Source organism: Dama dama, chromosome 33 (assembly GCF_033118175.1).
Source record: "Dama dama isolate Ldn47 chromosome 33, ASM3311817v1, whole genome shotgun sequence".
NCBI lineage: Eukaryota > Metazoa > Chordata > Mammalia > Artiodactyla > Cervidae > Dama > Dama dama.
The window spans coordinates 59,569,165-59,713,343 of record NC_083713.1 but is presented as its reverse complement, the minus strand read 5'-3'; the positions used below and the strand labels follow the sequence as shown (position 1 = coordinate 59,713,343).

The 144,179-nt window shown below is 39.8% G+C and overlaps 1 protein-coding gene across 1 annotated transcript; it reads right to left on the bottom strand.

Moving 5' to 3' along the window:
* Nucleotides 1–23,142: 23,142 nt before the first annotated feature.
* On the bottom strand, nt 23,143–142,139 carry NXPH2 (neurexophilin 2). The gene is made up of 2 exons (XM_061135182.1): nt 142,006–142,139; nt 23,143–25,546 (listed from the first exon to the last, which is right to left on the bottom strand). Exons 1-2 carry the CDS (start codon nt 142,054–142,056, stop codon nt 24,803–24,805), a joined length of 795 nt encoding a protein of 264 aa, XP_060991165.1. The 5' UTR covers nt 142,057–142,139; the 3' UTR covers nt 23,143–24,802.
* Between the last annotated feature and the right edge of the window lie 2,040 nt (nt 142,140–144,179).

The following is a 144,179-nucleotide window of genomic DNA, read 5'->3' as shown; positions in this document are numbered from 1 at the left end:
GTCGCATAGAGTCGACACGACACTTTCACTTTCACACATGTAAACACCTTACCTGATACAATTAAGTGAAAATAGCAATAAATGAACCTGCAAACACACACAATTAATTTGCTATTTTTGTACCTAGTGTGTTCCTCAACATGTTTTTAGAAGTCAAGTAATAGGAGGAGATGACATTTAAATGGATGCAGGAAGTTTTGATGTGAGTTGAAAAAGCAAAGGAGAAAAGGAAAGATATACCACCCATTTGAATGCAGAGTTCCAAAGAATAGCAAGGAGAGATAAGAAAGCCTTCCTCAGTGATCAATGCAAAGAAATAGAGAAAACAATAGAATGGGAAAGACTAGAGATCTCTTCAAGAAAATTAGAGATACCAAGGGAATATTTCATGCAAAGATGGGCTCAAAAAGGACAGAAATGGTATGGACCTAACAGAAGCAGAAGATATTAAGAAAAGGTGGCAAGAATACACAGAAGAACGGTACAAAAAAGATCTTCATGACCCAGATAATCACGAAGGTGTGATCACTCACACTCACCTAGAGCCAGACATCCTGGAATGTGAAGTCAGGTGGGCCTTAGGAAGCATCACTACGAACAAAGCTAGTGGAGGCGATGGAATTCCAGTTGAGCTATTTCAAATCCTAAAAGATGATGCTGTGAAAGTGCTGCACTCAATATGTCAGCAAATTTGGAGAACTCAGTGGTGGGCACAGGACTGGAAAAGGTCAGTTTTCATTCCAATCCCAAAGAAAGGCAATGCCAAAGAATGCTCAAACTACTGCACAATTGCACTCATCTCACATGCTAGTAAAGTAATGCTCAAAATTCTCCAAGCCAGGCTTCAGCAATATGTGAACTGTGAACTTCCAGATGTTCAAGGTGGATTTAGAAAAGGCAGAGGAACCAGAGGTCAAATTGCCAACATCCACTGGATCATTGAAAAAGCAAGAGAATTCCAGAAAAATGTCTATTTCTGCCTTATTGACTATGCCAAAGCCTTTGGCTGTGTGGATCACAATAAACTGTGGAAAATTCTTCAAGAGATGGGAATACCAGACCACCTGATCTGCCTCTTGAGAAACCTGTATACAGGTCAGGAAGCAACAGTTAGAACTGGACATAGAACAACAGACTAGTTCCAAATACGAAAAGGAGTACATCAAGGCTGTATATTGTCACCCTGCTTATTTAACTTATATGCAGAGTACATCATGAGAAATGCAGGGCTGGAGGAAGCACAGGCTGGAATCAAGATTGCTGGGAGAAATATCAATAAACTCAGATATGCAGATAACACCACCCTTATGGCAGAAAGTGAAGAACTAAAAAGCCTCTTGATGAAAGTGAAAGAGGAGAGCGAAAAAGTTGGCTTAAAGCTCAACATTCAGAAAACTGAGATCATGGCATCCGGTCCCATCACTTCATGGCAAACAGATGAGGAAACAGTGGAAACAGTGATTGACTTTATTTTTCTGGGCTCCCAAATCACTGCAGATGGTGATTGCAACCATGAAATTAAAAGACTCTTACTCCTTGGAAGGAAAGTTATGACCAACCTAGACAACATATTAAAAAACAGAGACATTACTTTGTCAACAAAGGTCTGTCTAGTCAAGACTATGGTTTTTCCATTGGTCATGTATGGATGTGAGAGTTGGACTATAAAAAAAGCTGAGGGCCGAATAATCGATGCTTTTCAACTGTGGTGTTAGAGAAGACTCTTGAGAGTCCCTTGGACTGCAAGGAGATCCAACCAGTCCATCCTAAAGGAGATCAGTCCTGGGTGTTCATTGGAGGGACTGATGTTGAAGCTGAAACTCCAATACTTTGGCCACCTCATGCGGAGAGTGACTCATTTGAAAAGACCCTGATGCTGGGAAAGATTGAGGGCAGGAGGAGAAGGGGATGACAGAGAATGAGATGGTTGGAGGGCATCACTGACACAATGGACGTGAGTTTGGGTGGACTCCGGGAGTTTGTGATGGACAGGGAGGCCTGGCGTGCTGCGGTTCATGGGGTCGTAAAGTGTAGTTCACAACTGAGTGACTGAACTGAACTGATGGAGGGAAGTGCAGAGAGGGAGTGTGTGGACAGATGTGGGTTAGAGACCACGGATGGGAAATAGGTGGAGCACAGGAGTGAAGTACAACCAGTGTGGATGAGGGGATCGGGTACCAAGGTGGCCTGGAAGGCTGGGAGGTCAGATCAAGCCAAAATTATCCTTTAAGTCAGGAGGAGTATCAATTCTCAGAGCAAATGCCAAGCCAGCAGAGGTTTTAAAGGAAGTTTGGGGAGCAAAGACTAAGTGGATCTTGAGAGAGGATCCAGTTTAGATTTTGAAGTGGAAAGAAGATTCTCTCTGTAGAGTAGAGAATAAATTCAAGCGGGGAGGTCAAGAAGGAATGAAGTGATTATTTAGTGCCCAGGTCAGTGCACACAGCAGTGGGTGATGGCTGTGTCATGGCATGGTGGGTGGATGATTTGGGAGTAAAATCAAAGAAACTTTCTCATCAAAGGAACATGGGGAGGTAAGAAGACTCAGTCTGGTGTGTACAATATTTAGTACTTACTATCGATACAGGCATACTGTTTTATTATGCTTCATAAAAATTGAGCTTTTTACAAATCTTTAGTTTGTGGCAACCCTACTTTGAACATGTCTATGAGCCTTTTCTAAAAGCATCTGCTCACTTTCCATCTCTGTGTCACATTTTGATAATTGTCACAATATTTCAAATGTTTTCATAACTATATCTGCTTTGATGGTCTCTGATCAGTGATCTTTGCTCTTACCGTTACTGTTGAAATCTATCGATTTCAGCTTGCTGAAGGCTCCAGTGATGGTTAACATTTTTTAACAATAAAGTTTATTTTTTACGGCTCAGTGGTAAACAATCTACCTGCAATGCAGGAGATGTGGGTTTGATCCCTGGGTGGGAACACCCCCTGGAGAAGGAAATGGCAACCCACTCTAGTATTCTTCCCTGGGAAACCCCACGGACAGAGGAACCTGGCAGGTTATAGTCCATGGGTCACAAAAGGGTTGGACACCACTTAGGGAAAAAGATACAAAACATGAAACTACATGGCAGGATATATTAGCAAAATTAATACACAGACTAGGGACAACACTGAAGCTGGAATGGAATAGGAGCTGGAAGGGTGCTATAGGCTTTAATGACCAGAGGGGTCTAGGGAGGAGGAGGGCCCTGAAGGAATAAGATAGTTCAGACAGGTGATGCAGCTATGTGTTTAAAATGCTGAACTCTACTCAATGCTCTATGGTGATCTAAATGGGAAAGAAATCCAAGGAAGAGGGGATATACATTGTAAACCAAACATAATTAAGTTAAATTTCAAAATAAATTATTTAAGCAATTGAAATTTAATTTTTAAAATTAATTAAAATGCTATTATACAACAGTAAAATAAAAACTTTTTCATGCTTAAATTAAAAAAAAAAGTAATGAACTTTTTGCTGTCTCAAAGGGTTCAGAGAATGACTGAATATGAGACTGACTGAAAAAGCTATAGAATCAGTCTGAAATTTCATCCAGGGTTGAGAAAAGAAAACAGTTTGTAGAGCAGACTGGAAGGCAGTGAGGGCAAGCATGAAGTTGGTTTCTGCTCAGATTCTACTGTTGAGCATATTCAAACACTGATAGCTTTTGGCAGAGGTAGTGACTTGTGGTAATCTATATCCCAGGATTAGTAACAAATCTGTTGGGGTTTCATCTACAGCAGGGGTTGACAAACTGCAGCCCAAGAACCAAATCTGATTCACAGCTGCTTTTGTAAATAGATTCTCAATGGCTTCCAGCCATACACTTCTGTTTAGTATTGTACCCAGCGCAGATTTAGCAATACAGTGGGAGGGTTGAGTACTTGTGACAGAGACCCTTTGGCCTGCAAAGCTAAACATACTTGCTACTTGACCTTAAAGAAAAAAAGTGCTGATCTTCAATCTAGAGAAACTGAGAAATGAGAAGGTCACTTCCTAATGCAGCGTAATTTTAGACAGAGATAGATATACTGATTTAAATGAAAAACAATTTCAAACAATTTTTTATTGAAAACTGTGAGAAGTCAAATAAGACATTTAGAAAAAAAGAAGTGAGGTTTTATCCGTATCACTACTATAGTCTTATTTTACTATTCATTCCATCTTTCATTCATCTAATAATTGCTTATCAAATATATACCATGTGCCAGGCACACACAGCTAGCTGGGAAAAACCCCAGTCACATCAAAGCTTTATTCTTAGGAGTGGGTACAGAGGTGATGGAAAGATAAAATAAAAATGAAAGTAAAAATATGTAGAATGTTGATGTTGATGCATACTATGAAGACTAATAGAGCAGGAAAGGAGAAAAGTGAGGGTGGATGGGTATTTAAAATAGTGTGATTAGGGAAAGCCTCATTAAAATTTTTTTTAAAAATTGATGTATAGTTGATTTACAGTGTTGTGTTCATTTCAGGTGTATAGCAGAGTAAATCAGTTATACACATACATATACCCACTCTTTTTAAGATTCTTTTCCCATATAAGCCATTACAGAGTACTGTATATAATTCCCTGTGCTATACAGTAGGTCCTTATTATTTATCTATTTTATAAGAGTAGTGTGTATATGTCAATTCAGATTGCATAATTTATCCCTCATCTCTCCTCTGTTTTACCCTCAAGTAACTGTTTTTTTTTCCTTTACATCTGTGACTCTATTTCTGTTTTGTAATTAAGTTCATTTGTGCCATTTTTTTAGATTCCACATATAAACAATATCATATATTTATCTTTTTCTGTCTGACTATCTTCACTTGGTACGACAATCTTTAGGCCCATCCATGTTGCTGCAAATGACATTATTTCATTCTTTTCTATGGCTGAGTAATATTCCATTGTATAAATGCACAATGCCACATCTTCTTTATCCATTAATCTGTCAATGGACATTTAGGTTGCTTCCATGTCTTGGCTATTGCAAATAGTGCTGCAATGAACACTGGGCTACATGAATGCTTTAAAATTCTTCCCAGGTGGTACTAGTGGTAAAGAACCTGCCTGCTAATGCAGGAGACATAAGAGACATGGGTTCGATCCCTGGGTTGGGAAGATCTCCTGGAGAAGGACATGGCAACCCACTCCAGTATTCTTGCCTAGAGAATCCCATGGACAGAGGAGCCTGGTGGGTTACAGTCCATAGGGTCACAAAGAGTTGGATACAACTGAAGTGATTTAGCATGGCACAGCATGTTTTCAAATTATATGCCCAGGAGTGGGGTTGCAGGATCATATGGTAGTTCTATTTTTAGTTTTTAAAGGAACTTCCACACTGTTCTCCTTAGTGATTGTACTAACTTACATTCCCACTAACACGTAGGAGAATTCCCTCTTCTCCATACCATCTCCAGCCTTTATTGTTTGTAGATGTTTTGATGACGGCCATTCTAAACTGTGTGAGGTGATACCTCATTGTAGTTTTGATTTGTATTTCTCTAATAATTGGAAGGACTGATGCTGAAGCTGAAACTCCAGTACTTTGGCCACCTCATGCGAAGAGATGACTCATTGGAAAAAGCCCTGATGCTGGGAGGGATTGGGGGCAGGAGGAGAAGGGGACGACAGAGGATGAGATGGTTGAATGGCATCACCAACTCGATGGACATGGGTTTGAGTAAACTCCGGGAGTTGGTGATGGACAGAGAGACCTGGTGTGCTGCGATTCACAGGGTCGCAAAGAGTTGGACACGACTGAGTGACTGAACTGAACTTAAATAAATAATTAGTGATGTTGAACATCTTTTCTTGTGCTTTTTGGCCATCTGTATGGCTTCTTTTCATATGGGATTTTCATCCTGGAAAATCCCATGGACGGAGAAGCGTGGTAGTCCATGGGGTTGCAAAGAGTCGGACACGACTGAGCCACTTCACTTTATGGCTTCTTTGGAGAAATATCTATTTAGATCTTCTGCCCACTTTTTTGATTGGGTTGTTTATTTTTTCATATTGAGCTGGATGATCTGTTTGTATATTAATCCCTTGTCAGGGGCTTCATTTGCAAATATTCTTTTCCCATAGGAAAAGCCTCACTTGATAAGGAGACATTTGAATCGAGACCTGATGGAGGTGGAGGAAGATTGTGGTGTGGCTCTGAGGCTGAAGCCCCCAAGGAGGGAGCCAGAGGGCAAATGAACATGCCCGCTGAGTTAGCAGAACCTGAGTAAGCAAGTGTTCCTGCTGTGGGGTGAAGCTAAAGGAAATAAGGTGAGAGGAGAAATGGCAAAGTCAGATGATGAGAGACCATTGTAGAGACTTTGGTTTTTCTTTGAATGACAAGGTGGGACTTGCAAAAGAGTAGTATGACCTGATTTAACGTTTTAAAGGCTTTTTCTGCCTGCTACTTGAGAACAGACCGTCAAAGCCTGGATAGATGGAGGAGAGCCAGGTAGGAGGCAATAATCCAGGCCAGAGGTGATGTGATTTAGAACAGGGTGGGCAGTTGAATGGGCAACTCTAATAGGATTTGCAATTGGGTTGGATATGAAGTATGAGAAAAACGCACAGCACAAGTATGACTTCAAGGTTTTGGGGATGAGTGATGGGAAAGATGATGGAAGTCTGTGGGAGAAACCAATTTGGGTTGAAGATTAGGAGACTGAATTTGGATTTATTAAGATTGAGATGCCTATGGCATCCACATGGAGATGTCAAATAGATAGAGGGGTGCATGTGTCTGGAGTTCAGGGGAGAGGTCCCTTTTGTTTTAGTCCTGGATATAGCTGTTCCCAAAATTTAGGGAGACCACAGGTCTGAGAAGGGCAAGATGCTATTGAATATGATGAATTCAAAGACTTTCAGACTTAAGGTTAAATAAAATTTGACTTTAGACACCTAGAGGTAGAGATTTCTTTCTTTTAAAGGAACCGAATATTGAAAATCATTTAAAACTGATTTTACCCAACTACTCTGTCTCAATAAATATGATTTCAATATCCTATTGCTTGACTTTTCCTAAGAGAATTTGTAGCTAAAAAGTTAAAGCAAAACAAACAAACAAGCAAACAAAAAACAAACCAATTGATGGCATTCAGGGCAGGCCATTCCCAAGTATACCACTTTGACATTTTGATTATTTTGAATTAAAGTCATTTAAGAAATAGCTGGTGCAAGGACACTCTGAAGCTCCTTTGTCCCCTTGAAAGTAGGAGATAAATCTCTCATGTGAAGTGCACACTCCTGTACCAGGGGAGAGGAGTCATCCTTATCACCAGGGACAGGGAATTCAGGTCCTGGAAGACTCCATAAACAAACTTTGTTACCTTCTCACTAATTTATTACCCTAAGGTCAAACTTTTCTGCTTACCAATTCTTCACAAGTTTATTGTTCCTTTGTCTAAAAAGTATTGAAAACCTGCCTGCTTTGTCACTTCTTTGAGTCTCATATCTTTAATGTACATACAACATTAAATTAAATTTGTTTTCTCTTGTTAATCTTTCTTTCATTATGGGGAGGGGGCAGTCTTCAGCCAAAAACCTAGAAGTCAGAGGGGAAGTCATTTTTTCTCTCCTACACACCCAAGCAAAAACAAAAACAAAGTGCAGCTTTTAAAAATTAGTCTAAAGGGTTTTTGCAAAACTTAAATCATGTTATAAATTTCTCTTTAAAATGCAGAGTAACAACTTGCAGAGAACCCAAGTTTAGTAGTCCTTTTTTAAGTGAAAAAAGAGATGGTAAAGCATGGTCTGGTGAGTAATGTTTAGAAAACCATACAACATTGCAGTTCACCTGAAACTCATACCTTCCTCCCACCCTCTGTCTTGAATTAACTTCCTTCTTTCCTGCCTTCTGCCTGCCTCCCTCCTTCCTTCTTCTGAATTGCAAGTTCATGTTCATGGCAGATGCTGTATCTGGCTTTCCCCAGTCCCATTCTCCCCTTCATTTGTAGTGAAGCAACTTCAATTTTATTCAGGGCTCAAATTTTATTCATTTTATTCAACTTCAATGTTATTCATCTGCCAAGTTAAACTATAACGACAACAGTATCAACAGTGGTTTTCTCAGCCCATCGTGCAGCTGCGTATGTGCGGTCCTAGCTAAGGAGATGTGGACGTCACAGGGAGGGGCTTCGAGGAAAGCCCTTTAAAATGGGGTAGATAAGCCAGCTTGTTACACTTTTCTTCTGGCTTTGCCCTGTCTTTTCTCTTCATCCTCCCTGATGTAAGAGTGCATTGCTGCAAGCCTTTTCACTGTGTGGTGAGGAGAGGAAGGTCACCTGCAAAGGAAGGCCCAGCAGAGAGTCTGGTCCCTATTGGTGAGATTACATCGTGATGCTTCCACAGCAGCTCCAGATTTCCGTACTTACCTCCAGACTAGTTTTACATGAAAACAACATGTTTGCTTAAGCCATTCTAAGCCAGGTATTTTTTTTTTAGGTGCAGCTGATGTGTTCTCTGTCTCTAATGATGAAGACTATATTTTGGCTTTAATGTAGAGGAGCTCTTTCGAGTTAAGAGGGTATAAATACCTTATTTAGTGAGTACTGGGAAATATTTTCTAGTTTCTCATTTCTTTAAATGTATTTTTGTGTAGTCTGTTTTGATATTTTAAAAAATTCAATTATCAAATTTATCAGTTTTTTGTTTTATAGTTTCTGCCTTAGTGTTATATTTGGGGAAACTTTCTCCAGTACATGATTTATTTATTTACTTACGTTTTCATTTAAAACTTAGATTTCATTTTTTCATGTAAAAAAATCTATGATCGTATATCTGTTTTCCCCTGACACATTCATGACAAACATTGCTAATTGATTGTGTCACTCATTCTTAGTCAGCAGCAAGGCAGGCTGCAAATCCTTTTTAACACCATTTCCTGGGCCTCCACTACCAAACAATAAAGTTTCATGTAGCATAAAAGTCATCTGTCATCTCTGATTTATAGCATTTTGTATTAAAACAAATCTTTCCCTCTAAGACACTTTAAATAATTTTTTGGACAAGATGAAACATGAGTAAATAGAAAGACTGATCTACTAGTACTTTTAATAATATTGGTCAAGCATCACTGAGGGCAGATGACCAGCTATTAATATTTCATAGACTAGAAAAGAAGCAGAGAAGAAACATTAAGAAAAGTTATGTAGCTTCCAGTCTCAAAAGAAGTTAGTGCAACTCAAATGATGATATCCTTCAAATGACAAAATCACTGATCTATCTAAAGAAATCAACAATTATTTAGATAGATTTTTTTTTTTTTTTTTTGCCTCTCACTTCTAAAATATAGGCTAGTGTTTGGGTATTCTAAGCATTTGTGGGGGAGTCTAGGTTTCTGGGGTGTTTAGAACGATGCCAGTTTAATGGGAAGACTTAAGAGAAAGATGAACATCTTTGCACAATAGCTCCGAAATAGGGAGAAGTAACTCAAGAATTAGAAACAATAAATACACATCTTTAGGGAGCAAAAAGTTCTTCAGCAAGACTGAAGGAGCTAAAAGTAAGGGGGACATTGTGAGTGGACCCTAAAAATAAATTGTCAGAGGCCTTTGGGAGTCATGGTGATTTTTCTTTGACCTTCAGCTAGGCCCATTCCCTTCACGTTCTCTTGGAACCTGCCTGCCTCCTAACTAACAGAGAAGGTGTTGATACCTATTATGACTTTCCTTCTTGCTCTGCCTGCCGAATGCAAACCAAGGGGCACTGCGGATGTAGATGCATGTAACATTGAAAGGAAATAATTCTTTAAAATATGCTTTCTGTAGTTCCTTTCAGGGTTTAATTTATATTATTAGATGCTGAAAGGAAATGCCTAGACAGCCTCTAAAATCCTCCCTCTAGCTAGTGTCTGCCACAGAGCTACTAACTGAAGATGAGTGGCTGGCCGCTCTGAGGTTATCGATGGTGATACCACAGCATAAAGTAGGAAGAAATAAATGGGACCGGGCTTCATTGGTTTAACCTCTAGAAGAATCATGGAGCTAAGAAGAGAGGTTGTGGGAGGGGATCAATAGTTGACAAATGAAAAGAGTCTCAGTCAGTTGGAAAGAGCATTTATTTTCCCATGATGTAGCAGAATAAATCACTTGTAGAATCCCACAACTCAGGATTGTCTTTTGCAAAATAACACTATTTTTTGTTACCTAAAATCTTTGAGAACCACAGTACAAAGGTTCTTTTTACTCTACATTAAGTAATAGGGAAAATAGAAATACAGCTCTCTAAATTCATGCTGGAGGAGAAGCAAATCTATCATTGCTGTCATTGTCCTGATCCAGTACTTATGTAATGTATAAATTATGGGTAACAACCTTAGGTACCATGGAATCAGCTTAGATAAAATATGACTCCTCCTCCTATCAAGTTATTTCCTTTCAATAAAGTAACTTACAGCTTACTAGTAACCTATGGTCTCTAAGTTCTTTTCTATTGAGAGAATGATCTCAAATCTTCATGTATCTCTCATTAATTCTTTGTGTAAGTAAAATTTATGTTTCACATTTGTAGGACTCTTGGCTATGTGACACATAAATATGTTTGAGTTATTTTGGAGTTAATCTATATTCTTTTTTCCATCCTTTCACTGCCATTATGGCTAATGGCTAGTTTCTGCCTTCTCATGTCGCTTTATGCTCTGGGGTGCTGAGCCTTCTGGACTTCTTTTCATGGGTCCTCTCACTGATTGACTTCTGGTTGACTTTGACAGTGGGAGATGCTGTCAAATACGAACAAGGATAAGAGGAGGGAGAGACCTGGATATTCATTTCTTTCCTCTGCTCTTCTTTGAGCAGTGGCTACCTGTCTTGGACTGCAGCTTTTCCTCATTCCTGCAGCTTTCATTGGCTCTCAATATACTACTTCTTCCTTTATTTCTTAACCTAAGGTACTGAAAGCCTCTAGCTATTATCCCTCACTGTATTTATTAGTTTTTACTGTGGCAACAAACAGCTGCAAAGTTTCAGTAGCTTAAAACAATTTGTTGTTGTTCCAGTTGCTCAGTTGTGTCTGACTCTCTGCAACCCCATGGACTGCAGCACGCCAAACTTCTGTGTCCTTCACCATCTCCTGGAGCTTGCTTAAACTCATGTCCATTGAATCAGTGAAGCTTAAAACCATAGACACTTGTTTATGGCTCATGTTAATGGGAGGTATGAGTCAGCTGTGGCTCAAATTCCAAGTGTCTTCTCATTTTAAATTCCAGATTGAAAGGGTATGACACTTTCATGACAGAGGGTAGAAACTCCAAAGATAGCCAACAGAGCCCCCACAATTACATGGAAATGTTCTGCTTGGATAGGACAGAGGTCAAGTCTATCCACATTCAAGTGGCCAAAGCATGTAACATGGCCAAGCCTAAAGTCAAATAAGTCAGGACATTTACTTCTTCCCTAGGATTCTCAGATGATCTGAGTGACCTTTATATCTTGCTTTGACTCTGGATAATAGAGTTATCTATAGGGGGAAAAAAGAATATTTATTAAAATGATACATAGTCTCTCTGAACTCAAAGGCAAGGATTGCAGGTAGCCCCTGGAATGAGCTGGAATTAGAGACTGGCGTGCTGGCTATTTCTCATCTCTGCTTCTTTCTGTTTGCTTCCCTCTTTCTGTTTCTATAGGACAGTTTCATTTGCTTCTTTACCTGCATGATGGAAACATCATGGCCAGCAGTCCCTAAGTGAAACTAGGTCCTACCTTGTAAAGATAGGACTTCTGACTGGCTTAGAGTGCAAGAGGTGCTCATTTCCAGCACTATCAAAAGACTCCAACTGGCAGGACCATGTTGCACAAAATAGCTTCTGGGATTCAGCAATGAAATTACATTGATTATAGCAAAGTAAAATTGATAGGAGATGGTGGGGGTGGCAAGACCATCCACTAGGTGCTCAGTATACAAATAATGTTTTGGTCATAGGCTTTCCTTTAGTCATCAGTATTTTGTTAAACAGCATTTATAAATAAATAAAAATCAGTTTATTTTTGCTTTATCTTTTATTTAGTGAAATACCTATTCCCTACTTAAGAAATCTGGACTTTAAGAATTTAGCTGTAGTTGTTTTTAAAATTGACTTTCTCCATGCAAGGCACCATGTCTAAATATTCAACTTCTCCCAAAGAAAGAAAGGAAATGTCTTGAGTAGATATTTCTCCGAAGATGCCCGAGAAGTCCAACTACCTGTTTCCTGCATATATTGCTTTAAACCTGGTATTAAGGACATTTTCACTGATATACCAAGTACTTTAGAGGCAGAGATTTTGAATAAAAACAATGAAATATAATTATTTACACAGGCTTTGTTATGACGGCATTTTATAAAAGTAATAGTAACAAGAAAATAATAAAAAAGAATGTTGTGCTTTAGGGTTCTTATTGTTCCTTATGTTTCATAATCTATGTGAAATTTACTTTCACCTCAACACTGCTGTGAGCCAGGTATTCTAACTCCATTCTGAAGATGAGAAAACTCAGAGAAGTTCCGCAAATGACTCAAGGTCATGCATGCATGCGTTTATGCTGCACTAAGTTGCTTCGATCACGTCTGACTCTTTGCAACACTATGGACTGTAGTCCCCCAGGCTCCTCTGTCCATGGGATTCTCCAGGTGACAATACTAGAGTGGGTTGCCATGCCCTCCTCCAGGGGATCTTTCCGACCCAGGGACTGAACCTGTGCATTGGTAGGCAGGTTCTTTACCACTAGCGCCCACCAGGTCACACAGCTATTCAATAGCAGGCCCAAGACACAAACCTAGGTTGAACTGACTTCAAAGTTGGTACTTATTTGAAAAGTATCTAGGATGGTGTCAAAGCCATGTGTCAAGTTGCATTAGTCATGTCTGACTCTTTGTGATCCCATGTACTGTAGCCAGCCAGGCTCCTCTGTCCATGGGATTTCCCAGGCAAGAATACCAGGCCCATAGTAAACATCAATAAACATTAGCTCTCCTTTCCTGTAAAGACTCTTTGACTTTGTTATACTGTGATTTGAATGGTTCTTTCAAGAAACTAGTGGAGTGGGACTATGCTAGTGATAGACTGCATTTGCCTCATTAGTGCTAGTGGGGATCCGAGATTGAGCTTGCTTCCCAGAAGCCATTGAGCTTAACTCTCTTAATTAGGGTTTGTAATTTCTCTTTGGCCAAGTTCTGCAAAATTGTTTTATGTTTTTGGTACTAGAATAATTCCATGGGACCTCTGTTACAGTGTGGATGACAAGAAAGAGAAAGTAGAGATGGTCCCATTACTCATACAATCCTGGGGTTATTCCATTTCTAAGGACATATTGAGCCATACAGCATTTCTCATATGATTTACTGAGGAAATGTATTTAGTGTCTTTATATTCCAGTCAAAAATTTTGTATATAAGATATAATGGCATATTTATCATGTTACCATACTGTACCTATTGCAACTACATAAAAACTGTGTGTATATGCATGTATACACACATATCCCTATATATGGGGTACAGACAAGAAAAATATATTTAATTTATTGGTGATGAGATTCTTATTATTTTAAGAATATTTTAAAATTAATAATACTTTTGCATTAACAGTATTTAATGTTTTTAAATTATATGGAATCTAGAAAGATGGTACTGATGACCCTATCTGCAGGGCTGCAAAGGACGTAGATGTAAAGGACAGAATTTTGGACACAGTATGGGATGATTTGAGAGAGTAACACTGAAACATATACATGACCATAAGTAAAATAGATAGCCAGTGGGAATTTGCTGTTTAAGGCAGGGAACCCAAAGCTGGTGCTCTGTGACAACTTACAGGGGTGGGGTGTGGAGGGAGGTTCAAGAGGGAGGGGACATACGTGTATGGATCACTGATTCATGTTGATGTATGGCAGAAACCATCACAATATTGTAAAGCAATTATCCTCCAATTAAAAATAAAATAAAATGAAAAGTAAATTGATTTTTTAAATTAAAATACTTGATATCTGAAAGTGATTTGTTAAATTAAAAAAGGAAACAATAACAAATAAACATCATAAAGCTTCAACTAAACAAATACACACAAAAGGGAGAATCTGGGGAAACTGAAGAAAACATTTTGAATCATTTAAAACACTTCTGAACATATTCATTCATCTCTGCCAGGATACACATGGTTTTTATACAATAGTTTTCCTCTGGAGAGGAAGCAGAGTGGTGGGAGTGAGGGCTTCATTGTGTATCATGTTGATATCTTTGGAATTATGAATCTATGTAAGCGTGTCACTGACAAAAAACAAAGACAAGAAAGAAAAATATACTCTTCTTTCTTGTTTTATTAGGTGAAGTAGAATTAGCATGATTCTTAAAATGCTGTTTTTATTATCTTTTAAGAATTCTCCATCTTTATTTTTTTAATGAGTCATTAGAGCCAATGCTTTAAGTACATAATTTCCTATGTTAATTTATTATTTATTATTTTTATTTTTGTTTTTTAGATTTGCTTTGAAAAATCTTTTATTTATCTATTTTTTGCTGCTTATTTTTTTAAGAAATTAATTAATTTATTTATTTTACTTTACAACTTTGTGTTGGTTTTGCCATTCATTGATTTGAACCTGCGATGGGTGTACATGTGTTCCCCATCCTGAACCCCCCTCCCACCTCCCTACCCATCCCATCCCTCTGGGTCATCCCAGTGCACCAGCCCTGAGCATCCTGTATCATGCATAGGACCAAAGCAGTATAACATCAGATAGAAATCACTTAAAGGGCAACAACTTTATTTGGGCATTGTGGGACATTCCAAAAAAGTATAAAACGTGATCTCGGGCTTTGGTGAACTTACTTTTTCTTCTTTGATGATGGAACACATGAAATATAAACAGTAAGGCAAGACAAAAGTTGTGTGTATGAAATTATTACTGTAAAGCCTAAGAGACTGAAATAATTCAAACAAAGATCCAAGTGAGCACACAGATAGAGATCTCATGCACCATTTGTATTACTGTTACTGAAGAGAGTGTTATGTGTGGGTTCACACTGCTTTGCTGCTCAAAAGCCAATAAATATTCATTGATTAGCTCTAGTAATTTTCTAGTGGAGTCTTTAGGGTTTTGTATGTAGAGGATCATGTCATCTGCAAACAGTGAGAGTTTTACTTCTTCATTTCCAATCTGGATTCCTTTTGTTTCTTTTTCTTCTCTGATTGCTGTGGCTAAAATTTCAAAAACTATGTTGAATAGTAGTGGTGAGAGTGGGCACCTTTGTCTTGTTCCTGACTTTCGGGGAAATGCTTTCAATTTTTCACCATTGAGGATAATGTTTGCTGTGGGTTTGTCACATATAGCTTTTACTATGTTGAGGTATGTTCCTTCTATTCCTGCTTTCTGGAGGGTTTTTATCATAAATGGATGTTGAATTTTGTCAAAGGCTTTCTCTGCATCTATTGAGATAATCATATGGTTTTTATCTTTCAATTTGTTAATGTGGTGTATTACATTGATTGATTGATTTGTGAATATTGAAGAATTCTTGCATCCCTGGGATAAAGATCACTTGGTCATGATGTATGATCTTTTTAATATGTTGTTGGATTCTGTTTGCTAGGATTTTGTTAAGGACTTTTGTATTGATGTTCATCAGTGATATTGGCCTGTAGTTTCCTTTTATTTGGTGGCATCTTTGTCTGGTTTTGGTATTAGGGTGATGGTGGCCTCATAGAATGAGTTTGGAAGTTAACCTTCCTCTGCAATTTTCTGGAAGAGTTTGAGTAGGATAGGTGTTAGCTCTTTTCAAAATTTTTGGTAAAATTCAGCTATGAAGCTGTCTGGTCCTGGGCTTTTGTTTGCTGGAAGATTTCTGATTACAGTTTTGATTTCCAGGCTTGTGATGGGTCTGTTAAGATTTCCTGTTTCTTCCTGGTTCAGTTTTGGAAAGTTATACTTTTCTAAGAATTTGTCCATTTCTTCTGAGTTGTCCATTTTATTGGCATATAGTTGCTGATACTAGTCTCTTATGATCCTTTGTATTTCTGTGTTTTCTGTTGTGATTTCTCCATTTTCATTTCTAATTTTGTTGATTTGATTCTTCTCTCTTTGTTTCTTGATGAGTCTGGCTAATGGTTTGTCTATTTTGTTTATCTTCTCAAAGAACCAGCTTTTGGCTTTGTTGATTTTTGCTATACTCTCTTTTGTGTCTTTTGCATTTGTTTCTGCCCTAATTTTTATGATTTCTTTCCTACTAACCCTGGGGTTCTTCATTTCTTCCTTTTCTAGTTGTAGGATATAAAATTAATACACAGAAATCCCTTGCATTCCTATACACTAACAATGAGAAAACAGAAAGAGAAATTAAGGAAACAATTCCATTCACCATTGCAATGAAAAGAATAAAATACTTAGGAATAAATCTACCTAAAGGAACAAAAGACCTATATATAGAAAACTATAAAACATTGATGAAAGAAATCAAAGATGACACAAATAGATGGAGAAATATACCATGTTTATGGATAGGAAGAATCAATATAGTGAAAATGAGTATATCACCCAAAGCAATCTATAGATTCAGTGCAATCCCTATCAAGCTACCAACAGTATTTTTCACAGAACTAGAATAAATAATTTCACAACTTGTATGGAAATACAAAAAAACCTTGAATAGCCAAAGCAATCTTGAGAAAGAAGAATGGAACTGGAGGAATCAACCTGCCTGACTTCAGGCTACACTACAAAGCTACAGTCATCAATACAATATGGTACAGGCACAAAGACTGAAAGATAGATAAATGGAACAAAATAGAAAGCCCAGAGATAAATCCACGCACCTATGGACACCTTATCTTTGTAAAGGAGGCAAGAATATACAATGGAGAAAAGACAATCTCTTTAACAAGTGGTGCTGGGAACACTGGTCAACCACTTGTAAAAGAATGAAACTAGAACACTTTCTAACACCATACACAAAAATAAACTCAAAATGGATTAAAGATCTAAACATAAGACCAGAAACTATAAAACTCCTAGAGGAAAACATAGGCAAAACACTCTCTGACATAAATCACAGCAAGATCCTCTATGACCCACCTCCCAGAGTAATGGAGAAACAAAACAAAACAAAACAAATGGGACCTAATTAAACTTAAAAGCTTTTGCACAACGAAGGAAACTATAAACAAGGTGAAAAGACAGCCTTCAGGATGGGAGAAAATAATAACAAATGAAGCAATCGAAAAAGAACTAATCTCAAATATATACAAGCACCTCCTGCTCAATTCCAGAAAAATAAGTGATCCAACTGGAAAATAGACCAAAGAACTAAACAGATATTTTCCCAAAGATGAAATACAGATGGCTAACACACACATGAAAAGATGCTCAACATCACTCATTATTAGAGAAATGCAAATCAAAACCACAATGAGGTATACCATCTCACGCTGGTCAGAATGCTGCTATCCAAAAGTCTACAAACAATAAATGCTGGAGAGGGTGTGGAGTAAAAGGAACACTCTTACACTGTTGGTGGGAATGCAAACTAGCACAGCCACTATGGAGAACAGTGTGGAGATTCCTTAAAAAACTGGAAATAGAGCTGCCATATGACCCAGCAGTCCCACTGCTGGGCATACACACTGAGGAAACCAGAATTGAAAGAGACACGTGTACCCCAATGTTCATTGCAGCACTGTTTATAATAGCCAGGACATGAAAGCAACCTAGATGCCCATCAGCAGACGAATGGATAAGGAAGCTATGGTACATATACACCATGGAATATTACTCAGCCGTTAAAAAGAATTCATTTGAATCAATTCTAATGAGATGGATGAAACTGGAGCCCATTATACAGAGTGAAGTAAGCCAGAAAGATAAAGATCATTACAGCATACTAACACATATATATGGAATTTAGAAAGATGGTAACGATAACCCTATATGCAAAACAGAAAAAGAAACACTGATGTACAGTACAGACTTTTGGACTCTGTGGGAGAAGGCGAGGGTGGGATGTTTCGAGAGAACAGCATGTATATTATCTATAATGAAACAGATCACCAGCCCAGGTGGGATGCATGAGACAAGTGCTCGGGCCTGGTGCACTGGGAAGACCCAGAGGAATCGGGTGGAGAGGGAGGTGGGAGGGGGGATCGGGATGGGGAATACATGTAACTCCATGGCTGATTCATGTCAATGAATGACAAAACCCACGGCAATGTTGTGAAGTAATTAGCCTCCAACTAATAAAAAAAAAAAAAAAAAAAGAAAGCTGTGGTACATATACACAATGGAATATTACTCAGCCATTAAAAAGAATTCATTTGAATCAGTTCTAATAAGGTGGATGAAACTGGAGCCTATTATACAGAGTGAAGTAAGTCAGAAAGAAAAACACCAATACAGTATACTAAAGCATATATATGGAAGTTAGAAAGATGGTAATGATGACCCTATATGGGAGACAACAAAAGAGACACAGATGTGTAGAACAGTCTTTTAGACTCTGTGGGAGAAGGCGAGGGTGGGATGATTTGAAAGAATAGCATTGAAACGTATATTATCATATGTGAAACAGATCGCCAATCCAGGTTCGATGCATGAAACAGGGTGCTCAGGGCTGGTGCACTGGGATGACCCTGAGGGATGGGATGGGGAGGGAGGTGGGAGGGGGGGTTCAGGATGGGGAACACATGTACACCCATGGCTGATTTTCATGTCAATGTATGGCAAAAACCACTACAATATTGTAAAGTAATTAGTCTCCAATTAAAAGAAATAAATTAAAAATTAAAAAAAAAGCCAGTTATTAAAATAAACAGGCCAGGTTGATGGAAAGGAAAGTTTGTTTTATTTCAGATGCTGGGAACGTGAGGGGGAGGGTGGTGGACATTTGTCCACCTGACTCTAACCCCTGCCCACAAAAAAGTGGTGAAGGACATCGTGTGGAGCAGGGGCTACATGAAGAAACAGTACAATCATCTAACAGTCATCTTCAAATTGGTCATTAGTGGTCTGACCAGCATCATCTTGAATGTTTCAGGTTAATCTTCAGTTCCAGGGTCCATTTGTTCCCATTTCTTTGCGGTCACTTCTCAGAATTGTGGCTGCTCAAGTCCTCAAGTCTGGTCATCGTGTAGTTAACTTCTTCACCTGAGGCTTTCGTATCTGTAAGACAGCTCACAGGATATGGCTCAGAATATTATCTACAGCCCTTGAGAAGGAACTAAAGGTCTTTGACAATGCTTAATGACTACATTATTATTTAGTCTCCTTTGGCTGTTTTCCTTTGCTTCAGCATTTCTCACTTCTCAGATTAAACTTGTTCTTTGAAGTTTTCCACAGGCAAAAGGCAGACAGAAGACATGGGGTGTGTGTGGGCGGGGGGGGGGGGGGGGGGGGGGAGCGGCATGGTGCAAGGACCATACAGTCCTGCTCCATTTCGTTAGTTAACTCACGCTAAGATGCAGTAACAAATCCATCCCAGTAATTCAATGGCTTAAAGAATAACATACATGTTTATTTCTCCTGTAGAAGTCCAGGGTGGGCTTTTGGTTAGCTGGGTGGCTCTCCTTCATGGTTGGAAAGACACTCAGATGGACAGTTGCTTTGCCCCCTTTACTGGGCAGCATTTCAGGTCCTTTTAGTCATCTATCTGAAACAGTAGAAGGGAAAATAGCACGGACAGGCCTGATGTACTTTTACATAAGTTGACACATCCCTTGCTCTCATATCCTACCAGCTCCAGCTCAGCAACCAGACCATACACCTCACTGCTTGAGAGGTAGGGGCATGCAGTCTAGCAGGCCTGCCATACCGTTGACCCTCCCACTTCAACAGAAGAAGGCAGAGGTTCCATGCTGGTGGCCAGCTGACAATCTTTTAACACAAATATAGAACATCAGTGATTTGGAATAATAAAGAAGAGAAAGAATGGCTTTATCCAGGCAGGAAGAACAATTTAAATAACCAGGGTGTTAAACCTCACCAGGTCCCCAATTCTTTCCTTTCCTTCTTTTTTGATCCTCTGTTTACTCTCTTTTTAAGAAAATGCTAATTAATTAATTAATTAATTTGGCTACACTGCATGGCATGCAAGATAGATCTGAACAGGGATTGAACCCATGCCCCCTGCAGTGGAAGCACAGAGTCTCAATCACTGGACTGCCAGGGAAGTCTCTCCAATTATCTGATAAACAAAACCTATTCTAAATCACTTCCAAACATGTTTCCATCTTTTACATTTCAGTGGTTCTGGGAGCTAGCATTCAATGGGTATCACATGATGCTGGAGCAGTTTCTTCATCTTGGAAATGGTGCAAGAAAATTCATGTTAGGTGGGTAAAGCGAGTCTTGAAAAATCACTGTTTTTTGTTGGAGATTTAAAAAAAATCAATCGACAAATAATGATCAAGTATGTACTACATACCAGATACTTTGTCCCATGCTGTAGAGGGCACAGTCAACTCATTCCTTCTGAGAAGAGATTATAGACTATTTATGGGGGAGCTGAGTGGGATGATGAAAAGGGAAGATTACAAATGAAGCAGAATGGGATACGTTCCCAGGGTTCTAGACCTTGCAGTAGTGGGTAAGACATGAGGTGAATATTAAATGACCCCTGAATATATTTTACAGATTTTTAAGAAGGAAAAAAAACTCTAGCAAAAGTTTGTTTGCCTGTAATTTGTCACTGACAATGGGAGACATGAAATTTCCATTCATTGAAAGTTCTGATTAATTAACATGAGGTTAACTATAGTTTTAACTGCAAATAAAAATGCATGATGCCACCCTCTATTTTATAGGCAATGAATTAACTTAAGATTCTTTATGAAGTAAAGTTGGACCTTTAGGCTATGAAGGCATTCCACCCCCTTTACCTATTTCTATGAAAATATATTCTCAGGTGTTAAAATCTGTTGAAAATTCTGTCAACTCCCATGCTCTACTGCTGTTAATTCTTAGCCAGTCATACCTCTAATATATCCCAGGATGCTCATCTTTGGACAAAATGGCCTTATTCTGACTTTACTTTTGTGTAGTTTAAGCTTTAAAAAATTTGTTTTCATAGACATATCACAATCCTGAGGATTTTGCAGAGAGAGTGTTTCCAGCCATTTTCATGTTTAGTTTTGGCTTCTGAGTCATGTCTTCTTATAAACTCACTGCAGTTATTTTTTGTTTTGTTTTGAATATCTGCTTCAAGTTACCTTTCTACTGTAACACAAGACCTGAGACAAGGAGGCAGGAGACTTACATTTCAGTTGACTTTGTCGCTTACTAAGTGGGCATGTCCTTGACTCTGATGGGGCCCTGGTTTTGCTTATCTGTCAAATGAGAAGTCTGAGCCAGAAGAGGCTGTCCTCTCTTTGAAACACTATTCTTCTATACATTAATATTGGTTTATTTTTCTTTATTTTGTTGTTAATCCACTCGATTAATTTTCATTTTTAAAAGGGTTTCTTCCTTCAGCCATTTTCAAAAGTATTGTCAGAAGCCCATTTGAACCACTATAACCAAAGGTTCTTAAGATGCAGATTTTTAATTCCTAATTTACTAACTCCATTTACTAAATCAGTTTCTAAGGAAGTACCTCTCAGTCTTTAATGTAAATATAAGTCATGTGGTAATCTTGTTAAAATGAAAACTCCAATTCAGTGTCGGAGGCAGGACCTGAGAGTCTGTATTTCCAACAAGTTTACAGGTAATACTGCTAATGTGACAACTTCACTTTGAATGTTTAAGTGTGGAATCCCTAAGTCATAATGGCAGCTCTCACCCAGCAGAACCATGTCTCTAATGGAGATAGGATTAGCCAGTTGTGGAATGTTTAGGATGTAGCAGTTGTGCCTAAAATGTAGCATGTAGCATCTGGGTCATATAAAGTAAAGAAGAAGGTGTTGCAGAATAACAGTGTTGGAGAATAAAGATTACAGGATATAATATGCTATGAATCAGGTTCTTTTGTGAACAGTCATGTTGGAGAACGACACTCATTACTGCTGGGGTATTTTAGATCAGGAAAATGTGTTGAAATTCCAAGTATCAAGTAGAAGGAAGAAGGAAAATTGTTTTCTTTTCATTGATTACTGCTGTACTACATGGTGTCCAAAAGTTTTGTCTTTTTTATTTCCCTTCCCCAGATTTTACAGCAGCTATGGCTGGTATGATCACCTTGTTCATAGTCATGAAAATACAGCCTCTTTCCTGATTCTGTGTGGTGATGAGTAATAAGATTGTTTCTGTGGAGGGGTGAAAAGGTCTTAAAACTAGTTTGCTTTCTCATAAATAGAGAGATCCTGAGACGATGCCTAACATCTCCCTGAAGATTAAACTTCTGCTAGTGTTTTTTAAAAATTTTTTAAATTAATTGACACACAACATCATATTGTTTTCAGGTGTTCACTCTATTAGTTTAAATCTCATTTTAAAAGGGTCTGTTTCTTTACATTTTGAACAATTTGTGATTGGGCATAAAATTAGCTTACATGAATGTCCTTTTCCTCAACTGCAGTACTCTAGGGCAAAAATGGTTTTGTAGAAATGTGTGCATTTGCATGTTTAAATGGGATCTGATTTATACTGTGCCAAGCACCATTACTGACAATTATGTAGGCTCTGAAATGAAATTATGTCTAAAAAATACATGTGGCATATGTTCTACGCCAATTAAAAAACATCCTGAGGAACTTTCTTTCTTTATTTTTTAATTCCACAAATCCTGCTAAAATCTAAGAATTGTGCAAACCGATTTAGTGTTTTTTTCTTTATATAGATATAGTGTTTATACCACTCAACTTTTGAACATTAGACAATTTAAAATCCCCTTTCATTTGTAATAATAAATCTTAAAGGAAGCTCACAGAATTCTTACTAGACACCAAGCTATGTGCCAAGTGGTTTGTATGGATTATTATTTTCCTCTGCTTTATAAGCTCCATGGCCTAATTGCTCTGTTTAATATGAACATATGGAAGATCTGAATGCTCAGTTGATAATGCATATACACATGAGCACACACACACTAAACCATTGTGAGGAAAAGAAACCAGAACAATCTTTAAAAAAACAAAAACTTAAAGTCATGTGACAGATTTAGGAAATTCTTTTTATTTACATAGAAATGTGTACACATACTTTTTCTCTGTACACAGAAAACCTAAGTGTATATACACATATGGTTCCCACATATTTTACAGTAAATAGTAGTTTAATCTTGTTCCTAGGTCAAAATAAAATGATGTCTCAAAGTATTTCACACCAACCACAAAATTACAAAAGCACCCGATGAACTTAGAGCAAAAATTTCAAGCCTGTACTACCACACACTAAGCCTAGTACAATTTTTACAAAAGACAAAAAACACTGTGCAGGCATCACCAGCCAAAGGAAAGGACTAGAGATGCAAAATGGAGACGGGAGCTGTTGGCTTTTTGAACAACATAGTAAGAGCATTTTATAGTAAGAGCATTTTGTTCTTCCTTCAGCTGTCAGTTCCATGTTTTACTTTGATATTTTACAGATAAGAAGGGGGAAAAAAGTTAACGGCTATCGTAAAAGGAGTAACCATTCCATGAATCTTCCAGGTTCTACAAACATTTCTTTTTACTGGTCAGCCAGATTCTCCCTCTATGCTAATTCAAAGATCATCCAGTTCTATGAAACAGATGACATCTGACCCCCTCAGAGAAGATGAAGAGGATGTTGTTATGAGACAACATTCATTAGGAAGTTGTCCCAAAAGCCTAGGAAGTCATGTGTCTTGGTTATTAGCACGATGATAATTAGCATTGTTTAAATATACTCTTTATTTCCACAATCTGATCCCTCATTTAAATAGCTAAATGCAAGGAGAACTTAATCTAATAGGCTAGAAATAATAAATACATCATCCTGGAATTTCCTCCTTCCAATTCCAATCTCTCTCCCATTCTAGCTAGCCTAGGAAACAATTGCTTTCTCTCAATTTCAAAGTTGTTTTACACAGGTATACAAAAATCATACCATCAAATGAATAGAATTAGGTTACAGGGGGAAAACAGAGTTGTGATATTTTTGACAACCTCACATCATTGAATCTGGCAAAATAATCTAAAAGCATCCTGATTGTCATCATTGTTGAACTGACTTACAATACACCCAGATTTGCTTTTTTAATATGCCAATATTACTACTCAGATGAGAATCCTAAGGATGGTGACCAACCCAAGGGTAAGTGTTTAAATCCCACTCCACTCAACTCTAGCTCAGATAATAATGTGTTTCATTCTACTGTGGCATTGTAACTTCACACATGAGTTTTGAAGCACATTTTACCCCTTCATCTCTCATATCACTAACAGCACAGACATGGGGAAAAAGACAGCAATAAAAAAGAATTCAATGTCAGAAATGTGATTCATCTATCAAATACAATCTTTTCAGTTACTTTACTGGATCTGCTATTTTTAAGGTAACTTTCCAAAACATACTTCAAAGGTAGGTTCATTTCAAGAGCAATGTTTATCACATGCATTATTTGGTTCTTTCCTGTTCCATGTTGCTACCATCGACTCAGAGAAACAAGAATAGCTGAAGGAGTCAGCCTCAGGAGAAAGAGATCTTATGAGAGAGTGGTGGTTTCATACACAGTTTGACTGTTTAGATTAAGGTACTTATGATCATAACAAACACATTTCAACTTTTAAGATGTTTCTTTTTCTTTTCTAAATTTGAAAACCTTATAGGGAATGAAGGTTCATTGCCAGAAACAAAAGGGATCCTTTGCCATGGAGAGCTGAGCTTGGTTCTTGGTGGTTCTATTAATAATTGAGTATATATTTATCCTTCCTTTTTATTGGCCATGGGAAGATTCAGCCAGAAGATAAGTAGGGAGTCTCACTATGGTAATTGTAGTCAGGACAGACCTTTTGCACAAGTTTATAATCAACACTGTAAAAGGCAATGTAGATGCAAATGACCTTGAAGGGCTTGGAACACAACCAGGATACATGGCTCTGAGTCTGCTCCTGGTAGCAGATCTTGGATGGGTCAAAATTGCACAGGGCGGTCTTCTTGGCCCGATCTGTTTTTTCATACTCAATGCGACAGTTGAAAGATTTGGATTCCTTGGTCTCCAAGGTAGACTGTGGGGAAACTTCAAACTCCACCACTTTGGAGGGGGGTACCAAACTCACTGAAACATTGCCCAGGCCGGTGGAATTATGTCGAAAATAAACACTGAAGGTTCCATTTCCATGGTCAACGATTTTCCCCGTGATGAGGAGGTTGAGTTTCACAGTTTTAATGTTGGAATGGAAGTCACCCCATCCAAACATTTTCTTAAATTTTCCTGTTTTCACTATTGGCCTCCTTTTAGTTCTTGCCAATGGCTCCTGAACCTCCGTGATGTTGGCCAGCCAATCCCAAAAGTTCTCCATGCTGTCCGCATAGGCCAAGTGTCCAGGCTTGGGGACTGGAGACTGTTTAACAAACAGGCGCAGAGGGTTGATGATCCTTGAGTGCACCACATTACCCACCAGGGTCCCCGCGGCATCTTTGTCTTCCCAATCCAGTCCCTCCGTGGCATGTACCACCTTCTCACTGTCACAAAACAGCTGTTCAAAAGGAAGAAAGAAAAATATACTTTAGGTTGGGCTGTGAGTCCACACATACCAAAGCCAAAGCACTGGGGCAATTCTTGTAGTATTATTTCACTTCCTGCTAAATACCATTTCACATACACAGTTGGGCTCTGCAGTATAACAAAATGACCATGTCATTCGAGCAGTATAAATCTGTGAGTACAAACATGGAAATGATGAGATTAGGAAGAGAGGACAGTTGGTTCTTTGTATACGCAGGTTCTGAATCTACTGGATTCAGCCAACACTGAATTGAAATTAAAACTAAACAGAAAATCCCAACTGCCCCCAACTGAAACACAGAAATTTCCAAAAAGCAAAACTTGAATTTGTCACATTCTGGCAATTATTTACATAGTATTAGGCATTATAAATAATCTAGAGAAGTTTTAAAATATACAGAAGTATGTGCCTAGGTAATATGCAAATACTAAACTATCTTATATAAGGAGTTTAAACATCCCTGGATTTTGGTATCCAAGGGGATCTTGAAACCAATCCCCCATGGATACCAAGGGATGACTGCATTTCATTTTAATGGGTTGATGTGGCTTTAGTCTCTGTCTCCTAATCTTTACAATTCTATCTTCCCAGACCAGGGGATATAGTATTTTTTGGTCTCTTATTGGATAAAAACATTCAATTTGTAAGGTCTTTTATTTTTAGGTAGAAAATAACTCTAGTAAGCTGAGATTTCTACCATGGAGCTAGAAACCATCTGAATATAAGATATTGATAAGATTCTTAAAATATATTTGTAGATAGCAAGCATATTATTGTATTCAAAAGCTTATGTCATATAATTTCATAACTTGATATAATTCAATTTTAAATTCTGTAATTAAAAGTAGCATAAATAATAATATGAAGTTCCATAAAAGATTTAGTTGAAAAAATATAATTTCAAATTATCTGCCTTTATAGAAGCAGAAATAAATTGGAAATGTATATTTTGAATTAAGTAATTATTGATAAATAAATTTTATTACAACTGAATAATACCCTGAAAGATAGGATTGCTAAGAAAGAATCATGTGCCTGTGTTTTATGGATTCCACAGTATTTTGATTCAAATCATTCCCCCTGAAACACAGTACTTTATTTGCATTTGATTTTCTTTTAACTCTCTTTGCAGTGTAAGAGTCCTCATGATTTCTAAAAATCATTTAGTTAAGTCAATATGAATTTTGAGAGACAGATTCATAATATATGAAACTGCTGCTTGGAGTGGATATTTATAGATGAATTATAAAGTCTGGAAAATAGAGGTTTCTCGTGGAAACACAGATAGCCTCTTATCTCTAATGGCACAAACCACTCTGGTAATGATTCTCTGGAAAACTGTCAGTGTGATGAAAAGGATGAGAAGGAAGTGGGGCTGTTTTTATGTACTGTTTCCCCAACCCTTTCAAACTTGGCGAAGTACCTGGTAAAACCAGTCTCAGATTATTACAAGGATTATTGCTTTCAATTCAGTTTTGAGAAAAAAAAAAAAAAAAACTGGCATAGCTTGGATTGTAAATACTGCACTTGACTATATGGTAGAGTTCAATAATATGAGGTTATATTTTATACATTCATAAAAGTTTAAGTTCTAATAGAGTTTCACGAGAAGTGTTTTCACCTATAACTTGTCCCTGAATACTTTAGAGGAGGAATGCAAGGACTTAAATGTATGTGTGTATTTTTCTTTTTTTGTTTTTTGCTTTGGTGGGGAGGGGGCACATAATATATATTGATCCCTTTGATTAATTCTTGAAGGCTTTTCCCACTCATGTCTAGTAATTTCAAAAATTCTCTTCTCTACTTAAATTACTGAGGTTTGGCAGAAGGGCAAACTGATATTCTGCACATTCTTATTGTTTTGAGAACCTGAATTCATACTCTTTGTTCCTAGGGTCTCGCACATCCTGAGTCGATACTTCTTTCTCTCTCCTGGTGTTGAAGGACTGGCATAGTCACCAGAAAAAGAAGGATCATTACTCAGCATTTCTGGCTCAAAATATTCTGGGTATTTCTGATACTGTCACTAGTTTTCTGACTTTGAACATTCTTCATTACAACCTGCACAGAGCCTTATTGAGATCAACTGGTCAGACAGCCATGGAAGTCAGTACTGGCTACAGATAGGACTTGAGGTTGCTAAGAACTAATGCAACCTGGTCCAAGTGACTTGTCCTGTCCTCTCTCCAAGGAGACAGTTAAGGACACATGGACAGATAAGAAACCCCTTGCTGATCAAGGTCCAGTTTCTCTTCTCTGTGATTATGATTCTTGCTATTATTATTTTTCACCTTTTCCCAATATTTCATGAGATGTGCCTTGCTTGGTCAATGTTGACGGCCACACCTATCAATCCTGAGAATGGCCAGTACTAAAGAACTTAATTTCCTGATCTCTATTCCCCAATTTGTCCAATTTCCTAACCTCTTCCTTCACTCCTGTCTTTCTTCCTATCGTTCACAAGATAAATCCCTGCTAGCTTGCTTAAAAAAAAAAAAAAAAAACACCTCAATTCTTACTCATACACAATATGCTTGTGCTCAAGTGCTTAGTTGTGTCCAACTCTTTGGGACTCCATGGATTAACATATACACACTAGAGACAGTGACTCTCACTCAGTCATATCCGACTTTTTGTGATCCCGTGGACTGCAGCCTGCCAGGCTCCTCTGTCCATGGGATTTTCCAGGCAAGAATACTGGAGCAGGTTGCCATTTTCTACTCCAGGGGATCTTCCTGACTCAGGAATTGAACCCCTGTCTCTTGGGTCTCCTGCATTGGCAGGTGGATTCTTTACCACATGCTTTACCTCTGGGCAGTGCTCCCAATTAGTACTGTGTTAGTAGAATAAAGATCTATTTTCCATTCAAAAACACTTTTTTTTTTGGCACAAGTATGACAACACTCTGTACTACCAGCACCAATATGCTCTTTTTATCTTAAAATGCTTGTTTCACATTGCACATTTTTCTGAGTTTTCTCTGCTTGGGTCATTTTTCTTGATGCTTTGCCTGATTTTCTCCTTTTTCTGTTATTGAAAACCTATCAACGTTAAACTTATTGTACAGTGACAAGTTTTCAATCATGTAGAGTCTCAGGCTAACTGATATTGGTGCATTTTAAAATACATGATGAGTTCTATCGTGAGATGGACATTATGAGATCCTTGGGCTTCCCTGGTAGTTCAGATGGTAAAGCGTCTGCCTGCAATGAGGGAGACCTGGGTTCAGTCCCTGGGTCGGGAAGATCCCCTGGAGAAGGAAATGGCAACCCACTCCAGTATTCTTGCCTGGAAAATCCCATGGACTGAGGATCCTGGAAGGCTACAGCCCATGGGGTCTCAAAGAGTCGACACCACTGAGCGACTTCACTTTCACTTTCTCTTATCTCTAGAACTTCTGATGTGATAGTTCTAAGATGACTCGATAATAATTACTGAAAAAGTCACTTGTTAATTTTCAAAAATACTACAGAGTTTCATTGTAGTAACTGATGTAACAATTTGACCCAAATAAAGGTAACTCACCCTAAGAAAGTGAAAAAAAAAAAAAAAAAAGAAAACAAAACTTACCAAACAGATAAATTAGATGTAATTATTTGCTTTTATAAACACTCCTCTATTCTTCAGGAAAGATTCTACAGACGACAATTGAAAATGAAATTTGATTCTTAAAAAGTATATTTAACACAATACTCTTTATTTTCAAATCTGCTCAAGTTGCCTTTGATTTTAAGGTTTGCCTATGTAAAAATAATGCAATTTAACTCTTAAGCACAGATCTATGATTGTTCTCTGTTTCAGTGAAAACTGTCATTGAGGATTCCTTAGATAAAATGTTCCCTGGTGGCTCAGAGGTTAAAGTGTCTGCCTGGAATGTGGGAGACCCCAGTTCGATCCCTGAGTTGGGAAGATCCCCTGGAGGAGGAAATGGCAACCCACTCCAGTACTCTTGCCTGGAGAATCCCATGGAGGGAGGAGCCTGGTAGGCTACAGTCCATGGGGTCACAAAGAGTCGGACACGACTGAGCGACTTCACTTTCACTTTCTTAGATAAAAAGTAGATGTATGCATCTTTTAATTTTTTTGCTTTGCCCTAGACTCTACTTTGACAACATTAAACAAATTGAGAAAAGCTGGGTGATGGCAACCCGCTCCAATATTCTTGCCTGGAAGATCCCATGGATGGAGAAACTTGGTAGGCTACAGTCCATGGGGTTGCAAAGAGTAGGACATGACCGAGCAACTTCACTTCACTTCTTCAACTTATTTATTACTCTAAAATGTATGGACAGTTCTTACAAGTACTGTTTTCCAAATCTAAACTCAAATTTCAAAAAGTTATTGGATGATGATGTATATAGGTAGAAGAGTGTAATTAAAAAAACAAATATATTTCTAATTGTCTTAAAAAGCTGCTAGTTGTACCTCTTCTCCCAACTTCCTCTCCCTGGGGTATAACTTGTTCAGCCTTCTCCCTAGAATGCTGCTTAAACGCGTGCATCACTACTGAGAAGATATCCTCTCCTAAACAGGTCTACATAGATAGTTGTGTGACCAAGTTCCCAAGGCTCATGCTTAACCTCAAAAGACCTACTGAGGGATGACTGTGATTTGAATGAACCACAACCCCATCCACACTCATCCAATATACTCCCAATATGGAAGCAGCATGGTGGAAAAAGGATAGGACTTGCTGCCTGATGACCTCATTGTCCCTTGACATAAACCCCAATTTTCTCACCTATACCTCCTTTGTTGGTTGATTGTAAGGACTAAATTTAAAAAATGGATGGAAATTACTGAGCCCAACCTCTGGCAAAAGACACTCAGAGACTGATGGGTCTTACATTATCCAATGGATAGTTCCATGCCTCCTACTCAAAAATTATCTTCAAAAGATGATATGGATTCTCAGGTCTCCAGGGAACTGATTAGTGATCAGTCAAGCAACTTGTTCAGTGCCATAGGATAAATTAATGAGTAGAAATCAACCCTAGAGCATCAATCAAATGCTTCTTCGTGCTTCCAGTCTCACTGACATCTGAGTCATACCCAGATCACAGGGACAGGTGAGCATTCTTAGCTAACAAAATGTGTTTGTGGATCTTTGATTTCAGCCTACCAAATGAGTCAGCGAAGGATCTGAAAGTGCCAAGTGTCTGGCAGGACGCTCATTCCTCTGTAGACAATTTCAGTGATACAACGTGCTGGGAGAGGACTGAGGTGGATCTGAACCTGTTGGCAAACCAGTCTGTCCAAGGCAAGGTTGTTAGATGTTATCTGCAAAACACAAGGCTGTATCCCCCACTGCTTTTGTACTTGCTGGGGTTCTCTATGCTACTATCAATATCATGGCTGTCTTTTGTCCCATCATATTACAATAATAATGCAAAAACATTTAACTGCTTGCACGAAATGGAGTTTAAAAAAGGGAGAAAAAGAGGAATTGCTGTGCTTTATCTGTTTGAACATTCCCTGATTTCAACACATTTATCAAAGCTTAAGTAATTTATGTCTTGGCAGGGTGTATCAATTTCACAAAGCACACACATTAGCCAGATACAATGATATCATATTAGCTTTTTCTGCATCTTACAGCGGAGCTCAAAAAGATTAATAAAAGCTCAAACCTTCATCAATTAAATGAAGCAGGTGGAAGGAAGGAAGTAAAGGAGGAAGACTCTCTTTCATTTCATTTCTTTTGTTTTTAGGGAGAAAAAAAAGTTGACAGGTTCAAATCATTCATCATAACAAGCTGGAGTTGAATTTCACTGATAATTAAATGCATTTTTTCCCAAGAGGCAGAGAAGCTGCAATGAATTTTATAGTAGCAGATGTGAGAACTGTCACAAATTATGGAAATAATTTATAAACTAAAAAGCATCTTTCTCTGCAAATACTATATCAGAAGATCTTTTAAAAATATATCTGTTATGTATTTTTCAGGAAAACATTTTATATTAGAATAGTTTTAGTTTACTGGACAGTTGTGTGGTACAGAGTTATAATACCCTGCCCCTAGTTTCCTATATTATTAACATCTTATATATCTTACACTTGTTACAACTAAAGATCCAACACACGCTTGCATGCTCGTTCACTTCAGTCATGTCTGACTCTGTGACCCTATGGATGGTAGCCTGCCAGACTCTTCATTCCATGGGATTTTCCAGGCAAGAAGGCTGGAGTGGGCTGCCTGGCTCTCCTCCAGGGGATCTTCTGACCCAGGGATCAAACCTGTGTCTCTTATGTCTCTTGCTTTGGCAGGCAGGTTCTTTACCACTAGTGCGACCTGAGAAGCCCAAAGATCCAATACTTATACCTTATTGCTAACTAAAGTCCATGCTTTATTCAGATTTCCTTCATTTTTCCTTAATGTCCTTTATATGTTCCAAGATCCCATCTAGGATCCCACATTATATTTGGTCATCATGAATTGTTAAGCTTGTTTTGGCTGTGACCATTTTTCAGTTGTTCCTTGTTTTTGGTGACCTTGAACATGTCAAGGAGCCCTGGCTAGGCCTTTCAGTTTGAGTTTGTCTGATGTCTTTCTTATGATTAGAGTAGGCTTTGAGGAGGAAGAACACAGAAGTAAGGTGCCATTTTCATCCCTTCAAGGGTACTCTCTAGCAACAAGACTTAATCACTGTTCATGTTAATCTCTGATTCAGGCAGAGAAGATCTTTTTAAGTTTCGCTTTCAGAATTCTCACAAGGCTTGTACATTTTTGTTATCGAAAGCTTAGTCTAATTTACATTTAATTCAGTGGGACTTGGTTTAGGATTGATTTTTTGTTTTTAAAGTCAGGAATTCAAGCATTTCAATTTATAATTCTTTACTGCATCACTGAATTCTCTCAAGTAACCTCAGAGTTGCTTAGGGATTCTTATACTACTTATACATTATTCTGGCACTATTATGTGCTATGTCTGTCATCAATTATTATTGTTGTTATTTCACATTCATTTAGTATTTATTTCTTAAAAATGGTGCTCATTTAGATAATTGATAATTCAATAAGGAAGAGCTTAGTCTATAAATATCTCACATGGAGTTGGAATAACCTGCTTAATGTATTAGATTCAGATATTCTCCTCAGTTTTGGATCAGGTCTATTGTCCTTGACTGTATACATCCAACGAGTCAGGATCAGCATTTATGTGGGGCTTTCTTTGCAGGTGGGTGATGAGGATGAAGCTAAGCAAAGCCTCACAAAGCAGTGTTCTTCACAGTAAGCTGGGTGCTGTGGGGCCATGACCATTACTAGGGTTCCCTTGGGATCTGAGACAGTCAGACCTTTGCCATAATTATGGGATAATCATCTTCTACATGGGCTTCCCAGGTGGTGCAGTGGTAAAATCCGCCTGCCAATGCAGGAGATACAAGAGAAACAGGTTCAATTCCTGGATTGGGAAGATCCCCTAGAGTAGGAAATGGCAATCCATTCCAGTATTCTTGCTGGGATAATCCCATGGTCAGAGGAGGCTGGTGGGCTACAGTCCATGGGGTCACAAAGAGTCAGACATGACTGAGCATGCACGCTACGCTACATCTATATATCCATCATTGTGATAGCTTTGCTTCTTCTCTGTCACTGCATGTGGGGATGGGTCCTAAACTGCACGTGACGGGGTATGGGGGTGGGGAGAAGAGGAGGAGGAGATGACTTGTCTACACCCATGAGTAATACCAAGGAAGTGAAACGCATTTAAAATGTGAGCTTATGGGGTTCAAATTCCATTCAATGTACACGATGCCATTATCAGTTCAGGATACCCTATCCTACTGCAGTCCCAACAGGGGGTGTTTTTATTATTTGAAGGAATACCTGTGGATGAAATAAGAAAACCAGGCTTGCTGTTCTACTCCAGTGTTTATCAGTTCTAACTGACACATTTTATTTAGCCCCATTGACTCTTCACTTGGAGGTTGGAGTTGCACTTTACGGAGACAAAGGAGGCTTTGAGGTAGAAAGTGAGCTAGAGTGAAGTGATCCATGCACAGGAACATCTGTAACAAACACTGTAATCCAGGGGAGAAGTGAGGGGGTCAGGAACTTTGGTCACAAATTCATGTGTTCTCTTTTTTTGTTAAATTGAATTATAGCTGATTTACAATATTGTGTGGTTTCAAGTATTATAAAGTGATTCAGTTTTATATAATCTATACATAATAAATGTAATATATAATTTTTCAGATTCTTTTCCATTATAGATTTATTGCATGCATGTGTGCATGCTCAGTTGCTTTAGTTATGTCTGACTCTTGGCAACTCTATGGACTGTAGGCTTCCAGGCTCCTTTGTCCCTGGGATTCTCCAGGCAAGCATACTGGAGTGGGTTGCCATGCAGTCCCCCAGGGGATCCTCCCAATCAAGGGACTCAACCTGTGTCTCCTGCATCTCCTGCACTACAGTTGGATTCTTTTACCATTGAGCTGCCTGGGAAGCCCCATAGGTTTATTACAATATATCAAATACAGTTCCCTGTACTATACAGCAGGACCTTGTTATTTATTTCTTTTAAATATAGCAGTGTGTATCTGTTAACCCCTCCCAACCTTTCACTTTGATAACCATAATGTTGTTTAGTTCATCTGTGCCATATTTTAGATTCCACTTGTAACTGATATGGTATTTGTTTTCTTCTGACTTACTTCACTATGATAATCTCTAGATCCATCCATGTTGCTGAAAATGGTAGTATTTATTCTTTTTTATGGCTGAGTAATATGCCATTATGTATGTATGTTTGTATATATACATACATACATATATATACGTATTTTATATATATACACCATATCTTCTTTATCCATTCATCTGTTGATGGAAATTTAGGTTGTTTTCATGCCTTGGCTACTGTGAATAGTGTTGCTATGAACATTAGGGTGTGCATATCTTTTGAATGCATTCATCTTTAATCACTGATTTAAGACGTATCTATCACATGCCTTTTAGGTACAGCATCTGTGCTCTGGGCACTGGGAACATACCGCTGAACAAGGTAGATAAAGTGCCTACCTTAATGTGATTTACAGGAAATTAAGGAAAAGAACATCAAGACAGTCAGGTCATGGTGGAGAGGCCTGACAAAATGCGGTCCCCTGGAGAAGGGAATGGCAAACCACTTCAGTATTCTTGGGTTAAGAACCCCATGAACAGTATGGAAAGGCAAAAAGATAGGACAGTGAAAGGAACTCCACAGGTTGGTAGATGCCCAATATGCTACTGGAGATCAGTGGAGAAATAACTCCAGAAAGAATGAAGAGACGGAGCCAAAGCAAAAACAATACCCAGTTGTGGATGTGACTGGTGATGGGAGCAAAGTCCGATGCTGTAAAGAGCAATATTGCATAGGAACCTGTAATGTTAGGTCCATGAGTCAAGGCAAATTGGAAGAGGTCAAACAGGGGATGGCAAGAGTGAATATCGACATTTTAGGAATCAGCAAGCTAAAATGGTCTGGAATGGGTGAATTTAACTCAGATGACCATTATATCTACTACTGTGGGCAAGAATCCCTTAGAAGAAATGGCGTAGCCATCAGAGTTAACAAAAGAGTCCGAAATGCAGTACTTGGATGCAATCTCAAAAACAACAGAATGATCGCTGTTTGTTTCCAGGCAAGCCACTCAATATCACAGTAATCCAAGTCTATGTCCTGACCACTAATGTTGAAGAAGCTGAAGTTGAATGGTTTTGTGAAGACCTACAAGACCTTCTAAAACCAACACCCAAAAAAGATGTCCTTTTCATTATAGGGGACTGGAATGCAAATGTAGGAAGTCAAGAAAAACCTGGAATACCAGGCAAATTTGGCCTTGGAGTACAGAAGGAAGCAGGACAAAGGCTAATAGAGTTTTGCCAAGAGAACGCACTGGTCATAGCAAACACCCTCTTCCAACAACACAAGAGAAGATTCTACACATGGACATCACCAGATGGTCAATACCAAAATCAGATTGATTATATTCTTTGCAGCTAAAGATGGAGAAGCTCTACAGAGCCAGAAAAACAAGACTGGGAGCGGACTGTGGCTCAGATCATGAACTCCTTATTGCCAAATTCAGACTGAAATTGAAGAAAGTAGGGAAAGTCACTAGACCATTGAGGTATGACCTAAATCAAATCCCTTACGATTATACAGTGGAAGTGAGAAATAGATTCAAGGGATTAGATCTGATAGAGTGCCTGAAGAACTATGGACAGAGGTTCATGACATTGAACAGGAGACAGTGATCAAGACTATCCCCAATAAAGAGAAATGCAAAAAAGCAAAATGACTGTCTGAAGAGGCCTTACAAATAGCTTTGAAAAGAAGAGAAGCAAAAACCAAAGGAGAAAAGGAAAGATATACCCATTTGAATTCAGAGTTCCAAAGAATTAGCAAGGAGAGATAAGAAAGTCTTCCTCAGCAATCAAAGCAAAGAAATAGAGGAAAACAATAGAATGGGAAATACTAGAGATCTCTTCAAGAACAACAGCAATACCAAGGGAATATTTCATGCAAACATGGGCACAATAAAGGACAGAAATGGTATGGACCTCACAGAAGCAGAAGATATTAAGAAGAGGTGGCAAGAAAACACAGAAGAACTATACAAAAAGAACTTCATGACCCAGATAATCACGATGGTGTGATCACTCACCTAGAGCCAGACATCCTGGAATGTTAAGTCAAGTGGGCCTTAGGAAGCATCACTATGAACAAAGCTAGTGGAGGTCATGGAATTCCAGCTGAGCTATTTCAAATCCTAAAGATGATGCTGTGAAAGTGCTGCACTCAATATGTCAGCAAATTTGGGAAACTCAGCGGTGGCCACAGGCCCGGAAAAGATCAGTTTTCATTCAAATCCCAAAGAAAGACAATGAATGTCAAAGAATGCTCAAACTACTGCACAATTGCACTCATCTCACACACTAGTAAAGTAATGCTCAAAATTCTCCAAGCCAGGCTTCAGCAATATGTGAACCATGAACTTCCAGATGTTCAAGCTGGTTTTAGAAAAGGCAGAGGAACCAGAGATCAAACTGCCAACATCTGTTGGATCATCGAAAAAGCAAGAATTCCAGAAAAATATCTACTTCTGCTTTATTGACTATGCCAAAGCCTTTGACTGTGTGGATCACTACAGACTCTGGAAAATTCTGAAAGAGATGGGAATATAAGACCACCCGACCTGCCTTTTGAGAAATCTGTATGCAGGTCAGGAAGCAACAGCTAAAACTGGACATGGAACAACAGACTGGTTCCAAATTGGGAAAGGAGTACGTCAAGGCTGTATATTGTCACCCTGCTTATTTAACCTATATGCAGAGTACATCATGAGAAAGGCTGGCCTGGATGAAGCACAAGCTGGAATCAAGATTGTCAGGAGAAATACCTATAACATCAGATATGCAGTTGACACCACCCTTATGGCAGAAAGCGAAGAAGAACCTCTTGATGAAAGTGAAAGAGAAGAGTGAAAAAATTGGTTTAAATCTCAACATTCAGAAGACTAAATCATGGCATCTGGTCCCATCACTTCATGGCAAATAGATGGGGAAACAGTGACAGACTTATTTTCTTGGGCTCCAAAATCACTGCAGATGGTGATTGCAGCCATGAAATTAGATGCTTAATCCTTAGAAGAAAAGTTATGACCAACTTAGACAGCATATTAAAAAGTAGAGACATTACTTTGCCAACAAAGTTTGGTGTAGTCAAATCTACTTTTTTTCCAATAGTCATGTATGGATGTGAGAGTTGGACTCTAAAGAAAGCTGAGCACAGAAGAATTGATGCTTTTGAACTGTGGTGTTGGAGAAGACTCTTGAGAGTCCCTTCGATTGCAAGGAGATCCATCCAGTTCACCCTAAAGGAAATCAGTCCTGAATATTCATTGGAAGGATGGATGCTGAAGCTGAAACTTCAATACTTTGGCCACCTGATGCAAAGAACTGCCTAATTTGGAAAGACCCAGAGGATGAGATGGTTGGATGGCATCACCGACTCAATGGACATGAGTTTGAGTAAACTCTGGGAGTTGGTGGTGAATATGGAGGCCTGGTGTGCTGCAGTCCATGGGGTGCAGAGTCAGACATGACTGAGCAACTGAACTTAACTGAAGGAAAACAAACTTTACATAAATAATCATAAATAATATCCCACTGACATAGTTGTCATAAGCGTCTGAAATGTGTGTATATATAATATGTATATATACAGATAGATATAGATACATCGAGCAGGTGGCACTAGTCCTAAACAGGGAGGCAACAGAGCAGAGCGTGAGCAGAATTGAGTTTTATTTTGATGAGAAAAATTAAACCCAGGATGTACTCACTGATCATTGAAAATGAATGAATTCATGACAAGGAAATGAATCGATCTTGGTATTTATATTCTTCTTTACCTAGTTCCAAATTGTATATTGATTTGTTTATAATTACTAATGAGTGTGATAGCATTATAAGACAATAGTTATATTTTTCCTAGTAGAAGACTCATTTTTTCTTTTCTTTTCCAGCTTTATTGAGGTATAATTGACAAATAAAATTGTAATTTATTTCAACTGTACAACATGTTTCCATTGTGAAAGGATTCCTATCATCAAGTAATTAAATTAACACACCCATCCCCTCACTGGTTACCCCCTCCTTTTCTGAGAGTGAGAACCCTTAAGAAAGGGTTCTTAGTAAATTTCAATCAGGACTTATTCATCTTATAACTGAAAGTACATGTACACTTCTCCTAATGATAAATAGGGTCCAAGGATCAGTCAGTGCTAAATTTCTGACTTGGAGGTCTTGTGCTCAGGGTGGCAGCCCGAGTAGCCTTGTGTTTCACCCTTAAATCTCCTAAGAGCTGTTGAAGGTTATAATAGATATTTTTGGGCTCTGAGACAGCCAAACCTTTGCCATAATTGTGGTATAACCCTTTTCTATTATCTTATATAATTATTACAATGTATATTAGTATTTCTTGATAATGAACCACATAGGTTCTAGATAAATAACATTTTGAATAATGTAGCTTGTCTGCATGTTTATGGATGTGTTATGATATGTTAATAGACAACAAATCTGGCTTATGTCTATGATTTTCACAAGAACTGATGAATACTCTAAATGAAAGGTAAAATACAACAACTGAATTTTTTTTTTTCCCCCGGTAATCAGAGCACTGAAGAGGCATCTATACCTCAAGTGGATGTTTTCAGTTTTTGGTGTTATACTGAATATAAGGTATTTATAGCCCATACTAGTTTTCTGTGACATGCTTGCCATAATAGAAATAACTTACCAAGGATAGATTGAAAAGATCACCTACCATTAACAAGAAGGCCACACCCTTAACTATTCTATAGTACATCAAAAATACATAGTCCTCTGTCTGTCAAAGAAAAAAAATGTATGGTTTTCCAGGATCAAGCAGAATAAACTGAATGCTCCAAACTTGTGAATTTATATCAAGCTGGGAGGGTTCGCTTTTCCTTGATAACATGACTGGCAGATGTTACTAGAGATAAATTGATACAGATATGTACAAATATTTTTAAAGACGGCTGTCTTGCTCCACTTGGATATCCTGAAAGGATTTATTAACTTTTTTTTTCCACAGAGACAATCATCGCTTAGTGCCAGTTAGGAAGAATAACTGGTTTGTTTAATGGATCTGTTTATCACATTCTTCCTGATGCACTCTGGATAGCTAGCTAGTAATTATTTCACTGGGGGTATCAGTTCATGCTAAGAACCCCCAAAGTGACCAGTGTTATACAGTGTGGAGGTGGCCGGCAGATCCCATGCTAGCTGAACAACTGTAGAACAAGTAATGAAAAGCGATCTAAGGCTTCCTTTATGTTGTGTATGTATATATATATAGCTTATATAATTGGACTGCTTTAACAATTCTGTCCCACATCCTGTAGTTAAAATAAAACAACGATCTGCTCAGCAGGAAGGAAAAAAAAAAAACTCTGTTATGATCAAACTTAGCTTCCCATTAAATTTTCTCCTTGTAAACAAATCTTGGAAAGCATTTTCTCTGGGTAGAAATTTTGCAGACTATCATCCCTGCTGACAAAAGAACACGTATTTCTGGACAACATAGAACGCTGTATTGATGATTAGTAATATGGCTTGCCCTCAAATCATATTTCTGGGGCTCCATTACAGAACTGTCACAGCAGATTAAAAGAAGAATGACATAAAGGGGATGAAGAATGACAGAATCAAACATGTATCAATGTATTAATTGTATCTATTAATATTTTGTGTCATAATGTGGCAGTGTTTCAAAATTCATTTTGCAAGTTGAAAAACAAATGATTGCTTAGGAGAACAAAGCTAAACAATGGACAACCTTAGTGCTGAGAGTAGCAAATTCATTTTACCTTCCAGATATCTTTTAATAGCTGCCCTTTACATTTTTCTAAATTGATACAGGAACTAACAGGAAACATACATGTGAAGACAGAAATCTTAGCAGTAAGAGCCAAAAAGCTAGATTGCAATGCTTGGCAGTAGTTTTATTGCTAAGGTTAAATATGGCAATTCTTATTTTATCTTGAAGACAGTAATCTGGAAAATCAATGACATAACCTCTGCAAAAAATCTTACGTACAAGCACACATCCTGACATGCAGAACTATCGTGTAAAAATGCATATGTGCATGCATGTACCATAATTTTTGTAAACATTTCAAAGAAATGGTGTGATACTAAGTGATGGAAGCTAGAATGAGAAAGACAAATATAATATCACTTATATGTAGAATCCTAAAAAGTTGATACAAATGAACTTAAATCCAGAACAGAAACAGACCTACAGACATAGAAAACAAAGTTTTCTAGGGTTACCAAAGTGGAGAGGAGGGGAGGAACGAATTAGGAGTTTGGGATTAACAGATGTATACTATTATATATAAAATAGATAACCAACAAGGACCTACTGTATATACAGAGCTATACTCAACACTTTGTAACAACTTATAATGAAAAAGAATCTGAAAAAGAATACATATTATATACATATTAATATATATAAGTGAATCACTTTGCTGTATATCTGAAACTAACACAAAATTGTAAATCAACTATATTGCAATAAAATAATTGAAAAAAGAAATGATGTGGAAGAAAAAGATTTCATTTTGTATTTGCAAGCTGCATAAGAAGGGCTCTTTAACAAATTACAAACAGATTAGAAGTGAATGGTAAAATACCCTGTGGTAGGGGGCTGCTAAATACTAGGCTACAGCCACAGGTCCCAAGTAAAACAGAGTCAGAGTGCAATCTCATTTAACTCAAGTTTTGCAAAGTCAAAAAAGGTACTCTTTTGACCATCTAATAGAAACAATCCTTTCTCTGTTTAGGAATAAATGGCTCAGCATGGTAAATGGCACTGTCTTTTTTCACCCCTTTGTTTTTGGACGCCCTGTCCAAGTATTCAGTGAGAGAGAAGGGCTTTCCAAGATAGGAACACAAAAATGACCCTAAAATATAATGGTCTGGGAGAGACAACATGCGCCTGTTTCTTGACCCCTAAAAGTTGGCATTTGAAAAAGAAAGTTGCAACAGAAGAAAGAGCAGTGAACGGAGAAGTGGAAATGGCAGATACTATACTTTTAAGACAGCTTAAGCAGCTTCAATGCAGGATGAGGAAACGTGGACAGATGGGAGGGTGGGTGGCGCAGGGCTTCGGAGAGGTGCAGTATATATGACTTTGTACTTTACCATAATATCCATTTGATATTTCTATCTTCAGCTACCAATAACCTAGCAATTAGCACATACTGCCTGTGATGGGCAGTTTTAATTTCCAATTTGGAACGCTAGTACTCCGTGTTCAAACACTAGGTGCAAATTCCAGGTGCTGTGATGAAGATATTTTGTAGATATGGTAAACATTGCCAATCAGTTGATTTTTTTTTTCAGTTCAAAATATCAGCACTTATTGATTACATCTTGCATCTAACATGACATTAAGTTTAAATATTTTTCAAATTGTCTTAGATATAGAGTGTGATATTTTAATTAAATGTAAACAATCATAGTCTGTTGGAGATTTTTACAGGCTCCTACATAAATGTGGTGCTTTATGATGACCCAATATAACTATGTTTTGTAAGATCAATATCAGTTTTCCACACTATAAAACACTTACTTAATAAAAAAGCCAATGTATATTGCTTGTGTATATGAAGCAGGTAATTGTGACAAAATTATGTTTTGCAATAATCATTCCTGACATTTATACTGAGAATTATAGAGTCCCTGTAGCCTTAGAGAATTTAAGAGACTTGTCCAAAGTCCAAACATTGAGAGGCAGCAATAAGTTTAGAAATCAGGTCTTTCGTATCAAGTAACTGCTCTTTCCACACTAATACTGTAATATATTTGACACATAAGAAAGCTTGATCAATGTAATATAAATAATAATACAATAAAAATAAAATAATAGAAATACAATTTTTTTATCATTAAAAGAGGAAGATTACTTTAGAAAATGAAGCTAAGAAAACTGAGGAAAACTAAAGTCAGCAATTGCTAATATTTTAATATTTATTCATATTTTCTCTCTATGTAATATAAATAATATATGTCATATATTATCTTTATTTCTGAGGAAAATACTATATTGTATTTTGTATTGTATTTTGCTTGATGGCAGCTTCTGTATTTTCCTCAGCTTTATGTCTCCAACACTCATAGTGCTTGTTTCACACTAAGTGTCTAGTAGAAACTGAATACATAAATATGACTGGTACAAATACACAGAGTCAGAAAGTACGCTGGTAGATGACAGGGGCCGGGGGTAGGGGTGGATGGGGAGGGGTATGGAGAGTTACTGTTTCATGGGGACAGAGTTTCAGTTTAAGAAGGTGACAAATTAGGGAGACAGATGATGGTGAGAGTGGCACAACAATGTGAATGTACTTAGGGCCACCGAGATGCATAGTTAAAAATATGGTTAAAATAGAATGTTTTCTATTATGTGACTTTTACCATAATTTAAAAAAAACCTTAAAAAATCTGACTGGCAGTGTAGAGTATCCTGGACTTTTCACATCTTTTTATATCTTTAGGCTTCAAACAGGCCACTTGGGAAAATGCTTTACATCTCAAATAAAATGTGGTCAGTAAAGAAGTCAAGTAGGAAAGACAATGGAAATGGAGAAAAAAGGGTTACAAGTTGGGGGGATGGAACTAAATAATAAGTAATGATAATTGGATAAAAGAAAATGAACCTAAATCAAAACATTAAAAAATAATATTTGAAAAAGTAGCAATTATTAAAAGAATTAATGTATACAATGTTATAAAAAAAGACAGAATTGTCTTATTTTCAAGAGGTCCTCATTCCTATGACCTCAATCTAATACCTATAAGCTGATAAAAATTCACAGGACCCCACCTTTAGCCCAGACTCTCTGAAGTTCACTATTCGTACATCTAGTTTCTTAACAGACAGGCTGACTTTAATTGAACCATGAAAATTATACAGCACCAGTTCTGCATTTTGTAAAACATGAGGTGATGCCTTCATGAGTGTGGCGGTAGCAGTTAACAACGAGGCTGGAAGAGGAGTCAGAAGACTTGAGTTCTTTGTTAGAACTCAACTGACCACGACGCTTCCTCATCCAACCTCCGGGCTCACCTTCCGTCTGCACAGCCCCCGGAACTGTACCTCGTTGACAACTGGCACAGCCAGGCATACATACTGGGGTCTCTTTTTCAGTCGTCTGATACTTGGCTAGGATCAACTGTGGCTTCTTTCTTGGCATCTACCAGCATTTGCAAACAAGATCAAAATCAAAGTCTCCTCTGTCCCTCTTCCTTCAGCGCCTCTGGGCACACTTGGTCCAGAAGTCCTGGGAAAGGTCGAACAGGACAGTCGTGGGATGAGGAGCTGGTTCCAGACCACAGGCAGTGGGCCAGGCTCTGCCTTGCAATCATTTCTTGTCAGACCACATCCATCAGGTATCTGGCCTGGTGAATTTTGTAAGATCTGACTTGTGAGTCTTTAAATAGCTTCTGATTACTCAGAGCTGTGTTTTCACACTTTCAGAGATATGGAACCCTTTCTCCTTAAGGTAAGCCTTTGTAGAATCTCAACACGTGCAAGAGACAATTATGCTATTTACATGCATTCTACAATTATACATGAGTTCACATGTGTAACCATTATTATTAAAAGCTTCATGAGTGAGTGTAATATGGATCTGAAGACAAACATGAAATCAGTGGTAACAGATGATTGTTGCAGTCTTATCAGCCTCAAAATAGCTCATGGTAGCATCTCCTCCATAAAGTATCTGTGATAATCTAATGGACTTGGGTGTTCTCCTTTTGGGCCCCCCACCATTATACTCCTATAATAGCACCCAGAGTCGTTGGCCTCCCTTCATTAGGCTGAATTCTTTAAAGACAGCGACATTTTCTTATCCTCTGTTGTATACACAAGGCTCACCATGGTGTCTAAAATGAAGTGCACATACTTGGTAAACATATGTTGCTAAAAATGTGCAACCCTCCCCGTAAAGCACTATCATTTCAGTGGGCTTCCCCGGTGGCTCAGTGGTAAAGAACCCACTGCCAGTGCAGGAGATGCGGGTTCAATCCTTGGCTTGGGAAGATTCCCTGGAGAAGGAAATATTAATCACTCCAGTATTTTTGCTTGGGACATCCCATGGACAGAGGAGCCTGGTGGGCTACAGTCCATGGGGTTGCAAAAGAATTAGTCACATTTTAGCAACTAAACCACAACACAACATAAATTTCAATACTGACTAAACGTCTTGGTTAAACTTCCCTTGAGATTTTTTTTTTTTTTTTTTTGATGTGGACCATTCTTTTAAGTCTTTATTGAATTTGTTACATTATTGTTTCTGCTCTATGTTTTGTTTTTTGGCGGAGAGGCATGTGGGAATCTTAGCTCCCTGACTAGGAATGAACCTGCAACTCCTGCATTGGAAGGCAGTCTTAATCACTGGTCCACAAGAGAAGCCCCCCTCCCTCCTGAGATTTTTATATATTGCAAAGTCATTCCTGGCTTGTACCCAAATACCCATACAATATTTTAAAATTATTGGGAATCAAATACATCAAGTTTAATTGACTGTGGTTTCTGTAGACAGCCTGGCTAGAAAAACTATGTTTGAGGAAGGAAAATATGGGCTGCTATAAGCAATTCCTGAGGCGTCCAGGCCACTCTGGCCCTTGGAGACTCAAGCATAATCCCAGCCTCTGGGATCCAGAGGAGAGGGGACTTGGTTGGGGAGCATGGTCAGATTCAGGAAGGGACCTGGAAAGCGGTGCTGTGGCTTACCCTATTTAAATAGGAAAAGGGAGAAGAAGATTCCTATAAAGGGTATCTTCCTGGGCATTGGGGAAGAATTAGTAGAAGATCCACTGATGTATCAAGGAGCTTGTATATGAACTCAGTAGTGTCTGACTCTGTGACCCCATGGAATGTAGCCGCCAGCCTCCTCTTGCCAGGAGGGGTTCTCCAGGCAAGAATACTGGAGAGTGTTGCCATTTCCTTCTCCAGCAGATCTTCCCCACCCAGGGATTGAACCCGGGTCTCCTGTGTATCCTGCATTGACAGGTGATTCTTTACCACTAGTGCCACCAGGAAGCACCCACTGAAGTAACAAGGAGAGAGGACGCTTTTTCAGGAGCAACCAGGTCAAAGTAAAGAACTAAGGAAGATGTTATTCAGGTAAGTTACAGTGTTGTGGAAAGATCTGGTGCTTTCAGACTGAAAGTGATCTGAGCCTCATTCATATATATTCCTTTGCTCACTGTATTGTGCTTGGCTTTTGCAGACATATTTAACAACCCATTAAGTAAGGCAGAATACTTAATAACTCATGAAAACCTTTTTAATGTGTTACTAGGGAAGGAGGATCAATCAGGATTCACTAGATCTTTATGGGCAAAAACCTGTTGAGAACTTTTCAGTCTGTTGAGTAACTTCGGTTCAGTTTGGTGCTTACTGAGCGTCTAGGATGTGCAGACCATGTGGGTTACAGCCCCTCCTCATGAACTTGCAGTGGAATCAGTGGAGATGCTCATGTGGGAAGGAGCTTGTAGAGTGGCAGAGGGAGAAAGTGGTCAGAGAGCAAAGTTATCCAGAGGCTGAGAAACTCAATCCTCAACAATGTAAACTTATCCTGTAAACTTATCCTCAACAATGCCTATAACAGGGCCAGTTACACTTATTTCCTTTTTGATTTTCCTCCCGCAAACGTATTTCCTCCCTTTGCCACCAAATATCTTCATCTAGTTCTTCTCCATCCACTAGTCACTCATCCCAGCTCAGTTATTCTGAGCCCTTCCTTGTTCTCACCCTCCCACAGCTAATTCACCACTCATTCCTATAGTTTATTCCTAAATCTATTTTAAGTTTGTCTACCTGTCTCCATTTCCACTGTCTCCTCCATCAACAATGAGATCTCTCTCCTGGACATCTTAGGAACCTCGTGTCCAACCTTGCCCCTTCCATGGCTCTCTGTGTAGCATCAAGAATGACCTTTAGGCAACCAGGCCATGCTCAAACTTGTCAGAGAATTTCACTGCACTGAGAATAAAATTCAGACTCCTTAGATGGTGACCAAGGTCCTCTGGCTCTTCTCCGCCTGCCTTTCCAACAGCACTCCACTCACTCCCATGCAGTAAGTGACCTCTGTTACCTTCTTTCAATTCCTCTTGAAAACCACCAGACAACTTCACTTACAGTTTTCTAAGGGCACACCAACATTCTGCCTTCTTTTACCTCCTCTCCCTGGATTACAGGTGACTTTGGGTCTCCTATCACCTCCACTGTGTACATATTTTGGGGGTACTCCTGTGTTCCAGGCACTGGGATGCAGTGGTAGAAAAGAGTGACAACTCCCTCTTCCTGGAGTGTACAGTGGAGTGGAGGAGATGGACAGAACATGAGTAAACAAACACATTTACCAAATAAACACAAACTGTGGGGAGTGCAGAGAGGAAAACCAGAAGATTAACCAGAGGAGAGGGTGAGTCACTTGAAAGTGGGTAGCACGAGGGGGTGGCATTTAAGCTCACACAGAGAGAATGAGCTGAGCTCACTGTAGGGACAGTGCAGAAGGGTGGTGTGGCAGAGGGCCAGCATGTGAAAGACCAGAGAAAGCTCAGGGAAGGCCAAGAATCAGATGAAGACAGTTGGTGGGGGTGGGGGTGGGGTGCTGGATACAAGGTGAGAAGTAGGCAGGGGTCAGATCACATGGGCATCAAGTTGAGCATCTCCCTTGTGGGAAGTGTTGAATAAATACTTGTTGAGTTTGTGAGATGAATATACTCCAGCTGCAAACTTATGCAAGTTAGGAAATTGAAGGCATTAAAATTTAAAAAAATCTAGTACTGAGGTCTCCACACATTTTCCAGTTGAGCGTTCTTTCTAGTATCACTTGTTGTTCAGCCAATAACTGAAACATGAAGAACCTGTGCAACTCTGTGAGGTGTCAGAGTAGCATCCATGATGTGCAGATGCTAAAGAGACAATCATAACTTTGCCCAGGAGATGAGGTTGCATGTGGAGTGACTTGCAGAATCAACCTAGATGGTTCAGTCTTGAGCTGTTCTAATTTATGGATCCCACCTGAAGCCCTGGCTTCCCTGGTGGCTCAGTGGGTAAAGAATCCACCTACAATGCAGGAGGACACAGGTTTGATCCCTGGGTTGAGAAGATCCCCTGGAGGAGGGAATGGCAACCCACTTCAGTATTTTTGCCTGGAAAACCCTGTGGATGGTGACTGCAGTCATGAAATTAAAAGACACTTGCTCTTTGTAAAGAAAGCTATGAAAAACCTAGACAGCATATTAACAAAAGAGACATCACTTTGCCAACAAAGGTCTGTATAGTCAAAGCTATGGTTTTTCCAGTAGTCATGTATGGATATTAGCATTGGACCATAAAGAAGGCTGAGTATGAAAGAATTGATACTTTTGAATTGTGGTAGTGGAGAAGACTCTTGAGAGTCCATTGGACTGCAAAGAGATCAAGTCAGTCAATCCTAAATTAATTCAATATTATAGGAAGGATTGATGCTAAAGCTTCCATACATTGGCCATCTGATGTGGAGAGTCAATTCACTGGAAAAGACTCTGATGCTAGGAAAGATTGAAGGCAAAAGGAGAAGGGGGTGGCAGAGGATGGGATGGTTAGATAGCATCACTGACTCAACGGACATGAATTTGAGGAAACTCAGGGAGATAGTGAAGGACAGGAAGCCACGAGTGCAGTAGTCCATGAGGTTGCAAAGAGCGGGACATGACTTGGTGACTGAACAAGAACACAAAGCCCTGGGGTCTGTCTAACCTTTGCCTCCAGGATTTCATGGTCCTTGTTAACGAAGGTTTTAAAAAGTCCAGACCCAATACCTGGGCTCTCCTGAACACAATGTCTGGAGTCCAGACTGCTGGTATGACTGCCACAAGATTCTAAGGTCATGGAACCAATGTTAGATCTTCAGCGGCTACTGGTCATTTTGTAGATCTCAATAAGATTCAAGATATGTGAAAGAGAAGCTTTTGTAACTATCCTCCAATGCTAAGTAACCATCTCTCTGTTTTGCTTTGCCTAATATTTCCTATGTTTTGGATCTTAACTGGGACTTTTTTGCCCTGAAGAAAATTCTTAAAGGTTAATTCTGAATTGACAGAAAAAGAGAGAGAAAAAAAAAAGACCAAGAAAGTACTGTTAAGCTAACAGAAAGCAGATGAAATTCATGATTGTTTGTTTCTATTTACTCATTAGTAAACTCACAACCCTGGAGAAGGAAATGGCAACCCACTCCAGTATTCTTGCCTGGAGAATTCCATGGACAGAGGAGCCTGCCAGGCCACAGTCCTTGGGGTCGCAAGAGTTGGACACAACTTAGCAACTAAACCACCACCACCATACTCACAACCAACATCATTTTTTACACACAGCTTATATGATCATTAGCTATATCTCACTTCTCATCTTGATATGACCTAATTCTAAAGAGTGGATGCCTCAGAATACTTGGAGATCCGTAATCTTTTATAAAGGAATCATTTCAAGGACAACAGAGGAGAAAACAATTAGAAGCGGTCTGATTTCTTAAGTTAGTTGTCAGAACTACACGGCCTTTTTTTGAATAGATTAAAATTTTTTCCTTATTACACAGTGCATATAAGTTATATTTCCATTTCATGAATATTCTTTTCATAAGAAATTTCCAACAAGGAATTAATTATTAATAATACTTAACACCTTGCTTGCCTCTTTTCCATATTACCTCCTTTTTAATAACTTTGGTTGATTTGCTTTCATGCTTTGCCTCATAAATGCACTTAAGCTTCTCAGGCTCTGTCTCTCATCACGGCTGAAACACTTAAGAGAGACCATCTGTTCTGGCCACCATGGTCAATTAAAAGAAGGATAAAAAATAGAAATGCTGATCACCCATTTCCTCACCAACTATGCACCTGTAGGAGAAAACTCACTGTTACAAAGTGTGACAGTTTATTACTAGGCTTTGCTCAAGCTAAAAGTGTAAGGTAAGGTCCATGCCTTTGAGTTGCCACATACTTTATAGATCCTTACTTGTGGCCATTTCTTGATTTTTTTTTTTTTCAGCGAAATGTGACTGTCTCTAAACAGTGATCTGTGAGAACTGTTTATATCTGAAGGGTTGTCCAACAGAAGCCAGGTAAGATTTGTAGTAGTTTGTCCTGGGTATAAGTACGGAGACAAAAGGTAAGCAGACTGGGGGACTTCCCTGGTGGTCCAGTGGTTAAGAGTCTGGCTTCCACTGTATGGGACATGAGTTTGATCCCTGGTCAGGGAACTAAAATCCCACACACCACAGGGTAACTAATTTGCTCCCTGCGTGCTGTAATGAAGACCCAGTGAAGTTGAAGGAAGGGGAAAAAAAAAGGTTCGCAAACTATGGTTGGTATGATTTCCAACCATGAAGACTGCCCATCATTAGAACAGCCTACTCCTATATAGTGTTATAAGTTGAGTTGTGTCCTCCTAAAAAGATATTCTGAAGTCCTAACCCCTGGTACCTGGGACTATAACTGTTTAGAAAGAGTCTTTACAGATGTAATCAAATTATGGTGATCTCATTAGAGTGGGTCCTAATCCAAAATGTCTGGGGTCTTTACAAGAAGAGAAGAAAAAACACACAGGTAAAACACCATGTGAAGACAGAGATACACAGATGATCTCTGAAGATGGATGCAGAATTGGAGTTCTGCTGCCACTGGCCAAGGAACATCCGAGGTGACCAGAAGCTGGAAGGGGCAAGGAAGCCTCCTTGCTTAGAAGCTTCCAAGGGAGCATGTTCTCAACCAACAGCTTGATCATGGACTTGAAGCATAGACTGTTACAGAACAAACGTCTGCTGTTCTAAGCCTCCCAGTTTGTTGTACTTTGATATGGCAGCACTAGAAAACTAACACCGATGGTCAAATTCCTTGTTTTCATCACTTGAGATGTTAAAACAGAGTATCTGAGGTTATAAGGGAAATTCAACTAAATAATAATAAATACTAAATACATAATAAGTCAACTAAGTATTCACCTAGACAATCTTTATGTTTCTTCCAGTCTCAGATTGCCTTCATTTTTAATATACTTTTATATGGTCTGTAAATGATATTTGAGACTTAAATAAGATCATGTATCTACTATAACTATTATTATTTAATCCTATTGCTAGTGGTTGCTGTTGCTAGTGGTTGCTAGTGTAGCTGTTGCTAGCTTTAATCCCAAAGCTAGTGGAGGTGATGGAATTCCAGTTGGGCTATTTCAAATCCTAAAACATGATGCTGTGAAAGTGCTGGACTCTATATGCCAGCAAATTTGGAAAACTCAGCAGTAGCCACAGGACTGGAAAAGGTCAGTTTTCATTCCAATCCCAAAGAAAGGCAATGCCAGAGAATGCTCAAACTACTGCACAATTGCACTCATCTCACAAGCTAGAAAAGTAATGCTGAAAATTCTCCAAGCCAGGCTTCTACAATACATAAACCGTGAACTTCCAGATGTTCAAGGTGGATTTAGAAAAGGCAGAGGAACCAGAGATCAAATTGCCAACATCCGCTGGATTACTGATAAAGCAAGAGAGCTCCAGAAAAACATCTATTTCTGCTTTATTGACTATGCCAAAACCTTTGACTGTGTGGACCACAAAAAACTCTGGAAAATTCTTAAAGAGATGGGAATACCAGACCACCTCACCTGCCTCTTGAGAAATCTGTATGCAGGTCAGGAAGCAACAGTTAGAACTGGACATGGAACAATAGACTGGTTCCAAATAGGAAAAGGAGTACGTCAAGGCTGTATATTGTCACCCTGCTTATTTAACTTATATGCAGAGTCCATCACGAGAAACGCTGGGCTGGATGAAGAACAAGGTAGAATCAAGATTGCCGGGAGAAATAACAATAACCTCAGATATGCAGATGACACCACCCTTATGGCAGAAAGCAAAGAAGAACTAAAGAGCCTCTTGATGAAAGTGAAAGAGGAGAGTGAAAAAGCTGGCTTAAAACTCAACATTCAGAAAACTAGGATCAGGGCATCTCATCCCATCACTTCATGGCAAAAAGATGGGGAAACAATGACAAACTTTATTTTCTTGGGCTCCAAAATAACTGCAGATGGTGACTGCAGCCATGAAATTAGAAGATGCTTACTCCTTGGAAGAAAAGTTATGACCAACCTAGACAGCATATTAAAAAGCAGAGCCATTCTTTGCCAACAAGGGTCCATCTAGTCAAAGCTATGGTTTTTCCAGTAGTCATGTATGGAATGAGAGTCAGACTGTTAAGAAAGCTGAGTGCTGAAGAATTGATGCTTTTGAACTGTGGTGTTGGAGAAGACTCTTGAGAGTCCCTTGGACTGCAAGGAGATCCAACTAGTTCATCCTAAAGGAAATCAGTTCTGAATATTCATTGGAAGAACTGATACTGAAGCTGAAACTCCAATACTTTGGCCACCTGATACGAAGAACTGACTCATTTGATAAGACCCTCATGCTGGGAAAGATTGAAGGTGAAAGGAGAAGGAGGATGAGATGGTTGGTTGGCATCAGTGACTCAATGGACATGAGTTTGAGTAAACTCTGGGAATTGCTGATGGACAGGGAGGACTGGCGTGCTGCAGTCCGTGGAGTCACAGAGTCAGACACGATTGAGCGACTGAACTGAACTGAAATGAATTCCGTTGCAGAAGTTCTGACCAATTCAATAAGGCACAAAGCAAAATAATCAGAAAAACTCCTGGCAATGAAATGACTAAATTATTATTACCTGCTAAGAAAAATATCTTGGATAAACAAGAAATCCAAGGAAATTAAATGAAAAAGATTCCAAATTGATACCAGTGCAGCAAAATGACTAGATAAGAGATAAATAAGCAAAAATAAGTAGGTTTCTATATTTTAATACTAATAATATTAGAATGTAATTTGAAGAGGGTGCTGTTCATGGTAACAACATAAAGTTTCACATATGTAGCGGTTGCCTCAGACTTCTTTGAGTAAATTTACAGCACTCTACCAAGAGAAAAAAAGGAAGTCTACATTAAATGGAGATGTACCATGTGCTTGATTGGGAAGAATGGACAGTGTGAAGGTATTGCTCTACTCAAATAAACATATATATTTCATGTATTTGATCTAAGAATTCAAACAAGATTTTTTGGAGAACATAAAAAATTATTCTAAAGTCCATTCATAAATAAAATAATAAATGTTATACATCTCTCGATATTGGAATTCTGACTAATGAAATTAAAATGCAAACACAAACTGATAAACTATTAGGAATAAATACAAAGTAGAAAAAAGCTTCACAACATTATTATGTAGGCTTCCCAGGTGGAGCTAGTGGTTAAGAACCTGCCTGTCAGTCCAGAAGATACAAAAGACGTGGGTTCGATCCCTGGGTCGGAAAGATCCCCTGGAGGAGAACATGGCAACCTACTCCAGTATTCTTGCCTGGAGAATCCCATGGGCAGAGGAGCCTGGAGGGTTACCAACTGATAGGGTTGCAAAGAGTTGGACACCACTGAGGCAACTTAGCATGCATGCACAACAATATTACATACAGAGATTTTACATATCACTAAGAAAAAGGTAAAAATCACAATGAAAACATACACAAAAGATAAAAACATATAATTCACAGGACAAGACATACAAATAGGCAATAAATATTGTGATAAATACACAAATATTGATATACATATAAAAATGTAAATGCAGAGTTAAAATGATGACATAATATTTTCCAAAAGTTAGGTTGGATTTTTTTTTAAGGGAAACGACCAGGGTTGAAGTTTGGGAAAGTGCCTGGAAAAATAAACAGATGCAATCTTTCTAGAGAGAAATTTAGGCACATGACTCATAACCTTAAAAACTGTGATAATCTCAGTTTATCACAGCTCAAACCCAACATTCCATGTTTTTTAATTTACCCTAAGGTAAAAGAATGCCCCTCCCTGAAACCTAGGATGCCCTAATTTTCTGACATATAGAAAGATAAACAGAGCAATAGAACAGAATAGAATTCCTAGAAAAAAAAACTCACAAATATATGGTCAATTGATTTTTGATCAAAGTGCCAAACTAATTAATTAGGGAAACAGTAGTGTTTTCAACAAATAGTGCTAAAGTAGCTCAATAGCCACCTGGAACAAATGAACCTCTTACACCATACATGAGAATTAGTACATTTAACTGCTGGATCCAATGGATCTTAGACCTAAATGTAAACTTTTAAACTATAAGACTTCTTTTTACAAAACAAAATAATTTTCAAGACCTTGGCATAAATAAGAATTTCTTAGATATGACTTAAAGTACAGGAACCATAAAAGATAAAAAGGTAAAATTGTATGTCATTAAAATGAACAATATCTGTGCTTTGAAATATGCTTTTGAGAAAATGAAAGACACAGACTGGGAAGACATATTCCCAATACATTTATCTTACAAGGGTTGTAGCCAGATTATGGTAAAAATCTCATTCAATTCAATGATAAGAAGACATAATTTCTTAAAAGAAGAAAAATAGTTGAGCAAAAGAAGATATATTTCACCAAAGGTATACAAATGTCCAATATACTCACTATAAAATACTTGTTAGTCATTAGGAAGATTAAAATGAAATCCACATGAGATAGCACTACATACCCATTAGAATGGGGATTCCCAGATAGTGCTAGTGGTAAAGAATATGCCTGCCAATGCAGGAGACTTAAGACACATGGGTTCAATTTCTGGGTCAGGAAGATCCCCTGGAGGAGGGCATGGCAACCCATTCCAGTATTCTTGCCTGGAGAATTCCATGGACAGAGGAACCTGGTGGGCTATAGTCCATGGGGTTGCAAATAGTGGGACACAACTGAAATGACTTAGCACACGCCCATGTACCCACTAGAATGGCTAAAATGAAAAAGACTGACAGTACCAAATGGTGGCGAAGATGTGGATTCGCTAAAACTCTTAAACACTGCTGATGGAAAAGTAAATCATAAAAGAGTGGTGAGAACAGATGAATAGGATTCAAGGTTTAAATAGGTTCAGGGAGCTAGCCCAAAGACGGGTGAGAATGAAGGGAGATCTTGCCACGCCCAGTTTCCAAGAGGGATAAATGCTATCAAGAGGGGTATTTTATGCTGGGATTAGATTGAGTCAGAGCTTTAACTGAGCAAGCATCCTACCTGATCCCAACCCCTCTCCTGTACTATGTTCTTATTAACAGTAACCTTTAATTCAAAATCCTGCAGGAGGTCAAAATATATTGATACACATTAAGGCTTGTGTGCTAATATGTGCACCCTTGTGTAATAAATGTAATGCTGTTCCATTCATGTGCGGGGTGTGTCCTTGCAGTGGCCGTGCATTTTGAGGACATCAATGAATTCTCTTTTCGCTATTTTCCAGTAAGCCAAGTAAGGGAAATAGTAATAATCTCATTTTGCAGATGAGACATCAGAGTACAGAGAGTTTACGCAACTAATCCAATGTCCCCAAGCAAGTGAGCCCTGGAAAATAAACATAGACCAGCTCCCTTAATTACCCCTACAGGGATGCCTTTAATCATCCATTTTAATCCAGCACTCAGATGATTTTTTAACATAATCTAAGCCTTTTCTTTTAGTTGTGTAAGTTGTATAGTGACCAAGCCCATAGTAAATTATATGGTTAGCATTGTAAGGTAACCAGGCCTTCCCTGGTGGCTCGGTCAGTAAAGATTCCGCCTGCAAAGCAAGAGACCTGAGTTTGATCCATGAATTCGGAAGATCTCCCGGAGGAAGGCATGGCAACCCACTCCAGTATCCTTGCCTGGAGAATCCCATGGACAGAGGAGCCTGGTGGGCTACAATCTATGGAATCACAAGAGTCTGACACAACTTAGTGACTAAATCACCACCACGATAAATGGTAACAACTCAACAAGCTTTCCCCCAACTCACATCTGGTCTCTAACATTTCTATTTTGCTGAAACAGTTTATGGTATTGCTAACAATTACTGTTGGGTATCAGACCACATAAATATTTAATGATGCCATTAATTTCTGAAAGGAAAAAGCAAAACTTTGACATCAGGTTTAAATGAATGAGGAATTTATTTTCCTATATTTTGCGCTGATATTTAATTTGAGGTGCTGGGTTTGAAGCTTCAGATCTATAATTGATTAGAATTTGACACGGCCCTTTAGGTGTTTCTGTTCACCTTCAGACATGGACTTATCCCTGCCTGGTGCAGCACATAAAAACTGGACCACTCAGCTCTCCATCACATCAGTACCTGCTGACCATCCGTTCGCTGGATTTCTTAGTTAATGTCCTCTCTACTGCTCATTTCTTGAATGCCTGGGAGATTGCACTTTACATTTGCTAAGACTGGTTCATTAAAATACTAATTTTAAACTGTAATTATCTGTTGGTTCATATCGGTGGTTGAACCACAGTGGCGCTGATATCTTTAAACTGCAGGAGAATTTCACATCTGTTCTCATCCCCTGGAGCCTTCAGCAAGAGTTACCTTGGCATTCGAAAGAAAGCAGTTTGAAAGACAGGGAGAGAGCTATGTTTCAAGAAAAGCAGCATAGGCAGGCAGGAAGAATTGTAAATATGGTTAATAGACTTGATTGTAAAACTATTCATGATAATACCTTCTGGGGAAAAACAAAAGCAATCAAATTGGAATCGTAGCAGGTAATAGCCCAGTTCAGGCTGGGAGGGTTTTAACTGTGCAACAGCAAATCTAATTCCTAGAGGGTCTGCAATCTGCTGGCCCAATAGGTGGGAGCCAGGTGGGGGTAGGATGGGTTATTCTGTCTTTTTGGATAAAGGTCAATGATATCTTTAGCCTGGAACAGCATCAACCAGACAAGGGAATGCCCTTCGGTTGGCAGAATTGAGCACAATTCTCAGACTTAAGGTATAAACATGTGCGTGCGTGCTAAATTGGGATTAGCACTCTGTCCATCATGATTCTCCAGGCAAGAATACTGGAGTGGGTTACCAAGCCCTCCTCCAGGGGATCTTCCTAACCCAGGGATTGAAACCATATCTCCTGCTCCTGCATTGACAGGCAGGTTCTTTACCACTAGCATCACCTGGGAAGCCCATAAACATGTGAGAAATGTGGGGAAAAGGCAAACTAAGTAAAATAGAAAGTGTTTTAAAAAGAAGACTAGGAATAAAAAGATGGATGGATAAAGTAAAGAGCAAGAGGAACATCCTAGAGAGCTGCTGCAGTAATTTTTGGGCATGAACTGCACATAAGGAGACAGGTTAAAGAGGACCATTCACTGAAGGTTTGTGATATGCTTGGAGCTTTGGGCCTTTGGGTCAGATGGATATTATCTACATTATACAGATGAAGAAGCTAGGAGAGATCGGAATCTGGGTTTGAGACCCTGCTTATCTAACTCTGTATCTTTTCCATGGTGAGACACTGTTCGTCAATATTTCAGAGAGGTACAGAAATGAATAAGACAGGAATCATTCCTTCACAGAGCTCATGGCCTATGAGGTGTGCACGTGTGTTAAGTTGCTGTCATGTCCAACTCTTTGTGACCCTGCAGACGGTAGCCCGCCAGGCTCCTCTGTCTAGGGGATTCTCCAGGCAAAAATACCAGAGTGGGTTGCCATGCCCTCCTCCAGGGGATCTTCCTGACCCAGGGATCAAACCTGTATCTCTTACGTCTCCTGCATTTGCAGGTGGGTTCTTTGCCACTATCCACCTGGGAAGCCCGCAGCCTGTGATACACCCTGTAAATCCAGTGTCATTCATATACTACAGAAACTCGCCTCATTTAACTGAGGGCTCTGGCCTGCTTACCTAGGATCTGTCCTAGGCTCTAGGGGAGATTCACCTGATAGCCTTTCATTTCCATATGAATGTCACCCCCACACATGGGCAGTTTTTGTAAGGAGCAGGTCTCTGGCTGTCCATGATAGGAGAGGAGAAGAGAGGCAAGGTCTCTTACTCTGATGTAGGGCAAGACAGGTATGGAGGATTATTGGGAGAAATTTCCACAACATGGAAGCTCCTTTGTCATTTTCTAGAGGCTGTTTCTTTATCTTTTAATATACCCAGACGCAGGTCCTGATGAACGAAACTATAAAGTCGGCCCATAGAATCATATTACCTTCTGGTTCCCACCCACAACATCCACCAGTAGAATTACAAGAGATTCAAAATTTTTCTTGAGCTACCTTCCAACTCTACCGCCTGTACCCCCACATCCTCTGAATAAATTAACCTGAGAAAAAATGAATAATGCTGGAAGCATAGCAATAATGCAGCTGGAGGAGCAGGCACCTTTGGCCGGGAACACCCAGTGCTTCAAATCCAGTGCAAAATCCTGCTGCCTTTGTCTACAAATGAGAAGTCTCCAGGTGCTAAGAACAAAACAAGTGAAAGATCTTTTAAAACTCTGAGCAGACAAATAAGAGCTGCAACAACGGCCAACCAGAGGGAAGATGCAGATGTTTAGGAGAACCAAAAAAAGAAACCTCTCCTTTGTTCTGAGTGTAGGAGGAGGTAAGGCAAGTGAGAGTTAAATCAAGGGATGCTCTATTGACAAATTAATCTGGAAATCATTTAAGAGAAATTGTGCTTCAGCTCTTATTTATATCTGCTGGAGAGAATGGGCTATGATCTCTCCCCTGTGTTAAATAACAAGCATTTAACCCAGGAACTCACAGTCCATTTTTCTTTTATATCTCTAGGACCCAGGGACTGTATTGTTAATAATTTAGCTAATTGAGTAAAACCTAATGCTTCAAATCTTGAAGCAGGGAAATAAAAATTCAAGATTTCCTGTAGATATGGGATGCATAATATTTAATGCTTCAGAGATCATTAGTAAAAGAAAATATTACAGCCATACACACCCTCTGAGAGTCTAATGAACATCTCCCAGCTGCTGTTGAAAAATCATCAGCAGCATCGGTACCAATTTCAAGACAAAGCACAGCTGACAGATGTTTGAAGGGATAAATCAGGCTATACAAGGATTAAAATAATAAGTCCCCAGTGCCTTCTAAAGGCAGAGGTGCCTCAGCAGACTATTTTCAGCCACTTGAGTATGACTGAAAGATCCTAGGGGTCATTAGCTAGCAGTCCAGTAGGTGTCTGAGTGGTTTATTACTAAAACCCAGCACAGGTTCTAAGCACACATGATTTAAGTAAGAAAGCTTTTACTGTTACCTCTGTTTTAAGGGAGTCTCAAGGATTCTATTTCAGTTACAATGCTTAGGATTGAATGTGAATCGTCAGCCAATATAATAAAACACAGGGAATTCCCTGATGGTCCAGTAGTTAGGATTCCGTGCTTTTACTGCCAAGGGGCAGAGTTGGGTCCCTGGTCAGGGAACTAAGATCACGTCAGGTGCGTGGCATGGTCAAAATGTAAAGAATAAAATAAAATAAAAAATATATAATAAAACACAACTGACGGTGATTCTTTGTGTACATTGTTAATGATGTTTATCATGGTTATACAGCTATCATTAAAAAAAAGGATGGTAAATATGTACTCTTAATTGAGAAATGTGCACTTGTTGGGAATCTATTGTATGTGTATTCCTATTTAGTGTTTATAAGGTGGGTTAGTGAGACTTTATAACAAATATAAACCATTAGGGCTTCATTCCAAACTATGGAACACTTTAGAACTCCAGGCTTCTACAACTCCCAGGATATGACGTTATTACACCATTTACTAAGCTGCACTGTAATGGTTTAAATGCAGGCTAGCTACATCCCCCTTGCCAGATTTGAGCCCCTTGAGGGCAAAACCTGGATCCCAGTCACCTTCTGTCCCTCAGAGTCTTACTTAGACAATGCCTGTAATACAACATATCTGGTAAAAGTCTTAGTTTCCTATGTGTCATTGTGTGATGGTTAATTTTCTGTTCTATTTGACTAACTCATGGACTGCTTGGACAATTCATCAAATATTAATCTGGGTGTTTCTGTGCGAGTTTTTTGGGATGAGTTTAACATTTAAATCAGTAGACTGAGTAAAGCAGATAGATCTCCCTGAGGTGGGTGGGCCTTATCCAATCAGTCGATGGCCTGAATAGAATAAGAAAATTGACCTTCCCTGAAAGTGAAAGTCACTCCATTGTGTCGAACTCTTTGCGACCCCATGGACTATACAGTCCATGGAATTCTCCAAGCAAGAATACTGGAGTGGGTAGCCTTTCCCTTCTCCAGGGTCCCTGAGTAAGAAAGAATTTTTCCTGCCTGACAGCCTTCAAACTGGAACAATAGCTTTCTTCTTTGCCTTCAAACTTGAACTGAAATACTGGCTCTTCCTGAGTCTTGAGCCTGCTGGTCTTTGGACTGAAACCATATCATCGTCTCCTCTCCTGGATCTCTAGTTTGCCAACTCACCCTGCAGACCTTGGAACTTGCCAGCCTCCATAATCATGTGGCCCATTCATTGTAAGGATACAATAAATGATCCTGGCTAAAAAAATGTCTTCAGGCTATTAAAGTATAAAATCTGAATAGTTACAAGGAAGGCAATGACCGACAGACAGTCCAGGCTCTCTAAGTCTGTGGTTCGTTACTCTGGCCTGGTATTAGAATCAGCACTCCTCAGAGTATGATCCACAAACTGTCGCCAGTCCAAGATAAATACTTCTGTGTTTAGACACTTTTCCAGCAATTTGCCACTTGCAACAACGTCCAATCATGTGGTTTTTTATTTTACCAAAATATCAGATTGGAACTTAAAACAAGCAACAACAGTAACAACTGCTTATTTACACAGATGGTTTGAGAAACACTGACCTAGAAAGCTTCTGCCACCTCAGACCAATTAAGTCAGAATGAGGGTGTTATGGAGATTGAGCATCTCCTGGGCATTAACCTCCTCAGGGGATTCTAATCGGGTGACGGCCGCTGGGTCAGGTGCTCTGTTGCATCTGACTCTCTGTGACCCCATGGACTGTAGAGTCCCAGGCTTCTCTGTCCGTAGGATTTCCCAGGCAAGAATACTGGACTGTGTTGCCATTTCCTTCTCCAGGAGATCTTCCTGACCCAGAGATTGAATCCAGGTCTCCTGCATTGCAGGCAGATTCTTTACCATCTGAGCTATCATAAACAGAACTAACTGGTTCAGCACAGGTGCTAACCAATCAGAATGGTGGCCAATTAGTGTCCACCAATCAGAACAGACACAAGCTATAACCAATCAGCCCTATAATACCAGCTGAAGAGCAGCCTTTCATGTTAAAGGGTCCAAATGGGCTGAATCCCTTGATGAAGAAGTCTGGATTAATCTGGATTGATTCACAGTCACATGTGAAGGGAAGATATTTTTCTTATCCATATAGATGTGCTTTAAAGGGATTAAAATTGGAAATTTATGGGTACACACTGGCTGTGAAGTAGAGTAAAACTCCATGATGGAATGGAGCTAAGGTACAGCAGGGCTCAAATTATGTCCCTCAAAATGTGACAGCTCTTGAGTTAAAGACTACCATAATGCGGTGTCTTATCTCCTAACAAGAAAATAAGGAGATATCTATGCTATTAGATTGCTATCCTCTGACAGCTATAACCATGTCAAGTGGATTTTATTCAACAGGGTAGAATATAGCACCATATATTTCAAAGTAAGCACTATTGAGCATAATCAACCTAATGTGCTTCTTTTCTGATTTATGTCATTTTAAATTCACATAACAAATTTTTGTAGAGATGCAAAATAATCCTATCCCAGAAGATATTATTATTAATAATATTAGTAAGATCTATGTTTCTTTCTCCTTGATTTGAGATGTGGAATTCTCATCCTGTAACAGCCTCTCTCTCCATATATATACATATATGTGTGTGTGTGTGTGTGTGTGTGTGTATATATATATATATGTTAATACATATATATGGGCTTCCCTGGTGGCTCAGCAGTGAAGAATCCACCTGTGATGCAGGAGCCGCAGAATAAATGGGTTCTGTTTCGGGGTCAGGAAGATTCCTCTGGAGAAGGGCATGGCAACCCACTCCAGTATTCTTTCCTGGAGAATCCCAAGAACAGAGGAGCCTGGAGGGCTACAGTCCATGGGGTTGGAAAGAGTTGGACACAACTGAAGTGACTTAACATGCATGTATCAGTCAGTCAGTTCATTCGCTCAGTCGTGTCCGAATCTTTGCGACCCCGTGAATCGCAGCACGCCAGGCCTCCCTGTCCATCACCAATTCCCGGAGTTTACTCAAACTCATGCTCATCAAGTCGGTGATGTCATTCAGCCATCTCATCCTCTGTCGTCCCCTTCTCCTCCTGCCCCCAATCCCTCCCAGCATCAGGGTCTTTTCCAACGAGTCAACTCTTCACAACAGGTGGCCAAAGTATTGGAGTTTCAGCTTCAACAACCTTCCAATGAACACCCAGGACTGATCTCCTTTAGGATGGACTGGTTGGATCTCCTTGCAGTCCAAGGGACTCTCAAGAGTCTTCTCCAACACCACAGTTCAAAAGCATCAATTCTTTGGCACTCAGCTTTCTTCACAGTCCAACTCTCACATCCATACATGACCACTGGAAAAACCATAGCCTTGACTAGACGGACCTTTGTTGGCAAAGTAATGTCTCTGCTTTTTAATATACTATCTAGGTTGGTCATAACTTTCCTTCCAAGGAGTAAGCGTCTTTTAATTTCATGGCTGCAGTCACCATCTGCAGTGATTTTGGAGCCCCAAAAAATAAAGTCTGACACTGTTTCCACTGCCTCCCCATCTATTTTCCATGAGGTAATGGGTCCAGATGCCATGATATTAGTTTTCTGAATGTTGAGCTTTAAGCCAACTTTTTCACTCTCCTCTTTCACTTTCATCAAGAGGCTTTTTAGTTCCTCTTCACTTTCTGCCATAAGGGTGGTATCATCTGCATATCTGAGGTTACTGATATTTCTCCCAGGAATCTTGATTCCAGTTTGTGCTTCTTCCAGCCCAGCGTTTCTCATGATGTACTCTGCATAGAAGTTAAATAAGCCGGGTGACAATACACAGGCTTGACTTAGCATGCATGCATACATATAAATGTTATTGTTGCTGTTCAGTCGCCAACATACATGTTCCCTGTCTCTCACATATATGTCAAACATTAGATGTCAGATGTTAGATATCAGACACCTTAATAATCATTATTCTAAAAAGAAAATGTGTTTTATTAAAGTCAAAATGAAGGAATGACACTTTAGACTGCCCTCATTTTGGCAATCTGATAGTCCAAGAAATGTCTTGGACATTTTAGTAGATTTTCCTCAGTTACTGATTCCCCTGCATTGTCATTACAACTTGAGAAGTTACTATTATCTAATTGAATTCCCCACTTTATTCCGAATGTGCTCTATACCATCACTGCCAAGTTGGTCATCCTGCCTGTGTTCAAACATGTCCAGTGACAGCTATCTCCCAAGAAAGTCCAGGTCATATTTAAATTCTCTATTTAAATTCATACTGATATGAGCTGAACATTGCCTGCCTATAATGTTATTCAGTGGTCTGTGTTCTCTCTCTTTCTCTCGCATCTCTCTGTGGAGTCCTAGAGAGGAAGTTGGTGAATCTATATAATAAATCTATTAACAACATCAGCAGACATCCATATCACTGAAGCAACCCCTCTTAAGACTAAATGCCTCCACTGGCCTCAATCATAAGCCACCCTTCAGTTCCCATAATCATCCTGGTGATTTTGTCTTTATTGATCCTGTTTCACATCACACTGACTGTTCACCACCAGTGGGCTCTTCTCCTGAGTTGTATATGAGATAGCTGTTTGTCCTCATCCTGTTGATGTCTCTCATGTTGGTCATTTTAATTATATAATTTAATACAATATTACATAAGCTGATGAAATATGAATGAGAAAAGAGTTATCATTTATATGAAAATCAACTCGAATGCTTGGAGAAACTTGTTGCAGAAGAGTCTCTTAAAATATTTCTCCTGAAATAAGTGAGAGCAAGAAAACTGTAAAAGGAAAAAAATGTAAAAATTCTGGGAAGATTTGAATTGATTGAGAGTTGTCTTTAGGTAATTGCTCCATTAAAAAGAAAGAAAGGTGGGAGGGGATATATGTATACATAGAGCTGATCCACATTGTTTAACAGCAGAAACTAACACAACATTATAAAGCAATTATACTCCATTTCTTTTTTAAAAGAAGCATCTAGAAATCTTAGATAATTAAGGATGGGGTTTGTTTAAATGAGAAAATGAAAAACTCCAGTCAGGGGACCCAAACGCAGGGGGATGATATTCCAAATATTATTATAAACAATTCGAGCACACATCTAGCAAAAGAGAATGGAGACAAGCCACAAACCACAGATGTGGCCATACGAGGGCATTCTGATGGAAGGTTGGCTCCACCAGCAAAGGAAAAGGCGTGACCCTACACCAAAAATTTTGTAAAGAATGAATATTCACAGCTGACGTTAAAAGGTTTACTCTACTTTTGATAGTTTTAGGAATCACTTATTAAGAGTTGCTATGATAAGCTGGAAATGGGATCTGATAAATGGTTGTCTGGCCCCAAAGACCATTTGTTTGACATCTGTGTATATTGCCTGCAAATGCTTTATGCTATCACTTTTCTCTTACTAAATACCATGCTCTATTAATACAATCTAAGGTTGTATAAGCATTCTGGAAAACTTATGCACATTTGGAAAGCTGTCGCCATATTGATGTCTCACAACTTTATTTCAACCAAAACTTTTCCGTACTTGCTCATCATATATCCTTTATCCTCTGGTGGTGCTGTTCTTTTGTGTCCAAGTGCCAGACCTCAAAATGATGTCTTTGAACTTTCTTCTTTGTAGCTTTGGCCCATCATTCTAGCCTGCTGAGATCCTTTTGAATCCTGTCAACCAACATAGCCCGCCCCGTCTCTCTGAGCCTCATGTCATCAGCTAATTTAATAAGTAAGACTTGTGTCTGCCCTTTTAGAATCTGACCTTGTCAGAAGGCTCCCTGGGCAGTCAAGCTGATGTCTATAGATACTTCTTCCATTTCTTTCTCACTGGAATCATTTGTGATTGCAGTCACTACTCTGGCTGTCCCAAGATGCCAGGGCTGTCTGTCAGCAAAGCCTCATATGCATTGCTTTCCCTTTCTTGTCCACAATTGCATTTAGTCTAATACACAGAGCATTTAACTTATTTAGATCAGAGAATTTCATTCTATTTCTCTGGCACAGGATGATAAGGAAAGCCTGGCTGGAAAAATAAAAAACAAAAACAGCTGCTACTTTCTCTGTCCATCATATACACAAACTGCTCCAAAGTGATCCCCAAAACCATGAAGCTAAACTTGGGAGAAGAATAAGCATCGACAAATTAAGATGTTTTAGAAACTCTCCGAACATAGAGTTGAGCCAGCACTATTTCTTACATCAGGATCTGAATATTGCAAAAGACTGTATTGATGGCTGAAATCTAAAAATAATTTCATTAATGGAGGCAGATGTAATGTGATTTAATATGCAAATGATGCTGCATTCACTGAAAAATATTAAATAACCCCATTTAGCAATTTGATGGAAAATTACAAATAAAATTCAAGACAGCTTTGATTTCTCCCTTCACAATTTTACTGAAAACTCTTCAAAGACAATAAATGTGTTCTGAATATTTCACACAGAGGTCTAGAAATAGGCCCGAACTAATGTGAGGTAGAGCGCTTATTATTCTTTGACTGTTGTTCTAAATTAAGGAGACAAGCTGCAGAAAAGTTAACCACTATGAACTGGAAAACCTCCAATTAAGTGGTTGGATTCCAACCTCTCCTTGACTCAAAGGCTGGAGGGCATTATCAATGTGTAGGGAAATCAAGACAGAAAATAAGGGCTGGTTTAGACAACAGAAAACTCTGATTCACTCTCTCCATGTTGACAAAATTCTTTATGCACACAAACCTAGGCTGTGTCCACATACACACATACCAATTAGAAACAAAAACAAGTGGAAGTGTTTAAATTTAGCCCAATTATGACAGTAAAAGCTGTGTTTGCTGGCATGCTACCAAACCCAAAGCTGCAGAAACCAGCACGGGTCCCTGTGTGTGTTCTAGCAGCAGGACTGGCGGTAGAGCTAGTTCCAATCAACGACAAAGCTACTCAGATCCCAGAGGACTGACTCCGAGAGTCACTGGGGAAGCTGGGATGTGGGCTGGCAGTTCCACTTGTGGTCCTGCAGCATCTCAGGATGATAGTGCCAGCCGCGGGGCCCAGCATCCCTGAAGAAGAAGAGAGGGAGGGTCCCTTAGGAACTGCCTTTTACTCTCACTCTTAAGTCCTACAAGCAGCCTTTGCAGCTTCTCTCTTTTTTAAAATAAATTTATTTATTCATTTATTTATGGTTGCACTGGGTCTTTGTCGCTTTGCATGGGCTTTCTCTAGTTGGGGCGAGTGGGGCTGCTCTTCGTTGAGGGCTTCTCATTGAGGAGGCTTCTCTTGTGGTGCACAGGCTCTAGGCCCGTGGGCTTCAGTAGTTGTGGCTCCTGGGCTCTAGAGTACAGCCTCAGTACTTGTGGTGCACGGGCTTAGCTGTGCCTCAGCATGCGGAATCTTCCTGGACCAGGGATCGAACCCGTGTCCCCTGAATTGGCAAGTGGATTCTTCTCCACCGTGCCACCAGGGGAGTCCACAGCTTCTCTTTTTAAAAAATATTTTTAAACTGTGGTAAAATATACATAATAAAATTTACCAGTTTAATGATTTTTCAGTGTACAGTTCAGCAGCATTGAGTACATTCCCATTGCTGTCCAACCAATACCATTATCTATTTCCAAACCTTTTTCACTGCCGCAAACGGAAATTCTGAGGCCATTAGGCAATGACTCCCTATTTACTCCAAGGCCCTGGTAACTTACTTTCTGGCTCTATGGATTTGCTTCTTCTAAATATTGTGTATAAGCAGACTTAGAAAATATTTGTTCTTTCGTGTCTGATTTATTTTACTTAGTATAATGCTTTCAAGATTCATCCATCTTGTAGCATATATCTGAAATTCATTCTTTTTTATGGCTGAATAACATTCTATCGTATGTATGTAACATACTTTGCTCATTCATTCATCTGGTGATGGACACTTGGTTTATTTTCACCTTTGGTTATTGTGAATAGATTCTTCAATGAACACTGGTAGATAAGTATCTGTTTGAGACTCTATTTTCAATTCTTTTCAACTTTGTTTTTCAATATCTAGAAGTGGGATTGCTGGATCATATGATAATTCTATGTTTAGCTTTCTGAGGAACTGCCAGACTGATTTCCACAGTGAATCCATCATTTTACACTCCAACCAGCAGTGCACAAAAGTTCCAATTTGCAGCTTATCTTGAGACCCAAGCAGAGTGGTTAGTTCAGCTAATGATTACCTTGAGATTACCTGGCATCCTGATTTTTACCTAAGAGTCTAAGATAAATTATACTGCAAGCTACTATAGTTTACCCGTCCCAGACCTATGGCTGCCCTCTCGAGCTTCCTTCACCAACATGTTTTTTTCCTATGCTTTAGTCTAATTACTCTCCCATTAACATAGCCTTCATTCACTCCCTCTCTGTCTCCCTCTCTGCTAAAACAGTCCAAACTATCTCTGACTCGACCTCATCTAAACCACCCAAGACTTACCCAAGTTGGCATCCCCACCACCCATTCCTTAGCCTCTGCCTGACCCCACTTGGGTCCTTAGTGCTTCCTGTTGATATCCTCCTTCTTTAGTGGACGTTCCTCTTGCTGCCATCTTCCGAGGGCTGAGTCTCTACTGATTAAGAAGAGGTGAGATGCTGCTTTTAATTTCATGGAGTCTTATGACTGGCAGGCTGACTAATTAATGGACACTCCTATAGGAATTTGCTCCACTTTTTTCTAGCATTTACACTTTCCTTTCAGTCACCCATCTGCCTCCATCCCACTTGAGGCCAAAGTTATCTCATGACAACAGCTTCCACACTCGTCTAAACTTGTCTTGCTGCCTCTCAATTGCACCTCAGTTGAATCCATCTTGTCAACTGCAATCACAGTACAGTTCTAAAAACACAGCTTCTTTTACTCAAATCCTTTGATTGTTCCTTTGTTCCTACTCCAGATGATTCAAACACCCGATTCCAGCAGGTCAGGCCTCCCACGATGGCCCAACCCACCTTTCCCACACCATCTCCCACTGTTTCCTAGTAGCTCTTGTCTGTGCACCTTCCTCTGCCTTTGGCTTAGGACTTGGCCTCTGGGTTCTCATTCACCAAGGCCCTTTGCCTAATAAACCTCTGTATATGTTCAAGGATAGTTTCCATGATGACTCCAGCTAGGTGTGAAATGTATATGCCCTGCTGGGTATTGTGTAGTTTATGGCATTTGGTTTCTATTTTAGTTTGGTCTGAGAAAGTATTCAGTGAGCTTGGGGTGTCACTAAAAGAAGGCAGATCACTCAATCAGGTCACCTTGGTTCAGGCTCTAATCCTCAGGCTGGTAGTGGGGAACCTGACTTGGAACAGAGTATGCTGGGCAGAATTTTTTCTAGGAATGGACACACATGACCTAAGCTCATGGAACTAGTGTGTGTGTGTATGTGTGCGTGCACACATGCGCATTGTAGGATGCCATGACATTAATTAATTTGCAATGATGACTATAACCTACATGGATAGAAGAATGTATGTCACACGAGTAGAAGCCTCTCTCCCTGATGGATAGACTGAAACTAGAAGCTAATTGCTAACCAGAATATTAAATGACTGTAGAATCAAAACAAATGGCTGGTTAATGACTCAAAATGGAGATTCCTTTGTCTCAGGGTCTGAAATGTTCATCTCCTTAGGCCAATAAGCACTTACTCCTCTCTGGCCTGATGACCTTCTATTGATTCAGCTTTACTTCAAACAGCCTGAATACAATTCACCGCAATTTCACCTCCCCCAGCCCTAGCATGTTCCATGAGACATTCAGGCAGCTGTGAGTGGAGTTTTACTTTTCCCCAAATGTGCAGCAGCTTGGCGTCTGTGGTTTAGACCAAGTTCAACTGCTGTGAATCTAAGTGTACCTTCCTAGTTTAACTCTTAGAAGGCAAATCACCCCCCACCCCCAACACAACTTTTTCTAAGTTCTTAGGAGGGACTTCGCTGTTCTGCCCTGCACTGGTTATTTTGTGGCAATGAGGACTAATTTAATCCATAAGCACTACAAGTACTTGGACTCATCCTTTAATTCCACATCTGGATGGAAGATTCTTCGAGGACTAGTCCAGTGTCTTGTAGGTCTGTCTATGCCTTCCATGGCTTAACCACACAGCAAGTATTCTGCTAATATTACTGAGAAAAAGAGGGCTTCCCAGGTTGCACTAGTGGTAAAGAACCCGCCTGCCAATGCAGGAGACGTAAGAGACACAGCTTCGATCCTTGGGTCGGGAAGAGCCTTTGGAGAGGGCATGGCAACCCAGTCCAATAGTCTTACCTGGAGAATCCCATGGACAGAGGAGCCTAGCAGGCTACAGTCCATAGGCTTGCAGAATTGGACACGACTGAAGATACTTGGTATGCATGCATGCATTGAGAAAAGGAACAAATACTCTGTGATAAATTCCCTGCAACTCTTCCTTCTCTCAGCTGTGTCAACTATTTGTGATTGTCTTGAGACAATTTTATTTTTAAGAAAATTTACTTATTTTTTAATTGGAAGATAATTGCTTTACAATATTGTGTTGGTTTCTGCTGTATGAGATGAGTTTAAATGTTGGTTCTTCCAAAAATGCTCTGAATGGAAAAAAAAAAATTATCCAATGTTTCCAGGTCTTCAATAGTTAACCATAGAGGAACAGTCTCTGCTAAGTTTAAAGGGCTTCCCTTGGGGAGAAAATTGGATTTGGAAGTTACTCAGGACCTGCTTCTGTAACCAAAAGTGGGGTCCAGCTGCTTGTTGCTCAAAAGTCATTAAAGAGGCCAGGTTGGTGGAAAGGAAAGTTTGCTTTACTTTAAATGCTGGTGACTAGAGAGGGGGCAGATAGCTGTCTAAAGGCTGACTCCTCCCCATTCCCAACGATCAGGGGGCAAGAGCTTTTCTAGGCTGAAGGAGAGGGCAACGTGCAGAAACAGCACAGTCAGCTCTGACAGTCATCTTGAAATTGGTTATTGGTGGACTAACCAGCATCGTTTTGACTCTTTTAAGTACAGTTAATCTTCAGTTCCAGTGGCAGTTTGTTCCAATTTCCTCAAGGCCAATTCTTGGAATTGTCAAGCTTATGTCATGGCTGCAATCTGGGAATCATGTAGTTAACCTCTCTACCTGGTGAGGGTTTTCGTATCTATAAGACAGTTCGCAGGAAGTGCAGCAGGATACGGCTCAGGATATTATCTATAGCCCTTGAGGAGGAACTGAAGGTCCTTGATTATGCTTAATGACTAAACTATTATTATTCTGTCTGCTTTATTTTCCTTTGCTTCTGCATTTTCTCACTTCTCTAAATCTTTTTCACAGGCAAAAGGCAGGATGAGGACATGGGAGGCAAGGACCATAGGGTCCTGCTCCATTTCACTTCCATCCTCACAGGTGGCTCTTACTTGGAGCTGGGACTAGGCCCTTGACGGCTGTTGTGAGAATCTGACCTCTGTCTGCAAGTCTCAGAGCTACAGGAGAACGTGACGAATTTCTGTGGCTGTGTTGCTGACCCTAGCCGACTGAGAAGGAACACCTCTTCATTGGGAGTAACGGGTATTTTTACCCCCTGCCATCTTTAGATGCTTCAAAGGCAGGGAAGCAGAATGCAAACAGATTGAACGTGGCTCCCAGCTTTGCTGCCCGGTGCTGGGTGATCTGGGGTGCCAGTGCTCATCTGCTGATGTCCATGAGGGAAAGGGGATGAATAGGAAGGGAGAACATGGGAAACAGTCCTTTCTAAAGGCTGGGTTTCCCTGGACTTAAACTCAACTATAGAAACCTTTAAAAAAAAAAAAAAAAAGGCTGCAAAATTGCTGCAAGTAAAATCTCCACTTGCCCATCTCCCAAGAGAAATGCTATCTGGTAGCACATTCCATGATGAGGCGGTGGGCCAGACAATGGGCCTGGGACTGAACAGTGGCCACAGGAATGCTTGCCAGTCTTTTGTTTCACACAGAGGCACAATGGACCCATCAGGGGAACCCAATGTGTTCCTTATCGGGTCTTTCTGTTTGCAGTGTGAATTACCGAACAACCCTCCAGATACTGATTTTTATCTCCTCACAAGATAAATTTCAGCTTCTACTGACACATTCCTATTCAGTGTGCTGTTCTCAAATTATGTTTTTTTTTTTTTTAAAAAAAAAAAGCACAAAAAAAACCCTACAGTTAGTGGAACAAAATAGGCCAGAAAAGTCAGTGAGAAGAGCTTCTTTCCTTTTTATTCTTGTTAGAAACTGTAAGAGCTTAAACATATGTCCTAAAGTAAGAGATCACTCCTTTGGATTATAATTACTGGTTATTTCTGGCTTCAAAATCATACTGGAATAAATTAAATTTATTTTCTATTCCTGCTTCTTTCTCTTTTGTGTATATATATGTGATGGGGGGAGCATATTAAATGAAAAAGCAAATAAAATCTCATCATTAGCTCACTTCTAGGATGGTAGTTTGATATTATTGGTTCCTTATTTTTAAAAGTATAGCCATTCATTTTTTTCATTTAGTCAACAAATATTTATCGAGTGCCTGTCATGCATATACCTCACTTGATGCTGTGTATACCCTCATTTGGCTGATCTTCCTATCCTTAATTTTTCTGAATTCTTAGAAATGAAGTAACCCTTCTCACATAAATATAAGACTTCCTTATTCCGAGCATGATAGGAAGTATGTTGGAGTCTTTTTGAAGATGATGTGCAAGGTGAATGCTAGATTCTTCTAAACTTGTGTTCACTTCCCCACAGAAGAATCACTTGTGTTCACTTCCCCACAATCTGAAAATAACACACCTTGCTGTCAGTGAAAGTTGCTCAGTTGTGTCCGACTCTTTGTGACTCCCTTTCATGGAATTCTCCAGGCCAGAATACTGGAGTGGGTAGCTGTTCCCTTCTCCAGGGGATCTTCCCGACCCAGGAATCTAACCAGGGTCTCCTGCGTTGCAGGCGGATTCTTGACCAGGTGAGCTACCAGGGAATGCTGCCAATGGTCAGATTAAAAAATTTGAGATGAGATAGGGAAGAACTAGGTCCACCTCTGAGATACCGGTGTTAAGACATGAGAATTACTTTATTTATGTCATGTTTTCTCCCACCACAGTATCTAATTTGTTTCAATGCTGTTGATGCTGCTGCTGCTGCTGCTAAGTCGCTTCAGTCGTGTCTGACCCTGTGCGACCCCATAGACGGCAGCCCACCAGGCTCCCCTGTCCCTGGGATTCTCCAGGCAAGAACACTGGAGTGGGCTGTCATTTCCTTCTCCAATGCATGAAAGAGAAAAGTGAAAGTGAAGTTGCTCAGTCGTGTCCGACTCTCAGTGACCCCATGGACTGCAGCCTACCAGGCTCCTCTGTCCATGGGATTTGCCAGGCAAGAGTATACAAAATAGCATAAGAACAAGGTCTAGAACCTGAAAGAAATTAGACCACATGCTAAAGCAAACTACGTTATGCCAAATATTATAACCTCTAAAAGCAAATACATATACAAGACAAATAGATAGATGCTGATACTTTTTTTGAGTTGTTGCTGTTCATTAACATTAGCTCTGTGATTCCTTTATCCAGAAAAATAAAGAAAATCAGAGAAAGCTTACATATGTGCAACAGAGCCAGCAAAGTTACTTGCAAAGTTAGTTAAAGGCTTATTAACACATTTTCCTCACACTTTTTAATGAAAATCCATAAAACACTGTGGCTAAGAAAATTAATTTAGGATTTAATTAGAGATGTTAGAAAATAGATTCTGGACTAATACAAAGATATCAGAAAGAAACTTATTTTCACTGTATTAATATGATAACCAGCTGATTACAGGTTATCTGGACTAACCAAACAGACTATTTCATCCTCTGCTCATTTACTTTTGATATAATCACTAATGGCCTCCCACAACATTGCTAAAGCTATTTCATAATGATAACTGAACCAGTGTTGTTGTGAGGGACCCTTCTGTTGTAGAAAAGAACCTTGTGGGGGCATGCTTTCTGATTATAATAAAAACCCAAACCATGAGATGCTCAGAATTAAGAGTAGAGGGAGGGTACAGGTTTGCCCTGAGGTCTGATGCCTACAGAGGTGCAGTAAGTTTGATATTGAACAGTGGGCCAACAACAACACTGACAGGCTGAGCCTGAGAATCCTATCTTGAATTGTGACTCTTAGAAGGATCAAATTGTCCTGACTGGTGCAGACTCTTACTTTACAGAAGAAGCAGAAACAAACACTCTTCTGAAGAAAGCATCCCCTTAGGATTCCACTGACGAAGAATAAATAAGATTCTCCAATTAAAGATGGAAAGCAGGGACTTTCCTGGCAGTCTAGTGGTTAAGATTTATGCTTCCAGTGGAGGAGGTGTGGGTTTGGTCCCTGGTTGGGGAACTCAGATCCCACAGGCCACAAGGTGCAGCCAAGAAAAGAAAGAAAAAAAGAAAAAATCCAAAAACCTTATTCAAAAGTAAAAAGAAAAAATCCACAAGCACAAGAGAAGGCCAGTTCCATGAGTGAGAGTCAGAGAAATGACAAGGAATAGATCTGGACCTTCAAGGATGCAGACACTGATACTGTCAGATATAAAATTAAAAGTTACCTGTAAACAATTCAAAGAAATAATATAGAAACTAAAAATGCAAGCAGGAAACAAATCATTATCAGGAATGACCACATCAGTATGTAAAAAATAAGCTTTCTATATAAAATCAGATATAAACTCTAAAAATGGAAAATTTGGTGTTCAGTTCAGTTCAGTTCAGTCGCTTAGTCGTGTCTGACTCTTTGAGACCCCATGAATCGCAGCATGCCAGGCCTCCCTGTCCATCACCAACTCCCGGAGTTTACTCAAACTCATGCCCATCGAGTTGGTGATGCCATCCAGCCATCTCATCCTCTGTCATCCCCTCCTCCTTCTGCCCCCAATCCCTCCCAGCATCAGGGACTTTTCCAATGAGTCAGCTCTTCGCATCAGGTGGCCAAAGTATTGGAGTTTCAGCTTCAGCATCAGTCCTTCCAATGAACACCCAGGACTGATCTCCTTTAGGATGGACTGGTTGGATGTTGGGGGGACATAAAAGGCAAAAGTGCTGCTTGGGTAAAGCTAAAGAGGGCATTAATGGACAGAAAGATCTGACGAAAATATCACAGATAGATAAGAAGATGGAAACATGAAAGTTTCAAAATATGAAGCGAGTGAAAGCTCTAGCATTTGTTTAATTAGAATCTCAGAAATAGAGTAGAGAGAAGATGGAGAAGAAATTTTTGAAAAAGTAATGCCTGAGAATTTTCCAGAAATGATAAATGACATCAATCTACAAATACTAATCCAAAGAGGACAAGTAAAACAATTCCATAAGTAGACACATTGAAATTCCTCAACACCAGTGACAAACAGCAGATGTGAAATTTGAAGCAAAATACAGATTATTCACTGATTACATCAGTGATGGAGATACTGGTGTTCTGTAGACGCTGGATACCCTCATCCAAAGATGCTGAAAAGGATTCCATCGCATTGTAGGTCTGCTACAGGCACTCTGTTTTTTCACTGGAGTCCCTGTACATTTATTATAATTGACTATAAGCTAATAGCTTTCTTGGGACAAAAGTTGTTATTAATCAGGTTGATGTAGAATTTGATTTTTCATTCTAAACTCAATTTTAAAAGAGCAGCGATAATTTTATACTGTGCTGTGCTTAGTTGATTACTTGTATCCAACTCTTTGTGACCCCATGGACTGTAGCCCGCCAGCCTCCTCTGTCCATGGAGATTCTCCAGGCAAGAACACTGGAGTGGGCTGCCATGCCCTCCTCCAGGGGATCTTCCCAACCCCGGATCAAGCCCAGGTCTCCCGCATTGCAGGTGGATTCTTTACCGTCTAAGCCACCAGGGAAGCCCAACAATACTGGAGTGGGTAGCCTAACCCTTCTCCAGGGGATCTTCCCTACCCAGGAATTTAACCGGAGTCTCCTGCATTGCAGGTGGATTCTTTTTTACCAGCTGAACTACACAACTATTCAATTTAGTTGTTCAGAGCACGGTTTCTCAATCCTGGCTGCAAATTAGAATTACTTAGTGAGTTTTTTTTTTTTAACATTTATTTGGCTGTATCAAGTCTTGGCCACAGTGTGAGGGCTTCTCTAGTTGCAGCACAAGGGCTCCAGAGTGCAAGGTCTCAGCAGTTTCGGTGTGCGAGCTTAGTTACCCCACTGCAGGTGGGATCCCAGTCCCCTGACCAGGGATCAAGCCTGTATCCCTGCCCTGGAGGGCAAATTCTTAACCACTGGACCACAGGGAAATACCCACTTGGTAAGTTTTTTGATGTATATAATATTGCACAAATTTTACATGCATAGATGGGTGAATTATAACAAAGTGACACACTTGGGGTGCAGGCTGGTTTTACCAAATGCTTTTTCTCCCAAACTAGAGGGCAGAATTAATCAGTGACAGTGCTCTGGTCTGTTTACAGTTCCATGCTGGTTTGGAGCAGACAGGATGCTGGGAAACCACAGCGGTCAAGGGAAGAAGTCCTTACTCTGGTGGTAGAGGGCTTTCCTGTTTTTATCCCTGGACAGAGCGGTCTCTTATATTTCCCCTCACTCTCTGAAGTAGAGGTCTGCATGAGTGCATGCTGAGTCACTTCAGTCGTGTCCAACTCTGTGTGACCCTATGGACTGTAGCCCTCCAGGCTCCTCTGTCCATGGGATTCTTCAGGCAAGAATACTGGAGTGGGCTGCCATGCCCTCCTCCAGGGGATTTTCCTGATCCACAGATCGAACCCACATCTCTTAAGTCTCCTGCAATGGCAGCTGGGTTCTTTACCACTAGCGCCACTTGGGAAGTAGAGGTCTAGGATTATCTTAACTTTTTATATCTTTTACTCTGCAGGTCCAGTACATTTTCTGGGACCCTTTCCCTATCTCATTAGCCATCTAGTCATCAGAGAACTGGTCTTCAGGACTAAGGGCAAAATATTCCCCAGCTAGCCTGTGGACTGGCTCCTCTAAATTGAGTTATCAACTTAAAAAATACTGGTGTTAATGTTACTCCGCTACTGTGTCCCACCTTCCCCTTCTTCACTTGTGTCCACTAGTTAGTTCTCTACATCTGTGTCTCTACTGAAACCATTCTGTGAAAAATAGCTAGTTAATGGAACGCTGCAGTAGAGTTGCTCAGCGCAGTGCTCTGGGATGACCTAGATGGGTAGGATGGAGAGGTGGGAGTAAGGCTCAGTAGGGAGCGGATATACGTATACATGGGCTTCCCTGGTAGCTCAGGTGGTAAAGAACCCACCTGCAATGAAGGAGATCCTGGTTTGGTTCCTGAGTTGGGAAGATCCCCTGGAGCAGGGTTAGGTTACCCACTCTAGTCTTCTTGGGCTTCCCTGTGGCTCTGATGGTAAAAAATGCTCCTGCAGTGAGGGAAACCTGGGTTCAATCCCTGGGTTGGGAAGGTCTGCTAGAGGAGGGCATGGCAACCCACTGCAGTATTCTTACCTGGAGAATCCCCATGTGCTGAGGAGCCTGGTTGGCTACAATCCATGAGGTCACAAAGAGCCGGACACGACTGGGCGTCTAAGCACAGCATAGACGTACACATACAGCTGGCTCCCTTTGTTGTAGAGCAGAAGCAATACAACATTGTAAAGCGATTATGCTGGCGCTGGTCGTGGCTTCATTGCTCAGTGATGTCCAACTCTTTGCAACCCCACGGACTGTAGCTCACCGGGCTCCTCTGTCCATGGGATTTCCCAGGCAAGAATAGTGGAGTAGATTGCCATTTCCTTCTCTAGGGGATCTTCCTGATCCCGGGATCAAACCCGGGTCTCCAGCATTGCAGGTGGTTTCCTGCATTGCAGATGAATTCTTTACTGACTGAGCCACCAGGGAAGTATGAAGCAATTATACTGCAATTAAAAAAAATCTAAAGAAAATCTTGATGTGTGCCTGATGATCTACTCTTTCTTTTGTCCTAACTGTACTTGTAGTTTCTTTGGACACCGTCTGGAGAACTGCTTATTTCTGGTATTTCTGGCTGTCTTTCTCCAAAATTTCCTTAAATATTCTGGGCCACCACTAACTTCATTTTTATTTTGTTTTGCTTTATTTTCATATCATCGTTGCATTGTCTCTGTAAGTATATATCTTTTTAAATTGTTTCATGAGTCCATGGAAAATGGGAGGTAGCTCTTTAGTCTTCTAGATACCAACTCATGATATCATGAATAATCTCTGATAATCAGTTTCACCAAATCACCAGACATAGCTGTAGTGCTTGTTCATTGGACACAGGGAAAGAAGTGTCATATGGTAGAAAAAATTCAGGAGTGAGTGACACAAAGCACAAAGTTCCATTTCACATACTGGCATAAACTTTTAGGTGGCTATGATCAAGTCATCTCACCTCTCTAGGGCTGTTTCCTCCTGTTTAAAATGGAGCAACAATTTGTCAATATTTATAAAAATTGAAAATACATTTAACTTTTCAGCCAGGATTCCATATTTAGAGAATTTATTTTGTAGGTATATAAAGTGATAGATAAGATTATTCATTGCAGCATTACAGGAAAAATTCTTCACCCTGATATCTGAAAAATTGCAAGAGTTTCACATCAATAGGGAAGTAATTAAATAGCTATGGTACATCTACACAATAGAATACTGTGAAGCCCTAACAAAGGAAATAGTTTTTTACACACTGATAAGGATCTACAGGACATGTTATTTGTCTGAAGAAGACTAGGTGAAGAAGCCCGTGCATAATCATTACCTCCATTACCTGGTAGAAATACTTCTGTGTCTTTATTCCACATGAGAATCATCCACAGAAATTTTAACAATACTGATAGCATGGCACTTCAGGTCAGCCTACACATTTCACAAATATGAACAAATAGCAGAATATCAACAGAAAAGTGAGGAAACAAAAAGGATCCCAAATGACCTTAAAAATTCTAAATATTATCTGTAGAAAAATTAGAGAGGTTATTACACCTACCAAACAAAAGAGAATTTTAAAACATGATTACTGAGATAAAAAAAACTCAATGGCTCACTACACATTATATAATAGAGTTTAAAACTAATCATTGATTTGGAAGCTCAAGAAAAGAAATTTCTAGCAGCCCAAAACAACAAACAAAAATGACATGAGAAATAAAAGACAAGATTTAAAAATACAGAGAATGAGTCCAAGAAACTCAATTGTTGACAAAAATAAGCTCCAAGAGAAAAAAAACAGATATGAAGCCCAGGGGAATAATAAAAGAAACAGTGGAATAAAAACATTCCAGACTGAAGAAACAAGATCCTTCATATTGAAAGTCTCATTGAGACTAAGTGAAGTAGATGGGAAAAAAGATCTATACTGAAACCTTCTCTGTTGAAATTTCCGGAAAGACAATTTAAATAATGTCCAAAAAGAGAAAAAAAAATGAGGTCATCTATAAAGGAAGGAGAATCAGATTAATGGCATTTTTTCCATTAGCAACACAGAACACTAAAACTCAAAGGAATAAAAACTGTCAGAAACATTTGCTAGGATAATGATTCTGGATTTAGAATTCCATATTTAAACTATTATTTTATGTAACATCTTCAGTCATACCAGTTCTCTGAAAGTTTATCAACCTCACAAGCTGTCCATAGCGTTACTCAGTAAGGCTCTCCAGCAGATCAAACAAAAAAAGATAAATTTAAAAGACCTAATTAAACTTAAAAGTTCTTGTACAGCAAAGGAAACCATAAACAAAATGGGAGAAAAAACTTGCAAATGAGTGGCTAACAAAGGATTAATCTCCAAAATATACAAATAGCTCATACAGATTTATGTCAAACAAACAACCCAATCAACAAATGAGCAGAAGATCTAAATGGGCATTTCCAAAGAATACATACAGATGGCTAAAAAGAACATGGAAAGGTGCTCAACATCACTAATTATCAGAGAAATGCAAATCAAAATTATAATGAAGTATTACCTTATATAGGTTAGAATGGTCATCATAAAAAAATCTATAAACAATAAACGCTGGACAGGGTGTGGAGAAAAGGGAACCCTCCTATCATGTTGGTGGTAATGTAAATTGGCACAAACACTATGGAGAACAATATGGAGGTTCCTTAAAAAACAGAGATACAGTATGATCCAGGGCAATTCCACTCCTGGGCATATATCCTGAGAAAACCATAATTCAGAAATAGACAAGCACCACGGTGTTCACTATAGCACTATTTACAATAGCCAAGACATGCAAACAACCAAAATGTCCCCTGATAGAAGAACGGATAAAGAAGATATGGTACAATATACAATGGAATATTACTCAGCCATAAAAATGCTGTTTGCCGCAACATGGATGGCCTTGGGAGATTTTCAGACTAAAGGAAAGCCAGAAAGAGAAAGACAAATATCATGTAGAATCACTCATCAGTTCAGTTCAGTCACTCAGTCATGCCTGACTCTTTGCGACCCCATGGACTGCAGCATGCCAGGCCTCCTTGTCCATCACTAACACCCGGAGCTTGCTCAAACTCATGTCCGTCAAGTCTGTGATGCCATCCAACCATCTCATCCTCTGTTGTCCCCTTCTCCTCCCGCCTTCAATCTCTCCCAACATCAGGGTCTTTTCAAACGAGTCAGCTCTTCGCATCAGGTGGCCAAAGTGCTGGAATTTCAGCTTCAGCAACAGTCCTTCCAATGAATATTCAGGACTAATTTCCTTTAGGATGGACTGGTTGGATCTCCTTGCAGTCCAAGGAACTCTCAAGAATCTTCTCCAACACCACAGTTCAAAAGCATCAATTCTTTGGCTCTCAGCTTTCTTTATAGTCCAACTCTCAGGTCCATACATGACTACTGGAAAAACCATAGCTTTGACTAGATGGACCTTTGTTGGCAAAGAAATGTCACTCGTATATGGAAGTAGTATCACTCATATGTGGAAAAGTAATATCACTCATATGTGGAATCAAAGTAGTCAAAGTAATATCACTCATATGTGGAATCGAATTTTTTAAATGACACGAATGAACTTATTTACAAAACAGAAACAGACTTACAGATTTCAAAAACTTATGGTTACTAAAGATGAAGTGTGGAAAGGGGGAGGAATAAATTAGGAGTTTGGGATTAACATACACACACAACTATATATAAAATAGATAACCAACAAGGGCCTAATGTAAAAGCACAGGGAACTCCACTCAAATATTCTCTAATAACCTATATGGGAAAAAAATCTGAAAGAGAATGAAAATTTTATATGTATAAATGAACCATTTTGCTGTACATCTAAAACTACCACAACATTGTAAATCAACTACATGCCAAGAAATTAAAGAAAAAAAAAGTATACCATGAGCCTCAGGAATACCAGCTGAAATGACTTAAAAGAAAAGAAGAAAACTCAAAAGAAATTAGAAGAGAAACCACTACTGTCAGGCTTGAAGTATCATCCTTTGAGTGGTTGGAGATTAGTGTCTTAACACTATATTTCTTTCTGTCTAAATCCAATAACATAACTGGGTTGTGCAGTGAATATTTATAAGAGCAAAATCTTATTAAATCCTCTTAAATTGGGGTTAAAAGTTTTGCATTAACCTATGGACTAAACATGCAATACATAGTTATAGACACAGAACAGTAGATGTAGGGAACTAGAGGAGATAAGAGACACACTCTCATCAATTATACAATCTAACAAGTGTATAATTTCCATACCAGGAGGTCAACAGCTACTCTATAAAACTGATCCCCTCCTCCAAAAAAAAAAAGAGAAAAATTTTACGTATTTATTCCTAGAGAAGAATATTTGAAATCTAGTAGGAAATATCCTGACTTTTCATTTTTGACCTTCTGTATGATTTGACTTTTAAAAATACATTAAATATCTCCTTTATCAGAAAGGATTACTTAAAGAATTTGAAGTGGAATCATCTAGAGAAATACTGGATGGCATTTGGAAAGAATGAGATTTGTCAGTATATGTTTTTATGCAAGGTTGTCCACAATTGCATGTTTTATGTAAAAAAAAGAAAGGAATTTTCAAAATAATATCATGTCACCCCCACTCAAGTGAAAAAAGAAAGTCAGTGAGCATGTATATATGTAAATGTCAGGGAGGAGAGTCTATAGACTACTACTACTAGGGGAAGGAGGGAATCTTTCAGTGTTCACTGTTAAAACTTTTGGACTGTTTTAATGTTAGGAATATGTAATCTATAATATGGAATATTAAATATTACTTATTACAAAGGTAATATGTGTTAGAACAAGCAAAATGTAAATTTATAAATGTATAGTGTTCTTAACTTTCTTCATCTAAAACCGAATTGTTTAAATATATTATAACATTCAAACTGTTTTTTTGCTTTGATAGCCAAATACTGCCAATATTATTTATTAGATAAATTCTGATTCCCATGACATAGAAACACCCTCATTATCATACAGTAACATTCTACATTTACTTATATGTTTCTCAATTTGATTCTATTCCCTGCTATGTTTGCTTTTTCTTGTGCAAAGAGCATTTTTTTTATTACATTAGCTTTAAAGTAAATTCCAATACCTCATACTACTGTACCACCTCATTATTCTTTCTCCCTCTTACATTCTTGAGAATTCTTGCATTTCTTTTTCCATATGAACTTTTAAATCGTTCAGTTCAGTACAAAAAATAAATCTGTTGAATTTGGGGGAGATTACATAAAACATGCATTGTAAGTGTAGTAAGAAAAAGTTTTTAATAAAAAAAGCAGCATGGTTAAGTCAATGGAAGTCATTTCCACCACAGGGCAGACAACGTAAAGCAGGTCTCCTACTGACTGTATGAACAGTGTAAGGAGTGATGGTAGAGGACCCATCTTCACCCGTAAAATCCAGGCTAATAGAAAAGATAAGTATGACTGTAAACGTCCTTACTGGCAGAGAGTAACAAAACAGAAGTGCATGTGGATGGCCATAGTTATCTGAACTGAATGAGTAAGCCTCAGTGAAGGACGCAGCTTTTCTTAGCCAGCTTTGAATGAGTGGTGAGGGACAAGAGCACGTGGTTAGAGTAAGGGCTAACTGGTCTAAGACTGCAGACATAATTCTCAGGGTCTTTTACACAGACAATGAATCCTATTTATGTAACTGTTAAATAGATGACCCAGGTCACGGAGGTGCTATAGCTGCCAAAAGGAAAAAAAAAAAAAGCTGTCACTGGAAAAGAAAAAACAACAACAACCCTGTCACTGGGGGGCTTGCCATCTCTTAGGGGAAGATACTGTCACAAGGGTGGATGAGTGGTGCCCAGGACAGTGGGAAAATGATGGTCAAGGGAGCCATGACAATGACTCAGATGTCTGCTCTCCCGCTGCGTAGTCATGGGGTCTTGGACTCTGTTAGTTTCAGTTTCTTTATCTGAAAAGGTGGACAGAAATGCTTGTGAGCAGGACTGTTGTGAGCATTAAAAAATATATTAGGTTGGCAAAAAGTTCGTTTGGATTTTTCCATAAGATGGTTTGGAAAAAAGATGAATGAACTTTTTTGGCCAACCCAATATAAAGCACCTTGAACAATACCCAACATGTGGGCTCTCAGTAGATGCTCGATCTAAAGGACAAGCAGAAATGTACAAGCGGCAAAAACCGGGCAGAAATGGCAATATTTCAGAGTGTCTGGAGCAGCAAAAAGTATTTAAATGTGAAGCTGAATAATGTATGTGAGGCATTATTAAATACTTCCGCATTGTGAAATTAAAAGTTGCCAGAGGGGAGCATAGGAATTCAGTTAGAAAGGGCCTCGTAGGCTTGCATGCCAGGTTGAGAAATCATGATTATGCCGTATAACATAGCAGTTTGTTTTTTTCAAAATGGAGTGAAATAATAAGATTCATGTTTTATAAAGACCTTCCTGATAATAGTACAGAGGATGTGCTAGAGGAATTTAGAAGCAGTGCTGGCAGTAACACTAAGGCCAGGAGGATCACATTATTTCAACAGAAGCACTGGACTTATTTTTTAAGTTGCAATGGGCGAGATATGATGTGAGCAGAAAAGAGCTAAAAAAAAAAAAATTCGTTGAATAGCTAGAGAAGTGACCCAAACTCCGGGAGTTAAGGAACCCCTTGTTAAGCTCCATCTTTCTCTCTTACCTTTTTTCCCTCTCCTGCAAACCTAGGAGTGACAGAGGCTTAAATTTCCCGACGCTGAGCAACCTTGTCAGCAAGCGGATAATGCCTGTAAGTTTGCAGGATTTAGATGCAGCAGGTAGATAGGAGAGTGTAACTGCGCTTTGAGCATTCTGTCTTTATTGATGTGCAGACCTGCAATAGCAATGGATGGAGCTCGACTCTTTTTGCTCCACTCCCTGGTTGATTTAGCAGAGACAGCAGGGGCAGCAGACAGTCTGACTGGAGGTTGTGGTCTAGTTACTCATTTACAGCATGGGTAAGTGAGTTAATTTCACCCAGAGACTCAGGCTCATCTGTGAGTGTGTCTCTCATGAAATCTGTGTACTAGTGGAAGCAGAGGTGACATCGATAAGCAAATACATTCCAAAGATGGTATGGGTAGTAAAGAAGAACACAGCAGCGCCAGAGCATAAGAGAGTAACTTAAGCTTTTTTTCTTAAGATGAGCAATGAAGGCGTCCATGATAAATAAGGTTTTGAGCACACACCTGCAGGAAGTGAGGGAGTAGCTTTGAAGATCTTTGAGGAAAAGAGAATTCTAGGCTTAGAATGCAGCATGTACAATTGCTCTGATGCAGAGATAAGCTGGGCAAGGGGAAGGCATGTCAAGGAGGCAGGTGTGGTGGGAGTAGAAGAGCAGTGGAGATGAGACCAGGGAGGTGATGCAGGTCAGACCACAGTGGGATCTGCAGGCGGCATGGAGACTCAGCCAGGAAACACAGGTAGGCATCCAGACCAGCGTCTCCTCTGAGTGCTCAGAGATGGGAAGGCAACCTGGGCGGAAGAGAGGCACCATCTGACTTGCTTGAGCCTCACAGGGCTTGCAGTGTTCAGTACAGACTGTAGGGGGCGTCAGGAGCAAGACCAGTCCCACAGTGAGGAGATAGAGTAAGGACCGTAGAGAAATGCAGAGGGTCTAGATTGGGCTAGGAGGTAGAGGAGTTGTGGAGTGGTTATACTCTGGATTTTTTAAGAGGGTGGTGCTTACAGGATTTGCTGATGGACGGCCAAAGTGTGATCTTTGGCTCAAGAATTTTTGGCTGGTATTATAAGAATGTGCTGTGTGTGCTATATGGCTTCAGTTCATGTATGACTCTATGTGATCCTGCCAGGCCCCTCTGTCCATGAGATTCTCCAGGCAAGAATATCGGAGTGGGTTGCCATGCCCTCCTCATTATAAGAATAAAGCAAAGTAAATACAATGCCTAGATTGTGATAGAGGCTCAGAAACGTGAGTTCCCTTCCACCTTCCTTTGAGGTTCTTTAACCTCTCCAGCTGCTGGGCCTTTGAAGAACACAGTCATGAGTGGCATGGGGAGAAATGGATAAAAGAACAGTATGAAAATCTGTACCAACCAGATCTGGGTTAAGATTTTTCATCAGAAGTTCGCTCCTCATCAGTAAATCCCCAAATCATAAGTGACATGGGAGAGAAGAATAAAATAAAGAGGGGCAAAAGGTGTTTCTCAGCTATTATCTACTGCTTCTGTGCCCTTGATTACTTGTTTTTTTTGGTGAACAAAAGAAAAGGTTAAGTGCCACATTATTTTATAGCTATCGCCAGGGCAAGCAGAGACAAGAACTCCTTGAAACGAGATATTTTCTTTCTCAGAACAGCTCTGAGGAGATTCATTGTGGGTTTTCACATTAAAGCAGAGCCAAGCAACAGAAATAAACACACAAACTGTGTTTCTCAAGACTCAATGCTTTACTCCAAGTTGTTTTAATGAAGCCTTGAAAAGCAACAATCAACTGTGGCAGAGAATTTAGGTGCAGAAGGAGCAAAGAAAAAAAAAATTCATTGAGCATCATAAATACTGAAAAATGGAAAAAAAAAATGGATGGAAAAAACTATGGTTAAGTGTACTTACCAGAATACCTGGCATTTGAGGAGAAACCAACCCTTTTGGCCCAAACCTGTCCTGGAAATCTAGTTTTCAGTGATGCAGCTTTTTTTTTCAAGTGAGGTTTTCATGTTAGGCCAAGTGTTAAGGAAGTAGCCTTGGTTTTTTTAGTATCCTGCTTTTTCTAGCTGACTCTGCACATAAAACACTGTACCTTGCCCATTCATTTCCTAGGGTCATGCATATAAAAGACTTAGGTTTTCTATCATGAAGGGAAACCAACTTTTATTGGGCCTTGGAACTCAGTTTAACTCTCTCAGTATTGCTCTGGGTTGATTGTTATTTCTAATTTTCACAGGTGGAACTTGAGACTAAGAGAGGCCAGGTCACTCACCCCAAGCCCACAGGTGTGTGACATTATGAAGCTGCTGTCTTACTGAGCTGAAACAGACCACCAGGCTTCAGATGTCCTTTTCTCTCACTGGCTAGCATTTACAGCTCCTGGATTATTTCATCACTACTCCTAAACCATTCATTACATGGCTTATTAACACTTTTATCAGGAACAACATTAGGTAGATAGAAAATTTTTATTATCTTTAGGGAATATGGCAAGTTCCCTACATACAAATCTGTTCTGATCTGAGAGCATGTTCGTAAGTTCAATTTGTTCCTAAGCCCAACAAAGTTAGCCTAGGTACCCAACTGACACAATCGGCTATATAGTACTGTATTGTAGTAAGTTTATAATACTTTTCACAGAAATAACACATTACAAAAACAACAAATGAAGAAATGTATTTAATCTTATGGTATAGTACCTTGAAAAGTACAGTGGTACAGTACAAAAGCTGGCATACAGGGGCTAGTATGGAGTGAACAGACAAGAAGAGTTACTGCCTGGAGGAGGGAGAGAGGGCAGGATATGGTAGAGCTGAAGGACTGTCAGCAATAGGAGGTGGAGGGCAAGCTGCAATTTCAGTCACATCTGATGTGATTGAATATGTGAAGGTACGTTCTCATCTTTGAAAATTCACAACTTGAAGGTTCTTATGTAGGAGACTTACTGGACGGCATCACACGGCATGATGGTTTTCCTCCATGTCTTCAGAGTTGACATAAGTGATGAGGCTATAGCAAGGAATGAACTCAAGTCAGACCTAATTTTACCAAACTCCTGCTATGCAATGGGCTGACTGTGTGTGTACCTACAAACATTGTATGAAGCTTTCTATACAGCTGGGTGGGCAGAGTTCAGATCATTGCTTACTGTTGGATACTTCTGCCTTTCATCCTAACCATTTCCCCTCTCATATTATTTATTGTTATTTTTGCCTTTAAGGAAAGCATATCCTCACCAAGAAGAAACATGGAGTAGCCATAATATATGACTGCTTCAGTACTTAGATAACTTGATGAAATAGTACAATTCTACCAGATAATTTTGTGTGTGTGTGAGTGCTGTGTGTTTTGTCCAACCTAGTCTGTTAACGCCTTGAGAAGAGGAATATCATAATTGATGAATTAAACAAACAGCAACAGATTGCTTATTACACAGAAGACACTATGCTACACGCTTCCTCCGGAACTATACTGTCTTAACACAACAGGATTACACAGGGTTGAGAATTAGTCTATGAGCGGAAGACACACAATGACCGCAGTCACTGGGGTTCCCACTGTTATTATAATAGAGCCCTTCTTCTGGAGTTCCATACATGGACAGCTCACTGTGTGTTGTGTTAGCAAATGGCAGTGGTGAAAAAGGTGAGCTAAGGCACAGCATGATTAAAATACGATTTGCATTTGCTTTGAAAATGTAGTCTGAAATATAAACATGGATTATGTCAAGCCCATAACAAAAGACTGAAGAGGCCAGTTCATTATTGGAATATTTTATCCCGCTACTTCAAACCTCTGTAAGTTTTAAAATGTGCAGGCATTTGAGGTAATGCACTACAAATATTTACTAAGTGGTTGATTTCTAAATTTTTCATCTGATGCTCTGCTAAAGGACTCTGCATCCTCAAATAGATAAGACAGGCTTGCATATTTACCCACCCTCTGAACTCAGATTTTACCTATTTACTAGTGGCCCAATCATTGATAAATATCAGGTCCTTGGGGAGGATGGAGAAGAGATGGATCCACAAAGCTATGATTTCTGATGTGATAAGACTGTCTGATTCAGTAAACGCTTGTTCACTGAACACTTTTTTTCAAAGCATTTCCATTTTTTTTATTTTTTAAATTTATTTTTATGTATTTTTAATTGAAGTGTAGTCACTTTACAATATTGTGTTAGTTCCAGGTGCACAGAAAAATGATTCAGTTATATATCAATAATTTTTCAGATTATTTTTCATGGGCTTCCCTCATAACTCAGTCAGTCAAGAATCTGCTTGCAATGCAGGGGACCCAGGTTCGATTCCTGGGTCGGGAAGATCCCCTGGAGAAGGAAATGGCAACCCACTCCAGGATTCTTGCCTGGAGAATCCCATGGACAAAGGAGCCTAGCAGGCTACAGTCCATGGGTTCACAAGAGTCAGACACAACTTAGCGACTAAACCAACCATAGTTCCGTGTGTGTGTGTGTGTGTGTGTGTGTGCGCGCGCGTGCGCGCGCATGGGCACGCACTCATTTGGTGCCGTTGTGTTCAATTCTTTGTGACCTTATGGTCTGTAGCCCACCAGGCTCCTCTGTCCATGGGGTTTTCCAGGCAAGAATACTGGAGTGGGATGCCATGCCCTCCTCCAGGGGATCTTATTGACCCAGGGATTGAACCCAAGTCTCCTGCAGCTTCTGCATTGCAGGCGGATTCTTTACTGATGAGCCAAGCCCATAGCTCCCTGGCTATATAGTAAATCCTTGTTTATTATCTATCTTATGTATAGTAGTTTGTATCTGTTACTCCCATACGCCTAATTTATCCTTCCTCCCCTCTCTTTCCCCTTTGGTAACCATAAATTTATTTTCTACACTATTTACAATAGCCAAGACAGATGAACACTTGTTTATTGAAGGCAAATAATTAATAAACACCTAATTGTGACTTCATTTTAGGTAAATTTCATGCAAGTTTTCTTTCACAGATATTTTTAATTCATGATTGTGACAACAGGATGTTACAGATATAACTTATGTTCTGTAATATTTGGCATTATAAACAAACTGCTTCTGATTCTTGAGTTTAACCCACATTTGTCCCACCAAACTATGTATATAGTTGTTCTTTGTATTTCAAAATAGTCTTCTGACAATGAGTTGTATTTTCTAGCTTCAGTGATCAGTGGCTTTCTCTGACTGTCTGTGCCTTTTTTATTTTCTTGCATTAAAAAATCCATTTACTCTGTGTAGAGAGTTTTCCAAAGCACAGGTAAGAAGTATTATCATTGTTCCAGGATGCCTGCTTCTAGTATTTACTGCCATTCACATTATCTCCATTTATATTCTTTCATAGATGTATGAGTTTGTCTCATCTGGGCTACAATTTCCTGACTATATCTTGATATTGTAACTATTTGCATATTGACTTTTCCTCCTCAGCACCATTCATAATATCTCTCTTGGTACCGCAAACTTAGAGTTTAATTAACATAATGCTGATATAGTTCCCCCTAGATTATTAACCAAGATGTAGAAATCTCATTGCTGAAATGAACTATTATTATTACTGCAATACTTTCCTTAGGATTTCTAGAGATTAAAAATATTCAATCCAAACTGAAGTAAGCTGCTTAATTTGTATCAATTTGAAATAAAGAAGAATCAGACATGCATAAAATATCTCTAACACAGCACCAAGACCAAATTTTATTGGTTGTGTATATGAGGCATGGTTTTATATTACTTGACCTAGATAAATTTCTGCCAACTGTATTTACTCGTAATTGTTGTGTACCCTGCCAAGGTTTCCAAAAGACAGAAACAGATGTTACTACCATAAGGCTAAGTGAGTGAAAATATAAGAGTAGTTGGAAACCCAAGGCTCTGTAGTCAGGCTGCCTGGGTTCCAAACTTAGCTGGAGTATTTCCTGGGTATGAGACCCTGGTAAGTCCCTTCATATGTCCATTATGCCCCGCATTCCCCCAGAATTCTAGGTTGAAGCTCTCACTCCACAATGTGACTGCATATGTAGAAAGTGAAAGTGAAAGTTGTTCAATCATGTTTGATTCTTTGTGACCCCATGGACTATACAGTCCATGGAATTCTCCAGGCCAGAATACTGGAGTGGGTAGCCATTCCCACCTCCAGGGGATCTTCCAGACCCAGAAATCAAACTGGGGTCTACCTGTATTGCAGGTGGATTCTTTACCAGCTGAGCTGCCAGGGAAGTTGTTGAAGCTACCCAGTCTATGATATTCCTTCTACTGGGGATGAGGTGAGAAAGTAAGGGCTTGGGGGCTGGAGGTGATCTTCCTGGTATTTGTCTTCGATCGTTCCAGGTAATTTCTTTCCACTCTGCTTTTGTTACATGAAAAAGCTGTGGATAACATTTAGGAATCCTTTTCCATTTCTGTATTATTGTTATAGGGGAGATTTGCCAAACCTCATTTGAGGAAAGTTCAGAAGATACTTGTTGGATCCAAAATACAACTTTTGATTTGTTTTCCTCTTCCTGGCCCAATCTCTATATCCTTGGTTTTTCCAACCACAAAATTTTACCCTTTGTTTCCCAAGCCAGAACCTGGTACTGATCCTTTATTCCCTCAGTTCCCTCCATTAGCACATTCAGTTCTTCCTCAAATGTTGTCAGTTTCACTTCCAAACCCTACTTTGTGTCCATCCATCATCCTCTGTCTTCACTGCCACCATCTTTGTCCAAGCCACCAGCTTTATTCACAGACTGCTCAGTTAGCTTCAGAATCAGACATGCTACTTCTCACCCCCTTCCTTACAGTTCCTTTGATGCCTTTAAAAAATATAAACCAAAACATCATCTTCCCAATTAACCTTCTAAATCTTCCTGCTGCACTTAGGGCACACTCTGGATTCTTTGCATGGCTAAAACAGCCTCAAATACTGGATCCCCTGCCTACCTTCTGATTTGACTTCTTCCCCTGTGACGCCTTGTCTACTATGGCCTGGCTTCACTGGACTTATAGTCTCCCCAACTGCCAACTTCATTTCAACATGTCACAGTTTTAAAACATGGGTTCCATAACATTTGAGACTCCTGCCATGAAGAAGTGGGGTCCATGGCTTGCCGGTTTAACCCTGGGTGGGTTTGGGACTGCTCTAACTGATAGAATGTATCAGAGGTGATGGTCTCTGATGTATGAGTATGCTCAGGCTGCCGTAACAAAAACCATAGGTTGGCTGACTTAACCAACAGAAATATTTTCTCATAGTTCTGGAGGCTGGAAGTCTAAGATGGTTTGTTCTGAGGCATCTGCCTTTGGCTTGAAGACAGCTATCTTCTTAATTGTGTCCCACATGGTCATCCCTTTGTCTGTGTCCTAACTTCCTCTTACATGGACATCAGTCATATTGGAAAGGTGCACCCATAAGATCTCATTTTACCTTAATCACCACTTTAAAAGTCCTACCTCCAAATACAGTCACATTCTGAGGTACTGACACATAGGACTCCAACATATGAATTTTGGGAGATACATTCATTCCAGGGTATATTTTAGGGCTTCCCCGGTGGCTTGGATGGTAAAGAATCCACCTGCAATGCAGGAGACCCAGGTTTGATCCCTGGGGTCAGGAAGATTCTCTGGAGAAGGGAATGGCTACCCACTCCAGTATTCTTGCCTGGAGAATTCCATGGACAGAGGAGTCTGGTGGGCTACAGTCCATGGAGTTGCAAAGAGTCAGACATGACTGAGTGACTAATACAGGGTACATTTTATACCCTTCTGAGGCCAGGGTATAAACGGTTAGCCATCATCCACTGTTCACTCTCCAGGCCCTGATCCACTAGGTAAGAAATGTGACTACTCTGGAGCACCGTGCTAGGAGGAAGACCAAGCAACAGGCCAGGCCACATATAGATGCTTGGGTTCGTGACCTCAGTTGAATCTAGCCTTTTCATTTTTTATTGATGAGCAACCGATTTACAACCTTGTGTTATTTCTGGTGTACAGCAAAGTGATTCCGTTATATATTATTCTTTTCATATTCTTTTCCATTATGATTTATTATAGGATATTGACTATAACTCCCTGTGCTATACAGCAGGATCTTCTTCTTTATCTATTTTATATACAGTAGTTTGTCTCTGCTAATCCAAACTCCTAATGTATTCCTCCCCCACTTCCCCTTTGGTCGCCATAAGTTTATCTTCTATATCTGTGAGTCTGTTTATCTTCTGAAAATATGTTTATTTGTATCATACTTTAGACTCCACATATAAGTGATATCATATATTTGTCTATCTCTTCGTGATTTACTTCCTTAGTATGATAATTTCTAGGTCCATTTATGTTGCTGCAAATGGCATTATTTTATTCTTTTTATGACTAAGTAGTATTCCACTTTATATATGTACCACATCTCCTTTACCCATTCATTTAGGGCTTCCCTTGTGGCTCAGCTGGTAAAGAATCTGCCTGTAATGTGGGAGACCTGGGTTTGATCCCTGGTTTGGGAAGATTAGCTGGAGAAGGGAAAGGCTACCCACTCTAGTAATCTGGCATGGAGAATTCCATGGACTGTATAGTCTATGGGGTCGCAAAGAGTAGGACACAACTGAGTGACTTTCACTTCACTTCACTTCATTTAGATTGCATCTATATCTTGACTATTGTAAATAATACTGCTGTGAACACAGCCTAGTGTTTGAGTCTTGCTAACATAACGGTCAGACATGGGAGTGAAGTCTTAATAACTCTGACTGATTTCAGTCTCTAGAGATCCAGTTGTCCAGATAGTTTGAATCTTCTCTGATGATGCTCCAGACTGTGTGGAGCAGAGACAAGCCACCCCAGATGCACCTTATCCATATGACTGACCCATAGGACCCATGAGCACAGTAACTGGTGATGTCACTAATTCTGGGTTAGTTTTTATGCAGCAAGAAGTAGCTCTAATACCATCTTGGAGGGAGGGATTCACACGGGCTCCTTTCTTTCCCTGGAGTGGTCTTCCTTCGGCTCTTTATCAGCATCCTGTGATTCTTGCATTAAATATCACCTCCTTAGAGAGGTCTCCTCTAACTACCAATGTAAAGCATCCCTTTTCATTTGTCTTAGAGTTCCCTGTTCTCCTCCTTCAGAGTTTCCATGAACAGTATCTAACTCTTAATTTTAATTTTTCAGTCTCTGTTTCCTCCATGACACTACTTGCTTTTTAAGAGCAGGAACCCCTTTTCATTTATTCCCTGAGCATAAGATATGCTCTGTGTGCGCCTAATAGGAGGATGGGGAATATCTGTCGAATCGATGAACGACTATGTGTTCAGTTTTGCTCTGTTCTTGTTGAAAAAAAAAATCACTGAAAGTAAACTGATCAGATTTAGGAAGAGGCTTGGTTAAATTTAAGCAGTATGCTTTTACCAAGCACCTGCTCTTGCGAGCTCTAATCTAGGAACTGATGAAGCAGTGACGACCAAGGAAACTTACACGTTAAATAAATCCTGTAGGGGAGAGAATACTGCAGCAACTCACAAATAGTCTGCTTTTTGGCATAGTCTTTCCAGGGCTTTGGCAACTTAAGATAGAAGTCAAAGTGATGAGACTACTGGGCTAAAAATGCTCATCCCTATCTGTGCTTGGTTGGTGAAGTTGTTTCTACCCTCTCCCATAAATGCCAGGCTGAGACTTTAGAAGTCTATGGAGACACTAAAGATGAAATATTTAAGCAAACTTGTAGAGAGATCTGTTAGAAACCAGGGAGGTCAGCCCATGGTGGGGAACTGACGCTTAGGGATCAAGGACAGGGCTGGAGCCTGGGATCCAAGATCAGCATTCTGGTCTACTGGGAGCAGAGTCATCAAACCATCACGAGGAGGAGGTTGCAGTGTAGCCTTGACAAGCCCAGCTTCACAGTTTCTAAAAGTCACTTCCTTTCAAAACAGTACCTCTTTTTTGCCCCAAAGTTTTACAGTTGTTTCTAGTTATTCCTCTCAGTGCTCATGAGTTATACCCTGCCTCAACCTGTGATCTGCGTGCATGCACCTCTGCCAAAGTCTGAGCATGATGTCTGCGTCGGCTGCTCCGAGTGGGCAGGTGTGGATGGAGACGAGAATTAAGAGGAAACAGAAATAAGACAAATGTGACTAATGTGGCAAAGTAGGTTAAGAAACTGGCTGATTGCTCTCAGAAATCTTGGTTTAAATCCGGAGTGTGTCAAATTGGAAAGAAGGAACTACAGACTGTGCTGCTTTCCAAGTCTGCTGATCTCATACACGCTGTGTCAGAAAGGGGGGCTCTGGGATTAGGGGACGTAATCATCTCAGGCATCAAAAATATTTTTAGCATTCGGTAGAGAAGTCTGGTCCATTGAAGGTCATAGAGAAGAGGAGGGGGTGGGCAGCTCCTCAGGTGACCTGTCATGCAGATAGCACTGGAAGAAGAGGGAAAAGACGCCGTCATTCCAAAGTCCCCAGTGGGAGGATGGGGACGTTTTTCACCAGAATTTCACGTAAAATTCTGTCAATGTTATCCTGTAGTCTGGGGACCTCTTTCCTACATGAGAGGAGCTCCTCTGGCTCTCTCAGGTCTGGGGGGCCCACCTTCTGATTCCTGCCCCTCCAAGCTTCCCCTGACCTTGGCTTTATCCTGTGCTATAGTAATCTCTGACCTCTCTTTCTGAGCTTTGGGTCTTTCTAAAGGTTCCTTCTGCTGGTATACTGATTCTAGTTTGTGGTTTTAACCTTTCATTTGAAGTCCTAATAACTGACTACTCATAGTTCTGAATAATATGGCTCTTCCTGGTTTCATTGCTTATTATTTTTATTTTACTTTTAGAGGTTTGCTCACTGCCATCGATTGTATATGTCAGGGGACTGAAATTGCTGGTATACATACTAATAAGTGTCTATAAAATATTGGCACGATTTTCAGGCACAACTAACAAGTAGAGGACTTCTTTGAATTATTATGTGGTGTGTCATCTTTGGAGAAGAAAATGGCAACCCACTCCAGTATTCTTGCCTGGAGAATCCCAGGGGCAGAGAAGCCTGGTGGGCTGCCATCTATGGGGTCGCACGGAGTCGGACATGACTGAAGTGACTTAGCGGCAGCAGCAGCATCATCTTTGGAAAGACACTGTCAGTCTAATTTGTGAGGAATAACCAATCCAGGAGTCAACACAAAGGAGGTATTCTATTGTCTTGTTAAATGGAACATCTTCATTCTCATATGTAGACATAGTCCAGTAGAGGTTGGATAAGGTTTGGGTTCCAAGTCTGACTTAATTGCTTTCTGAAACTTATTTTCTTTATCTGTAAAATGGGAAGGTTGTGTAACTAATGGAACTTTTCTTATAATTAAATAAAATGAGGAAGAAACACACTCTTGAAATAATACAGAACTTTTAGTGAAAAGTGAAAGTGTTAGTTGCTCAGTGGTGTCCCTGACTCTTGGCGACCCCATGGACTGTAGCCCACCAGGCTTCTCTGTCCAGGCAAGAATACTGGAGTGGGGTGCCATTCTCTTCTCCAGGGGATCTTCCCGACCTGGGATCAAACCCAGGTCTCCTGCATTGGAAGTGGATTCTTTACCTTCTGAGCCACCAGAAAATATCCCTAACATTTAGTGGACTCACCCCCCATATTGTAATTATAATTTCTAATTTTATTTTGGAAAACATTGTGTTCAGAAATCTTTATTTAGCCTTTAGAGATGTAACTATTACTTTGGTCCACAAGGATAAAAGACTAAGAAAAAAAAATCACATTGTGGTTATTCAAAGGACAGTCATGACACTGATAAATCGGTCCTTTGTCCAATATAGATTTCCTCCATCACCTTGGTGCTCATTGTAGAAGCACCTCTGTTCTATTCTCTCTTTTCCAGTTTTGTTCCAACAGTAAAGGAAATCAAAGCTCCCAAGTTTAATGCAATGCAGTGCAACTTTGATCTAACTACATTGAAACAAAGAGTCAGAACCTAGGGGACTGTCTGAATTTGCTTCCCTTGCTCTGCCAGGCTAGTTCTGCTTATGGGAAAACATGTTATCGCTCAAGGCATATGTGTCACAGCATCAAAGGGGAACAGAATCGGGTGAATTGGGAATTTTATCTCTCATCAGCTTCTTTGGGGATGGACAGGCTTATAACATCATTATCAGAGACCTTGTCTGCTTGCAGCTTATAGACACTCTGTCTAGACACTCTAGACAGTACACTGAAAGTTTGCAAACCCTGAAAGACATCTTAGCTCTAGTAATTAATGAACTCATGGGAAACAGCATCTATTTTTTTTTTTTTTTAAGAGGAGTCCAATACTTAGTCGCTCAGTTGTGTCCAACTCTTTGCGACCCCATGGACTGTAGCCCACCAGGCTTCTCTGTCCATGGGGATTCTCCAGTCAGGAATACTGGAGTGGGTTGCAATGACCTCTCCCATGAGACCTCTTCCCAATGACCTCTTCCCAACCCAGGGATTGAACCCAGGTCTCCTGCATTGCAGGCAGATTCTTTATCATCTGGGCCACCAAGGAAGCCCTTTATAAGAGGAGAAACTGGTTAAAACCATGAGTTTAAGTCCACATTGGATGTAGGATGGTGAATAAGACTGCAATTATCATTACCATGGGAGCGTTTTATCCCTTGAGGAGCAGAAACAACAAAGCACTGTATCAATGATAAAATAAAACATCCACAATAGTAACCATAACAACCACTACCACCATCATCATCATGTGCTTTCATTCGTACCACAAGTACCTACTAACTTCCATCTTCAAGTCCATACTACATTGCTATGCTAGGAGGCTCTGGGAAGAAGGAGGACACTGCTCCTGGGTAATGAAGCAAGTGGACATATACAAACACCCTCAATAATTGATGCCAAAATTTCATACATGCACATATTCAGAAGATGGAAAAGTAATTACTGGTCATGATGATCAAGAAAGGCTTCACATGGGAAAGAGCAATGCCACGTTGAGAGGAATCATTTTGGAAGTACTGAGATGAGCTAAGTTACCGAGGGCTCAAAGGAAGAGGAAGGGAACAGGTGAAGGAGGAAGTGGCAAGAAACCCCAGGTGCCCACCACACGGGGCGCCCACAGTGGGCTCACGCCAGGCAAGGTGGGAGGAATATTGCAAGAGCAGGCTACAGAGCGACCTGGATGCCAGGCTGAGGGACTGTGATTCTCTCTGCAGTCTAGTTGATGGGAAGCCATCTGCTCTCCAGCAGGGAAATGACATATGATCAAAGGTGTGGCACAAGATGAACCCAGCAGTTGTGAAGCTGCCTTGGGACCTGTTATGGAATGAGACAGGCTTCCTTTGGTAGCTCAGATGGTAAAGAATCTGCCTGTAATGGGAGAGACCTGGGTTCAATCCCTGGGTCAGGAAGACTCCCCTGGAGAAGGGAATGGCTACCCACTCCAGTATTCTTGCCTGAAGAATTCCACAGACAGAGGAGCCTGGCAGGCTACAGTCCATGAGGTTGCAGAAAGTAGGACATGACTAAGGGACTAACACTTTCACTTTAATAAAGAAAGAAGGAAACAAATATATATGTAAAATATAGTGGCACTGTACAGAATGAATTATAGTGAAAAGAGAAAAAACAAACAGAAGCAAGGAGAACAGATAGGATGCAGATGGAAATACGTAGTTCTTGACTCTAGAATTATCTGGATGGACACTGTCTCCAGTGTTTTTGTAATGACTGTGGTATTTTTGCCCTAATCCATCTATAATCTTCACTATAACTCTCTCGTGTGAAATGCTGCAACTTTGCACAATGGTAGTCCATATCCCCAGAAGAGCATCATGCAAATTGGCCCATGCTGGGCTCAGGCTCACACTCAGGTCTTTGTTTTAAGATGTTTATGGTAAGAAGGAGCTGAGCAGCTGGAGATCAGCTGCAACACTGCAGCGGAAGAGTGTGGGGGGCAATTCAGGAACCAGGGGAGATGTTGCTAACTGGGTTCTAGTCACCTTAAGAAGAGAGGGACCAAAACCACAGAAGTCTTAGATGAAATCTGTCCTTTAGGGGGAAAAAAGAGTTACGAGCATAAGATAAAGGATTATTTTCAATTTTCCTGCTGGAAATGCTCTGTTTTTCCTGTTTCCTCCTTTACCTACTCCAGTGTTCTTGCCTGGAAAATTCTATGGACAGAGGAACCTGGTGGACTACAGTCCATGGGGTCGCAAAAAGTCAGACATGATTGAGCGACTGAGCATGAGCACTCTTATTAAATATGCCACGCAGGCGTCCAGTTGTTCCTGAACTTTGCTTGTTTGCTTTGAACACCTTTTCAGAAAATTATCAAAATGCGATGAGGGCTTCTAGTCATCCTGAAATAAATCTGCTAATTAAATTAATTTTATCTCGGGTATGCTGCTCAGTCCAATTAAGTTACTAAGCCAATCACATCAGAATAAATCAACCATATTGTTACATAATTCTTTTTAATAAACAGAGTTATAATTATATGGAGGCAATTCTGAGGATACCATATGCTACAAAGCAGGGAACCTAATTTATTTCCTTGATTTGGAGAGACAAACTCACTCATGTGTAATAACTTTTATCATCCAAATTTTAATTCTTATTGCATTATAAAGTTTAAAGTCTCCTGCTTGCTTAATAGATCACAGTAAGGATTTTGTTCACAATGGGGCTTGAGGGGGAAAGGGAGGCTATGTTATAGAGCTGAAATGATGGGCCTAACTGCATGCTGTAAACTCTGTTGAGACAGTGTTGGAAAGAGTGCTCATTCCTCCTGCACTTTAGAACAGCCAATACAACTCAAGCTGTGAGTAGGGGGCTGGGTGGGAAAAATACCTCTTGAAATAGATCCTTTAAGTGAAGAGCCATGTTGGGACAACCCTCTTACTTCTCGCTCCCTGCCCCCCCACATTTTCCTGGCAAGTCACATGCACTATATTCACTCCTGGTGAAAATGACTGATTTTTAAAATATAACAGAACAGAAATCCACTTTAACAGATCAGAGAAAGGGAATGAAAACACCTTTCTTTGACCACTTGGCCGGACTCACCATGAATGCTGTGGATGTTTCAGCTTTATTGCTCATGGGGACGAGTGAAGCCAGCAGGAGGAATCAGTCCACAGAAGCATGATGTTCACAGGCAGTTGCCATCTCAGGCCAAGAGAGTGTTGGCTGAGTCCTGGACACCTTTGGTCCAACAGATGGATGGCCTGCACAACCTCGAACACACTCATTCATCCAGCCACTGAGACAGGGATGAACAGGTGAAGTTCAGAAATGGTAGAGACGGATTAGGCCAACTACCTTTGCTTACCTTCTCTCTGAAGTGATTTTCGAAAATACTAGAAAGATAGGAAATCATCCCCAACTCCCCTTGCCCCCATTTCTCACTAATGAAGTTCTGAAATGGTAGGATCTAAATCCTAGTGATTTCTGGAAGAGAGAAACAAATAATCTGATTTCTCAACTGGGGATGGCCCTTCTTGTCACTTAACTAATTTCCTTGTCTGCAGAAACAGTACCACTCATAAGGTACCTGGAGTCCTAAGATGAAATAAACTAGACACAAAGCAGAGTACTAACTACTATGGCAAAATGAAATAATCTAGACACCAACACCCAAATTTAACTAGAAAAAAATCTAGATTAAAGTAATATACGCTGACTTGAAACCAAGGTAGTTGGTGTATTATGTACTTTCTGCAGTGACTGCACCTCATATGACCCTGGATTGCTGCCAGCGTGTGTATGCTAAGTCTCTTCAGTCATGTCTGAGTCTTTGTGACCTATGGACTGTGGCCCACCAGGCTCCTCTATCCATAGGATTCTCCAGGCAACAATACTGGAGTGGGTTGCCATGCCCTCCTCCAGGGGATCTTCCTGACCCAGGGATCAAACCCAGGTCTCTCACGTCTTCTGCATTGCAGGTGGATTCTTTACCACTGAGCCACAGGGGAAGGCTGTATCAACCACATTCACTTCTATTTCCTTCTGCCCTTATATAATTAACTGGATGCAGAACAGATAGAAGCAGAGGATCTCCAAAGCAGAGAAAGTCCAGTACTGGGCTTGATTTGAGCATTAATGGGGAGAATGCTGCCATGGTAAAATAAAATGCATTATTGCTAATTCATGGTTACACCTTCCACAGAATCTTCGTGGGCTTGCAAAGTCAATCCCGTGCCATCATTTGCCCATAATTTTGGCCAACTGTCAGTATTCCAAGTGAAAGAGATCAGCATAAAATTTGGCTGAAATTGAACTTGTTCATTACTGAGGTATTAATCCCAGGAATAATGAGTCTTGGGCTCCGGAATCAGATTGTTTTATTTATCCACAACAACTTCAGAGCTGGGTGTCTGACAGTCTCACAGATGTGAGATGATTCTATCTTCAGGTACTTTGCTCCTTTGATGAGGAGCTGGAACCCTGAAACAAGTGTGTCTGTGTGTTTCTGGCACCTACAAATATTGAACTATTAAGGAATCCTGAAATAAAGTGAGGACTTTTTAATAAAGCATATTGGAAAAACAAGCAGTGGCTTTTGATAATTAAGAGATGAATTTGAGTCTTACTAATATTTTTGGTGAATATTCATTTGAAAATATATGGTACTATCATACAGTCAGATAAGAAGAGAGGAAAGGTTTTGCCCCAAGGTTTCCAAAACAACATGAGCATCCACTGATGATGGTGGATCTCATGATGTATGTGTGTGACAGGAGTGTATGTGAGACCCCAGCAGGACACATGCAGGAACAGTGCAAATCTCCCAAATAGCTGAAACTACATTCACTCCTAGTGAGCACACATCTGTCCTTGATATTGGGCCCAAGCAAGTCAACTTTATTAGATGAACTCAAATTTTAAAAAAGTGTATGTGTGTGTGTGTGTGTGTGTGTGTGCTCAATCACATCTGACTCTGGGATACCACGGACTAAAGCCTGCCAGGCTCCTTTGTCTGTGGAATTTTCCAGGCAAGAATACTGGAGTGGGTTGCCGTTCCCTTCTCCAGGGGATCTTCCTGACCCAGGGATCGAACCCACGTCTCCTATGTCTCCTGTATTGGCTGGCAGACCCTTTATCACTAGTGCCTCCTGGGAAGTGACTTACTATAAATCTTGACTCCAGTTTTGCAATGTCAACAGTGTTTCTGAAGTACAGGTTCCAAAGATATCTAGGAGGCCTAGAGACTGACCTTGAACAGAATGATTTATAGGACAGTAGAGATAAGGTAGTGGTGAAAAAAACCCCAGTATTACTGGGATATGGCAAACACAAACATCAATTATGTTTTAACCTATATTTTCACTTCTAAATCCGTGCATATTGGTATACTTTAGTGAGGTCATTTCTTATTTGTAGGACTGTCCTTTCTTGTAAATACCTGTAACTCACATTTCAAAAAACTTGCAGAAAGAAAACATTAGCAAATGCATTTCAGGAAAGTTATGATAGTGTCAAAGTAGGTGTGCTTTGACTGCATGTGATAAAGGCATTCTGCACTGATTAAATGAGTCTTCCCAATGCATGGAGAAACGGATTTGTGTGTGTGTGCATGCTTAGTTGCTCAGTTGTGTCTGACTTTTTGTGACCCCATGGGCTGCAGCCTGCCTGTTTCTCTGTCCATGGGATTTTCCAGGCAAGAATACTGGAGTGGGTTGCCATTCCTTCTCCATGGGAGTCTTCCAGCCCCAGGGATTGAACCCAGGTCTCCTGCATTTCAGACATACCATCTGAGCCACCAGGGAAGCCTCTTTGAAGTCAAGGTCATCTGGGCAGGATCCAGTTCTAGTAGAGATTCACTGAAACTAATGTCCATCAATTACTGAATGGATAACCAATGATGTATCTATTTATATATTCATATGATGGACTATTATTCACTCATAAAAAGGAATGAAGTACTGATACATGCAACACTGTGGAAGGCAAACATTATGCTACATGAAGGAAGCCAGTCACAAATGACCTCATTATTATATGACCCTATTTGCATGAATGTGCAGAATAATATGAGAAGTAAATTCAAGTTGTCTAGGGCTGGAAAGGAGGGAAAAGATGGACATATGGCATACCCTTCAGAGTGATGAAAATGTTCTAAAATTAAGATTAGACAGTAGTGATGGTTGCACAAGTCTGTGACTACACTAAAACCCATGAATTGTACACTTTGAAAGGCTGAGTTTTATGATCTGTGAAATATATCTCAATGAAACTGTTATAAAAATGACTGAAGCTATCCTGTTAATTTAATTTATTTATTTTTTGCTATGTCTGTATCCTACTCTAAGAACATTATCAGTAGAAAACTGAACTTGCTATAACAAAAACTATGCTTTCAGTAGGCAGAATATTATGAATTTGTTGTGACCATTAGAATGTGGGGTTTTATTTTTTTAAGAATTTTCTTTCCATAAATAAAATAGGTAACAAGTTTTCCCCTCTGATTAGTAGAGACAAATAATTTGTGAATTGATGAGTGGCTTAATAATTTAGGATCTCTTTTTTGTCAATATGAAGGAAAGTTAAAAAGAATAGGGCAAAAAAAGAGGCTTTTGCAAAGGGAGAGAGAGGCAGGGGGGTACTTTATTGTCATCTTTGGTACTGATCCTACTATTTCACATTAGTCCTTTGAGGCTTGTAATATAAACTGACTATTCTACGAGTGTCCAAAACCACCTTTTAGACCAATTTTCCCTTGCTTAGCTCAATGTTTGGGCAGTAGTGGGTGTCCATTTGACCTTCCTGACAGTATTACTGATGCCCTTAATGTGCTATCCATTGTTGCTATCTTCCCTATGTCTCCTCGCTTCAGGTTGCGGACCTCCTTCCTCTTCTTGAACCTTCTTTACTTACTTTTTTAATTAATTCATTTTGATTGGAGTAAAGTTGCTTTACAATGTTGTGTTAGTTTCTGCTGCATAGCAAAGTGAATGAGGCATACATATATGTATATCACCTCTTTTTCAGACTTCCCTCCCCTAGAGCTCACAACACATCAGGTAGAGCTCCCTGTATTATATAGCATGTTCCCACCAGTTGTTTATTTTATTCATAGTGTCAGTACTGTGTACATGTCAATCCCAACCTTTCAGTTATGCCCACCCCACCCCTTTCCTCTTTGGTATCTATACGTTCATTCTCTATGTCTGTCTATTTTCTGTTCTGTAAATAAGGTCATCTATACATTTTTCTAGACTCCACGTATGTGTAACCTACAATATTTGTAACTCTTTCTGGCACACTTAACTTTGTATGACACTCTCTAGGTCCATCCACGTCTCTACAAATGACCCAATTTCATTCCTTTTTATGGCTGAGTAATATACCGTTGTATATATACACCACATCTTCTTTATCCATTCCTCTCTTGATGGACATTTAGGTTGCTTCCAGGTTCTGACTATTGCAAACAGTGCAGCTCTGAAACCTCCCTTACTTTAACAGACCAACCTGAACATGCTTCCCAGTGACTTTCTCTTGGGTGCAGTTCTGGTGCTTAAGCTCTGGCTTCTTCCACAGTGTGAGGGCAGGAGTTCGTCCTGGCTCCAGACTCACCACATGAGAAATGAAAGTCTAGCTTACCTCTTCCCTGGTTGGGTGAGGGATCTCTGAGTGCAGACTGCTGCTTCCAGAGGCTTCTTCCCATCCCCATCCCTTATGCAGTGGACAATTAAGTGGTACGTGTTCCTGGAGCGTTCAGGACTCAACCCTCAACGTTCAGGGTGCACATGGAGAAATTGTGTGGCCAGCTGTTACCTTTCCGCATGTGACTAGAGGAGCTAGGGGGATGGCTGGAGCTGCTGCAGTGCTGACAAGCAAGCCTCAGTCCCACCCACACCCGGACTCTTGCAGCTCCAAAGACTAAGAGAGGAAATCCTCACATGGCCCTGTTCAATGCTCTGCCTGCAACTGGAGCTGGGCATGCCAGACACCCAGTATGCGGACCAACTGGAATGGACAATGATTCTTCTTATGCTAGAAAGAGGAGGCAGAGAGAAGACTCATCCTCTAAAAGTGGACCAAGGAGATCATAGGGTCTGCGCTGGACAATAACCAATTATTTTCTTAAGTGTTTGCTCCAATTTACACTCTTGAGAGTAGTGCTTCAGAGTGTCAATTTATCTGAATTCTCCCAACACACAGCTGGATATGGAATAGAATCTTCTTGCCAGTGAATATTAGTCTGGTTGAAAATGCTTTCACATATGTACTGACCACTGCAACTTTCGGTTTTATTGATTGTTCAAGTTTTCACATTCTTCATTACCTATATTCTTTATTTTTTAAACTGAATTCTTTGGATCTGTTAGGGATTTGTAATCTTATGTAAGGAAATTAATTGTATAATACTTTTGAACTGAGAAAAAAATAAGAGAAACCTGAAGGTGAAAGGAAAATTCTTGGAAACATAATATTGGGTTAAACAGTTGCAAATGAACATTTATTGTATGACATGATTTATGTACATTTTTAAAACAACAGAGAATAGTCCTAAATATTATAATAAACTTATTTATATGTATTAAAGCATTTAACATGTCAGGAAAAGTCACTCTACAATTTCAGGAGCAATTTCAGTGCTATTACATTTGGAGTGGGAGAGGAATTAAATTACAAGGTGGTAGATAGGAGGGGAGTTTGGGGGAGAATGGATACATGTATATGTATGGCTGAGTCCCTTTGCTGTTCATATGAAACTATCACACTATTCTCAGTTAATTGACTATATCCAAATTTAGAGTAAAAAGTGTTAAAAAGAAAAAAAATTACAAAGTGGAAGCACGGACAGTAGAAAAGGGCTTTAATTGTATCTATAATGTTTTTAGTTGATATACTTCATAATTATAAGATGATTAAAGGATCATAACTCCATTTAGTGTTAGTGTAGGCATCTGACTCACATGGGACAACATAGCTGGCAGCCTACTCCAGCAAGAGATGGTCAAATCTTTACTGACCATGTGAAATTCTGGTGAAAGTCATGGGGATTGGAGTGAGGAAGGTACAGCCACAACAACTGGATTTCCTTCTTGTGTGGCTGTCTGATTGGATGAAGGTGGCACTTAGGGCCCATTCTGTAAAGGCATGAAGGTGATGTGTGTTGAGCCTGCTGTAACAGCCAAGCCCATAAAATTCTCCAGTCTCATTAATTTCAACACAATAATAAGAGATACCCCTGGGAACCAATGGAGGCCTCTTCGCGGGCCCCATCAATCCCTCTGACATCCGCCTATGTTTATCCCTCACTGGGATCTCAAGAAAGGACCAGCTATTAGACAGAAGAATCACCTGTGTACTGTGAAGGGACAGTTCAGTTTGTCTGCAAATACCTGGCAATACAACTTGCACAACTAAGAGCTCCCCTTGGGAAGAAACTGGCTAAGATTTTCCAACTCCCTCACTGTAACTGACTCGTCTTACAGAGAATAAAAGCTGACCTGTGTCTGACTGTAGGGTGATAGCTGTTGCTCTGTGATAGCCCGTGGGGCAACAGGGAGCTTTGCTAGTTAAACACTGCCCTCTATGCCCAACTGCCCGAGACTGCCCCAGTGGGCAAGGACGCTGTTGCTGTTCTCCATCACTAAGTCGTGTCCAACTCCTTGCGACCCCATGGGCTGCAGCACACCTGGCTTCCCTGTCCTTCACAGTCTCCCAGAGTTTGCTCAAGTGCATGTCCATTGAGTCGGTGATGCCATCTAACTGTCTTATCCTTTGCCACCCCCTTCTCCTTTCGCTCTCAATCTTCCCCAGCAAGAGGGTCTTTTCCAATGAGCTGGCTCTTCGCATCAGATGGCCAAAGTATTGGGGCTTTTGCTTCAGCATCAGTCCTTCCAGTGAATATCCAGGGTTGATTTCCTTCAGGATTGACTGGTTTGATCTCCTTGCGTTCCAAGGGACTCTTCCAACCCAGGGATCGAACACTGCATTGCAAGAGGATTCTTTACCATCTTAACCACCAGGGAAGCCCCATGAGTAAGGATATTGTAGTATCAATCTTTCTTGTAAACAAAAATATTGAACTAAGCAGATGGGAGAGCAACAAGAGACTACTGCCCTCTTATTCACCCCTATTCACCCTGCCCTCTCTTACTTAGAGCCCTATGACGGGATTATCTCTGAATAATTCCCACCTTCAATCACATCAGAATTCTGTTGCTAGCATTGTCTTTACCGCCAAGAAGGGCCTGATGCCACTATGTTACTTCCTTTAGCTCTTCCCCTGACCCAAGATTTCCTACAAATAAAGATGTTTTTAGACCAGGAGACACTAAAGATGAGTAACTGTGATAGACACAGTGCTTGGCCCTTCCTTGTAAGAAGTTTCTCTTTAAATTTTATAGATGCCAACCTATTTCAGGGGTTCATTAAGCACACTATATTCTCTGCCCATGTAGGGTTAAATACTCCACTATGAAGATAAATCTCAAGTTATCTGAGCAGTCTCTTGTTGAAAATTGTTCCTAATTATTTGCTGTCATAAACAGTGCTGTGATGAACATTCGTGCACATTTATCAAACGTCCTCAAGCTCGACAAGGTTATGACAGTTCAGTTTCTATTAAGTCTGATGGAGATCTGGCAGGGAGAGAAAAATGGTGCCCTTGCCTAACAAGCCTCGCTGAAATAGTGAGTGTCTTGGCGCTGGTTGTGCTGGGTGCAGAGTTTGCGGAGGGCCTGGTTTATCAGGGCTGTGCTCTGATAACATCTGGATGGAGCACTCTTAAGGACCACTGAAGGTCCAACTGAAACTCTTAAATACAATCACAAAGGCTGCTGGGGACCCCCACATGGTATACTGGGCCCCAGATTATGACCTTTCCTCTGCCATGACCATGAGACCATCAGGGTATTGATGGATTCTCTCTGGAATACGGCACCATTGCGATATTGGAGGCCCTGCTATGCCCTGGCTCGCTCAGCAAAGAGTGGGTCAGAAAGGTGGCTATACATCTCATCACATACACAGATCAGCATATTTCAAGAGATTTTACTCGAAATCAGGCAAACTCTGGCTGGGTCCACCCTTCCTGGGACAGAAGCCTGACAAGGAAGGATGGGACAGTAATTCCCCTGCCTGAAGTTGACCCAGCTTGATCACACAAAACATATGCCAACCACTCATAAAACCACAACCATCTCCAGAATTTGTCGAGACTATCTTTTTTCCAGTTTCAACTGATTGCCTTCATCTATCCTGACGTGGACTTGTTTTCGCCTGTGCATCTCCCCTTGTTCTTTGTCCTCTGCCCCTCCCGCTCCCATCTTTGTATCTGGGCTTGTAGTCAGATACCATGGATTCCCTTATGGCTTTGTCATTTACTGGGGCAGGCATCTCCTTAATGCTTCACGGATGCTCTTATGTGCCAGGCACTGTACGAGGTGCTATCGACACTGCAGAGTGTCAAGAAGGAAGAAGGATGATGAACAGTTGCATGCTCAGTCGCTAACTGTATCTAACTCTTTGTTACCTCATGGACTGTAGTCCGCCAGGCTCTTCTGTCTGTGGGATTCTCCAGGCAAGAATAATGGAGTGGGTTGCTATTACCTTCTCCAGGGGATCTTCCCAACCCAGGGATTGAATCTGGGTCTCCTGCATTTCAGGCAGATTCTTTACTGTTTCAGCCACCTGGGAAGCCTGATGAACAATTAACTTTTGCTTAATCTCTCTGACCTCAGCTTTCTCATTCATTATACAGGAATGAAATGGCTATACTGATCTCAGAGGACTGTTGTAAGGACCGCTGTGAACCACAGTGTTGAGAGTGAGTGCTCATTAAAACTTAGCTCAGTATCATCATTTACATCCTCCACAGGTCAGCAGTGCAACAAGGCATCTTGTTACACAATAAGGCCACTTCTGGGCTGCCTCCCCATCATAGTCCAATCATTGTACAGCAGAAACAGCAAAAAGGGGGGCCAAAACTATAATACAAGAGAGAAAGATGTCTTACTGAAATGGATAGAAATGGGCCAGAAAAGGAAAATGCATGCATTTGAGAATCACAAAAATATACATGCATGTGTGCACGTGCATACACACAATAGTATACTGTGGGCAATGTATTTATTGTGGGAAGAAGAAGAAATTGCCATAAAGAGCGGAGATAGGAATTTCTACTTACTACTGGATTTGTTTTTAGAAATCAAAGATGGCATGTTATTGTACACTAAGAATAAGAGGAATCAATATACAAAACAGCACCTAAAGTTAGACTAAAAGTAGCACTTTTTCCGGAGAAGGCAATGGCACCCCACTCCAGTACTCTTGCCTTGAGAATCCCATGGACGGAGGAGCCTGGTAGGCTGCAGTCATTGGGGTCGCTAAGAGTCGGACACAACTGAGTGACTTCACTTTCACTTTTCACTTTCATGCATTGGAGAAGGAAATGGCAACCCACTCCAGTGTTCTTGCCTGGAGAATCCCAGGGACGGGGGAGCCTGGTGGGCTGCCATCTATGGGGTCGCACAGAGTCGGACACGACTGAAGCGACTTAGCAGCAGCAGCAGCACTTTTTCAAAAAAAAGAAAATTGTGCATTGTAGTAAGCAAGCTTAAGGACTACTCTGAGATTATGTAATAAAATAGAACAAAAGAAAAATAGTTTTCCATTATCACTTCTACAGTTACTTGTCTTATCAAAAGACCACAATTTCCTTTTTTTCTTTTAAGACCACAATTTCTTATGACCTAATTCATTTTGTCCTAAATTTTCAGGTTTTATTAATAGTTATTAATAATGATACTACCTTATATATTTCTTTATATTCATCAAATCCCTTTCAGACACTTCACCCTATTCTATCAGTATGTTCTTAAATTTTCTAATATGTATTTTGAGCATGTAAGACATTCACAGAATAAACTCTCTATTAAAGGAAAAAAAAACCAGAAAATTTAGTACAAGTTCAAGAATTAGAGTTTTCCCTAGATGTTATCTTTTAACTGCCTCTTTATCCTCAGCAGAATTCTTAGTTTAAAATTAATAAAACAGCCAGAAACATTCAAAGGTTTGAGGATGGTTGGCTGAACTACAGAAAAAAAAGATAGAGTGATGATTTTATTTCACAAATAGTTAAGAGTACAGTTTATAATGTCAGGATAAAATAATAAATTCACTGACATGCAATATTTTTTCTATGAACACACCACAGTCTAAGTTTTGTTCCTCATAAGGGATGAATTTAAATGAGCAAACATCCCTCTACCAACTTAATTTAAGACCAGTGCAAGCATTTCCTGGTATCTAAATCAAACCAATAGCACAGAATGTTTGGCTTACATAAAGGCCTTGTTTGGTTTTTCATTTCAAAAAATGCTTAGAAATCAGGCTGCAGCCAGGAACCCAGGGCACCTGGCTTGTATTACCTGTGGGTCTCAGGGAAGGCAAGAAAATAGCATACTAGGTGTATTTAACTGATTAGAGGGCATTTCAGTTGAAATAGTGTTTCCTCTTGGCCCTAGACAGAAAACATACAAGTGATACACACACGATGATATTCAGAGTGACATGAGGCTTCTATAGGAGAAAAATAATAATGCAGTCTTTCGTTGCCTCCAAAATACAGGTCTTCTCATTTTTTTCTTTTCCATGGTGAAGACTGAAAAGATGTTTCTTTTTATAGTTCACCATTTACTATGTTCAAAAGAAGCATTTTGTGAATGCGAAAGTCCTGGTGGGCTCTGCTTTTAGTGTTTTTCATAGATTAAAAAAAAAAAAAAACACTTGGAATATATGCAAATAATTTAATTCTAAATATTAATATATAATCCAAATATAGCCAGTGATACAAACAACTGAAGTATTAAATAATTCATCATTTTGGGGATATAAAATAAAAGCAGCTCATGAAATAAGAAATAGTTCTATTTAGAGTATCTAGATGTTACAAATATCGTGGATCTGGCCCAGCAAGCAAAGCTGTCAATGTGGAGCAGCAGCGTGAACCCTCATTCATCTGTCTAGTCATTCCTTCACTCATTCATTCATTCAGTAAACATTTATTGGGTGCTGCTGCAGGGTCATGACTTCTGCTTATATATCAGAGAAATAAAGGTGAATAAGACATAGTCCTTGAGTATGAAGGCCTTATAGACAAGTGGATGATGAGAAATCTACTGGACAGTAACATGACTTCAAAAATTAACTTAAATAGGAAAAGGAGATGTATGCACAGTCCCAGAAACTATAAGACATTTTTAAAAAGTCTAAATATTACAGGCTGTTTCACACTGGCATAGGATAGCTCTTTTGATTAAAGGAGCTGGCAAGTCTGATTGAGTGAGAACATTTTGTGGTGTGGCCAAATGCACCCCCCTGAACATGATGAAAATAACTGGAAAGAAAAACATATGTAGGTTGTTAAGAAACTAACCTAGAGTTAGTTGATACTGAGTTAAATTAAACCAAGTTTATTTTATTAAATATTTTCTAACAAATGCTCTGTTACTTGCAAAAAAGTATAAAGTAAAGTAACTACCACCAACACCCCCCACCAAGAGGGCTTCCCTTGTGGCTCAGCTGGTAAAGAATACAGCTGCAATGTGGGAGACCTGGGTTCGATCCCTGGGTTGGGAAGATCCCCTGGAGAAGGGAAAGGCTACGCACTCCAGTATTTTCACCTGGACAATTCCATGGACTGCATAGGCCATGGGGTCGCCAAGGCTTAGACACAACTGAGCGACTTTCACCTCCCACAGGAAGCACTGGGTTTCTCTCTTAGAACTGCAGTCAGCTTGGGAATACATTTATTTGGTGAATGACATAATCTTAGAGTAATAACACAAAGCTTTCTAATTCTAGGAAATCTGTTTCAAAATCTAGCCTGTTGCCAAATTAGGCAAGAAGCCCTCCTAAAATACTCCTTTCTGGGGACTCCCCTGTGGTCCAGTGGTTAAAATCTGCCTTCCAATGCAGGGGACACAGGTTTGATCCCTGGTCAGGGAACTAAGATCCTACATGCCATGGAGAAACTAAGGCCATGCGCTACAACCTACTGCACCCATGCACACTGCAGCCTGTGCATCATAATTAGAGAAGCCCCCATGACCCAAAACTAGAGAAAGCCTGCAAGTCACAATGAAGACCCGTGCAGCCAACAATAAAAATTAAAAAAAAAAAAATGCTTCTCTATGCTAACATCTAAACCCTGCCATTGGCTATTCACAGATTATTTTCCTCATTTTATCTTTTAGTTCAGAGATGATTTCCTGTAAAGAAATTAAAAGTATAATTAAAATTACCATACGTTTTACTTTTTCTTATAATGATAGGACAATTACTATGTTCTTTGAATACTGCATTTCAATATTATTCTTAGCTTTAAAAAATTTATTTTTAATAAATTGCTTATTTATGTCTTTCAATCCATTTTTTTTTAAAAAGAAGAATGTATGTTCCCGTGAAAGTCTTTCTCATCTTATGGAAAAATATTCCAAGAAAAGCATAAGTCTATTTACCTCTTTCAAAGACACAGTCTCCAGTTTTATTAACCTGTACTTTCAAAAAGCTGCCTTGTAACAACCTCACCATCATCAAGGGGAGGCAAAAAGGCACTTGCTGAACCAGACAATGTTAAATGGTATCACACTAGACAAGCCTTAGCATCCTTCCTTTGAAATTTACATCTTACTATTTCAATGCTGCTATTCAATCTCTTAATACCTAAAATGGGAAGTAATGGGCATCAGTGCAATTCTGTACCTTCTTCCTGGATACAGATTCTCTCTCCCCAGGTATTCCCATTTCTGGCTTCCTCATTTCACTGGTCTCTGCCCAAATGTCACATCAGACAGGCCTATCTATATATCCATATATACATACATTGCCTCTTAGCTGTCCAAGATACTCTCAAAGTGAAATAGAATTGGAATATATTGCAATACACATGGACCACATTAGAATATCATCTCAAATAACTGTGTATAGAACTGCCATTTATTGATACTATTATGGCTCTCCTCTTCAGTCAGCTTTTATTAGAAATATATAAATTTTATTTCTGTATTAGCTGTGAAGCTATTGTGAACACTTATTTTACCCCTTGAAATAGTCTAAATAATAAATTCTTTCAGAATCTGGAACATGGGAAAGTTTTGTTTTGCCTCTCTAAGAAATTGGTATTTTCCTTCTTTAAAGGAAACATAATTTGATCACATTCCTTGTCTTCTTGGCCACTGGGTAAAACAGTGGCAGCTTTCGCGATGAATTTTAACAACTGCATTAACTTTTATGGTTAGAGTGTTTGTTTATCCTCTTGTAATTCTGTTTAGATGTTTTCAAATTAATTTTATTCTATTTTTCTTTCCAGGGTATCTTCAATTCTTATTTGAAAGGTTGTGAGGAATATTAAATTTAAATTATAATACAAAATATTACATTTAATACTCAACATTAAATAAAACTAAATTGAGTAACACACATCATTGAAATTGTGAGGCGATAACTTGGAATAGTTGAGATGCCTAAATTACTTTGAGCTTGGTCTCAAAGATATATTAAACTATGAAATGGAGCCCTGAAGGGATTAAAAAATAAATTTTGAGACTAGAGTAATAAAGAATGATTTAATTCTAGCTAACAATATGGTTTAAAAGCCCTCCTGAATCTAACGATGTGAAAAGGAATGTAAAGGGAACAAGTCCACTCCAACCTCACTCATGAGCTAGGGATTCTGAAAAATCCCTTAGTTTCTTTCTACATTAGTCTCTTTATTCACAGATCTGAAGCAAAACATTATCTCCTTTGGGTTATGGTGTGGACTGGAAGATCCATCAGGTGGAATCCCCCGTCCTGAATCAATAGCAAAGGTTTCCGGAGAAGGCTTCTTATCTGAAGAGATCAGGCCTGGCACTCGACCAGTTCAAGAAGCATCTCTATTTGAGACGTGTACACTGCATATCATGCATACTTTAAATATTTTTTTAAATAAACTTTCTCCCCTAAACTTTTTATTAAATATCAGAGTATAGCAGATTAACAATGTTGTGATAGTTTCTAGTGGACAGCAAAGGGACTCAGCATTCGTATGCATGTATCCATTCTCTCTCAAACTCCCCTCCCACCCAGGCTGCCAGGTAACATTGAGCAGAGTTCCCTGTGCTATATAGGGACCTTGTGGATTATCCAAAAAATGAACTTTCTAAGCAACATAAATGAACTTCAAGATTATCATACTAAATATGTCAGACAGAGAACAACAAATATCCTACGATATCACTCATATGTAGAATCTAATTTAAGAAAATGACATAAAGACTCACAGATTTTGAATACAAATTTGTGGTTACTAAAGGGGAAGTGTTGGAGGGAGGGAAAAATTGGGAGCTTGAATCCAGCCCCAACATACACACTACTCTATATAAAATAATCAACAAGGACCTTCTGCATAGCTCAGGGAGCTATGCTCAATATTCTGTAAGAACCTAAATGGGAAAAGAATTTTAAAAAGAATGGATACATGTATATGTATAGCTGAATCACCAAGCTGCATACCTGAAACTGACACAACTGTGTAAATCAACTATACTTCCATAAAATTTTTAAAAAATTAAAGCGAATTTATCATCTTAGAACATTTTTAAGTTTACAAAAAATTGTGGCAATACCTAATTTCCCCTATTATTATCACCTTACATCAGTATGGCATATTTTCTGTAATTAATAAGCCAATATTGATATGTTGTTATTAACTAAAGCCCATGTTTTGTTCAGATTCCCTTAGTTTTCCCCCAACGTCCTTTATCTGTTTCAGGATTTCATCCAAGATACACAGTGCATTTAGTCCTCATTTCTCCTTAGATTCCTCTTGGCCGTGACAGTTTCTTACACTTGCTTTGTTTCTGAGGACCTTAGCAGTTTTGTGGGGTCCTGGTCAAGTATTTTGAGAAATGTCCCTCTACTGGAATTCGCCTGATGTTTTTTCTCATGATTAGACTGTTTTTAGAAGGAATACCACAGAGCTAAAGTGCCCTTTGTGATCCCATTATATCAAAGAATTAGACTATCAACATGACATCACTGTTGATTTTTCCTTTGGTCACCTGGCTGAGATGGTCTTTGCCTGGTTTCCCCACCACACATGCATTTCCCCCCATTCCATGCGGTTTGGAAGGAAGTCACTTTGGGCAGCCTGAACTTGCATGCATGCATGCTCAGTCCCTTCAGCAGTGTCCAGCTCTTCGTGACCTCATGGACTGTAGCCCGCCAGGCTCCTTTGTCCATGGGATTCTCCAGGCAAAAATACTGGAGTGGGTTGCCATGCCCTCTTCCAGGGGATCTTCCCAACCCAGGGACTGAACCCAGGTCTCTCATGTCTCCTGCATTGGCAAGAAGGTTCTTTACCACTAGCGCCAGCTGGGAAGCCCCCAGCCTGAGCTTACTAAGTGGAATTAGTCTCTCCCTCCTTGAAGGTGGAGCACCTCTACAAATCATTTGGAATTCTCCTACCTGGGAAATTTGTTTATTCTCCCCCATTTGTTTATTCAGTAATTTATATCAGTAAGGACTCACAAGCATTTATTTTAAACCTTGGGTTATAACCAATACTAATGTACTTTATTGCTCACATCATCCAGCTTTGACCACTGGAAGCTCTTCCTGTTTAGTCAAATTTTAAATAATTTTTAAAAATTTACATGCATGAAATTCACTCTGTGTGCTGCAAAATGGTATGTGCTTTAACAAATGCATTACGTCATGTACCCACCATTATAGTATCCTGTAGAACAGTCTCACTGACCTAAAACTTCTCTCTCATGCTTTATCATTCAAACTCTCCCTTGTCCTTTCATCTTCTGCCTGTCTCTATAATTTTGCCTTTTCCAAACTGTCATATAATTGGAATGATAAAGCACTGTAGCCATTCAGTCTGGTTTCTCTCACCAGCAAACATTTAAGAATCATTCATATATTTTCATAGCTTGATAAATCTACTTTTTATCACTGAATAATATTTTATTATAGGGGAGTGCCAGAGTTGGTTTATTTGTTCACTTAACTCAAAGATGTCTTGAGTGGATCCAGTTTTTGGTGATTATGAACAAAGATGCTCTAAATATTTTCATGCAGGTTTTTGTGTGCAGATAGGTTTTGAAATCTGTTGAGTAAATACCTAGGAGCTCAGTTGCTGAATCATATGATAAAACTATATTTAACTTTGGAATAAACTGCCAAACCGTCTTCCAAAGTGTCTGTACCGTTTTACATTCTCATAGCAACAAACGAGGGTTCTTGTTCTACAATGTCCTTGCCAGCAATTGGTACTTAGAGTTACTTGGATTGTAGACTTTCTATAAGATGTGTAATGATATTACATAGCTGTTTTAATTTGCAGTTTCCTAATGACAAAGGATGTGAGCATCTTTTCATATGCTTATTTGCCATTTGGATGTCTTCTAGGATGAAGTTCAACTCTTATGCCCATTTGAAAATTACTTTTCATTGCTGGGTTTTAAGAGTTTCTTGTGTATTTTGAATATAAATTCCAAAACATTCAGATACATATGTATCTGATATGTTTGTATCAGATGTGCATTCAGCTAAATATTTTCTTTCAGTTTATGGTTTGTCTTTTTATTTCTTATTATTCCATCAAAAAGTTTCTATTTAATAAAGACAAGACTATCAATTTTTTCTTTCATGGATTGTGCTTTTGGTTTTATATCTAAAAACTCACCACACTAAGGGTCACTTAGGTTTTCTCTTCTACTATTGTTTAGAAATTTTATAGTTTTGCATTCTACATTAGGTTTATGATTTATTTTGAGTTAGTTTTTTTTTTGAAAGATGTCTGTGTCTAGGTATATTTTTGCAAATGAATGTCCAATTGTTCCAGCACCAGTTGTTGAAAAGACTGTCCTTTCTCTGTTAAATTGGTTTTGTTCCTTTATCAAAGATCAGCTGACTATATTCATGTAAATCAATTTCTGAGCTCTCTATCTTCTTCCATTAGTCTATATGACCATGTTACCAATTCTACATTGTCTTCATTACTATAGCCTAGTAGTAAGTCTTAAAATTGAGTAGTGTGAGTCTTCAAGCTTTGTTATTCTTTTTCAATATATGTTGGTTATTCTAGATCTTTTCCTTCCCATGTAAAGTTTAGAACCACTCTGTCGATAACTACAAAATAGCTTGCTAGTGTTTTTTTTTTTTTTCCTTGCTAGGGTTTTTAACTGGTGATGCATTGAATCTGTAGACCAATTTAGAAATGACATCTTAACAATACTGAGACTTCAAATCCACAAACACAGCATATTTTCCCATTTATTTAGATATCATCTTTGTTTTCTTTATCAGTGTTTTATAGTTTTTTCACATGTAGATCCTGACATTTTGTTAGACTGTTACTTAAGTACTTCATTGTTTTTGGTGCTGTTGTAAATGATATTTTTCAAGAAATTTCCAAGTCCAATTGTTCTTTGTTGGTATATAGTAAAGAAATTGACTTTTGTTAGTTCCAGGAGTTTTTGCCATCACTGTTGTTGGCTCTTTAGTATTTTCTAGTTATACAATAATTTCATCTTCCCTGGTGGCTAAGATGGTAAAAGTGTCTGCCTACAAATGCAGGAGACCCAGGTTTGATCCCTGGGTCGGGAAGATCCCCTGGAGAAGGAGATGACAACCCACTCCAGGACTCTTGCCTGGAAAATCCCATGGACAGAGGAGTCTGGTGGGCTTACAGTCCATGGGGTCGCAAAGAGTCAGACATGACTGAGCAACTTCACTCACTCACCTGTGAATAAAGACAATTTTATTCATTCCTTTCTAATGTGAACACCATTTACTTATTTTCCTTGTCTTAATGCATTAGCTAGGATTTCTAATATAAACATTTTAAACTTTGATCAGAACATATACATATGTCAATCTTTCATTTTAAGACCAAGAAGACCTTTCTCTGAGAATGGACCCAATGATGGGAGTTAGGCATCATATTTCTTTTAAAAACCAGTTTTTCTAAGACTTCCAGTGCCAAATTTATAAGTAGCCTCAATGAACATATTTGCAATGTAATCTGGATACAGAATCTGCCTAGAGTTTCAGGAAACCTTTTTGCTTTTTTTCTTCATCTTCTATTTTTTTGGCCATGAAGCACAGCTCACGGAATCTTAGTCCCATGACCAGGGATTGAACCCGTGGCCTCGTGCAATGAAAGAACAGCGCCCTAATCACTGAATCTCCAGGGAATTCCCTGTGCTTTTTTACCCCCAGTTGCCTTGCCCAACTTATTTTTTCAGTGATTTGTAAAACTTAGTCTTTATTTAACTTTATTAAGGCATTTAACTATTCAGAAATAAAATCTTCACTTGATTTTTATCAGTTTACAATAATAATTAATTAATTATAGAATCACACTAAAATTACAAGGTGGCATGAATAAGTTGGGTACAAAAGAAAACTGACTTGATAACAGCAACTCTAGCATACTGAGAAAGTTCTCAGAAAGGTATCTATTGGACTCAAACTCTCAGTGCTGTCTAGGACTAGTAAGTAAGTTTGACAAAGAGAGATGAAGCCACTAGTGAGACTGGCAAACCAGTTAAATGCGTTAAAAGGTAATTTCAATTATTGTTGTTGTTCAGTTACTAAGTTGTGTCCAATTCTTTGCAACCCCAGGCCACCAGGCTTCCCTGTCTTTCACTCTCAGACTGCTTAAATTCATGTCCATTGAGTTGGTGATGCTATCCACCCATTAATGTATTAGATTACAGCCTTAATTTTGGACTAATGAACAAAAGAAGCTGCACTCAGTGGGCCTGTGATCCACTTGTTTTAATAACTAAACTCGTACACTAAGCAAAGTGATATAACACATAGTCTTCTTTATTTCATGGAAGTGTGACTGCCTATAGGAAAGACTGAACAGGGTTTAAATACCCCACAAAACAAGTCTCCCTGGGAAAGGGAACTAGCAGCTTATAAGAATTATGCCAAGCACTTTCACACCGAGATCCCCATTCATTTGAGCAAGTCATAAAGTTCCTGGGGACAAGAAATAAGCTGTATACGTTCTCATTTTCCACAGTGTTGGCTGCATAATGGGTCATTTGGACTAGGCTGGATGGCATTGCTCAGAATTTTCTTGAAGCTGGTTAAATGGGCCACAAGAGATTCTCGTGAGATTTGGAAGGCAGGGGGAAGGAAAGGGACATTTTATGGCTCACACTTGTTGATCTACTGCACTGAATAAAGTAGCAGGAGGGTCTGCAATCCATCCACCTTTCCTTGGATTCTCCCCCACCTCCTCTCACTCCTGAGACAGGTATGCATGTTTAGCTTGCGCTGAAGGGCCATGGCTTCTATGGAAGAGCCTTGTAAGCAAGGTCAGGGTTAATGAGAGCTGACATGGACGTGGTCCACCCTCGTGGGGTTGCATTCCATCCTTGCTGGTTCTACCTGGCTTGTCATTTCCCCTTCCTGACTTCCTGTGTGGCTCTCCTTCACGCTCCAGCATCAAGTGCAGTGACAATAGCCTTACAGAGACGGCTCGCCCAGCCCCCAAACCACAGAAGGCCAAGTCCCTGTAATAAACTCATTTATGTGTATACACACACACAGATAGATCTCTCACGCATGCGTGTGTGCTAAGTTGCTTCAGTTGTGTCTGCTCTGTGTGACCCTATGGACTGCAGCCCGCCAGGCTCCTCTGTCCACGGGATTCTCCAGGCAAGAGTACCACAGCGGGTTGCCATGCTCTCCTCCAGGGGATCATTCCCGACCCAGGGATCGAGCCCATGTCTTTTACATCTTCTGCACTGGCAGGTGGGTTCTTTACCACCAGTGCCCGGGAAGGCTTCTGCCTGCTTAAGTGAACCCTAATACACACAACAATGAACTTTCTCCCAGAGTCATTTCTGAATGACAAAAGTGATGGTCCAAGCAGAACTACTGTTATGATTTCACCTTCAACAAGCTGTGTGCTCAGAGAAGGGAGAGGCACAAGATAAATCAGGGATGAATCTGACTGTCAGACTGATTCAGACTTTTAGCAAAATTTCTATTTCCTAAATCCATAGACAACATCTTACGAAAGAGACCAAAACCCTTTTTAGACAGAGAAGTTCAGAAAAGTGAAAAATCAAAATTGAATAAGACTGTACCTCTTTTGAAATTGCAAATATTATCACCTGAGTTATACCTATAATAATATTCAACAGTATTACTAAGGAGCTATCCAGGGACCTAGGAGGCTCCGCTTCAAATCTGCTCTAATCCAAAGGACCATATTCCTCTCTCCTTGTGTAATTACTATAGAATCATAGAATTTCATGTCTGAGCACAACTTTAAAGTTCATATAATATATACAAGGGAGAACACTGAGGTTTTAGTGATATTGTGACTTGCTCAGAGTCACATAGCTGGTCAAAAAGAACAGTTCAACTTTCAATTTCCTGTCCCAAGCCAGAGTGCCCTACACAATTCTATTTCTGTGCCTGACTCAAGGCTCCACCTGATCAGCCCTGCAGACTCTCATACAAGCCTTCTGGCTGAAACGTGCCTGCCTCCCTTATCAAATGTGTTATGTTTGTTAAGTCATACACTTGCATGTACACATTTCAGTTCCCAAAATCGAAGGACCCACAATTAGAGACCATGGCTGAGAGATCTATTTCCCTGATGGTTTACCACGTTGGGAGAATCCTCAAGTCATCAGACTTTGCTTTGTAACCTCACCAAGAACAATAGCCAGAAGTTCACTCAAAAATGATTCCAAAACATTTTGTTCTTGGTCTGCCATTTGGGGGGGGGGGGCGGGGGGCGGGATGAGAGCTGGTTTAATCACAGTACATTTAAGTCACGAAGTGTTTACTCTGGAAACACTTAGAAGATAAAGGAGTCATCATCTCAGGTCCTGAGACATTCTGTGCCCTGCCCCCTTCCCACCTTGAGTTATAAAGCAATTTATGACCATGTATGCTAGGAGAGGAAAATCATCATTTGGAACTTCTTGTATCTCCTGAACCCCATAAGAGTTTGGTGTGTGGGTTTTAAGGATTTTGTTTCTTCCTTTTCAAAATAAACATGTCCCATTCATAATGGTTTACAGCTATTTTTGATAATGGGTATTTTTATTAAGGTAACATATTTCACAAAATGTATTAGTATCTTATACCCACTGTGAAAGCATGTGGTTTTAGCTAAAAACTTAATTACCACAGTAGTTTAAATAGGCAGAAATTCAAGAAAAAGATGTCCTGAGACAGGCAGGCTAGGGCTAGTACAGATGCTTGGCAAAGCCATAAGAAACCCAGGCTTTTCCATTATTCCTCTTTGCTATTCTCAAGATGTAGCCCTCTGCCCATGCTTGCTGCCTCATGTTCATAGGATGGCTACTGCATCCCTTGGCTACAAGTTTATAATCTAGGTAGAAGGTGGAAAAGGGGCAGAATGCCAAAGGGCATTCCAGCCAAATTTATCCTTAATCAAAAAGGCACACGTTTCCTGGAAGTAGCTCTCAGCAAATTTCTACTCGTATGCCACTGGCCATACCTAGGTCTGGAAGTTTACAAGGAACAAAGGTTGTAGATGGTGACTATGAACCCAGCCAATGGTGTCTGCCACAGACCTCTTTGCCACTATTCTTCTGTAACATGTTTAAATTAACAATTATTCTGAAAAAGTCTTCACGTTCATAACCTGAAACTTTCTTGTTCTAAATCAAGAAGTGAAAACTCATCTATAATCTGTTCATTCTCAAAGACAACTGGGAAAATTAACAAACCCAACTCTACACTGACTAAATATCTATACATCTTAGTGACACAGCAGTAAGGTAAGTGGGCCACCTGCCCCCCAACCACTACAGGGTAATAATAAACTCATCTGCAAACCATTCTCCTTCTACCCTGTTGCATGTTCTGAGTCTGCCTCCATACTCAACATTTGTTTAAACTTTAAGATCACTCAGCCTGATCTTTTAAAGTGGAAAGAGCGGTCTATTAGAAACATGCTTACCAACAGTGACTCCCTGAGAAGGTACATGTAGAGTATGGGGAACCACATCTTATCCACTGCATGAAGGGTCCCTGCTTTGGAAGAGAACAGCTGTCAGAATCCTTAGGTAACAGTCCATCATTAAAAGTCACAATGCCCTTAGAGGAATATTTTCTAAAGCAAAGTAGAACCAGTTTCTGTGAGGCTAGTGTTTCTCAAATTGCCTCTAAAACCTGTCTTGGATGCCATGTAAGATGCTGCTTAAAATTCAGGTTCCCAGGTCCCACCTTCAACAACTAAGCATATATCTACCAGGTATCTACCTCCTGATTATCAGCTCAAGTCTGTGCATTTTTAGCAGTCTTCCCAGGTGGCTGCAAACTCAACGTTGAGAACCACTTTCTCAGGTTGACATAGCAGAGTCATGGGTTGAGTGGGCAGGCTGGCAGAGCTCTCAGTCAGGCCAACATGGACCTTCTGAAACAAAACGCTGGTAGGAGAACAATAATTTCAATTCTTTACAGAAACCATCCTCTGGACAAAGGCCTGACTACCTTTGCCAAACAAATATCCATAGTGAGAGTGGCCACCTGACTAAATCAGGCTCTGCACATTCAAGTGTCCAACTGATTAATATCAGGACCAGGGAAATATCTGTTCTGAAGGGACTTTCAGGATGCTGGAGCCAGCTCTACCTGAAGCTCTGAGATCCATAAAGGTCCAAAGCTTTTGACCTTGTGCCAGACCTATTCCTGCCATCTGCCTCAACCCTCCCCTCCACAAGAGATTATCTGGGCCATTCCAGTCTTCCCTGCCTGGGCTCTGCTGAACTTCAATGTATAACTTCACCAGAGTTGTCTCTAAATGTTCTCTGGCTGCCCATAGCTAATCCCTCTGCCAAACATCCTCTCTGATCTGTATTCCCTGACCTCACCAATCCCCTGTGGCTGATAATTGCTGCAGCAATGGGGGCAACCTTGACACCCAGCTTCTTGGCCAATAGTTGGGTCACAGCCCACAGCCAGTCACACTTACGCATCAGAGATCGTCAATGCTAGGTGGCTGTATTTCTTTATAGTTTGGAAATTTCTCTGATTTACTAACACATCTGCTGTGCCTCCAGTTGGTTTTAGCAAGAAGCTGAAGCATGTTCTGTGGCAACAGAAATGAGTGCTATTCTGAGAGTATGTTGGAAATCTGAAAGGGGTTTCCTGTGCCATTTGAAGCTGAGAAAGGAGGATCCTGGCTGGGGCGTTAGTACCCAAGTACATCTTCCTCCACCCCCAAAGTTCACTAAAATAAAGTTGGGAAAGTGGTTTTCCGGCCGCTTGCAGATATGAGAATATTTAACTTTCAAAGATTCTGATTGAAGTACCTATCTGAAGCAAAGTACGTTTTATCGTGCACATTCAAATGTATGTATCATCTGAAGATTAAAAAAAAAAAAAAGGCTGGCGGATTCAGCTAAAAAGAAACCCAGCAGTTCTGAAATTTAGAAAATTAAAAGCCAGGCATCTGAAGCTAACCATGTAAAAGTGCTTGTAGGTGTTCAAAGAGGATGTCATGGGAGTAGTGCTAAATGTCTAAAAAGTCATCACGTTTCAGAGTATAGTGTGGCAAAGGTGGAAATCCTAGATTAAGTTTGTTAATCCAGAGTAGCATAAGGGTCAGACACAACTGAAACTGAAGAGGGTTTGGTGACTCAGACGGTAAAGAATCTGCCCGCAATGCAGTAGACTTGGGTTCAGTCCTTGGGCCGGGAAGATTCCCTGGAGAAGGGAATGGCTACCTACTCTGGTATTCTTGCCTGGAGAATTCCATGGACAGAGGAGCCTGGCAGGCTACAGTCCATGGGGCTGCAGAGAGTCGGACATGACTGAGCAACTAACATACTTTCTTTCCCAGCTTAGAGAAGGATGGTATGTACAAAACTGGGAAATAGCCAGCTCAACATGGGTTCCCAGAGAAAGAGCTTAGAAGGCATTTCTGTTGGAAAGCATATTAAGTAGATTCAAAGCTGAGAATATGATACATCAGATGGGAGAAGGGAGCATATGTGAGGACAAAGGCACGACTCCTGCTTCTTTTATAACAGCATACCCTCTAGCCTCCCTCTGACATCTGGAGATGAGAACCTTGAACTACACTCTGTTATGTCACCAACAAGGTCAAGTTGAGATCACAGGAGTCCATGAGCGATTATAGTCGTCACAGCACCAAAGGAACCAGACTTCACGCCAATACTTGCATGACTTTCCCCATCATTAATGCTTCACCTAGAAGCCTCAGCCATCCCAGAATTCCTAATAAACACTTCAAATCTCTCATTAATATCATTTGAAGCTGACAGGTTTTGCTCACTGCAGGCACACAGAAAAAACTCTTCTTCCTTTGTAGGCATTTCAGCTAGGAACAACTGGGATACAGAAGCTTTGGTCCTACATCGCCCCAATGTAAATCTAAAGACAGAGCAAAACCAAATATAGAAGGAACGTACCTAATTACTTGGTCACATGCCTTCACTCTATCTATTTTTGGTCTACTAACTTAAATGTTTACAGCATATAAGAAAGGCTCATTATACTCTGATATTTTTATTGTCCAGAACTCAGAAGAAAAATCTTTTCCTGGATGAAAAGTCCCTTCTCTGACAGTCTCTATGGGGTTGCTGTGGATAAACAGAGGACGCCTTTGTCACACAGGGGCTTCTGGGCAGTGTCCTGCTTAGAACAGGAAATACCCTTCAGCCGAAAGTAGATCTGCTCCCTTATCTGCTGGTGTGCAAGCATGCTTAGTTACTTAGTCATGTCTGATTCTTTCTGACCCTTTGGACTGTAGCCCACAAGTCTCCACTGTCCATGGGATTTTCCAAGCAAGAATACTGGAGTGGCTTGCCATGCCCTCTTTCAGCGGACCTTACTGACCCAGGGATCGAACTTGTGTCTCCTGTGTCTCCTGCATTGTAGGTGGATTCTTTACCCACTGAGCCATTACTCATCTGTTGGAAACATGCTTATTTAGTATGATGAGAAGAAGGGGCATTCCCTACTGAGCCACGCTTGGTGCCTCAGGGCAGGCCATGCCTACTTACATGTACCATCATGTTAGGATTTATCTACTTTTATAGAAGGTGGGAGAGTTGGGACATATCTCATTGTTCTAAGAAAGTTACAGTGCTTTTTGGTAGTAAAGTGATGACTGTTAAAACCATAGCTGGTCTTTGAAATTTTTAAAATAATCTCAATCATGAAATAATCACCTTAATTAACACTAAATGAAAATCTGATCTGCAGTGATTACACTTTGAAAAGAATAAATTAAGCTATACTAAGAAAAAGCCCTTAGTATATAAATGTAGGCAAATTAAACCTATGACCTCACCAAAAAAAAAAAAAAAGGAAAGAAAGAAAGAAGGCGCTTTGTGTAGAAAAGCACTAAAATGTCAGAATTAAAAACCAGACCAGAAATCTTGATCATAAATTTAAAATTGTTGAATGTTTAAATTCTTATTTTCGAGGTATTTTTCTACCTAATGATTGACCATAAACTTTAGAAACAGTTTTTCCTATATTACTTATTTCTCTAATTATATAAATATTGGTATATTAAAAAGGACAAGAACATGGCATATTGTACTAGAAACAATAATGATAGGAAGAGATTGTAAAGCATTACAAAGTGGATATTTGTGGATAAACATCAAATTTTATGGTTACCTGTATTTCTTTCTAAAAGGGTAAACAATGGAACAAACCAGTTACTTGGCTACTGAGAACAACCTTTCTTTTCCTAATATAAGAAAACAGACTTAGTCTTGACAGAATCAGAGCAAATAACAATCTATTTTAGTTTGGCTCTTTAACGTAGGTGTTGGAGAAGGCAATGGCACCCCACTCCAGTACTCTTGCCTGGAAAATCCCATGGATGGAGGAGCCTGGTCGGCTGCAGTCCATGGGGTTGCTGAGAGTAGGACACGACTGAGTGTCTTCATTTTCACTTCTCACTTTCATGCATTGGAGAAGGAAATGGCAACCCACTCCAGTGTTCTTGCCTGGAGAATCCCAGGGACGGGGGAGCCTGGTGGGCTGCTGTCTATGGGGTCGCACAGAGTCGGACACGACTGAAGCGACTTAGCAGCAGTTAACCTAGGTGTAGAAGTTTTGTCCCAAAGGAGTCTTTAGATACCGCTAAGAATGAGACAAGTTAAGGGCCTTTCCCCACATAAATCCAGAGCTCCCAAACAAAGGGGCCTCAAGTACACTTTGAAGGAGGTCAGCGAGACTGAACCAGCAGACTGAGGGCTTAGAGTTAATTTGCTACTTAAACTTCCCTGTAATCGATCACGGGTAGTATTCCATTGACTTGGAAGCACAGCCTATCAGGGACATTTAATGAGTGATTTCTCTCAATGGTTCACTCATTCATTCACTTGAGCACTTACTGGATGACTACTACATAGTTGTCTGTGGTATTACACAGATTGACATCCACATATCTCTATGCTCATAGATTTCACTTGGGTTAAGTGGAACCTATGTGTGTGTTTTACACACTATGTGTGTAAAACAGATAGCTGGTGGGAAGCTACTGAATAGCACAGAGAGCTTAGCCCAGTGCTCTGGAATGAGCAGTGGGATCAGGGGGTGTGGGAGGGAGTCTCAATAGGGAGGGGGTATATGTATATTTATAGCAGACATTTTGGTGTACAGCAGAAGCTAACACAACATTGTAAAGCAATTATACTCCAATAAAAACAACTAAGTAAAAATACAAGTGAAAAAGAAAAAGAACCAAAGATATGTACCTGCAGCTACAACGCCATGAGATAAATGCTACAGTAGAAGTGTGCGCAGTGCTCAGGAACCCAGAAGGATGCCCTTAACACAGAGGTATCTTTGGAGGGCAGATCTGAAAAGCTAGGTGACCCCTGGTGACCTAAGGCATTCTCCCTCCTGTGTCACTGGCAGTGTAGTTGGTATAATTCACAGCTCTTTCCCTCAGGGCGGGCTTACATTCCACTCACCAGGGGCCAAGGCTCCAACAGCATTATAAATTCATAAAGCCAAAGAACATCTAAGAGCCCATCTACTCTAGGGGTTCCCAAGTCTGGCTGAGCCCCAGCCCAGAGACTCTGATGTAACATGGTTGGAGGCCCTGACAATGCTCTTTTGCTGTGGTTGTTGCCGCCAGCCTATGAACCAGCATTTGGGAAGCCTGGACTCCATCCACTTCAATTTTCAGAAGGAGAATTTTAGAGGAAATTCATACCCACAGAATTGAAATGACTCCATCAAATTTCAGGCACATGAGGACAGCAATGATGGAACATCTGGGCAAATAAATTTTGGGCCCAAACACTTCCAAAAAGCATTTCCAAGGTGCATGATATAAGCCATATATTAATAAAACAGAACCATTTGTACAAAGTCATGGACTGTAAAGCAGGAGAGAAAAAATATCAAGAAAACTGGATTTAATAAAGGTATTTGTTGCAATGAGCTATAAATTACCACTGTTCTTCCTGATAGAAAAAATGCAAAAGGAAACATATTGAGTTGAAACTCCCATTCTCTAAATAAGGATATTTTATCAGAAAAACAGGTTTCTGTCCTTAGGAATACATTCTAAGGAACAGCTTATTAGCATAGTGCCATGCCTACAGTAGACACTTTAACTATTGATTGAAGGAATGAATGAAAATATGAATGTGTGTGTGTGTGTGTGCGCGTGCATGCTTAATTGTGTCTGACTCTTTGTGACCACATGGACTGCAGCCCCCCAGTCTCCTCTGTCCATGGAATTTTTCAGGTAAGAATATTGGAGCAGGTTGCCATTTCCTACTCCAGGGGATCATCTTGACCCAGGGACTGAACCCGTGTCTTTTGAGGTTCCTGCATTGGCAGGAAGATTCTTTACCACTGCGCCACCTGGAAAGCCTGAATATGTGTCATCAAGAAAATGTTTTTCTATGGCCACAGCCTACATTAATCTTTGATGGAAGCTGAGAGTATATTAGGAAATAATGTCTTATTTAGGCATTTGTACAGAGTGACAGAAGAATAATACAGGTCTGTAACTTTCAAGGTAGAGATGAGACAGCCTCTTGCAAATGAAAAGGTACTACTTTTAATGTAGTGGGAGAGAGTCATCTGTGTGCATGTATATGTATAAAGGGAGGGGCTAGAATGCAGGGCTCTGGCCCTGGGGATCCATAACACATCCACTCTGAAATCTACAGGAGCCAAGGCAGAGACCCATCTCCCACAGACATAAAGGGATAAATCCCTTCATATACCCATGCAGCCCAGATGCAGTCCACTGGGGTTCTCAGATTTTATTCCAATAAGTAAGGTCATTATTTACATATAGCTTTAATTTCATGAAAATATACTCTATTTCAAATTTTAACAGCAGCTGGGGTTCTGTTTTCTTTTTTATTACCATGTTTATCTCTGGGGGAGAATACGCAAGTTTTATAGTACTTTTATAGATACAATTTTTTACAAAATGAGAATTGCCTAAAAGGGGAAACTTAATTAAAAATGCATGTGATGGAGAAGACGGTGATTCATATACCATTTATAAAAAATAGAGAAACTCCCATTTTACATTGGTAGACTTGAAAATCCCCAATTTTCAATAAAAAGGAAATGCATTCTAGTCCCCTAAGAGTTGAACTGCATAGTTTTAGGCTACTTATTAAAATCTCAAAAACTGTATCAAATTTCCCATTCAAAAGTGCAGATATCCTTTTGTGATATCCATAGTGCAATCTGGATTTGTGATAAATTCTTTGAAGATTGTAATCCCACTATATTTTAATTGTAACAAATATGAACATCAAGAGTGATTTAGTTCCCATTTTTACTAACCATTATTCATGATTATCATTTTCAGTTTTATTTGCTGTCTTCTACAAAGTAATGTTTTCTCATTATTGCATTTTAAAATACAGAAATTTGAAAGCTTTACTAAAACTCTCAGAGACAGCCCTAACAACTAGTAAAGATGTGTACCTGAGGTAAAATGAAATGTGTGAACTATTGGAGGGAAGTCCAGGAGAGGGTATCAGCGGGGTCACTCATCAGTCACGTCCCTCAAAAAGGAAAATTTGTCAAATAGAGATGCATGCACCAGGCATAGTGCTTGGTGGAATTGGCATTCAAATACATTGACTGAATTAAACTGAACTGAAGGAAACTTGCCTGAGATGGAAAGAAGTTTTAAGAAATAAACTAGGTCTTTGCAAAATGCTGATCCCTTCCCAATAGTTCAAAGTATTTAATTTGTTGTTCAGTCACTCAGTGGTGTCTTGACTCTTTGCAACCCCATGGACTGTGGCCTGCCAGGCTCCTCTGTCCTCCACTGCCCTCTGGTTTGCTCAAATTCAGGTCCATTGAGTCGGTGATGCCATCCAACCATCTCATCCTCTACCGTCCTCTTCTCCTGTTGCCTTCTTTCCCAGCATCAGAGTCTTTTCCCATGAGTTGGCTCTTCACCTCAGGTGGCCAAAGTATTGGAGCTTCAGGATTAGTCCTTCCAATGAATATTCAGGATTGATTTCCTTTAGGATTGACTAGCATGATCTCCTTGCAGTCCAAGGGACTCTCAAGAGTCTTCTCCAGCACCGCAGTTTGAAAGCATCTTTGGTGCTCAGCCTTCTTTATGGTCCAACTCTCACATGTGCACATGAATAATGGAAAAACCATAGCTTTGACTATGCAAACCTTTGTTGGCAAGGTGATGTCTCTGCTTTTTAATATGCTGTCTAGGTTTGTCACAGCTTTTCTCCTAAGGAGCAAGTGTCTTTTACATATTTAATTGGAAGAGGCCAAAGAGCTCACCTGTGCAGCTTCTCAAGCCAGGAATCCCCTTCACTTGTGGTTCTCAGTTGGGGTATGTTTGCTTCTCAGGGAACGTTTGTCAACATCTAGAGACATTTTGTGTTGTCACAATTGGGAAAGTGTGCTGCAGGCGTCTAAGAGGGTAGAGGACAAGGATGTTGCTGAACATTCTACAGTACACAGGGCGGCCACTTTTCTCTCACCCCTACCCTCCCACACAAGTAATTGTTTGGCCCAAGTGTCAACAGTGCTATGGTTAAAAAAGCCTCTAAGGGATGACCCAACAGATCACCTCTGCTTATCTCTTTTTTTAAAAAACCACTTTTTTGAGGAATGATAGACATAGAAAAAGCTATTTAATGTATACAACTTGATGAGTTTGGAGATAAGTACATATCTGTGAAAAAATCATCACCACAATCTACAACATAAACGTAACCATCATCTCCTAGGGAAGGCACACTCACAGCCATGCCCTGAGCACATCTTTAAAACGTTGGCAGTAACCTCCAGTGAACAGACCTCCTTTATTTTGAAATTCACACATGAATAACATTTGCCAAAAGCACTACAGAAGTACACAAATACACAAATCACATATTAAAGTCAAAATGCCTTTTCCATATTTTAAAAACATATTTATTTATTTGACTGTGCTGGGTCTTACTTGGGGCATGTGGGATCTGACCAGGAATCAAATGCAGGCCCCCTGCACTAGGAATGACTGGACCACCAGGGAAGTTTCTCCATGTTAATATTATGTTTTCTAATCTATTTAGATGATAGAAATTAGAGTACACAGTAAATAAATTTACATGCTGAATTTTTGCTGGTTGTGTCATTTTTAATTCTATTATTTGGTAGCTTTTAAGGCTTCAAGTCTGTATCTTTTTTTCCCCATGAAGATTTTTTAATTTTGATTTTTTTCACTACTATGTTTCAGATTAAACAATATTACTGATTTCTTTTTATGAAGGGTGATGACTATGTTCATCTCTCTCCAATTCTTGGTTTTGGCTGGTTGTGTTATTATTCTTAAGTCTATTTCTTAATATATTAACATTAGACAGCTTAAATTCTTATGAAAAACAAGGAAACTGGTATGCTCACATAGCTTCAGCTCTTGTATTCCCTTTACTTCCAATATTTTATTATTTTAGTTCATTAATATTTATTATAGTTACATTCCATTCTTAAACTGTACTTAAATCACTCATGCTTGGTGTACAAATCCATTTCAAAGACAGCAGATGAATAAACAGTGTTTATAAAAGTGAAATGGCTTAAATGAAATCCGTAGTAGAGACACAGTGTGTTGGGACCACAGAGAAGAAAATAGAACCCACATCGTCCCCGGGTGAGAGGCTAACAGACCCGTCTCTAGCTTCCTTCACATCTTCTGAGTCACTCTCAGAAACCATGCTACCCATCATCCCCTTGTGTTACATTCTTTCTTCCTTTTCTGATGTACCTCTTCAAGGATTATTCCCTACGGAGTGAGTGAGAACTTTCCTGAAACGCTTGCATGCTCCAAAGTGTCAGTGTTTATTTTCTCTGATTTTCTTTTTTTCCTCCCTTTTCCTTCCATGTTTGACTGATAATTTGACTTGGTTCAATATTCTTTAAAACATTCAGAAATTTGAAGGCATTATTCTATTGTTTCTAACATCCAGTGTGGTTAATGAGATGTGTTTGCTTTGTGAGTCACCTCTGAAAGCTCTTAGAGTTTTCTACTTTCTCCTTTCGAGTCCAGGAATTTCCATTCAACACCATTTCTTTGACAGTGTTCCCTTCCTCAGGGCCTCCATTACATGTTTCTGGGGCTCCTCGAAGGATTTTCTGGGTTTATTCTCTATGTCTTGTCACTGTTCTTCCATATTTGCTGTGTTGGTCTTTTGGTTCTGCCACGGCAGGTTCCCTTGACTTCACCTTATAGTTTGCCAGCACATACTCTGGCCCTGTTCTTCCTAACCATTTATCAGTTATATACTTCATTCGAAGAATTCCTTCTCATTATCCACTTGATCTTTTCTGCATAGCAGAAAGCTATGGAAATATGAAATATGAAAAGCTCTTATTTTCAGGATTCTATATCCCCTTGACTCTCTGAGAATCCTAACTAGGAACATTTAAAATTGAAATCTGTCCCCTGTGTTACTTGTTTCTTCTTGAATAGGTTCTACTAGTTTCTCTCTGTCTTTCTATTTTGCTAAAGATTTTGCTTAAATGTCTGGTGATCTTACTGTCCCTATCTATTTAGGAGTGAAGAACATGATTAATATGAAGAATTGGAATGGGTCTTCTCTGTGGGTGCTTGGGTCTCTTTCTCTAACTGAGCCCTTCCTATGTGGGTGTTCTGATCACAAGTACTTTAACAGGAGCATACAGTGTTGATTCCCTAGACTGTGTGGAAGTGTTCATCAAAGGGTCCCAAACTTCCCAAGTTAAGTTATGTGACCCAAGCCATTGAGGCTCTCTCAACCAGAACATGACATCTTAAATGAAGCAAACAAAAACTGAAGAAGAAAAAGACTGACATTTATTCATCATCTTGGCTAACTGACACTTTGCTGAAACTTAGACCCTTAACTTTGCTCTGGACAAGCCTGATTCTCCAACCTTTCCTGTGAGCTACTCTGTTGTCATGAATTTTTTCTCTGCCTAAGTTTGCCAAAGTCAATTTCTGTAGCTTGCACACATAGAAGCTAAGCTGTTGAAGGTAGAAAGGAAAACTGATCTTTGTTAAGCTAATGTTAGGTAATAGGCATTTCATATTTTTGTATATAATCATCACGGTGATGGTTTAGTTGCTAAGTTGTGTCTGGCTCTTGCAATCCTGTGGACTGTCGCCTGCCAGGCTCCTCTGTCCATGGGATTCTCCAAGCAAGAATACTGGAGTGGGTTGCCATTTCCTTCTCCAGGGTATTTTCCGAACCCAGGAATCGAACCTGGGTATCCTGCATTGCAGGCAGATTGTTTACCAACTGAACTATGAGGGAAGCGTGATCATCGTAATGCTAAGAAATAGCTATAATTACCATTATTTTTGGGAAAAAAAAAAACCCACTGAAACTGAGCATATGCATTCTTTTGTCCAAGCCACCAGAAAAAGCCCTGGAATCCAAGTCAGCCTGACAAAGTATTCATGGAGTATGATACAGACCTGGCTGCAGTTAAGAGGATGGGAAGAATACAGGATGAGAGATTTAAGGCTGGAAAACCAGAAAGAGATATTTAGACCCAATGTGTTAAGGAAAAGGGAATCACAGTCTCATCATTAATAGTGGAGTGGCATAATAAATCAAAGGAGAATTTAAGAAAGATGATCTGTGACATGTGGAAAGCATTTACAGGGCTCACGGTGGAATAAAATAGACCAGCTAGGAGGCTGCTGCAGTGATGAAATGGCAGCAGGTGGAGAGAAAGAGACAGTTTACAGATGGATTTGGAAGGAAATTTCACAGGATTTTGTGACTGAATGGATATTGTAGGGGATGAAGAAAGATGAGCCAAAAATGACTAAAAGATTTCGAGTTGCAATGAGGAAAGCTGAGTGAATGTATTCTCCTTGTCTCCCTCCCAGATTTCCAATGAAATAAACTAGGAATGCAAAAACAAGAATGAATGCTTAATGGTGTGACAAAGAGGAAATAATGCTAAGGGTCCACAAAATGTTAGACTCTCTGGAAGATGTAAAGAAGAGTGAATCAGAATGATGGAAAAGCCAAGAGTGCTGAGCAGCCAGGAACCAAACAGAGGCAAAAGAGAACAGCCCCTGAGCAGAGGGTTACCCCTGCATCCCCAACAAGGTCCCCTCTTCCCATCACCAAAAGTAGTACAGGCAGAGTTGGGAGTGCAAGCAGGTGCAGGGCGGCTACCGGAGGAGGCATGTCCTCCACTAAAGCAGAAAGAGAGCTGAGGTCCTGAACCTCACCTCTTAACTCCAGGCTTCATTCAGCTTAGATCACTTAGTAAATTAGCTATGGAATCGGCCACAGGAAGCTTCTATTTACAGCAGTAGACTTAGAAAGAAAATAAGGCAGTTCCTTAGCTACTACTGTACCAAAACAACTAACACAAACTTGGGGAAAAATATAGCATAAAGCACAGGTATGGAGCAAATTCTTAAAAATTAAGGTGACAGTATTGTGATTTTATGCTAAGTAGATGTGAAGATACATAAAATGCATGCTTTTCTTTAAAAATTAATAAAAGAGATTCATATAAAGGTTGAAGAAAAAAACCTGAATGGATAAGTAGCCATAAAGGAAATGATGTATTTTTAAAAGATCTCCTCTCCTAAAACAAAAAGGTTCAAATGGATTAAAACCCAACAGCCTTCTAAGCCTTCCAGTTTTCAACTATTTTAACTTCTCCCACAACTGAGGGGAAAAAAATAGAAGTCTTTCTAATTATGATCCTAGAATAAGCCTGATGCAGAACCTGACATGTTTCACTTTTGCTATATTTTACTTATGAATATGACGTCACAGTCCTAAATAAAATACTAACAACATAAAACACAGTGTATAAAAATATACATCATTTAACTTTGTTTAAAAAGTTTAGTATTAGGAAACCAATTCATAAATAAGAAACATAAACAGGTTAACACTTTCAAAATCTATCATCATTTTGAGGGATGTTAAAAATGAATATGAACTCAATCTCTATGATCAACATAAATTTATTTTAATATATAGGAAATATAAAAGTATATTCTTAATTTGAATAGGTTATTTATTAGCAACTAAAGGAAACATTATTTAGTAAAATCTACACTAAAATTGGAAATATGAAAAAATATTCACTTTCACAGTATTAACAATATTCTGAAGGTTCTACCCAGTACACTACAGGAATAAATTTTAATTTAAGAGGCATAAATGTTTAATTAGATAGAGCCAAATATAAGATTGTTTACAGGTAATTTAATTACCTATATATAAAATTCAAGAGAATAGAATTAAAAATGATTAAAACTAATAATCCAGTTCAGAAATAGAACTGATACACTAAAATAAATAGTTTTCTTTAAATTTCAGCAAAAAACAATTTTAAAATGTCAGGCCTAGAAATGGTAGTCACAACAACTCCATAATATATAAAATATCCAGGAATGATAAACAACAATTGTGCAAGAGCAATATAAAAAAGAACTATAAAATTTAAAAGCTATTAAAAGAAAATCAAGAAATGGGAAATTATTTAAAAAGAAAAAAATCACAAGATAAATTCAAAGGGTTATTAAATATAAGAACACACCTCATCTTCTTAATATATAATACATTTTAAAAATAATGAGGTGTTTTCCTCTAATAGATGGAGAAAGTTAAAAAAGTATACCATCAACTAGATAGGGATATAGGTATGCATATCCATTGTGAATGGTACCATATTTTGGTATAGTCAGTATACTAAATTTATATTTTCTAGTGAAGTGGATGAACCTAGAACCTGTTATACAGAGTGAAGTAAGTCAGAAAGAGAAAAACAAATATACTACATTAACACGTATATATGGAGTCTAGAAAAACGGTATCAGTGAATCTATCTATAGGGAAGGAATGGAGATACAGAGGCAGAGAACAGACTTGTGGGCACAATCGGGGAGGGAGAGAGTGAGACGAATGGAGAAAGTAAAATCAACATATATACACTATCAGGTGTAAGATGGATAGCTGGTGAGAAGTTGCTCTGTGGCAAGGGAGTCCAGTCTGGTGCTCTGTGATGACCTGAGGGTTGGAGGGACAGGATGCATGTATAATTATGGCTGATTTGCATTGCTGCATGGCAGAAACCAACACTACGTTGTAAAAATTAAAAAAAAAAAATTTTAAAAGCAAGGTTTAGAAAAAAATTCATATTGTACAGTCCTAGCCTTGAACCAGTATTTTTGATTCTAGGAATTCATTTTATAAACATACTCACAAATGTACTGAAGAAATTCAAGGCAATCAACATAATAGACCATCAACATAATCAAGCCCCAAATTATTAATAACAAGGGGCTGATTCAATACATTATGGCACATCAATTCCAATAAATACTAAAAATCTTCAAAATATTAAGCTGCTCTACATTGTATAAAAATGGTCATAATACATTACTGTAGTAAAAACACGTTTCAAGACGTTATGTTATGTTGATATAGTTATGATGAAAGCACACACAGCCATAATTTCTGGAAAGAGACACATTAAACTAGTAATAGTGATTTTCTCTTGGTTAGCAGGCAGAGGTGAGAATAGCTGCTTTAACTATTTCTGAATATTGAAAAAAAGTTAAACAGACACCTTTGGTTGTGTCCCATAGAAACAGACACCAAGAAAAGAATGAATGCAAGTGATTTATAGTGAAGCGCATGACAAGGAGTCTTGTCGGGGAGTGGGCAGCGGGCCAGTGAACAAGAGGAAGCTGTGGACACATGCTGTGTTATCTCAGGCGAGGTTCCCATTGCCTGAGGGAGCTTTGCCACACTCCAGGGTGTATTCCTTAAACCTGTGAGCAACGGAACTGAGCCTTTCATGCTCTGGCACCCGTCAGTCATTTGTCAAGAGCTGCCCCAGAAGGAATGGAACCAGAGTCTGACTCTGAGTATTTTCTGGCAAGGGGGATTCCTCTGAAGGAGAGTTACAAGTGCCCAGTGTTAGAAGGGAAGCCAAAAAACGGCAGGGTGTACAGAAATACATAAAAAGGGATGGTAAAAAGGGATCTAAAGGGATCTGGATGGAGAGCCAACAACATCCACTATGGTATACTATTTCTATAATAAAATATGCGTGCGTGCATGCTCAGCTGTGTCTGACTCTTTGTGACCCCATGGACTGTAGCCCACCTCGTTCTTCTGTCCATGGAATTTTTCAGTCAAGAATTGCCTGGAAAAGGTTGCCACTTCCTACTCCATGGGATCTTCCCAATCCAGGGATCAAACTCATGGCTCCTACATCTCCTATGTCTCCTGCATTTGGCAGGCAGATTCTTTACCTCTAGGGCCACCTGGTAAGCCCATAATAAAACATGCATTTTCATAAAAAGTAAGAAAGGGAGAGAGGGCAAGAGCAAGAATGCAACTTGTAAAGCAAACTTTTCCGTGAATGCTCACAAGTTCCACATTGAGTGTCAGAACCAACTAGATGCCCTCCTGCCCCACTGGTTCCTTCTCATAATTCTATCTGTCTATTAAAAAACCAAGATTAAGTAGCTCTTCATAGAAGTTAAGGCCTTTTTCTCTCTTCTTGTTCACCTTTTCCACCTGAAGTGAGATAGGTTGAGATCTTGAGGAATTAGAGGAACTCACAAACCCTCTGCTGACCCTGACTGGAGCCACACAACTCAGCCATTCATTTAGCCTTAATGCTGCAAAAGCTGGAGCGCCTGGCAACTCGATTCTGAAGCTAAAGTCTAAACAGAACCCCAGTTAAGGGACAGGCTCTAAGAATCTGTTTATTCTGTTCAACTTGTTTGACTTCATGACAAATTTGTTTAAAACATTCCTAAAATGAATGAGTTGAGGTTTCTGCCTCAGCGTGGTCACTGAGGAGAAAAGAAGGTCTCAGAAACGTCCCTCAAGCCTTATCACTCCTGGTGTCTCTGAAGGATATCACAACCTTCCGCTAGAGACAGCTGCTGCCTTGGCCTCAGGGCTGGACCGGGCAGACAATTCAAGTTGCGCCTTTTGTGAGTCTGGAAACCTTCCATGCCTTTGTTTCTTCATCTTTAAGATGGATGCAGTAACTATTGCTCCGTTTACCCTCCCGAGCCGATGTGAAGATGAACCATGAGACCACACACATGAAAGAATCTTGTAAACCATATAATGCTTTATACCAAGTCACTTGTTTCAGCACAAAGATACCAGATATTAAAATGGGGGAAGAAATAGGGTCTTCAAGATCTGAATCCATGAAAGTTGGGAGGTACTTGTTCAGGAAAGGTGTGTGTGGCTGTGGATGTGTGGAGTGTGAGTTGGCAGCAAAACGTCCGAATCAAAGAACACTAAGCTATGGAGAGAAGACCTGGGATCCTGAGCAGTAGAGTAGGAACTGAGGTGCAGATTTGGGAATCATCAACACGGGGGGAGGTGAATCCATGACTGTGGAAAGCACACCTTTGAAAATTTCACCTCCCTTTTCATTTTTGTAGCCATATAATTCTTATACTGATCCTAGCTGTCTTTTGTTGGGGTTATCAAAATGCACAACTTTATTAATAAAAAATGATTGCCTTCATTGCTGCAAATTGTTAAATGGTTCTTTTGAGTCTCTATTCTCTTACTATATACATTATCCATTCAAAATATCATGCAGATCATGGGCTTTTCATGACCATATAAACTACACATGTGGTCTCTTCTTTCATGTAACCTAAACTATTTCCTAAGTTACTGTTTTGAGTGCATAAATATACCTACCATATAATTTAAGGTAAAAACAGTGAGATTTAAAAATTGTCAATATACATGGCAACGCTTGAAAATCACAATTTTGCATATTCGTGAATAAAGAGATTTACTTAAGTGTTTTTATGACCTGAGAATCCCTTTATTTGGCCCAAAACAGCACTATTGCAAAGTCAAGGTTTTTTTTAAGACATTTATGTTGTTTGAAATGTAGCTGGGACTGAACTCCAGGACTTGTCAGTCTGGGTCAGTTGCTTTTTCCTCTGATGCTAAAACCATTAACAGTTTCTTCCACCTTTGACAGTTCTCACATACCAATTCATTGTTGGTTTTCTTTTTTAAAATTTCATACCATTTACATTAGAACTCTTGAGACCTTTGTAGTTAGTTAAAAGTATTCCTGCTTCAAATAGGTTAGATTCTACTGAGACTACAAAAGTCACACATTAGTTTTCTGAAGTACAGTGTTAAACTGCAATGTTGCTTATCTTAATAATTAGAATTTACCTGAGAGCCAATTTACTTATTATTTAAATTAAAGGAATGAGTAGATGTTAATAGTTCACAATTTAAAAATGGTATAGACAGGGAAAAGCCCTTTTTGCACCATTTTAACTTAAATTTTATTGATTTTGCTGATTATATGTGTTAAATACGTATTCATCAATTCCCTTTGCCTAGTTTCACTAAATTTTCCTTTTCCATAAGAAGATACAACATTAATTAGTCTTACAGCATTTTAAATCTCTAAATATGTGTGTCATTTGTGATAAGGTTAATAGCACAAACTTCATGTAAAACATACTTAGAGCAATTATGTTTGTAGGTAAGACGTACTTTAAACTGTACAGTAACTAAAGATGTACATAATTCATGAAAAGAAAAACCAGAAACACCGTACATTAAAAAAGGAGAGAGAGATTAGAAATCATTTTTCATTCCCTTTATCATTAATGACGTCATGGTACAGATGAGGGATTTGAAGTTGTTAAATGACCAGCCCAAGACACACAGAGACATGCGTGTATGTATGTACACACACACACACACATGTCCTTAGAGCAGTTCCATCTTGTTTACTGCTATGTCCTCAATGTCTGCTACAGTCGCAGTGTAAAGTCAGGGACAAAACAGTAAATATTTGTTGAAAATGCAATTTATTTATAAATAAAACTCAAATCTTTGCATTGTTCTTTCTAATACACAAATGGAAACATTTAACATGTCATTCTTGCAAATTTATTGGGAGAATAGAATTGATAAACTGTGTGAAAGAAGAAATAATGAAAACAGGTAAGTACATGCAAATCTAAAGCAGCATTATTATTGCAGTTTAAATTTATAAAATCTCCCACTTTTCTTACTGTAGTCCATAAATCTAAGAAAAGCAAAATTTACAGGAATGATAATTTTAAAGACAACTGTTTTAATTTCTTGAATGATCTGGCTAGGAGAAAGCTTTTGGGTCTAAATAGTGAAGTATTCATTTTTAATGGTAGTTCTATAAAGGAAAAGAATTCTTTGTTACGTACTAATCTTACAGCATAACAAACGAAGCAGTTATTTGAAGATTTTCATCTAGATTTTCATAAATTAAAAATAACACCAATTGGAAGTTTTCAGTCAATCCTATCTTAGAATTCTTTCTATAATATGAAAATCTATACTGTAAATTGCTTTATATCCTTTTCTATTGAACATAACTTTGGAGTTGTCATCAACACCACTGGTCATATGACAAGTAATAAAATATTCAAATAGATTGTTAGCAAATAAAGACATACAATTGTTAGTAAACAAGGACTAAGGCATCTGAATTGGGCACAATTAAAATTATGTATGATGAAACAGTGTTTCAAAATCTTACAGTGGTTCAATAAATAGGTTAACTGGGAAGAGACTATTGAAAAATAATTTAAACATAGTACAATTTAAATTATAACCAAGAAGAGTATAGAAACTAGTTTGTTAAATCATCATTACACATACTATAAGAATACCTAGAGAATGAACTCACATGGATGAGTGCTCAAAATCATTTGGACCAATTTTTTAAAGCAGCTTTAATATAATTGACTCCAAAATCAAGATATTAAATGCCAACTTCTAACCGGCAATAATGCTTATGGCTAAGATAGAAATGAGATTCTTTACAGAAACGCTGACACAGCCCTAACTGTAGGCACTTGAGTGTGTGGCTATAATTCTTTTTTCAAATCTTACCCAGCAAAGCTTCAGGTAAAAGAGTCCACAGAATATGCAAACAGTAAGAGACAGCCCTGGAGCCTTTACAAAGCCACAGACCTGTGACACATTTATATTCATCTCTGATTGCTTACTACTAAATAATGAAATCATTCACAATGTATTGATTAGCTTTTTAATAGATAAAAGGTGGGCCATGTATTGTGAAAATCAACATTTCTTAATTCACTAGGTTTGCAAGAGCTACACATTTTAAGCTGACAGTATAAAACCTTTAAGAGGTTTTTCAAAAAAGCCTTGTGACTTACTTAGCATTTTGACCACTAATCAGAAACAATGAAAAGAAAATTAAGGAAAAAACTACAGAATGAAAATTAACAATGCCTTTCTTTTCCATTCGGAAATCTATTGAGCTATAAACTAAGTTCCCAAGAGGAGTCAGTTTCCCATGTGGAAAGCATTTAACACTGAAGGACACAACATAATCTTAAAATTAGAACAGGCCAAGGGAACACCATTTATAATGGGAGGTGAGTGGCTGGAACACAGGCCACAGGGTCTAATTGTCTAATACCAATTCTCATTTTTAAATAATGTCTAAGATAATGATGCTTTTAATGAGGAGTCCATTTTAAAGCCCAGCCAACTCTAAGTTGTAACCATGATATGGTGGTATTTTTTTCTCCTCAGCACTGTCATCTAAGCAACAGACAATTATTGATCCTACACTAGGAAACACTGTTTTGATGTTTATTGATCAAAACTATATGAGGGAAATTGTGATTTCTGAATGGAAGACAGTCATGAATTATCACTTCTTGTAAATACAGAGCTGTGGATAAATATATCTTATGACTATCACACTTAATAACTATTAGAATTAACAATTTGTTAAAATAAACAAAAATAACCTGAATAAGCTCATGCGGGATAATACTGTATAATGATGAACTTAAAATTGTAACACTTTGCATCACAAGTATTCTGATTTTATAGGTTTCTAAAAATTTGCTAAATTGCATCACTTTTTAAATTTATATTTTACTTGATAAACTCATCATTGTATCCCAGAAAAACAAGTTGAAATGTATAACAAACTAATTTTTAAAATCACCACTAAATTTTATCTTAAACTCAAGTTAATCATCCATTTAAATTCAAAGTTAATCTTTTTTACAATCTGCATTTTACTTAGAGGCAAAAATCACACTTATTATGAGTTACAAATAATCATGCAAATCTGCAAGAGGTTGTCAACTGGCGAAGTTTTTACCTTGTATCATGTCACAAAATAACACTCATTTTATTATAATGTTAACTCCAAATGCTAATATTCTTTTCATTCGATGGCAGATGAGAAATAATGTGCTATTAATGTTTTTATAAAGAATATGTTGCTGTACAAGAATTTCAAAGAAAATAATACATTTGGGATTGCTAACTTAGATTCTGCAAATGCCTAGTAAGCTTACTTTAGGTATAACAAAACCCTGAACACAGGCCAGGAAAACTGGGCAAGGACAGTTCGCAGACACACATACTTCATAGTTTACCTGCAATATTTATCCATTCAGCTTAATGTTTTCTTAAAAATTATAAATATCTCCCAAGTAAGTAAAAACCTGTACCAGTGTTATATGATAGTGACTTATTTGGGCTGAACTCCCTCTAACTATTTTCATATGAATCAGACAAATTTCTTAAAATCAAAATTTCAATATCCCCAAATGAATCCACTACTCATTTAAAAATATTTAGCATTTTATGATGGCAGTGGGAATGGAAAAGTAAAATCCATTGCCAACAATAATCCAGCCTTGTTCCCTCTGCTTCCCACCAAGGGCAGATGGACTAAGTCCATTTGGTTCCTAGAAAGTGAAAAAATTAGTTTTCAAACATTTGATCCACTTGCTCCTGGGATTTAGCAAAGAAGTTCAATATTAGCTGAAAAGGCAGAATAAAATTAGAAGCCATTTAAAGTGCCAATGTATTACTTTTTTTTTTTTTTTTGATACTTGCTGGGGTGGGGTGAATGTTGGGATTGGGGGGTGTTTCATTTAGATCTACCCAGCTCAGCCATTCTGTTTTCCTTTCACATTCTAACCCCCTTGTGTTATAAGGCTGGAAACAGCTATAAGATTGTGGAGAATGTAAACAGCTTTTTATTGTCCAAAAGGATGGCAGTGTAAGGAATGTGTGCTTATCACCCAGCTGCAGCTCCCCACCGCACTTACCATGATAAAGTGCTCCAGGAAAAAAACATTACAACCCAAGTACAATCCAAAAATGGATTAGAATTTGACATACACTTCCTTAAAAACTAATCAATCAATCCATGCTGTAATATTAGAATCCAGCTCTTAAGGAAGGTATATAATCCTGTCAAGATATATTTCTTATTCCCTGTTGACTCTGGTGGTGTGGAGGAAAAAAAAAAAATCTAACATTCCCCATATAGTAGCTGATAGGAGAACTTTTCCCAACACATCCCCCAATATGGTCCCTCATCTTTAACAGTCTAATACAGTGGAACAGATACACAGTTGATGATCACTGAATGCAAAGTTAAATGAATGAAAAAAAAAAAAAAAAAAAGAATGAACTAAGAGATCCTTGAAGATCCTACCTAAGTAACCTAAGTACCTGATTTCCCCAGGCTTTTATAGTTTCACTTAATACATAGCATACAAATGTGCTTTGTTAGATCATATTGTATTGGCACCCAGATCAAGCATTTTAAAACACAAATGATACTGAAGACTAATGTGAAAAATATGTGGCACGCGTAACGCCTGGAATGCAAAATATATTTTAACATGTAATATTATATATAGCCAGTATGTGCTGGCTCATTCAACGACAACGTAGGAGCATCACTACATTTTCTTCTCGATGCCATTGAAGAATTTCTTAGTTAATGCTGCGCAGGTGAAGCTCATCTCTGTTGTACAAAGAATGAACAGGCCTTTCGGTGTTCTCGCCCCTTCACTAAGAGATTTTCGAGTTCCTTCCATCCCCAAACTTGCAAGTATCTCTGCGTCTACGATATGATATGTATCATACAGAAACTTTAATAAGTTACTTGGTTTTTCCTTCGGGGAAGTGGGAGAGAGAGAGAGAAGAAGGAAAGATGGAAGAAAGGGAAGAACAGATCATCATGCTTGTGTTCCTTACCCCTGTTTTAACAGCCCAGATTCAACAACTGGGCAAAGTCTTGAGTATGAGGACCAAAGAAGCCCTGGCTTCTGGCGAAAGCCCTCTTAATAGCACAGTATTAAGTGCCAAGAGAGCAGAAGAAACCACAGGCGTGGACTGAGCCACAGCAGTCCCCTTACAGAATTTTATTTTAAAAGTTGTTTTCTTGAAGATTTTACTTGGGCTCTCCCTTAAACAGAGTTATCTAGCAATCCATACAGCATACAGGTAATTCGGAAGGAGGAGAGCCTGGTAGCAAGCCTCCAAGCAAGGAGAGATGAGAGTCACCCCTGGAGCTGTCGCCTCGCTGGCGGACCCTGCGCCACCTTGTCATTCCCTTCCTATTCCCCAGCTCCCCCCGAGCCGCCCAGAACCGACGGGAGAGGTCTTTGGGAACAGAATGCTTAGAGATGACGGGGTGGCCTTGGACTGGAAAGTTACATCCTGCCTCCCCGTCGGCACAACACCCCATCCTAGTCCCCAGCGCCAGATTGGAAAACGAAGAGAAATACAATCTGTCTCCCAAACCGGTCTTTTGCCTAAGTTTTTCCCCACCAAGGAGCCACTAATCGGTCCTGAGAACGAGGATGCACGATGCCGTGGTTTAGAAGTGTTTGCGGGCATCCGTGCAAAATACCACGTGAAAAATAAAAACCACCAAGCCTCTCAAACTCAGGGTCTTTCAGCCCATTCTCATCACGTCCGTCTAGCCTTCTCCCTTCCTTCCCTCCTCGATCGCTTCTCAATAAACCTCTTCCTTCTCTCTGCACCTTCTTTCCTGCCACTTTCTGCCCTTTTCACTCCAGTCCTCCAGTCTCAACCCAACAAAAGCCCCTCAGCCGCTTCAGGGTCCTCTTTGAATCCCACTCCTGATTCTTCCGCTTCAACCTCTAAAGCAAAGCCCCAAACTCCCTCCGCTGCGCGCGCCCCCAGCCCCGGGTCCCCAGCAGTCCCAGGCTCCGCTTCTGAGTCGGCCACCGGCGCGGTTTTCCCGCCGAAACGCCGCCCTGGCGCGCCGGGCGCGGGGCGCGGGGCGCGCGGCGGGCCGGGCACTCACCAGCTGCAGCAAGCCGGGGACCACCACGAGGGGCAGCGGCCGCAGGCGCATGGTGCCGGCTGGCGCGGCGTCTCACGAGCTGCGCGCCCTCGCCTGCCACTCGCGCATCTCCACTTCGGGGGGCAGGACTGAGGACGCCGGGGACACCGCGCGGCGCTTCCTTCCCGAATCCGAGCGCAACGCCGCCGCGCCGCGCGGGTCGGGTGGGCGGGCTGGGGAAGGGGTGGGGGAGGGCGAGCGGGAGATGCTTCTGGGGCCCCCGCGCGCCCCTCCTTGGAGGGGGCCGGAAAAGGAGCGTGCGGGGCCGCTGGCGCTCCGGCGTGCTGAGAGGGGCTCCAGCGGTGCCGGGGGCTCTGGCGTCCCCGGGTCGGGGTGAGCGCGGGGGGCCTCCGCGGGCGGGGAGCTGCGGCTCCGGCGCTTTGGTGCAGGGTTCCCTCGCTGGGCTGCTCCAGGCGGGCAAAGCGGAGCGCGCCCCGGAGCCCAGCGAGGCGCGGCTCCTTCGCCGCCCCCACCCAGCAGAGGGCCAGTCCGGGTGGCTCGGTTGGGTCAGGCGCTCTGCCCACTGACCAGCTCTTCTTTTGCAGGGGAAGAGACAGCGGGGATGGGATGTGGGGAGGTCTCCCTTCTTGGATGCCGAAGTGCGCCCGGAAAGCCCCCAGGGAGTTCGAGGGGAAGGCGACGGCAGGGTCCTGAGACGGGGCGTGGGGGAGCTGCCAACAGGAGAGCCTGCGGTGGGTGGTGGTTGAGTGGGGCGCTGGGTCGGGGCGCTGGATCCCAGGACGTCTCGGAAGGGCGCCCCAATCCGCGGCAGCACTGGCTCTCGGAGTCCAAGGCAGGGGAAGTGGAAAGTAGTGGAGACCTAGAGGGACCTTGAGGAGGGGTAGCGACAGGACTGGGGGAATCCGAGCTAGCAGTAGGCGTCCAGGCTCACTCGGGTTTGAGGATGCTGTGAGCTGCTTGGCGTCCAGGTTACAGATAGAGCCGCGCCCGGGCGCCTGAGGGCAGGACTTAGAAACGGAGACCCCGCTGCAGCCTTCCCATCGACAAATCTTCGAGAGGGATATTTTTGAGGCCAAGGCTGGGCATGACTACAAATCTGCTGCCTGGCATCCTCACCCCCATGTTAGCAAATCTCCATCTGAGAGATCCTTAACCTTTAACTATTTCTGTGCTAGTCACTCAAGTCAAGGGCCAGTGGGGCTCAGGGGCTCCCACGTTTACGGTGGATGAAAATTTAGACATCATCCATCAACCCCTTAATGAACAGATGGGAAATCTAGGGTCTAAAGAGGTAAAACCGCTTCTCCAGAGGTAAGTCCCTAGGCAGCTACTTCACAAGAACACGCAAGGATAGCTCCTACCTCTCTTGGAAAAAGAAAAACACGTTGAGGCGAGGGAGTGGAGTTGCCATTGATTTTCAACCTTTAAAAAATAAAACACAACAAAGTGAAATTTGAGTTGGAATTTTAGGGGAAAAATGTTTCCATCTTCTCCTGGCACCAGGACTGAGGTGGGTCGGCAGGGTCCCACCCTTCTTTTCTTTGGGTGTGTCAGGATTTTGCCGAAGGTGTGTGTGCTGTGCGCAGTCGTGTCTCACTCTTTGAGACCCCATGGGCTGTAGCCCACCGGCTTGCCTCTCTCCATGGAATTTTCCACACAAGAATACGGGAGTGGGTTGCCATTTCCTCCTCCAGGGGATCTTTCCAACCCAGGGATCAAACCCTCCTCTCCTGCGCTGGCAGGTGGGTTCTTTACCACTGAATCACCTGGTGCAGAGGGAAGGAAGGTCTTTCCAGAGTGTTCTGGGCCCCTGTGTGACTTTGAGAGGTGTTGTCCCTGAGGCTGTGGGTGGGATATACAACTCCATTCCCTGTGGAGGAAGAGGCAAACAAGGGTTATATATCCTTCCTAACTCTTGGCCAAGCCTGACTGGGGAATTCTAGGACCCATGCAAAAGCTGCAGTAGAAACAACCCACTTCTGCTTGTCCTCAGACTCAAAATCATTCTTTGCATATCTAAATATATAACTCACCTCCCTGTAGTTACCCTTCTCCTTCACAAAAATTCTTTACCAAGACTGGGAGCTCACTTCTAGAAAGTTATTCTATCCTGGAAGCAGAAATAAGATCATTGCAAAAAATGGGACAGATGTAGGTTGATTGGCTTGTCCAAC

Coding starts and splice junctions, on each gene's coding strand:
- NXPH2 (XM_061135182.1), bottom strand. CDS start 142,056: ATGCGCCTGCGGCCGCTGCCCCTCGTGGTGGTCCCCGGCTTGCTGCAG. Junction 25,547..142,005: donor TCCCCGGCTTGCTGCAGCTG/GTGAGTGCCCGG, acceptor CCTTTTGAACAG/CTGTTTTGTGACAGTGAGAA.